At 37.1% G+C, this 144,179-nt stretch overlaps 1 protein-coding gene across 5 annotated transcripts; it reads left to right on the top strand.

The window, feature by feature from the left end:
- The first annotated feature begins 26,014 nt into the window (after positions 1–26,014).
- Positions 26,015–90,291, top strand: LOC126830218 (uncharacterized). 5 transcript variants are annotated; one of them, XM_050560572.2, is made up of 9 exons: positions 26,674–26,790; positions 43,957–44,022; positions 44,845–45,087; positions 46,571–46,797; positions 46,942–47,108; positions 49,745–49,995; positions 86,526–86,944; positions 88,367–88,837; positions 89,611–90,291. In XM_050560572.2, exons 3-9 carry the CDS (start codon positions 44,973–44,975, stop codon positions 90,205–90,207), a joined length of 2,247 nt encoding a protein of 748 aa, XP_050416529.1. In that variant the 5' UTR covers positions 26,674–26,790; positions 43,957–44,022; positions 44,845–44,972; the 3' UTR covers positions 90,208–90,291. The 5 variants fall into 5 exon arrangements, with proteins under 5 accessions (XP_050416536.1, XP_050416540.1, XP_050416521.1 ...); XM_050560579.2 differs by lacking the exons at positions 26,674–26,790; positions 43,957–44,022 and adding an exon at positions 26,015–26,161; XM_050560583.2 differs by lacking the exons at positions 26,674–26,790; positions 43,957–44,022 and adding an exon at positions 26,260–26,361.
- Positions 90,292–144,179: the final 53,888 nt, after the last annotated feature.

Below are 144,179 nucleotides of genomic sequence, written 5' to 3' on the forward strand. Positions count from 1 at the left end.
TAAAAAATAAATTATGGTACGCCTAAAATCTAGTATTTTCCGTTTTGGAGCATTTTGAGACGCCATTTTCTCGAAAACGAAAACTACGGTGGACTATAGCGTGAGTCCAAAAATAAAAGCATTGAAATAATATAAGTGGTCGAAAAAGAGCCTCAATCTTGGAAAAAAGTTGAAAAATCCTTAAATTACTGAAAATGCTCTTCTATTTTTCTTTGTTGGGAAAACAGCTGAATGGATTTTTCTGAATCTTCTTATACAGAAAGTTAGGTAACCAAACAACTTGTTAAAACTATCCCGACAATGATCCAAAAACCGGAAATAGTCGAACAAATATCCGATATTTTGAGAAAAAAACCCCATAAAAAGTAAAACAAAATGGTGATTTTGCGAAAAAAGTGATTACTACGTAAGATTTCATCGAATCAAAACAACTAAAGTGTCATTGGATAGCCCGAACAATGGGCGATCGTATGACATCTAAATGGTAAAAATTCGCTGGTTAGGCAATGTATAATGGGACGCTGAAAATCTAGTATTTTAATTTTTGGGGGCAATTCAGATGCTTTCATCCCGTAAACTTCTCTTATTTCCTTTCTTAAACTTCTGTTACTTAGATTCCTAACGGTGGTATAGGGTGTAAATCCAAATTTAAAAACCCCAAAACAGTATAAATGGTCCAAAAAGGACCACAATCTTTAAAAAAAAAGTCGAAAAATAGTTATATCTCCTATCGTTTCAAAAAAGTTCTATAAAATGGGTCTAGTTGTAAAGTCACACAGTTTTTATAAACTCGTCGCAAGTTTGAATTACTTTCTGTTCGGGCCATGAAGTTTATCAACCACTATTTACACGTGATGCATGTCATTAAAACAAACAACCAATCAAAAACACTCTAGATAATATTACGCGCCAAGTTCACAGGTCAAAAGGCGAGTCTGAGTTAGCGTTTTTACTTTGAGACGATGAAGTGCCTTATTCACCTGGAAGACAAAGATTGTGGAAAGCTGATTAAATTTACAGATACCAGTTGGAATAAGGTTGTTTTAAGTTTTAAAGAAAGGACTAATCTTGATGGAAACGAGCTAAAAGTGTGACAACAATATAAAGATGTATTTGAGGGTAAGTTTATCAACTAAATCAAACTAAAATTGAAAGTAGAGTCGCCATTTTATTTTTCCTCGAAACACAACATTTTTTGTTGTTTACATTTTAAATTAAATTCTTAATGATAGGCGGATTAAATTTTAAAGACACCTGTACTCATCACAAATGCTCGGGACTGTACAACGTAACGGGAGCTTACGTCCGTATATAATATTTCTTGTTTGTTGTCATTGCTGTGTGCAAGTTACGATAAATAATAATAATGTTTGTTGACATTCACATTGTATAGTCTCGTTATATAGTTCATAGATAGGTTTGTTTTAAAATCGATAGCATTCACGCTAGCCTTCTGTTTTATTTTATTAACCCCAGATTGTCTAAGTGTCTTTTCACAAATCAAGTGCAAACAGGTGGCAGTGTCTTATTGTTTTTCATAAAAGAAAAGTAATTTTTATTATGGATATTTGATTGCAACCTACATTCTTCTCTCAGGTTCTAATTTGCTTATTTTGTTTATGTGTGCAATAATATTAGGAGTATGTTTGTATTTATAGGGAATAAAGATGATGCACTACCGGTTTATGGCTATCATTCCAAGTGTTATTCCAGATTCACAGACACAACAAAGATTGAACGAGCTACTAAAAGAGTTGCATTACAGTCTGGTGAGAAGCAAACGAGTGATGAGAGTCAATCCACGTCTAGACAAGGTTTGCGATCAGCCGCCACTAAATCATCAACCACCCAAGCTGTCCACCTGCGAGGACATGTCTTGCCTCCTGTGTGCATTATCTGCAAAAAAATACCTTTGTTCTACAGGTGCCAGAATAAGACTGTCTCTGATAAGCTGGTTTTAGCAGAAACTAAAGATGGGGGTAAGTTTTTATTATTTGTTCAACCGTTGTGATTTAATATTGTCCCCCCCCCCCAAACCCTACTTTCCTAGTGTAGCACCATAGGTCCTTCTGTCTGACGTGGAGAGCGGACACAGTACTAAAACCGGTCGCCACATCCTACGTACGACCCATGCATCTTTTCTTACTACATATTTCTGTAGCCTTGTGATCGTCTAGAATTTGTCTCTAGCTGTCTTTACTTCTGCTTCACGTTGTGTATTTACTTCTTACAGTTTCTTAAGACGTCTGTCTTACCAAGAATAACAATGCGACAGTTTGCTTCTACATATTTTATATATATATATAGCTGAATACAGGTATACAAGCATAATAGATAACAATACTAGCTAAAACCATTTCTCTACCCTAGCCAGCCTCGCGGCTGTCTAGGAACTCAGATGTAAGGTCTCTGGAACCTAATAGAAGTCTGGCTTGAAAGGTTCAAATAGATATCTTATATAGCACCCATGTTTATCACGCAGAAATAAGCGTGTTCATGGCCTTGAACCTGTGCAATTAACGGTATGATTGGTTACTTTAAACCAAATGATGCAATTAGAATAATTCCACTCACGTGTAATTCTGGTGGTAAATAATTGACATATGTTTTCGATAAATAGCTCTTTTTATGTGTCAACTGTCAATTACAGACTAAGTTGATTTAGTACACACTATATATGTGAATATGTTTGAAATTACTAACTTGCCAAAGATATTAATTAATGAAATATAAAGCCATCTTATTTCTCTATTCCTTGTCTACAGTGCTACAATTCTTCCCCCTTTAAGAATATATATAAAATATAGATATTCTAACTAATTATTCATGCATCAGGCAAATATAAATGATTACTATACTATAAAACAAAGCTATGAAAAAAACTCACAAATAATCAAAAATCAAAAGTCAAAAGTTGCATGCAAAATTTCTCCAAAAAGTTTATCACTGTAAAATCCTATGAAAATTCACTAAACCTAAACACAGAAAACACAAACTGTCTTTTTTAAATCTTCAAGTGTCCTAATTTCAAAACACTATAACACATCACGTAATATTTATAAAGTTCAGGTTTCACTTTAAATTCTGTCTCAGGAAATCTCAATTTGGTAAACTGGTAAACCATTTCTTCTTCTTGGATTTGTATTGGTCTGTTTCAGCTACCATGGTATCAAGTTGAAACTTTCTTTTTTTCTTCTAAGTATGATTGGTTTGTACAATTTTATCCGTCAATCAAACATGTCATTGCCATCAGACCAAGAACTAACTATACCTATTTTTTTTTTAAAACTTTATTTTGATATTAGTCTAATATTATTAGTAGTAACTCACTCTTAATTAAAATTAAACTTTATTTTAGTATTAATAAACTGTGATGTGTCCCTTTAATTATAAATCTTCAAACTAATTGACCTAACTCGATCAGTAATGGACAATTTTATAATTACGTTTATGTTTTATCATTTCCGTTTCTGTTTTAGAATTCCTACATTGTTATTTTATATTTCACCGTCAGTAATGTGACCTTTTGACCTAACAACTATACAATTCTAATTTCTGTTATGACTACTATTAGGATGACCCACCATAAATAAATATCTCCATATATCTCGACAATTTCGCCACAATATTTATATATATGCCAAGCCTCAAATCAGTTTCATACAATTATAGTCACTAAATAAACGATCATGTTGTACTTAATAAGCTATGACCATTAATCATCTATAAATAATAGACTGAAAACTGGTTCCATGTGTCGTCCATAACATCCAGACACATTTGAGTAAAAGATAGGTTACGTGCCCCTGTTTTGAAATTAGTCTCGCTTAACCAGTCTATCGACCATTCTAAGGCTGATTGACAGGTCGGGATAATCAAGACTACTTTTTTACGAAACATAACAGAAAGCTAGAACAAGAAATTGAATTTAGAAATGAGCACGTTAGCTAGCTCAACAATTGTTTTAAGAACCTTGTAAAAGTAAAATGAAACTACTGCTAGTATCATGTTCCTGTCTAACCCGAGTGTTTCAGAGATAGTATTTGTATTAAACCAAAAGATGCCGCTCTTAACGGTACAGTTAATGATAAAGCGATTTAAAAAATGAAACGAACGTAATTTCTAAATCTGCTGTAATAACCAAGAAGCTTAATTTTACTGCTATTCAAAATAAATTTTTTACGGCTGTAATAGTTGATAGATTTGTAGAGAATTGCACGTGCCATGGCTATTTATAGTATCATACTGTCAGAAAGTTGGCCTCGACACGGCGAATGTGCACGCTTCAGTGGTAGTCTCGAACTATCAGCGGTTGACTGTATTTCTGTAGGTGCATGGGTCACCCTACTACTATATACTATTCAAAAAAAGTAGGGGATATTTGATTTTTAAGTGTTATTAAAGTCACCTAATGAAACTGACGAAGAAACAAATGACAAAATGAAATGAAGTTCACATTCATCGATTTATTCCAAATGATCGTTAGACTAAGTAAGGCACAGACTGACCATTATAAGGGTAAAATGATACCCGGGGTCAAACAGCAAAGTTACCACAGCATCACAACCAAGTCAGTAACGGGTAAATCCTCCTCTGTTTGCCAAACAAGCATTGATCCGACGTGGCATACTCCTAATGAGACGTCTAAGGTCATTTTGGTCCAGATTGTCCCATTCCTGTTGCAACGCAGCAGCAAGTTCTTGGACATTGGCAGGACGTTGTTGACGTAACCTCTGTCCAAGCATGTCCCAGACATGCTCGATGGGGGAGAGGTCGGGACTCAGTGCTGGCCAAGGTAATGTGGTGATGTTCTGTTGTTGGAGGTAACCTGTAACGATCCTGGCCCTGTGACATCTTGCGTTGTCATCCTGGAAGATGAAACGACGGCCATGACGTCGTGCGAACGGCACAACATGGACTGCCAAGATGTTGTCCCGGTAGTACTGGCCTGTAACACGCCCTGCAACAACATGTAAAGCCGTTCTTCCAGCAACAGTGATGCCTCCCCACACCATAACAGAACCACCCCCAAATCGATCATGTCTGATGACGTTAACGTCTTGGAAGCGCTCGTTTCGACGACGCCACACCCTCCTACGTCTGTCCAAAAAATCAACAGTGAACCTTGACTCATCTGAAAACATCACATTGCTCCAGCGTCGATTATCCCAGTGTTGACGATCCCTACACCAACGACGTCTTGCCTGAATGTGATGATCTCTCAAACAAGGGATCACGCGAGGACGTCGGGCGCGAAGGTGACCCCTATGCAGTCGATTCCGAATCGTCTGGCCACTCACTCTCACACCAGTGTCTGTTTGAAGACGAGCGCTGATCTGATTTAATGTGATGACACGATTTCTCAAGGCCAAGGTACGGATAAATCGATCCTGGGCTTGAGTTGTCGCCCTTGGTCGACCTGAGCGTGGTCTGTCCTGTACAGATTGTGTATCACGGTATCTGGACCATAGCCTGCTTATGACAGATCTGTAGCATGCCAAGGGCACGTAACCTTTCATTTTCGGTAAGCCGACGCATATCAAAATTTGTTTTCTGGTCACTAAAACAATTAAACTGATGTTTCCACCCTGGAATTCAATGCCACAATGACTGTGACATTCAAAGTCAGAGTCGTGCAAATCTTGGGTTGGACCCCCATGATGATCCCAAGCATCACCTGCATTCCATGCGGTAGCTATTGGTGCGTTTGGGCGTCACGTGTAACTGGAAATGTTTCTTCTGTTAGGTTCTATAGTGACTTTTTTCGTAGTCATTTGCATATTTTAGTATTATGCCCCCAAAATCAAATATCCCCTACTTTTTTTGAATAGTATATTTCCTATTTTTTTTTAAATCAACCAAACAAATATAAAGTTATCGTACACCACTGAATGTCTAAAACAAACCGGATCCTTAGCTTATTCGAACATTAGTAGGGCATAACACTATCGAGAATGTCAATCAAATATGGCCAGTACATGAATGACATTCCATTTTATCCTGCAGTATGACGCGAAACCCCATTTCATTTAATTTATAACCATGTCCCAAGTGAATGAGTGCACTTTCATCCACAGGAACATTAGTCTATACACATACAGTTTACTATATCCTATATATTAATGCGTCACGTCAAATTTAACACAGTGTTAGAACCTATTGTTTATTATAATTCGACCTCATGTCAAATTACACATTCCTAATCATTGCGTGCATGTCGACAGCTTAAAGCAATTAGCAGTATATATTAAACGTTAATATTACGTTTCTACGCAAAAATTTAATTACATAAAATTATATACGGACAAAATCTACCGTATTCCGCCACTTTTCTAAAAAAAGTGTCGCATTCTTAACTTTAACCTCCTATTAAACTCGTATTAATGACTTTGCGATAATCTCACCATTTAGCGAGCCATTAATTTTAGTTTTTTCCCAGGAAAACTATAACCAACATCCCTAGATGAACCATATGGGATTTTTAACATTACCTAACTTTTTATTCAAAAGCTAAATTACGACAACTCTAAGGCCTGGACTAAGGGCCCTAAAATTATATAGTATACGAAACAACAAAAAACACAAATTAACGAATCACAGTAGAAACCACGGCCAACTAGGAAACTAGAGTTAATCACTCACAAATTTCATCCTTAGCTCTGCCGTCGTTCTCACTGCGATCCGGAGACAACATTAGTTCCTTACTTTATTCCCTATTCCGTTTCCTTATTATTCCTTAGTTATATCAAAACATTTTTTTAAAACCTACTCCCTAAACTTTCTCTTTAACTTTACTCAAATTTACTACAGGTCATGTTAACCCGATAATATACATACCTAACTCATGATATTATATTGTTTAATAAACCTATCAATCTCAACTTATGAATGATTATATTTTATTTCAAATATTTAGATTCTAATCAGATTTTAACTTTAAATTAATATTATTTGGTCTTTAAACAAATTTAACACATTTAATCTACTAAACAAAATGTATTTACCCATTTTTTCGAATATCTTCACCAGATTTTTTCCACCAGAATTTTTCCTCTGTTGCTGGATTGTACAGATCTTTTTTTCTTCTTAACGTCTTCAAATATGTATTCTTCTTCCAAAGTGACTTCTTACCCCAAAGGTCGAAACTTCGTTACGGCACCAAATCGAATATGTAGCACCATAGGTCCTTCTGTCTAACGTGGAGAGCGGACACAGTACTAAAACCGGTCGCCACATCCTACGTACGACCCATGCATCTTTTCTTACTACATATTTTTGTAGCCTTGTGATCGTCTAGAATTTGTCTCTAGCTGTCTTTACTTCTGCTTCAAGTTGTGTTTTTACTTCTTACAGTTTCTTAAGACGTCTGTCTTACCAAGAATAACAATGCGACAGTTTGCTTCTACATATTTTATATATATATATATATATATATAGCTGAATACAGGTATACAAGCATAATAGATAACAATACTAGCAAAAACCATTTCTCTACCCTAGCCAGCCTCGCGGCTGTCTAGGAACTCAGATGTAAGCTCTCTGGAACCTAATAGAAGTCTGGCTTGAAAGGTTCAAATAGATATCTTATATAGCACCCAGGTTTATCACACAGAAATAAGCGTGTTCATGGCCCTGAACCTGTGCAATTAACGATATGATTGGTTACTTTAAACCAAATGATGCAATTAGAATAATTCCACTCACGTGTTATTCTGGTGGTCAATAATTGACATATGTTTTCGATAAATAGCTCTTTTTATGTGTCAACTGTCAATTACAGATTAAGTTGATTTAGTACACACTATATATGTGAATATGTTTGAAATTACTAACTTGCCAAAGATATTAATTAATGAAATATAAAGCCATCTTATTTCTCTATTCCTTGTCTATAAATTTAAAAACAATGTCGCAACGACGATAGTGCTACACTGGCTATGCCCAGTGTTGGGTAGTGGAATAGGTCCATCGCCCCTCCTCAGCGTGTCGTAAAAGGCGTTTATTGGGGAGAGTGGTCGGGTGGCCGATAGGTGTTATCTATCAGTATGTCATCAATAGAGTCGAGGGTTCGAATCTCGTTCTCTGCGGTCTCAGTGACAAGATGTGGGAGTAGCCTATCCGAACACGCAGGGTTATGTATTTACCCCTGCAGCGCAAGTACTCCCAGCGCATAAACAGATAACATGTGGATTGGTGCAAAATTGACCAGATTTACGGTGTCGACGTGCCATAAAACAATATTCATTCATTCATTCATTAGCTTTCCTGGCTATGTCACTGCAATAGATCAACCTCCCTGTATTGGTCTGTTATCAATGGGGTTGAGAGATCCAATCACATTCTCGATGACCTCAATGACAAAGTACAGTATTAGTAGTCTGTCTGTTCACGTATGGGTTTTCAGGGTTTCCCTGCTGCGCAGGTTCTCCCAGCACGTGAGCAAATCATATGATCGGTGCAAAATAACCAGAATATGGTGTTGATATGACATAAAACAACATTCATTCATTTATTCCTCCCACATGTACCAGGTCTGCCAAAAGTTGTCTAGTTCATTGTTAAAAGTAGGCTGCTCCATACAAAGCCTATTATACACATAAAAACTGTTGCATAAAGAATTTTGTGGGGTTTTTTATTTATGCATATGTAACCAGAAAACGAATATGCATTCTACTTCTACTTGGTTTATGATATCCATGATATTTACAATTTTCCATATCTTTTTAGGGCGACTTAGAGAAGCAGCAATTAAGAAAGAAGATGAAACCATTCTCAGGCACATCAGAGATAAAGACTGTGTTGCTGTTGAAGTTAGGTACCATCTACGATGCTACAAGGATTATGTTCGATTCCTAACAAGAAAACCCACAGTTCAGTCGTCCGGGTAAGTTTATTTCATACTTGTAGTAGTTGTTGTGTCCTTGTGGCTTGTTGTTATATCTATTTTATAGCATAGGCCTACATAGGCAACTAGTGGGTGGGAAGGGATTTATATAGCCAAGTGGTTACAAAAAGGTCTGTCATCAATGGACTTTAGTTCGAATCCCATTATCAGCGACCTCAATGACAAGGTGTGGGAGTAGCCGATTTACTCTATAGTATAAGTAGTGCTGGTATCTTTGATGGCAAGTGAATTGGCACAAAATGACCAGATTGTGGTTTCCAAATTCACTGAAACAAAGTACATCCGTTCTAAGAATGTGTGAACATTTTTTACTAGCACTTTTGTACTGTCAAGACTTGTTTGTGATATGATAAGTTTAAAGTGTATTAATATGTTTGTTTTTCTTAATCGACCATCGATCAATACATGCGATTGATCGTTAAATCTTAAATGAAAATATCACCAAACATGAATTCATGCATCTAGGATGAGATTTTCTTGTACGTGTAGTAACTATGAACTTACATTTTTCAGGTTTTCAGAGGTGTCTGCATATGAGACAACCTTTGATATATTTTGTGAAGGGTTTTCTGTATTTTAAAATAGTTTTGAAATTTTGTTTTTAATTACAATACACAGGCATGATTTATATCTTTAAAAAATAACCAAACAATATATCTAAAGATAAATAAATGTGTAAATACTTTTCCATTTGTTGATTTTAGTACTTTGTTTAACTGTTTGTTTTATATGTTTTTATATTTTACATTCTAACTATTTAAGCATAAATTATTGCACAACTGTTACAGCAAGATTTAAATAAATTATAGATAAAATATTTTCTGTATTTTAAAAAAATATTGATATTGAAATGTTGTTGTAAATTGCAATACACAGGCCTAATCTATATCTATTTAAACCTTTAATACTAGTCATTAAATAAAAGATTAATGTTTTAAATTTGTTTTCATTCTTTGTTTGGTGATAGGGTGGGTTGCTAAGGGGGAAATTTGGTCTTTGTTCAATATTTATATGACATTTATGATACGAGTTATCTCCCCTTATACCTTTTTACGTTTATGCATTGTTTTTTTGGTTGAAATCAAATATGGCTATGCAATTATAAAATTTATGTATGATTTCTGATAATAAATTAAATTCAATATCAATACAATGACGCTGTATTTTCATAAATAGACAAAAACATGGTACGATGTGCAACATTACTGCTTTGTGGGCGCTTATCATTGGTCCTGTGCAAATACAAATTGAGATATTTCCATAATTTTCTTTTCAAATGTTGCTATGCATTTTGGCAGTACACACGAAAAAAAAATCATTCACCTGCAGTAATTTTATCATCCAAAATCACGACGTCAAAGTCATGTTAGACAAGCATGATAAGTTGACCGAGACCCTGGGTAAATGGGTAATATTTTAAAAACTGGCAATGTCTGAAGGTGGGAATGTGGATTTTCCATCACTAGAAACATTGTATTATAGACCCGGGGGGGGGGGGGGTGCAACAAAAATCGATTTCTAAGCACATTTTCCCTGTACAGACGACACTCTATCATGGTATAAGGGAGATAACACATTGGTATCAGACTACCATTTATTTGCTAAATATCGTTAAATATCTTCTAATTTTCCTTTCTTTTAAAAACTGTACAATGGATCGTTCTGAAACTTCTGGTACATGAAGTTACTTCAAATCTGCAGATTCAGATTTTCGAATTTCGAAAATTCGTCGCTGTGATTTCGAACCGGTATTTATGACCAATTTGACAACTTCTTTAATAGTTGTACGATTTTCATGAAATTTAGCATGTAAGTAGATCTTACCGATGCGACTTCAAAAATATGATTAGAAATTTTCAAAAAAATCTCCCCTTAATGAAATTAATGATCAAAGTTTTCAAAAAAATCATCAAAATATAGGTCAGAATGACCTAATTTTTTTTTCGATACTAGGCAAGTAATTACTGATTCATATACAAAATATGGAGTTTGTCGATCGAACCGGAAATGCCACCATCTTGAAACGTGAAAAGTCCTAATAACTTTTGCGATATTGCACTTACAGACCTGGGAGTTATATTTTCTGAATCCCCGAAGGAATGCCTAAAAAACGGTCCTAGCAGAATTTTGATTTAGGTCAACTGATGGCCGCCATTTTGAAGTGAATATGAAAAATAGCGAAAAACCGACATTTACGGTCTTCTTAACAAACACAATAGGGCATAGTATGTTCAATACGCCCCTATTTCTGAAATTAACACATTTCAGGATAGCCGGGATACGGGTCGAATGTTTGGTATTTGAATATTTCAAAAATTCGAATTTCGCCTTTGATGTTTTCCGTACCGACAACGTTGTTTTCGAGTGTAGGCCCGCGCATGCGCGTCACAACCCTACTATCGTGCACACCAACTTGAAACTCACCGGGTATCTGGCTTATGGTCCCAAGCACAATTCCAAACAAGAAATTTTAGGGCCCGACCCATGGGGGGGACGAGCGGTGGCCATTTTCCCGGGGTACATAAAGTAAAACAAGAAAATAGAGATGGAACTAGGGGTTCGATTTTAATTTGGAGACAATTTTTGGATGCGCCGAGGTCGGAAATGGGGGGTTAGCCGAAGTTTCTAAGAGATAGGTCCATTTTGTAAAAAAAATCCCTCCATAACAAACATATTTAGCTGCTTTTGACTTCGCGCATGCGCAACGCTGGAACCAAAGGTACCATGACTACCAAATTCAGGCTAGGAACTTTTCACGTTGGTACCTAGGTGCCCTGAAAAATTCAAGGCGATACCTGCATTCGTTCAGGTCGTTTGTTCTTCACACGGTTCCTGCCGTTTGGCTTTTTCCGCCATTGACGGCTTCAGTAAGGGCGAAAAAAGTGGAATTTCGCCACGACACCGGCACCGAATGTTCGAAAACCATGAAATTTGGACACAATACGCCCATTACCACCCCGGACTCTGTGCCTTACCCCCATTTTGATCAGATTAAAAAATAGAGTTTCAGCAAAAAAAAAAAATAGATTTTCGGAATTTAAATTTGGTTTTAATTAATTTTGAAATTACAAATGCAAAGGGATCTTATCGCCTCTTCCATATCTGATTGCTATTAGTACTATACAAATTATCCTTAAAGGACATTTTTTTTTAAAATGAGCGCAACGCTAAAAACCGAAATCGCCTATTTTGACTTTATCCTACATTAAATATTATATGCATGCGTTTAATTGTTATACACCCACATTGAAATGTGGTCTTATATTGTCGTCGCCCCCGTCCGGCCGGCTAAAGTTAGTATGCGATTACTTTAAATTTATACACAGTGTTTAAGGTCATGAGACGAAGAAGCCTATTGATTTTCAGCGATTTCCGATAATTACAGTAAGAGTTATGGCCCTTGATCACTTCAAAAAATCTTGTGGACGCTCTAGAGGCTCAATTTAGTATCCGATCGACTTTGAATTTAAAGACAGTGTTTAAGGTCATGAGACGAAGAAGCCTATTGATTTTCAGCGATTTCCGATAATTACTGTCAGAGTAATGGCCCTTGATCACTTCAAAAAATCTTGTGGACGCTCTAGAGGTTAAATTTTACTAGTTCTGTTTTCTTTGAGTACCTTGAAACATTTACTTCAAATCGCTGTGATTTCGAACCGGAAGTTGAGGCCAACTTCACAACTTCTTTAATAGTTGCACGATTTTTATGAAATTTAGTATGTAAGTAGATCTTATCGATGCGAATTGAAAAATTTCATTATAAATGTTCTAAATTATCTCCCCTTGATGAAATTAAGGATCAAATTTTTAAAATAAATCGACGAAATATAGGTCAGATTGCCTTGAATTTTTTTTCTGTACTAGCTAAGAAAGTACTGATGTGTACACAAAATATGAAGTCTGCCGATTGAACCGGAATTGCCACCATCTTACGAATGCATTTGACCTACATTGCTATAACTTTGTGACTATTTGATCTATTTTACTATATATTTTTTCTTTGAGTACATTGAAACATTTACATCAAATCTGCAATTTCGAATTTCGAAAATTCGTCGCTGTGATTTCGAACCGGAAGTTGAAACCAACTTGACAACAGTTCAAAAGTAGATGATGAAAGAAGAATATATTGAAAATTTCAGTCAAATTACTTTATTCTGAACATAGTTATCATCGTTGTAATATTTGACTAGAAATGGTAGTGAAATGTGCCTTCACCTTGGCCGATCGTTTGATTGACAGGCATTAACTCCACCTATATATCTCGATTATCAAGTAATGTTTTCAATGGCATGCGGAAACGCTCTACAGCGGCCTCGCTAAGTACACTCTATCATTTAGCCCCGATCTAACTGACGTATTCTCATCAGGGTGCGCCATATTTGAATTAATCAATAAGTGAAATCCTATTTAAATCCGAGCTGTAGCCGAGCCATCCGGAGGGGTTGGATGGCCGAATGGTTAGCACGTGCGTGCTGTATCATAAAGCCTGTCATTGAGTCAACTGGCGTGGTTTCGAATCCCCGGTTGTACGTGACAGGGATTAGGGTGTGGAATCTCGTGGGTTTCCTCCGGGTCCTCCGGTTTTCTCCCACTGCTAAAGACCCCTACGCGCAAGCGAATTATTGAAATAAAATTAAAACCATATGTTAGTCCCAGAATGACCTAGTTTGTGTCGAGTGGACGTTAAACCCCATTTCTCTCCCTCTCTCTCCGAGCCACCCGTGGGTCTACAGAGTTGATTTTGGGCTTGTTGTTTAAATAAAGATCTAATTTATAAGTTCTATAACATCTGAAGCCTAAATTAAGACTTGCAATAATCAGATTTGGCTCTTGCATAATGTATGTTTAATAGTTGCACGATTTTCATAAACTTTAGTATGTGAGTAGATCTTACCGATGCGACTTGAAAGATTTCATTAGAAATTTTCTAAATTATCTCCTCTTGATGAACTAAGTATCAAAGTTTTCAAAAAAATCGACGAAATATAGGTCAGATTGCCTTGATTTTTTTTTCTGTACTAGCTAAAACAGTATTGATGTGTACACAAAATATGAAGTCTGCCGATTGAACCGGAAGTGCCACCATCTTAAAACGTGAAAAATCCATAGGCCTAAGGCTTTTGCAATATTTTAATACAGACATGGGAGTTAGATTTTCTGAATCCTTGAAGGAATGCCTAAATATCTATCGGATTTGAATTTTGATCTAGGTCAATTGATGGAACCCATTTTGAACTGAATATGAGAAAAATGAATACATTTCTGGATAGCCGGGATCAGGGTCCAATTTATGGTATTTGAAAATGGCACAATTTTGAATTTTGCCTTTGTCGTTTTTCGTGCCGACAGCGTTGTTTACGAGTGAAAAATCGCATTAACTTCGCGAGTTTTTGACCGATTTTAATTGTTATTTTTTATCTTGTTGAGATTTTTTATATGACGTTTGACATGTAACAGGCAGTGATTGTGAATATGAAAGCTTAAATATCTGCTTAGCAGATCTAGTTCTTATTAATATTATTCCTTTTTTTTTTATCCACAAATCGGATTTCTCAGAATCTAACCATAGGATCTTTCTGAAACTTTAACCTTTCCCCCAAAAAATGGGTGGTGGCTGTTGATTGAATATATTTTCAAAATGTTTTACGAATCCGAAATCACCGAATTTTACGAACGAATGCATTTGACCTACAATGCTGTAACTTTGTGACTATTTGACCTATTTTATTAAATCTTTTTTCTTTGAGTACATTGAGACAATTACTTTGTCGTTTTTCGTGCCGACAGCGTTGTTTACGAGTGAAAAATCGCATTAACTTCGCGAGTTTTTGACCGATTTTAATTGTTATTTTTTATCTTGTTGAGATTCTTTATATGACGCTTGACATGTAACAGGCAGTGATTGTGAATATGAAAGCTTAAATATCTGCTTAGCAGATCTAGTTCTTATTAATATTATTCCTTTTTTTATCCACAAATCGGATTTCTCAGAATCTAACCATAGGATCTTTCTGAAACTTTTACCTTTCCCCCAAAAAATGGGTGGTGGCTGTTGATTGAATATATTTTCAAAATGTTTTACGAATCCGAAATCACCGAATTTTACGAACGAATGCATTTGACCTACAATGCTGTAACTTTGTGACTATTTGACCTATTTTACTAAATCTTTTTTCTTTGAGTACATTGAGACAATTACTTCAAAGCGCTATTTCGGATTTTCGAATTTCGAAAATTCGTAGCTGGGATTTCGAACTGGAAGTTGAAACCAACTTGACAACTTCTTTAATAGTTGTACGATTTTCATGAAATTTAGTATGTAAGTAGATCTTACCAATGCGACTTGAAAGATGTCATTAGATATTTTCTAAATTATCTCCCCTTGGTGAAATTAAGGATCAAATTTTTCAAAAAAATCGACGAAATATAGGTCAGATTGCCTTGAAATGTTTTTTCTGTACTAGTTATGACACTTCTGATTCGTTCACAGAAAATGGAGTTTGTAGCCCATGTCACCATCTTGAAACGTGAAAAATTACTTTTGCGATATTTTACTTACAGACATGGGAGTTACATTTTCTGAATCCTTAAAGGAATGCCTAAAAAACGTTCAGAGCAGAATTTTGATTTAGGCCAAATGATGGTCACCATTTTGAATTGAATATGAAAAATAGTGAAATATCCACATTAATGGGCATGAAAACATACACAATTGGTCGTGACTTAAAGAATCTGTCTCCTATTACCGAAATTAATACATTTCAGGATAGCCTGGCTCATGGTCGAATGAATTCGAAATTCGCCTTTGATGTGTTCCGTGCCGACAAGGTTGTTTTCGAGTTTAGATGGTTTTAACTTCGCGCATACGCAACGCTGGAACCAAAGGTACCATGAGTACCAAATTCCGGCGAGGAACTTTTCACGTTGATACCTCGGTACCCTGAAAATTTCAAGGTATTACCTGCATTCGTTCAAGTCGTTTGTTCTTGGTACCCAGGTCACCTGCCGTTTGTCGTTTTTTTTTCTAAGTCAATTTACGGCTTCCATAAGGAGAAAAAAGTGGAATTTCGCCGCGACACCGGCACCGATTGTCCGAAAACCATGAAATTTGGACACAATACGCCCATTACCACCCCGGACTCTGTGCTATACCCCCATTTTGATCCCATAAAAAAAAGAGTTTTAGCAAAAAAACGATTTTCGGAATTTAATATTGGTTTTAATTAATTTTGAAATTGCAAATGCAAAGAGATTTTATCGCCTTTTCCGTATGTGATAGCTATTAGTACTATACACATTATCCTTAAAAGACAATTTTTTAAAATGACCGCAACGATGTATCGATACTAGAAACCGAAATCGCCTATTTTGACTTTTTTGGCTGCTGAGGCATCCTTCCGGTGGTCCAAATCTCTGGAATGTCTAGTGGTTGGCTGCACCGCGATGATATTTATCACATATTTAAAGGAGAAAACGCTCAGATATCAAGAACAATAAAAATTCGATAAAATTCTGCAATTTTTTAAGCAAAAAAACTTAGATGGGTGGGGGTGGGTTTCGAATTTATATTCAACGTTTTCGGAATTCCACACTCTTTTATTTTTAATATGTGATAGCTAGAATCCCAAAGTATATTCTGTGCAAATTTGAAGGCAATCGGACCACCGGAACGTTGCCTGGGCAGAGCAAATCAACCCCGGTCGCGAAAATTTGCTCATTCCTCAACGTTATTATAATATTGTATTATTAGATCCATCCGGGTCCTCGATCCACCGTCATCTACCAAACCGCTCCGAAATATACCCCAAATCCCAAAATCGACCTTAATTTCTTTTGACTTCGCGCATGCGCCACGCTGGAACCAAAGGTACCATGACTACCAAATTCCGGCGAGGAGCTTTTCAAGTTGGTACCTAGGTGCCCTGAAAAATTCAAGGCGATACCAGCATTCGTTCAGGTCGTTTATTTTTCACACGGTTCCTGTCGTTCGGCTTTTTCCGCCATTAACGGCTTTAGTAAGCGCGAAAAAAAGTGGAATTTCGCCACGACAACGGCACCGATTGCCCGAAAACCATGAAATTTAGACACAATACGCCCATTACCACCCCGGACATTGTGCCTTACTCCCATTTTGATACGATTAAAAAAAAGAGTTTTAGCAAAAAAAAAGATTTTCTGTCAACTGATGGTCTCCATTTGGAATTGAATATGAAGAACATTGAAAAATCCACTTGAACAGACGTGAAAATAAACACAATAGGCCGTTATATGTTCAATGCGTCTCTTATTTCTGAAATTAATGCATTTCAGGATAGCTCGGGATCAAGATCGATTTTTTGGTGTTTGAAAATTTTCAAAATTTCGTACTTCGCCTTTGACCTTTTACGTGCCGACAAAGTTGTTTGCAGGACAATTTATGCCTTTAATTTTCAAAATTTACAAATTTAACCTAAATATTCGAACAGCAAAGGTCAATCTGATTCAAAAAATATTAGTCCCGTTCAAAGTTATTTCATTTATTTTTTTGATATTTTTCCTGCCACTTTTTAGTTCTTTCCCGCCATTTTCGTTTCATGTTCTCATCCGTTCCGTTTTTAAACGGCTTGATCCATTTTTCTGAAACTTCTGGAACGGAAAGTCATTCCGATTACAGCAATCCAAGTCTCAGTTATTTCCCTTTAGTTTTCAGATTACTTTGTTGCCCGGGTGCAATGTTTCTCACTATATTTAGACTTGTAACTTCGCGACTTTTTCACCGATTTTGATAATTATTTTTTGTTGTTCTTTTTTCTTTTAAGATACTTGAAATAATCCATGTCACGTGACGATGAATATGAAAGCTTTCATATCTGCATGGGACAGTAGCAGATCTAGTTATTATTATTATTATTATTTACCGGGGAATCCGATTTCTCCATGATCGAAAACAGATATCGATCTGGGGTTCACTTATCTGTCGGAAAATCATGTGGTTGTTACTTGATAGAGTATTTTTGAAACTTCTGCGCAGACCGGAAGTGGCCGAAATTTGAACGGTAGCAATAAATCAAAAAGCGGCCATGGTTTCGCCAATTCTTTACCTATTTTAAAACAATTCACATTTTTGGAAACCATGAATCTTTTCCGAGACAATGGCTATCTCAAATTTTTCAATTTCAAACATTCATCTATGGCGTTTGTCGTTCGAAATTTGAAAATTTAAATTTTTACAAAAAACTTTTTTTTATGAATATTTTTTAGTCGTGTTTTACACAAAATTAACGAGTCATCTGACTTGGGCAAAAATATGAAATTGTTTTGTCTCAGTAATTTTCCTTGGCCGCCATTGGCTAATTCAGTTTTCAGTCCTAGATTAATTATTTATTGCTCGATTTGTATAAAACAAAGTTCATTTACTCCGTTGTCTCAATTGTCATTTTTTCTGTTACCGATAGAGTTATCTGTCGGCACTGGAAGTGGCTTACTTTTACCAAAAACTACAATTTTGACAGTTAGGTAACTACGAAATAATCAGTGTGACAGGTAAATTTCTTTATTTCTGAAGCTTTGTTAAATGCAGAATAGGCTATTCTATTATAGAAGATGGCTTGAGATGTACGCGTTTAAAATATAGAATCTATTGAATTGGTCGCATACGTTTAAAGGGCTAATCCCGATACTTTTTTGGAGAATAAACTGTTTAATTTTGTTTTAAAATCACTTAAAATCCTCTACCTGAGGGCCGAGCAACTAACTCGATATTTGTGATAAGTTTTCAAATAACTGAAACCCGTCAGTCTTCATCTGGTAATGGAGACCAGTGTCCAAAGCTGTATTATGCGGTGTCTAGATAAAACCAGACATTTTTTGTATAAAAATAATGTGTAGGTGAAATTTGCCTTTCGTTATCAAGTACAGCCTTTGGGTCATTCACTGTATAGACCTTTCAATGAACGGGAATCGATTATCAGGTCTCCCAACGAAAAAATTGACCCAAAATCTTAAAAAGGTTACGTGTCCGGATAAGCAGTTTTGACGGTCACGTCCAAATGACTCAAAATTTTGAGCTGAAATTTTGAGATAAGGTCAATACACCATTCCTCTATATTTTGGCGCTTAAATTTCATACATTATCAGACTTTTATTTTTGAGACTCTGTTCAAATAAGGGATAATCCCTTTAATTGAATATATTTTTATCTATTTTCCAGGCAATATTGCTGATGAGTGTGGAGAATCCCGATTTACGGAATGTTTAGCATTTGAATTTGGAAATGAAAATCTAGGGAACAGTAATTTATCGATTTCTGAGCTGACACGCCTCGTAGCTGATGATACATCGTCGCCAAATCGTGTACAGTATGAAGATGACACAGTCAATAACAAGGGACCCGTTATTCCCGAATTTTACAATGACCTGAGATGTTTGATCGTCGACGAAGTCAAAATCACTGACAGCTTTGCAGATTCATTGATGTTTTCAACCCACGAGGTGGTGAATATCAGAGAAAGAGAAGAATCACTCCTTCAGATGTTTTCCAAACTTCAACCTGAATATCCTGACATAGTTCAACAACTATCTTGCTTTTACCGCTTCCATTCCGCCAACATTGACATGGAGAGAATGAACCGTGTTCAGTCCTGTCCATCCAAAGTTCAGCAACAGTCGCTCCATGTGGAACTTGACAACCAGCTACGCATGATGATCGACCGGGTAGAATCTAGTTTACAGTTATTGGAACCACGCTCTGAACCGAGGAACAGCGAGGAGTCGTCCAGTCTTGTGTCGTCGGTCCCTGAAAGTACTAGAACAATGGTACCAGTCACACTTAGATCACCCGTATCCCACGGCCCAGCAAGTTGAACAACTGGCCGAGATTTCGGGTCTAACAGCGGAACAGGTCAAAAAGTGGTTTGGTAATAAAAGAAGTCGTGCGAGAAACACAAGATCCCTGACAGAGATCACCCGTATCCCACGGCCCAGCAAGTTGAACAACTGGCCGATATAACTGATATAACTAAAAGAGTGTGCCCTTTAAAGGCGCACAAAATGTTGGGCTCGGTTTTTTTAATTTCGATTTCATTTTCGAGCAAATTCGATTAAGAGGTGAAAAAAGGTGTAAAATTCATCTATTTACAACCCAATCAGGCTTTTCAGATTTTAAAATATTTCTACGTAACTTTTATAAACTTGTAGCTATAATCCATACGAAGAAAATGTATGTTAAAATTAGTTTGTAATATAAGCAGTTACCTAGAAATGGGCAATTTTGCATAAGTCACTGTTTTCGTTATTTTGCCTGTAAAATAGTCAATTATTATTGGATTTTGACAACAGTGGCACCATATGATTGAAAAAGCAAGTATGCGTCGTATCAAATTGATTACAATTTAAAATTGACACCGGAAGGGACGACATTTTGTCAAAAAATGCATTTTTAACTTTTAAAATCAATATTTTTTTCAACCAAGAATTATTTAATATGTACTAATCATTTTAACTTTTGGTTTACATTCACATATTAATAAAATTCATACGGTCATATACATTTCACAAAATCGTTTCTAACTTGTTCAGTTGCGGAGAAATAGGCGATTTTCAACAGGTCACTTTTCAAGGTTTTTGGTCCATAAAAGTGTCAATTATTATTCGATTTTCACAACATTTTCACTGTGTGATACCTTATGCCATTTACAATTTCATACAAGTAATTTAAGATTTTCATTATCACCGGAAGTAGCGTCATTTTGGCAAAAACTGTATTTTTAGCCTTCAAAACAGATATTTTATTCAAATGAGTCTGGTTTGTAATGTTTTTAAAATTATGATATTGCAGAGAAATAGACGGTTTCCTACAAGTCACTTTTCAAGGTTTTTGGTCTATAAAAGTGGCAATTATTATTCGATTTACATAAAATTTTCACCATGTGATGCCTTATGCCATTTTTGATTTCATAAAACTAATTGAACATTTTCATTATCACCGGAAGTACTGTACACTTACATGTAAGAAATGTATAAAATGAATTGATATTGCTGGATTTGGTTGATTCGGCGTCCATTTTATTTGATGTGTGCAATGCTTATGTGGAAACCTGTTTAATGATTTCATTGGTACCGGAAGTGACATATGTTTAGGGTAACGTGGCACCGGTGAAACCCGTCATTACCCCATCGCAGTTCTATTTGCTAAATATCGTTAAAAATCTGATTTTCCTTTCTTTTAAAAACTTTCTGAAACTTCTGGTACAGGAAGTTAAGTTCCAATACAACGTGTTAAATCTATCCCGACAATGATCCGAAAACCGGAAGTAGTCGAAAAAATATTCGATATTAAAAAAAACAATAAAAATAGGTGCTCTTGCAAAAATCGTGATTTCACCGTCGGGTGTGATCGGATCAAAACACCTAAAGTATGGTTTGGTAGCTCGATGAATGGGCTATTGTGTGACACACTTCCTGTCTGATTCCTGAAAGCCGGTTCAGTGCTGCTTGCAGGTCTAGTTCTTATTATTATTATTTACCGCGGGAGCCTATTTCTCCATGATCGAAAACAGATATCGATCTAGGGTTCAATTTTCCATCGGGAAACCATGTGATGGCTACTTGATAAAGTCTTCTGCGCAGACCGGAAGTGGCCGAATTTCGTGCGGTGCATAAAAATTAAAAAACGGCCGTAGCTTCGTCAATTCTGTACCTATTTTCATACAAATGACGATAGCAGTTGAAAATTTCGAAATTTCGAAACTTCGTTGCTGACTTCTAGCGTTCGAAAAATGAAAAATGTTGTTTAAGAGACAATTTTTGTTATTTTTCAAAATTTTCATATTTGACCTACATTTTTGGGTACTTGAAGGCAATCCGATTCCAGTTATATAACTTTCATTCAGAGTTATCACCCTTTTTTTCGAATTTTTTCGAATTTTCTGCCCATTTTGTGAGCCCGAGTTTCGTTTTACGGCAGAATCGACGTTTCTGAAACTCCTGGACCATGAAGTTATAGTCCAAATCCAACTGATAAAGCTATATCGACAAGGATCCTTAAACCGGAAGTGGTCGAACAATTGTCCGATATTTTGAAAAAAAAACGCAAAAAATGGGTGCTTTTGGGAAAAACGTGATTTCTCCACCCGATATCAACGGATTAGAGAAATTAAGGTATCGGTGGGTAGCCCGGGGATTTGACTATCATATGATTACAATTTCACAGCAAAATATGACATGCTCAAAATCAAGTATTTTCTGATTTGGAGTGTTTTTTGGACGCCTATATCTCGAAAACTACTCGAAGGATTTTTCTTAAACTTTCCCTATCGAGAGTCCCCCGGTAGTCGTGTGCATGAATCCATCCAATAAGACTTTGAAGTGTCTGGAATAGGTAAAATAATGGACTAAAAATCGAAAAAAGTTGAAAAATCGTCAAATTTTAGAAAATGCTCTATTATTTCTTTATTTTAACAAATTTTCAAAAAAAAGTTATACATTCAGATAGCTGTCCTAATTATGATTCTAACCATGTATAATATGTATTGAGTTATTGAAATTTAATTTTTGATATTTTGACATTTTTGCATTTTTAACACTTTTGAACATAGGATTTCCCAGGGGCATTTTATCTGATCAGACAATGTAATATTTCATTACATAGCCCTGTGGCTATTTGATTAGCCAATCCGGTTATTAAAACTATCCCGACAATAATCTCCATACCGGAAGTATTCAAAAAATGAAGAAAAAGGGTTAAAAAATATAGCGCTCTTGCGAAAAAATTGATTTCTCCATCAGATAGTAGCGGATCAAAAGAACTAAAGTATCGCTGGATAGCCCCATTAATGGACTATCATATGACGTCTGAATGATACGATTTAGATGGCTAAAAAATAAATTATCGTACGCCTAAAATCTAGTATTTTCCGTTTTGGAGCATTTTGAGACGCCATTTTCTCGAAAACGAAAACTACGATTTTTCTTTTACTCAGAGTCCTATCGGTGGACTACAGCGTGAGGAGTCCAAAAATAAAAGCATTGAAATAATATAAGTGGTCGAAAAAGAGCCTCAATCTTGGAAAAAAGTTGAAAAATCCTTAAATTACTGAAAATGATATTCTATTTTTCTTTGTTGGGAAAACAGCTGAATGGATTTTTCTGAAACTTCTTGTACAGAAGGTTAGGTAACCAAACAACTTGTTAAAACTATCCCGACAATGATCCAAAAACCGGAAATAGTCGAATAAATATCCGATATTTTGAAAAAAGTGATTACTACGTAAGATTTCATCGAATCAAAACAACTAAAGTGTCCTTGGATAGACCGAACAATGGACGATCGTATGACATCTAAATGGTAAAAATTCGCTGGTTAGGCAATATATATAATGGGACGCTGAAAATCTAGCATTTTCATTTTTGGGGGCTATTCAGATGCTTTCATCCCGTAAACCTCTCTTATTTCCTTTCTTAAACTTCTGTTACTTAGAGTCCTAACGTTGGTCTAGGGTGTGAATCCAAATTTAAAAACCTCAGAATAGTATAAATGGTCCAAAAAGGGCCACAATCTTTGAAAATCGTTATATCTTCTCATGGTATAAGGGAGATAACACATTGGTATCAGACTACCATTTATTTGCTAAATATCGTTAAATATCTTCTAATTTTCCTTTCTTTTAAAAACTGTCCAATAGATATTTCTGGAACTTCTGGTACATGCAGTTATATTCCCATACAACGCGTTTAATCTATCCCGACAATGATCCGTAACCGGAAGTAGTCGAAAAAATACTCGATATTTAAAAGAAAAACCAGTAAAAATAGGTGCTCTTGCAAAAGTCGTGATTTCACCGTCGGGTGTGACCGCATCAAAACATCTAAAGTATCGTTTGGTAGCACGATGAATGGGCTATTGTATGATACACTTCCTGTCTGATTCTTGAAAGCCGGTTCAGTGCTGCTTGCAGGTCTAGTTATTATTATTTTTTGTTCTTTTCCTGCAAATCTTATATCTCAGAATCTAACCATAGGATCTTTCTGAAACTTTGACTTATCCCCTAAAGACTCGGTGGTGGCTTTGGAATGAATATATTTTCAAAACGTTTTACTCATTCGAAATCACCGAATTTTACGAACGAATGCATTTGACCTACATTGCTGTAATTTTGTGTTGTGACTATTTGACCTATTTTACTAATTCTTTCTTTAAGTACATTGAAACATTTACTTTAAATCTGCAATTTCTGATTTTCGAATTTCGAAAATTCGTCGCTGTGATTTCGAACCGGAAGATGAAACCAACTTGACAGCTTCTTTAATAGTTGCACGATTTTCATGAAATTTAGTATGTGAGTAGATCTTACAGATGCGACCTGAAAGATGCCATTAAAAATTTTCTATATTATCTCCCCTTGATTAAATTAAGGATCAAAGTTTTAAAAAAAATCGACGAAATATAGGTCAGAGTGTTTTGAAATTTATTTTCTGTACTAGCTAAGAAAGTGGTGATGTGTACACAAAATATGTTTACAAAGTTGTTTACGAGTTAAAAATCGTATAAACTTCGCAAGCTTTTGACCGATTTTAAGGATTTTTTTTACCTTGTTCAGATTCTTAATATGATCCATGACATGTGACAGGAAGTGATTGTGAATATGAAAGCTTTAATATCTGCTTAGCAGATCTAGTTATTTTTTTGTTTTTAATGTTAAATATCCTTCCCAAACACAATTAGATTTTAATTCTCTCCAGAAATTTATGTATAGTATAGAAAGTAAAGTGACATATAAATCACTTAGAATTCGGTCGGAAATCATTAAGTATTTAATAGGCATTATATCTAGAACCAAATGTAGATCAAATATACTCTTCAAAAAATGTAGGGGATATTGAAATGCAAATACCTATGCAGGTTGTGATATGATAAATAGTCATGGACACTTGACATGCTTTGAGAGTATGTTCACAAATAAAGAACTTATCGCCCCAACAGAACCACTGAGCTGCACATGCGACGCGCAAGAGCGCCATACACGTGGGATGGGTTCATTGTCAGATTTGACACTTCAAGGAAGGGTTGATGAAAACTGCCGCGTGCTGGTTTATCTATCCATGTTTGCTTTCCTATCGGCTCTTGCATAAGATTTGTTGTTTAGCGTATCTTTGCTTTAGCGTGTTACGTTTAATTTGATCGGGAGACGTGTTCGTCGACGGCAAAATCAACAGACAACACTGCAAGAATTGGCCGTGGCACTGCAAGAGGAATTGGTCAGATTGCCCCAAATCGTGATTGGACGGTTGATTAGGAACATGCCACGACAAATTGCTGAATGACTGAGGATTGGTGGAGCAATTATTCATTATTAAGACAAAAATCAAAAACGTCCATTTTCACTTTTGACGGTGTATCTCTTTGGGAGTGAAATGGGGCTGTCAGATAAGCAATTGGCAATTGGCCTGTTATTAACATACACTGGTTAACTCTAATAAAAACAGCAGTGCATTTCCGCAGTTTTGTATTGTTTCTGAATATCCCCTACTTTTTTTTTAAGAGTATATTTAGAAACTGTTTCAGTCAGTAAAGTTGCCGTGCATAATTCCCATAGTTTTCTGGAAAAGGAAAATTGTTTACAAAAATGTCAATAGGAACTAAATACATTTTAAGCCTCTTATTTATATAGCTTTATGATTCAGAATAATTACATTTTAATAACACGTAGATGATAGTCTCGCTTTTTATTTCCATAAATAAATGTTTAATACCTGTTTACTATTCTAAGATGAATGCCATGAATAGGCGAAAATTTGGCCCGCTGGAGCACCGCAAGACGAACATCTGAATAATGACGGAAAATGTCTTGTATGTTGTATAATTTATCTAGACTGAGTTCGACCCCCGCTGGTTTAACATCCAATATAAGTGATAAGAAGTATTATGCAAAACATGCCTCGCACTTACCTACCACTCTAGACTTAAACAACATTTCATTTATAATATATAGAGAAGATAGCCGCACGTGTTTGTATAATGATCTTAAAATAATACACTGTGTTACAAATTTAAAAATATAATCGACAAATAAAGTGGTTATAAATAAAGTGGGCCTCCCAATAAATCACGCCACTACCTCATTCGTCTATTTTGCACCATATAGCTTAGATGAAGGAGAGTAAACGGTTTGGTGTGAATTTTTGGCCATTCCCAGATCATCGCTTTGGAAACCCTGAAATAAATAAACATTAGTGGATTGTTTTAATGCACATCGTGGGTTTGATGTGAATAAATGGGTAAGTAGCTTTAATACCCATAATCTGGTCTATATCGACATATTTTATAGATAAATATACATAGGATTACTTACAGTCAGTTCAGGTATACATTATACTGTATTGGAACATCTCAATTATTTCTACAGTGTTCCAACTCGTTACTTTTACCTAAACGTCGCTGTTCTGTACGTTACACTGAAGAGGACCGAAACCTTTTTGTAAGTAAAAGAATCGAAAACATTTATTACTGCGATTACAAGGGTTGTAATTTTAAGAAGCGACTGAGAGCTGTTTATAGTTTTAATTTACTGTTGTGGATATTAAGTGAATTTTACCGCAACAACACTAACCGTTTGTATAAGGAACATGTTTATTTATAACAGTGTCTTATTAAATTATGTTTTTATATGCAGCTTAACTCTGCGGCTATGCCATGAATTGTACTGAAACAATAGCCGCGTGTATCAGGAAAATGTTTATTTATATTTGAGTGTTTTTATTTAATTATACACGTACTAGGAAGGAACTGTCCACATTAATAAAACACTATAAACATCATCTATTCTACTCTCATAAAGTTGAATGTGTGGTAGTGCACGAAATATGGAATAAATTAAATTAGACATAGCTGTATATACATCTACATGGTAAGCATTAATCCATAATAAATAAATCTTTAGATATCTTTTCTGGTACCTCACATCCGATGTGATTTCATAGAGTTAGTGGGTGCCGCACGCGAGGCAGAATATGCTAGCTCTTTCTAAATCGCATCTCACTACCTCCATATGTTTTTAAGCTAATTTGGTTGTGTTACTTTTATTGAGATTTGCCATTTGGTGTTTACGTTTCTTCTTGTGGTCCCCTTCCCCTTCTGTTTGAGTCAGGTGGCATAGTTTCGATTCCCATCATATACGTGACCAGGATCGCCTATCCAATCTCGTGGGTTTTTCTCCGCCCCCCCCCCCCGCTACGTGCACGCGAATTCTTGAAATAAAATTAATCAGAAATGAAAATGATCATCAGTAAAAACACGCCTACTTCTATGGGTGTGACTAACTTAACGTTTTAAGGGTAAAAAAATATGTTAATTAAGATCATAAATAATCTGAGAGGTTTGGCTGAATGGTCTAACGCGTGCGCTTTAGATCGTAAGGTCTGTCTTTGAGTCAGGTGGTATAGTTTCGATTCCCATCATATACGTGACCAGGATCGCCTATCCAACCTCGTGGGTTTTTCTCCGCGTCCTCCCCACCCCCGCTACGCGCACGCGAATTCTTGAAATAAAATTAATCAGAAATGAAATTGATCATCAGTAAAAACACTCCTACTTTTATGGGTGTGACTAATTTACCGTTTTAATGGTAAAAAAATATGTATCATATGTTATTTGGCTAAATTAGTAATTATATTAACGTGGTCAATTATACGCAATGCTTTTGCTGTAAAGAATACACGTCAGATTTGAATTTAGTGTATGGTTTATGCTAGGTTCCCACTATCACGATTCGCACTACGATTTAAATCATGAATAAATTAAATTAGATATAGCTGTATATACATCTACATGGTAAGCATTAGTCCATAATAAATAAATCTTTAGATATCTTTTCTGGTACCTCACATCCGATGTGATTTCATAAATCGCATCTCACTACCTCCATATGTTTTTAAGCTAATTTGGTTGTGTTACTTTTATTGAGATTTGCCATTTGGTGTTTACGTTTCTTCTTGTGGTCACCTTCCCCTTCTGTTTGAGTCAGGTGGCATAGTTTCGATTCCCATCATATACGTGACCAGGATCGCCTATCCAATCTCGTGGGGTTTTCTCCGCCCCCCCCCCCCGCTACGCGCACGCGAATTCTTGAAATAAAATTAATCAGAAATGAAAATGATCATCAGTAAAAACACGCCTACTTCTATGGGTGTGACTAACTTAACGTTTTAAGGGTAAAAAAATAAGTTAATTAAGATCATAAATAATCTGAGAGGTTTGGCTGAATGGTCTAACGCGTGCGCTTTAGATCGTAAGGTCTGTCTTTGAGTCAGGTTGTATAGTTTCGATCCCCATCATATACGTGACCAGGATCGCCTATCCAATCTCGTGGGGTTTTTTCCGCACCCCCCCCCTCCACCCCCGCTACGCGCACGCGAATTCTTGAAATAAAATTAATCAGAAATGAAATTGATCATCAGTAAAAACACACCTACTTTTATGGGTGTGACTAATTTACCGTTTTAAGGGTAAAAAAATATGATTGAGAAAAAAAAATATGTATCATATGTTATTTGGCTAAATTAGTAATTATATTAATGTGGTCAATTATACGCAATGCTTTTGTTGTAAAGAATACACGTCAGATTTGAATTTAGTGTATGGTTTATGCTAGATTCCCACTACCACGATTCGCACTACGATTTAAATCATGGTTTTAATCGTGGAGTTAATCGTGGTTATCCTATCAGGTCCTATTATATATATATATATATATATATATATATATATATATATATATATATATATATATATATATTGTGGTGGTATCGAAACGTATCCAAATGTATCTGCATGTACCAGATTGTGGACTCACCAGGGAGAGAGAGCGAGAAATGAGGTTTAACGTCCACTTGACACAAACTGTGTCATTTCGGGACTAACAGTACCAGGATCTATGTGTTTATTTGAGATGTTTGACGACCATAATGACATTCCCCAGACGTTCTTGAACCAGCATTTATAAACCATGTGTTTTGATTTTCCCAGCTGTACTTGGGTTACGCTTTAAATATTTGATTTTTTTTTAAAGGAGCACGGTCACCTCACTAAAAAATAAATGTGATTATAATGAATGGAATAGGGTTTAAGGTCCTACATTTCTACACCAACTTTGGACTAATGGACACTGGCAAAAGCCATACAGTGTGCTACGAGGGAAAATTTTGCCCCTACAGAAATCGCATTCTAACTGTCAAGTGATCTTTTACATGCACGCTAACGTGTGCGCGGGGTCTGCGTTCCTTGCCAGGCCCCCAGTCTTGCACCTCTGACTAGTGAGCCAACGCCTTACCATCTGAGCCGCCGTGGCTCCTGATTAATTGATATAACATCATTTCAAAATAAACTTAAAGGAGCTAAATCGCTATTCTTTGACACCTAGATATGGACACAAATGGGTCGCAAGGCATATAATAATGTATTATGAATCTATATAAACTGATTTACATTCAATCGTTTCTGTTTTACTGTAATTTCTAATCAATTATGTTCGGCGAAATACGCCAAGGGTTCAAATTGAATGGCAGTCTATGATGACGTCTGGTTATTCCAGTCTACACCGGTAGTATTCTCCTGCCAATTTGTGTGTCAATTTTAAAATGTTCATTTTGTCTTAAAAATTGGATATCAGCAGCCTATCGTTTCACGATCAGATAATAACAATACTGTTGATTTAAATTGACAAATAAATCATGTTTGCAATGTCGAAGACTGTGGATGATATTGAGTTAGCGACTTGCCTCTGCCGTCTTCATTAACCCAGTATAGGAGCAGAACAGAAGGACGTTAAACCCCATTTCATTTTCATTTCATTTCCTTTAATTGCATTTGACTATCCAAAATCTAATCAATAAATTATTGACATAAATTTTTTTTTTTTACGAGCGTTCGTTAAGTACCGCGAAAACCACCAACTCTATGATGGCTGGGCCCATTTATCTCAATTTTGCATGTTCTCTAACTTTATCATACCCGATTGTAACTGAAGTCGAAAATTGTTTTTTATCACCATCAAACCACTAATGCCACTTTAAGATGGTTATATATTTGAACAAAATCCTGTTTATTATCTGGCAAAAGTCTATTAATGTTAACAGATGGTTCAGATATGCTTACTGAAATTCCAGTCTTGACCAATTGTCAAAACTACTTGGCTGTAAACAGTGTTGCACAAAGAAAACACACAATAATGAACAAAAAAACGCATACCAACAAGAAATTCTCTTGATGGTAATTACATTAATTAGAATATATAGTAAATAAGATGTTGTATCATTTGTTAGTGACAATACTCTACCTATAGTGTGTGTGAAATAGCTTTATTTAACGTCCGCTTCCACCGAAGTGATATAGTACAAATATCATTACTTGTAGCTGAATGGGACATATGACAGAGGCGTTGCTTACCAAAATATGGAAAAGAAAATTTCAGCAGATGGTCTAGAAAAAGAGAGAATATCGTGAACCTTAGTATTGCTTGCTTTTTTCCTTCTTTTTTTTTTGGGGGGGGGGGGGCAGCGAGTGCCGGTCATTCAACCTTGTGTACTCTATTTACCTAAATCCTTCTTTCGTCGTTGAATCATACAACGTCTTACATACTATTCAACCACTGGTGGAATGTGGCCAAGTTCAGTAATGATGGTCTGTAGCCCAGTCCGTCACTTATGGCCTGTTGTGTCATAGTCCACCACTGATGGTCTGTGTGGACCAGTCCATTGTGTCATAGTCCACCACTGACGGTCTATTGTGTCAGTCAACCACTGAAGGTCTGTTTGTCTCAGTCCAACACTGAAGGTCGGTGTGTCCCAGTCCACAACTAAAGGCCTGTGTGTCCACTGATGGTCTGTGGCCCACTCCACCACTGATGGTCTAGTGTGTCATAGCAGACCAACACTGAATGGCTGTGTATCTCAATCCACCACTGAAGGTATGTGGCCCAGTCTACCATTGATGGTCTGTGTCCTAGTCCAGCAATGATTAGCTGTGGCCTAGTCCACCATTGATGGAAGGTGTATCCCAATGATGGTCTGTGGCCCATTCCACGACTGATGGAATGTGGCCCAGTTCACCACTGATGGTATGTGTGGCCCAGTCCACCACTGATGATCTGTGGCCCAGCCCACTACTGATGGTTTGTGTGGCCCAGTCCACCACTGATGGTCTGTGGCCCATTTAGCCACTAATGGGGTGTGTGTGTGTTGTGTGTTCCAGTTCACCCCTGATGATCTGTGTGAACCAGTCCACCACTGATGGTCTATTGTGTCATATTTCACTACTGATGGTCTATTGTGTCATAGTCTACCACTGATAATCTGTGGCCCAGTCCATCACTGTTGATCTGTGGCCTAGTCCAGCACTGGTGGTCTGTGGCCAAGTCCATCACCGATAGTCTGTGTGTCCAAATCCACCATTGTCTATTGTGTCATCGCTTCCAGGCAAAATTAGAAAATAAATAATTTGACGTATAAACTGATTGCATATAATCTAGTGCACTAAGGCCAAAGATGATTTTGAAAGTTGATCAGTTAGCCTGAATATTGCGTCCATAATTCAAATCAGGATGGGTAGGGTAACTTTAAATGTTCATATTTCCACAACTGGTCCCCCTTATCATCACGGAAACGGCCATATTTGTCTTTTTTGACTGCTCTATAAGATTTTGACACTTTCATGACTCTAAATGGTCTCTAAATAGCAGGCGGTGAGATAATCGCTTAACTTCATCTACAGACCCTTTTGCGAGCGTGCTTCGCCAGCGTCATACGGACTTAATCCGGCTAAATGTTATAGAGAATATCTGAAACTTACACTCGTGGATTAGAAGAGTTAATGTTTCAAACGAAACTAGTAGTAATCTACTCACCTAGGTAATGATCCATCATAGTTGAAAGTAAAGTCATCACTAAAGGCATAATGTCCACACGAAAAATAATCTGCCTTTCCCCAAGGCCAGAAGTAGGTCTTATATATGTGCACGTGTGGGATAAAACCAACGTTTGCATGTATTACAGTGAATGCAGTCCTGATCTCCTGAATAGTTTTTTTTCTGCATGTAAGGCATGGGTTTTTACCAGGAGCAGATTGGTGAACCTTTAGGCTGCTCCGAATTTCCTCTCCTTTTCTTTATTACTTTCAAATGTTGCATATCGACGGTTGGTTGAATGCTGAACACCAAAAACTAAAGGATCAAGGGCCGCAGAAGAATGCGCACAACCAGCATTGGGATGTTTTATAGTTAGTCCATAAAGAGAATGCCGTGCTGAATGGTGTAAACGGGAGAAAATGCCGTCTGAAAATAAAATCCTAACCCATGACCCACCTTGAGTGCCCAACAATTTTTATAAGTGGCCTAGTTTGACCCATGACCCACCTACAGTGCGTCTTATGCACCTATTGTTATTCATGGCCAGCCTAGAGTGTCCCATTATATTTATTCGTGGCCTAGCGTGACCCATTACCCTTCTAGAGTGTCTACCATTTCCATGCGTGACCTAGAGATCCATACAATTTTTCTGCGTTGCCTGGTCTAACCCATGACTCACCTAACAATTTCCATTTGTTGCCAAGGGTTTATTCAGTTCCATTTATTATTTGTTACCATTTGTTACATATGTCATAAAAAGTACTACAGCAAACGAAGACTCGATACGATGATATCACTTCCGTTATCAACAACATATTTAAATTGGATTACAGAAATAACCACTTCGATTGTCCTTTGCATGACATAAAATTGATCAAAAATTAAACAGAATTAACCCTTTATAAAGCCTTATTGAAATGAGAAAATTATTTAAAAGTGATCCAGACAAGATTGGTCATTTCTCGACAAGATACTTTTTGATATCTATATGATCGTATTTATTAATTCTATTTGTCAATTTCAATCAAATATCATAATTTCAAACGAATAATAAATATCACTCAATTCAAACGATATTTGTTGGGGGGGGGGGGGGGCTAAAATACAGTTTTTGCCACAATAAAATGACATTAGTTTCGGTGATATTGAAAATGTTAACTTAGTTTTATGAAAATCGAATAATTGATACTTTATGGACCAATAACCTTGAGATGTAGCTAGTAGAAATTCGTCTATTTCTGCGCTACTGAACAAGTTAGAAACCATTTTGTGATATCTACATTATATGATCGTATGGGTTCATTCTATTATATTTGTTGATTGGAATCAAATATCATAATTTTAAACAAAACGACACATTTGAATAAAATATTTGTTTTGAAGGCTAGAAATACAGTTTTGCCAAAATGACGCCATTTCAGTGAAAATATTGAATTGGTTTGACCTAGTCAAAAGTGGCATTAGGCAGTAAATGGTGAAAAACAATTGAAAATCAAATAATAATTGACACTTTTTTGGGAAAAAATCCATGAGAAATGGCTTGCGTAAAATCGCATATTTCTCGACAACGAACAAAGTTAGAAACAAATATTTTGAAATATGAAAAGTCTGAACGCATTGTAAATAGCTAATTTTTACACCTTTTTTCCGGTGCCTACAGAAAAAAGTCGAGAATTTGCAAAATCGAGTATATGAACTTTCTTTTATACAAATCAGGGAATAAATAATTAATCTAGAATTGTAGTTTTGTGCAAAATTACGTCACTTCCGGTGAGGACAGAAAACTTTTTCGGTAATAACAAAGTTGAGAATTTGCAGCATGGAGCATACCGTATGAACTTTGTTTTATACAAATCGGGCAATAAATAATTAACCTAGAACCCATAAATTCAATTAGCCAATGGCGGATAAGGAAAATTGTCAAATCCGATGATCCTTTAACCTTGGGCAATATGCCATAAAAAATATTCATAAACAAAAAAGTTTTTTGTCAAAATTTGGCGCCTAATATCTGAGAAGATTAATCGAAAATAAAAAAAAAATCTTAAGTATCGTAGCTACGTGCCCTTTCTCCGACTATGTCAAAATATATCAAATGTTAAAATCCGACGATTATTGTTAATATTACGGCAATATTTAAATAAAACGACAACTTCGGTGATTTCGGACATTTTGCATTGTCACATAACGTTCGAAATAGCTTTAGTTCCTAAGTCACACTCACCTTCTAAGTAAAATCGAAGACATCGGATCCATCCGACAAGTAGTTTCTGAGATATGTCAAAGTGGAAAAAAATAATAACTAGAACTGCGATGCAGTGATGACGGGTTTCACCGGTGCCACGTTACCCTTGAACTGACGTCACTTCCCGTACCAATGGAACCGTTAACCAGATCACCACATGAGCATTGCACACGTGTTATAAAAAGGATGCAGAATAAGCTAATAAATCCAACAATATCAGTACCATTTATACATTTATTCCAATGAACAAATACCATGAACCCATACGATCATATAGATAGAACAAAATGGTTTCAGTTGCAGAGAAATAGACGATTTTCTACAAGTCAGTTTTCAAGGTCTTTGGTCCATAAAAGTGTCAATTATTATTCCATTTTCATAAAATATTCACCATGTGATGCCTAATGCCATTTATCATTTCATAAATTTAATTTAACATGTTCATTATCACGGGAAGTAATGTCCTTCTGGCAAAAACTGAATTTTTGCCTCCAAAACAATTACTTTTTTAAGTACGTGATATTCATTAATAGGGGTTAATTCTGTTCAATTTAAATATTTTGTTTATAACAAAAGTGGTGTCATCGTGTCGAGTACTGCCTGACAAAATGGCCGCTCACTGTACCCAAATAGTGTAAAAGTATGTAATACCAAGGTTGTGGACCCTCTAGAGGTCACAATTTTAATCCGATTTTGACGACACTTAAAATATATGTTTATATCCCAAAGATCTTGGTTCCTTTCAATATTCGCGCATATCTTGCATGGCAACCGCTTGTTAATTTTCGGACGTAATTTGACGTAATTGCTATCTTTTAGACCCTGAGACAGTCTATTGAAAAAAGTAATGCTTTTCGAAATAGTTAAAGAACTTTCGAAGCTACGGACGACTTCCGGTTTTTGAACGTTCGGGTACATTCGTTCTAGGTAGAATTTTGGAAATAGTTTTATCCTGTAGCAGTCACATGGTTTCCCATTAGAAATCAAAACCCCTGATCGATATCTCTGACAGTTTTCGAGATATAGACGGTAAGGGTCTGAAAGCCTAATAATCTTAACAAAAACAATAAGCTTCCATATGAAATATGAAAGCTTAATAATCCGAACAAAAACAACAGTGTGAAACCTTAATAATAATTTTAACAAAAACAATAGTGTTTCACAAAAATTATGCGGTGTGAAACCTTAATAATCCAAACAAAATGACCAGTTTAACTCAACTGAAATGCAAGATAATTGATAATGCGTTATTATTATCTATTTACTTATATCGTATAAATTAAAAATCATCATGACGTAATAAAAAACAACAGGATACCAAGAATTCTCAACGTCAATACCAATCGCAGATCATAAGTAAATCTGACTTTAGTCAGTTCAGTAACGATCAACGAATGCTCAGAACCACTGTTCGTTTATAGTTTTCCATTGTTAGCTTTTTATTGACGGGTATCGCGCGCTAATCTCATTTTCATGAACACCTAGTACTCCTTCTGTTGTGAGATCTCATGTGGCTGCCGTGTGTCTAACTGACGATTTTTTATTTAATTTAACTGAAATAAAGATTTTATAGTATAGTAACTAAGAACTAAGGAAACAGATACATATCTAAGGAAATAGTTTAAGGTCGTCACACTATTGAAACAGTATTTTACAGTCAAGTTTTGTTGGATTAGTAGTTTTTGTTTTTTAGTGACTAGTTTGGTGGCCAGTTGTCCTGCAGAAATATATATGAAAAATGTGACGCCAACATAACATATATTTTATTAAACAGTAGTGTGTGAAATTCATTTTGTAATTTTAATTTTAAAAAACCGTGTTTATTTTTGGAAAAACTACAGATGATTTTTGTTTGTTTCCCTATGGCATAAAATGAACTGCGATATTGTGTTTCATCTATAAGTCGGATGCTGTTTATCATTGGAGGAGGAAAGACTATGAGGTGGGATTATTTTTAATCTGTTCATTTCTGTATAACACAATTCAAACAGAAAATGTGAGTGGTGTAAGGTGTTCATAGAAGACTAAGCTTACGTGCATCGTTCGCAATTCCAATAACTAGTTTTAACAAAAGGAGAGGTATCAGTTGTTCCAGAAACAGTAAGCACAACATCAGTCCCTACTTATATGGCGGGATTTAAGGGCCAAAACTAAATGTAACTTTAAAGTGTCATTATACATCATAGAAAATACCTAATACCTAAGATGCAAAATACATATGTCGTTATACTTATAATGATGAATACATAATACCGTTAAAGTAAAAGTCAAATGTCAAATTACAAATGATTTTTGGGAAAAAAATCCACTAATGTTGCAAAGAACACAACATTTTCACATATAAACTTCAACAAAGCAACTTTGCGAAATGACATTTGTCTTTTGTCTTGTAACGCATCTTGAGTTCTTGGGTTCAAAGGACAACGGTCAAAGGTCATCGGGTTATATGTAAAATTGTTAAAATGAATGCTCCCATGAAGGAAAGATAAGCTTGTGGTCGTCTGCTTATTTCACAAGCTTGTCGTTGTGGCAGTGTGAAGTTAGCTCGATTTTCGTTTTTCGATATTGGTGAATAACGAAAAACGAGCTACTCGTTATTCGATATTGGCGAATAACGAAAAACAAGTAGCTAGTTTTTCGATATTGGCGAATGTCGAAAAACGAGCCACTTGTTTTTCGATATTCAAACTTGAATCTCAAAAAAGTAGATTTAATGGAAGTACATCGACAGAATGTCTCCAAAACACATTTGATTAAATCAGTTTTGAAAAACGAACTAAATATATCGTAATAGAGGATGGCTGAACAGTGTATTCACATAAAAACTGCTCTTTCTCCTTGTTTTTTGATATCGGCGAATCTCGAAAAACGAGCTACTCGTTTTTCGATATTCAGGCTTGAATGTCAAAAATACAAATTTCAATCATGTATATCTACAGAATGTCTCCAAAACACATTTGATTATATAAGTATTCTAAAACGAACTAAAAATATCATAAATTAGGATGCCTGAGCAGTGGATTCACATAAAACTGCTCTTTCTCCTTGTTTTTTTTTTTGATATTGGCGAATCTCGAAAAACGAGCTACTCGTTTTTCGATATTGAAACTTGAATCTCAAAAAAGTAGATTTAATGGATGTACATCGATAGAATGTCTCCAAAGCACATTTGATTAAATCAGTTTTGTAAAACGAACTAAAGATATCATTAATGAGGATGCCTGAGCAGTGGATTCACATAAAAATTACTCTTTCTACTTGTTTTTTGATATTGGCGAATGTCGAAAAACGTGTAGCTTGTTTTTCGATATTCAGGCTTGAATCTCAAAAAAGCACATTTGATAGATGTATATCTACAGAATGTCTCCAAAACACATTTGATTAAATACTTTTTCTAAAACGAACTAAAGATATCATTAATGAGGATGGCTGAGCAGTGGATTCACATCAAACTGATATTTCTCCTTTTTTTTGAATCTCAAAAAAGCAGATTTGATTGTTGTATATCTACAGAATTGCTCCAAAACACATTTGATTAAATACGTTTTCTAAAACGAACTAAAGATATCATAAATGAGGATGCCTGAGCAGTGGATTCACATAAAACTGATACTTCTTCTTGTTTTTTTTTATATTGGCGAATCTCGAAAAACGAGCTATTCGTTTTTCGATATTCAAACAAGAATCTCAAAAAAGTAGATTTAATGGCTGTACATCGACAGAATGTCTCCAAAACACATTTGATTAAATCAGTTTTGTAAAACGAATTAAATATATCGTAATAGAGGATGCCTGAGCAGTGTATTCACATAAAAACTGCTCTTTCTCCTTGTTTTTTGATATTGGCGAATCTCAGGCTTGAATGTCAAAAATACAAATTTTAATCATGTATATCTACAGAATGTCTCCAAAACACATTTGATTATATAAGTATTCTAAAACGAACTAAAAATATCATAAATTGGGATGCCTGAGCAGTGGATTCACATAAAACTGCTCTTTCTTCTTGTTTTTTTGATATTGGCGAATCGCGAAAAACGAGCTACTTGTTTTTCGATATTCAAACTTGAATCTCAAAAAAGTAGATTTAATGGATGTACATCGATAGAATGTCTCCAAAACACATTTGATTAAACCAGTTTTGTAAAACGAACTAAATATATCGTAATAGAGGATGCCTGAGCTGTGTATTCACATAAAAACTGCTCTTTCTACTTGTTTTTTGATATTGGCGAATCTCGAAAAACGAGCTACTCGTTTTTCGATATTCAAACTTGAATCTCAAAAAAGCAGATTTGATGGTTGTATATCTACAGAATTTCTCCAAAACACATTTGATTAAATACGTTTTCTAAAACGAACTAAAGATATCATAAATGAGGATGCCTGAGCAGTGGATTCACATAAAACTGATATTTCTCCTTGTTTTTTGATATTGGCGAATCTCGAAAAACTAGCTAATCGTTTTTCGATATTCAAACTTGAATCTCAAAAAAGTAGATTTAATGGATGTACATCGACAGAATGTCCCCATAACACATTTGATTAAATCAGTTTTGTAAAAAGAACTAAATATATCGTATATCATAAAAACTGCTCTTTCACCTTGGTTTTTTATATTGGCGAATCTCGAAATACAAGCTACTCGTTTTGCGATATTTAAACTTGAATCTCAAAAAAGCAGATTTGATGGTTATAAATCTACAAAATTTCTCCAAAACACATTTGATTAAATACGTTTTCTAAAACGAACTAAAGATATCATAAATGAGGATGCCTGAGCAGTGGATTCACATAAAACTGATATATCTTCTTGTTGTTTTTTTTTATATTGTCGAATCTCGAAAAACGAGCTACTCGTTTTTCGAAATTCAAACAAGAATCTCAAAAAAGTAGATTTAATGGCTGTACATCGACAGAATGTCTCCAAAATACATTTGATTAAATTAGTTTTGTAAAACGAACTAAATATATCGTAATAGAGGATGCCTGAGCAGTGTATTCACATAAAAACTGCTCTTTCTCCTTGTTTTTTGATATTGGCGAAAACGTTTTCGATATTCAAACTTGAATCTCAAAACAGCAGATTTGATGGTTGTATATCTACAGAATTTCTCCAAAACACATTTGATTAAATACGTTTTCTAAAATGAACTAAAGATATCATAAATGAGGATGCCTGAGCAGTGGATTCACATAAAACTGATATTTCTCCTTGTTTTTTGATATTGGCGAATCTAGAAAAACGAGCTAATCGTTTTTCGATATTCAAACTTGAATCTCAAAAAAGTAGATTTAATGGATGTACATAGACAGAATGTCTCCAAAACACATTTGATTAAATCAGTTTTGTAAAACGAACTAAATATATCGTAATAGAGGATGCTTGAGCAGTGTAATCACATAAAAACTGATCTTTCTACTTTTTTTTTTGATATTGGCGAATCTCGAAAAACGTGTAGCCAGGGGATTCACATAAACCTGATATTTCTCCTTGTTTTTTTTATATTGGCGAATCGTGAAAAACGAGCTACTTGTTTTTCGATATTCAAACTTGAATCTCAAAAAAGTAGATTTAATGGATGTACATCGATAGAATGTCTCCAAAACACATTTGATTAAACCAGTTTTGTAAAACGAACTAAATATATCGTAATAGAGGATGCCTGAGCTGTGTATTCACATAAAAACTGCTCTTTCTACTTGTTTTTTGATATTGGCGAATCTCGAAAAACGAGCTACTCGTTTTTCGATATTCAAACTTGAATCTCAAAAAAGCAGATTTGATGGTTGTATATCTACAGAATTTCTCCAAAATACATTTGATTAAATACGTTTTCTAAAACGAACTAAAGATATTATAAATGAGGATGCCTGAGCAGTGGATTCACATAAAACTGATATTTCTCCTTGTTTTTTGATATTGGCGAATCTCGAAAAACTAGCTAATCGTTTTTCGATATTCAAACTTGAATCTCAAAAAAGTAGATTTAATGGATGTACATCGACAGAATGTCCCCATAACACATTTGATTAAATCAGTTTTGTAAAAAGAACTAAATATATCGTATATCGTAAAAACTGCTCTTTCTCCTTGGTTTTTTATATTGGCGAATCTCGAAATACAAGCTACTCGTTTTGCGATATTTAAACTTGAATCTCAAAAAAGCAGATTTGATGGTTATAAATCTACAAAATTTCTCCAAAACACATTTGATTAAATACGTTTTCTAAAACGAACTAAAGATATCATAAATGAGGATGCCTGAGCAGTGGATTCACATAAAACTGATATATCTTCTTGTTGTTTTTTTTTTATATTGTCGAATCTCGAAAAACGAGCTACTCGTTTTTCGATATTCAAACAAGAATCTCAAAAAAGTAGATTTAATGGCTGTACTTTCGACAGAATGTCTCCAAAATACATTTGATTAAATTAGTTTTGTAAAACGAACTAAATATATCGTAATAGAGGATGCCTGAGCAGTGTATTCACATAAAAACTGCTCTTTCTCCTTGTTTTTTGATATTGGCGAAAACGTTTTCGATATTCAAACTTGAATCTCAAAACAGCAGATTTGATGGTTGTATATCTACAGAATTTCTCCAAAACACATTTGATTAAATACGTTTTCTAAAATGAACTAAAGATATCATAAATGAGGATGCCTGAGCAGTGGATTCACATAAAACTGATATTTCTCCTTGTTTTTTGATATTGGCGAATCTAGAAAAACGAGCTAATCGTTTTTCGATATTCAAACTTGAATCTCAAAAAAGTAGATTTAATGGATGTACATAGACAGAATGTCTCCAAAACACATTTGATTAAATCAGTTTTGTAAAACGAACTAAATATATCGTAATAGAGGATGCTTGAGCAGTGTATTCACATAAAAACTGATCTTTCTAATTTTTTTTTTTGATATTGGCGAATCTCGAAAAACGAGCTACTCGTTTTTCAATATTCAAACTTGAATCTCAAAAAAGCAGATTTGATGGTTATAAATCTACAGAATTTCTCCAAAACACATTTGATTAAATACGTTTCCTAAAACGAACTAAAGATATCATAAATGAGGATGCCTGAGCAGTGGATTCACATAAAACTGATATTTTTCTTGTTTTTTGATATTGGCGAATCTCGAAAAACGAGCCACTCGTTTTTCGATATTCAAACTTGAATCTCAAAAAAGTAGATTTAATGGATGTACATCGACAGAATGTCTCCAAAACACATTTGATTAAATCAGTTTTGTAAAACGAACTAAATATATCGTAATAGAGGATGCCTGAGCAGGGTATTCACATAAAAACTGCTCTTTCTCCTTGTTTTTTGATATTGGCGAATCTCGAAAAACGAGCTACTCGTTTTTCGATATTCAGGCTTGAATGTCAAAAATACAAAAATTTTAATCATGTATATCTACCGAATGTCTCCAAAACACACTTGATTATATAAGTATTCTAAAACGAACTAAATATATCATTAATTAGGATGCCTGAGCAGTGGATTCACATAAAACTGCTCTTTCTCCTTGTTTTTTTGATATTGGCGAATCTCGAAAAACGAGCTACTTGTTTTTCGATATTCAAACTTGAATCTCAAAAAAGTAGATTTAATGGATGTACATCGATAGAATGTCTCCAAAACACATTTGATTAAACCAGTTTTGTAAAACGAACTAAATATATCGTAATAGAGGATGTCTGAGCTGTGTATTCACATAAAAACTGCTATTTCTACTTGTTTTTTGATATTGGCGAATCTCGAAAAACGAGCTACTCGTTTTTCGATATTCAGGCTTGAATGTCAAAAATACAGATTTTAATCATGTATATCTATAGAATGTCTCCAAAACACATTTGGTTATATAAGTATTCAAAAACGAACTAAAAATATCAGAAATGGGGATGCCTGAGCAGTGGATTCACATAAAACTGATATTTCTCCTTGTTTTTTGATATTGGCGAATCAACTTTTTTGAGATTCAAACTTGAATCTCAAAAAAGTAGATTTTATAGATGGACATCGACCGAATGTCTCCTAAACACATTTGATTAAATCAGTTTTGTAAAACGAACTTAATACATTGTAATAGAGGATGCCTGAGCAGTGGATTCACATAAAAACTGCTCTTTCTCCTTGTTTTTGATATTGGCGAATCTCGTAAAAATTCCATATTCAGGCTTGAATATCAGTTTTATGTGAATCCACTGCTCAGGCATCCTCATTTATGATATATTTAGTTTTTAGAAAACGTATTTAATCAAATGTGTTTTGGAGAAATTCTGTAGACTTACATCCATCAAATCTGCTTTTTTGAGATTCAAGACTGAATATCGAAAAACAGGTAGAAGAGTAGTTTTTATGTGAATCCACTGTTCAGGCATCCTCATTAATGATATCTTTAGTTCGTTTTACAAAACTGATTTAATCAAATGTGTTTTGGAGATATTCTGTAATTCCATTAAATTTGCTTTCTTGAGGTTCAAGTTTGAATTTGCCAGTATCAAAAAACAAGAAGAAAGAGGTTTTTATGTGAATCCACTGCTCAGGCATCCTCTAAAACGATATATTTAGTTCGTTTTACAAAACTGATTTAATCAAATGTGTTTTGGAGACATTCTGTCGATGTACATCCATTAAATCTACTTTTTTGAGATTCAAATTTGAATATCGAAAAACGAGTGGCTCGTTTTTCGACATTCGCCAATATCGAAAAACGAGCTAGTTGTTTTTCGTTATTCGCCAATATCGAAAAACGAGTAGCTCGTTTTTCGTTATTCACCAATATCGAAAAACGAAAAACGAAAATCGAGCTAACTTCACACTGCCTGTCGTTGTCTGCTTAGTGACCTTCTGGACACTATGTTGTATGGGTTTTGACTTTACCGCTTTACTTGTTATTATCAATTAAGTGAATCTTGCGTCAATTTAAATGTACGGAAACTGTATATTTGGAAAGATTAAATATATTAAATGATTATTATGTACGACAACCTTTTGAAATAAAATTTAAATTTTACTTTGATTTTGTTTCTGTTCTTTGTTGTAAATTGTTATTAAGGAGCTGATTTCATGAAAACAAAACGATTAGTCCATTTAATGAAATGTTCTTTAATTTAGAAAGTAGTTACAATGATTTATTTTAAAATGGTTCATTCAACAAAGTTTTAAAGTTTTTACTGCCTGCCAGCATTTCATATCCCATCCCATAAACTTACCTATGCCTACTACAGTGAATAATGAGAAAAGGTCTGATTCAGATTGAATATTTAATTTCATTTATTTATTTACTCAAGTGCAGTTTACGAAAGTTATCCGAAATATGAAACACGAATACCATAACTCCCCCAGAAAACTGTAATTTACTGACTTTACGTGGAAGTAACGTGTAGGAGTGGTTGGGTGGTATTCCAAGTAGTATTGCTCTATAAATTTCAGAGAACATGTTCATAGTTTTAACTATAGAATTTGGTTCTGGTAGGTTTTTGGTTAACCAAAACATTTTTGAATTTGATTTAACCTATGTTAATATTCTGTACGAAATCCAACTGTACAGATGCTTTACAAACGCAAATGATTTATAAATTGTCCTTTGAATTGTTTCTTGGCGAAAACATGGATTTTATCGTAACTTCTACAATGTAATGTTTCCACCACCCTGTTTAAGATCGGGTATTTATATCGTTCCAAAACATATTTGAGAATGAGCGAGAGAGAGAGGCAGAGAGACAGACAGACAGACACAGGGAGAGAGAGAGAGAGAGAGAGAGAGAGAGCGATTGTTTCGGGACTAAGCATTGTTTCAATAATTTGCTTCACGCAGGGACCTTTAGAAGTGGGAAAACCCGTGGATAACCAACTCAACCACCGGCCACCAAAACCCCACTGAACGTAACTATTTTATTGCTTTTGATTTTAGTTATGTCATGTCGTATAGAATTATGGGTTGGTAGAGAAAATGCCGTGATTTGTAAATTTGAGACAGGTATGCCAATTCGTCACTGAACAATGCTTTAAGTCTACAGTTACTTTAATTATGATATTGTATGAATTTAATTACATTTGTGTTTTTGTTTTAATTCATCTTTTATTGGGTAGGGTTGGGGGAGTAGAACGGTCAGGACACCAGACTCTCGATTAACTTGTCTCAAGTATGAATCAATCAATCTCGGCGTAGTCGGCCTTGGGCTTTTGTCACATACCCTTGAAAGAAGGAACTGAAAGGCATGCAAAAGTCTCTAGTATTGACCATAGTGTAAACAATTAACCGTATGTCAGTATCAAAGTAACCGACCAAGCGTTAGACTGTGTCTCTTTTCTTTTCCTTAAAGTAAATACTTTATTTTTTAGAGTATAACTCTATCACCATGTTTATTTTCAAAGCTTTGAGATATGAAAAGTTGGACAAATGCCCTATTTTTGATTGCCTGAACTCCTCATTGAATTAAATCCGTTCCCATTGATTGAACCTAAATATTTCCGCTTTTACTACAACGAATATTAGTCTGAGGGTGATCCGGTTTGTGAATCCGAGCATTTGAATCTCTTAGACAATGTTTTCATTTGGGATCAATGATCGCAATAATTGAAAATTCAATCGAAACTGATGAAGACGTGGTTCTTTGTGACGATTGTGCTACGATGGATGAACTATCAAACATGATGTGATAAATAACGACATTTATTATTTTGTCGAGACGAAATATTCGCTGATGTCGAAGTACCCGTTAAATTATATTATTTACCTTTGGATAAGTTTAAGATAATTTTATCGAGCTATTCAAAGAGATTCTGTTTCTTGTTACAGTTGATAATGGAATCATTCGAGCAATCAAGTCCTTTACTATGATTTGACTCTAAGGATCAGACAAGAGGTTTGAACATCGGACGAATTGAGACAACCAGAAGTGTCTTTTTAAATTCGAGACGTCTGGTATGTTTTCTGTGTGTGTAAAAGAAGTGATCGAGCGTGGCGAGATGAAGTCATTGCTAATGATAATGGCGGTGGTGTTTATGTTTTTAACGGTATATACAGACGCTGAATACGACTGTAAGTAGTACTTTATATATTAATTTATATCTAACAAAGCGGTTTTATAATTTACCAGGTAAAGAGGCCAGAGTTTTTATGTATCTTGACTATCATACAAAGCAAAATTTGGCTGCAATTAAGAAGTGGGTTGCTTAATATTGCTGAATTAGTATTAAGCAACGCCGTTATTTCACGAAAATTAAACAACCTTTTTATCAATTATACGTAGACTGAAACCGTTTATAACCTGGACGGACAACTAAATTTTTCAGAGACGTATATACCACCACAAATTCTGATGTTGACTTAACTAACTGCCTGTAAAAGTTGGGAATACACGATGCGTGAAGAGATAAATATAGGGTATATTAGACAGTTTAATTATCCTTTTTTAATTTGATAAAGTAATAGCTAAACCGACTTTAACTGGGATACGTGAATAATAAAACAGTAATAAGGCTGAACAATTAATGCTAAAAAAGAAAGGTTAAAAAGATGTAAGGTGTACGAACAGGTGTGTTTTAAAAAAAAATCATCAAAACGAATAAGATAACAGAAGTAATTTAGTCTTTGAAATAATTGTAAATGTGATTAGATCTATATCCATACTATATACTATTTGTGTGTTTAAGTAATAATATTGTTATTAATTCATCAACCAAAGCATGTTCAATTTTTGCAGGATATGGTTCACTGTATACTTAAATCTCAGTTTCGTGAATCAGTTGGTAACCAAAAATGGCATGTTGACTAACATGAAGAAGGCTTTCGAAATAATTGATATATCATATTTTTTATCGTGTTCTCATTTAAATATCTGATATGTACACAGTTTGATAAAGTCTTAACCTTTTCAACTCGCCGTAGCTACTATACAAGTTGTATTATGTTAAGGTGATAGTTAAACATATAAAATCAGAATATAATAGTTCAATAATTTATAACGAATGAATGAAATCAGGTTTAACGTCGTACTTTTCTCCCCAACCGGGATAATGAAGACGGACATACCTCATTCAGTGTGCCTGGAGATAAATGTTGCTCTTACAGCAATTGAATTCCCACTGTCAAACTTTCTTTTACGTGCACGGCCATTTATACACAGTCAAAAATACTCTTACTAAATTCGATCACAGTTTTAACTAAAGTTTACACAAGATTCTTCGTATTTCATGTCGCCATCTTGGTGTCCCGTTCAAGCCAGTCCATCTTTATATGGTCTATTTTGATACTCGGACGTACTTATCCCGATTTTGATGATAGTCTTTAAAAAAAATATTCTCTAAACTGTTTTGACATATTTGTGAATTATCTGTACTTCTCTAGATTTTAATAATATTGATGAATTATCTGTACTTATCCAGATTTTGATCATATTTATGAATTATCTGTATTTATCTAAATTTTGATAATATTTATAAATTATCTGTATTTATCTAGATATTGATCATATTTATGAATTATCTGTACTTATTTAATTTGTATCGTTTATATCTTGTAGTTCCCAACTACGAAGATCATCCCTGTAAACGTGAATGTGATGACGGTGTGGATGCTATGATATGCAATTATCATTTTACTTTAGAATATTATTATACGTTAAGTAAAGCTTGTTATGATTGTCCATTTAATATCAGTGACTGTAGTCGGCGGCATTGCATAGCTGGTGATGGAGTTTCTAGACCTGTTCTGGTAGCCAACAGAATGTTACCAGGTCCAGGTATACATGTAAGTATAGTCCGTATCTAAAATTCGAGACCGGATAAGGAAACCGTGTCAGTTTTGTTTTAAAGGAGCTAAAGTACTGTAGTAATTGGTCATCTGAAAGATTAAAACGTGTTTTAATAAGTCTATGAAACATGTATCTTACAGGTGTGTAAAAATGACACTATTGTTGTCAAAGTAACCAATAAACTAGCAGGGGCTGAAGCCACAACAATCCACTGGCATGGCGTCTTACAGAAAGAAACACCTTACATGGACGGTGTGTCTATGATAACACAATGTCCAATACCTGCTCATACTTCCTTTACCTATAGGTAAGACAGTGTATCTGTGATAGCGACATTCACCAGGACTTTTATTTAGTTACGTTAACCACACTATGGTTTGCAGGTAAAATGGTAGAATGGTAGGCCAGTATATAAATAGTGTTATTAAATAGTTACCACACAGATAGTCAAATAAATACGTAATCATTGCTCTTAGCGAGGAACAGGCATCTAGTCAAATTGTGACACCCAACCCAATAAAAATAACCCCGCTAACTCTGAAACAATAAAAAAATAACCTATATGGAATCCTGAGCTTGTTGCGTTAGCAGCTACGACGCGAAATGTGCTTCGATTCATGTCCCTGATTAAAGCACAATATTAGTGTCAGCTTGTGTTACATATGTGATAGAACTGGTTAAACATATTCCAAATATAATTTTAACAAAGTGATCATTGTTACGGTAGATGAGTAAGGCGGATTTAAAGAAACGGGAAGTAGCGCAGAAAATGGAAAACACGAGTTATCCTTATATATACTAAGCAGCAAAAGAAACGTCAGGTTGGTATGTTACTCTGAAAAGACGCATTGCATAAAATTTGCCAAATGTTTTTATTGTATATTTGTGACCACATCTTCAACTTTACCTGAGCAAGAATTGAACCCAGGAAATGTTCTCAAAAACGAAACCTGACTTCTAAGATGGTAATGTGTTCTCCATGATTTTCATGTAACTCATGCTGCACGTGCTGTTCACCGGGACCAGCCCTATAAAATGCACCCCCGTACCTGGTTGAATCATTCACACTACAACGTCAGCAGCATGTCACGATTCACGAGAGCGCAGAGGAACCAGGCGCTTGGAAGACTCAGCGCTGGCCACACTGCCAAAGCCGTTGCCAATCACTTCCAGATCAATGTTCGGACCATCTACAGGCTTCAGCAAAGCTTTCGGGCCACCAACACCACGGATGATCACCCCCGAACTGGTAGACCAAGGGTTACCATAAGGCGAATGGACCGCCATGTTGTGCGACAGCACGTGCAGAATCTTTTCACACAGGCATCTGAGACAGCACGTCAGACAGCGGGGAACACACGGAAGAACCATCAGTACCGATACAGTGCGCCGACGTCTCACCAGAGAGAACATTCATTGCCGTAGACCTTACTTTGGACCGATCCTCAACCCGCGCCATCGACGTGAAATTCAGTGGAGACATAATAACGTCGTACCGAGACCAAACACAGCCGATGGATTGCGCCAGGCTTTTCTGAGTGTGTGGTTCCAGTGTGCCAATGCCCCAGTGTCTCCACAGTTTTCATCCACTGTTCATCAATGAAGTTTTCACATACCATTTTCTACTCACCTCGTTAATCTTCCAAGAAATCAAATTCGACTGAGGTCATTATCACACCATGAAAACTTTCTAAGTGCGTTCTAAACTCTGTATCGTCACAAAAGATATCAAACAGTTGAGAATATTCAGTGTTAAATAGTTTAACATTCTTTTTATATTTTTCATTTTTCCTTGCCTGGCGCGTTTGGGTGACATTTTGGAATCTTGTGTAGAGAGTTAGTATATTCTTTTTGATATGTTTGGTAATGTTAGTATATGCTATCCGTTGCAAAATAACCAGTGTTCTGAAAGCACATATGTCAAAACTAGAGCTGCATTATTTTTAGAACGTGCACTTTGACCAGCCCTAGTTGGTATCATCAGATACATCATATTAGTTATGATATCCTTTTTGAAAGGTAAGAGTCCACTAGCAAATCCAGCTGTTTCTATATACAATTCTCCCCGTAACTGTTTTCGCACCAAAGAGCAGGTTCTTTGGGTTTTGCCGAGGTCATTACGGTATTTCTTTAGTTTGTAAGCACACAATAAGCACAAATATGTGTGAATATAGACAAACATAGATGAGAATATAGACAAATAAAGGTGAGTATGTAGATACGTACACATAAAATGTTTTATAGACAAGAAAATGTAACGGTAAGTGTTAGACAGGTCGCTAACAACTGAAAAAATATCAACTCGTTGAAATTTGTTGAAAGATTGAAGCCATCTTGGATTTACGCTATTTTGGATTTTCAAATCTTAAATTTAACATCACCAATGAACTCAGCGACCCCGAAAACGATGAGGTTTATACGGGGGAAAATAATGAAGATTTTTAATGAAATCTAAATTATCGCCCTCAGTTTAACCCCCACTATCTTCAGGGGGTGTGTACAGGAGGTTTGGGGGGCAGAAAAAAAAGAATGAGCTGAAATTCAACCGCATATCTGTTATCGGTCGATACTTCAGTTAGTTATGTATAAGGATAACTCATGTTTTCCATTTTTGCGTCACGTAAATTCCTGTTTCTTTAAATCTTCGTTACGCATCTATTGTAGCAATGATCTTTGTATTAAAATTATATCTGGAATGTGTTTAATCAGTTCTATCAAATATGTGATAATGACTGACACCAACATTGTCCTTTAAACAATTCTTTTATTCCTTACAATGTCTCTTTGATTGACCGAGTGGATTTAATTTACTTTCTTTATAAGCTGACAACCAAACCAAACCGAGTGGTGACTTCCATTGCCAAACCTCGACCTATTTAAGACAAGAAAACTACTCTCAAACCATTCTGCATCTTGACATGTGTATTTTAATTATATGTATAGGTTCAAACCACAACAACCTGGAACTATGTTCTGGCATGCGCATTCTGGGGTTCAAAGATCAGATGGTATATTCGGAGCCTTGATAATTCGTCAATCACACCAAAGTGACCCACACTCCCATCTCTATGACTACGACCTACCAGAGCATTCTATACTGGTCAACGATTGGCTGGTTGAATTGACGATTCAAAAATTCGCAGCTCATCACCATGACGACGGTGATAATAAACCAAGATCAGCTCTAATCAATGGTAAGTTAACAAAAATATCCTACGTGAAAAGAAATGAAATCGGGATTAATGTTCATAGTATGCAGTGTACTAGGATGGAAATTTTGCCAGGGCATCGGCGCTACGGCCTCATCTTATTTATGATTCCAGCTGTCAACGGTTCTTTTACGTGCACGCCAATCCAGCCTAAATACGGGATCTCGGCCTTTCGTACCACCCGAAGGACAAGACACCGTTCCTTGTCAGTTTCTACGTGTCTGTTACCGTATAAACACGTTTGCCTCTCGTTGAAAACCAACTGCGGGTTTGGAAGACCTACCGATCACAGATTTGTCATCTATGCAGCCCATGAGCTCGACTAACGATTTTAAAGTATGTGAGTTCGACCCATGACTTTACTGTCGTGACTTTACGTGACAAGAAGATGGATCTCCTTTTTAAACGGGTCTAAATGGGTTTCTCCCACTCCTCGATATATGTAAATCCCGAAAATTATTGACACCTTGGAGTTCATAGCTAAAGGAACAATTAAGTGATTTTTATACGCCCACATTGAAATGTGGTCGTATATTGTCGTCGCCCCCGTCCGTCGGTCCGTTCGTCCGTCCGTCGGTCCGGCGTCCACAATTGATAATTACTGCCAGAGTTTTGGCCCTTGATCATTTCAAAAAATCTGATGGACGCTCTAGAGGTCAAAGTTAATATCCGATTGACTTTAAATTTATACACAGTGTTTAAGGTCATGAGACGAAGAATCCTATTGATTTTCAGCGATTTCCGATAATTTTTGCCTGAGTTATGGCCCTTGATCACTTCAAAAAATCTTGTGGACGCTCTAGAGGCTAAAGTTAATATCCGATTGACTTTAAATTGATACACAGTGTATATTGATTTTCAATGAATCTTTATGACTTGAACAGCTAAATCCATGATGTTAAAAGTTTTGTATACTAAACGTTAGCATGGGGAAAAACTTTATAAAAACCAAACAAATTCTAATGGTTTTCTGATAATTACTTAATGAGTTGTTACTCTTAATCAGATTTTAATGTATTATAAATGTTCCATTACCGAAAAAAGTAAAAATATGCGACAACTCTTGTTGACTGCCCGGACGATATAGCTGCTGTGGGCGTATGTTTCGTTGCCTGGCAACCTATCTTTACTTGTTTCAACAGTAAATGAAAGTCTTTGTATCAATTGAATTTCTTTTAGTTTTTTCCAAGTAATCAAAAATTACATGTATATTTGTTTTCAGGTTTATTTTGCAATTTTCTACATTAATCAGTTGTCTAAAATACAACTACTTTTATTGTTTTCATTTCCTGGCGCAATTTGTCATTGAACCATTTCCGTCTAAAGTTTTATTTAATTAATTTGCAACACATCTCTTTATAATGATGTTTTTTCTACAACCAATTATAGATACTGACATATTTCTCTTCCCTCTACGTGTCATAATTTAGCCTCAATAATTAATAAACATAAGGATTAGTATTAATACTATTTAGACCGAGTAAAATAAGATCAAGGTTGGGATTGGTGTCATATTAAACGTGCACTCTAACAAAAACATTTTTGTCCGCGATATCACTTTGGTGGAAGCAGACGTTAAATCAAGCTATTTCACACAAAAACAGCACTTTTGTCGTTTGTTATTGAATCGATCAATCTTAACCTAAGTTACGGCCATCTAAAGTTCATAAATGCTATCTATTGATTTTAAGCCACCGTATAGATTGTTATTTCTCGGTTACCGTTTTTTTTTTTCAAGAACATCGAGAACAAGTAAATAACTGATTTTTTTTTTTGCTATAATCGACAAAATTAGTATTTATGAAAACCTATCTGACCTTATTTTTAAAATGTCTAATCGAAGAAAATGTTTGGCCTTCTGTCGCATTGCACCCTTCATCAAAACTACAACAGAACTACAACAACCAATAATGCAACTGTATATAGTCGATCGCCGAAGTAATCGTATAAAATCCATCAATTTCATTAGTTTTATATTTCATTCTGCAAAGATTCGTGAATTATAATACCAATTTAATGTACTTTAAGCAAGTGGGTATGTAAAAACTTCTATAATTAAAATTCTTTCGGAAAGATTAATTATGTTTTAGGCTGGAAAATAAATATATATTTTTTATAAATAAACGCGCGTGATATTCGTAGGCAGTCTTTAATTTTCTTGTTCATCATTTTCTTGTTCTTTTTTGTTGCTAAAGTGAAGGCTATTATCTTCATAATCAATATCCTCGGTAAATAATCGCAAAAGAACAACAAAGATATTCGCTTTGTGGGCCACTCAAACACAAAAATACAACTAAAATTGTGTTAGTTACATAAGTTTTTCAAGAAATAAGCGATGTTATGTTATTTTAGGATACAGTATTATCACATTGGATGCAAAAACTTCCACACCGGAATTCAGACACTAAAGTTTCGCACCCACTATCCATTTTTGGCATATAAGCAATCAGATGCTTCCCTCTGAGAAATCAAGATCCAAACTTCTGTCCCATCTGTTGCAGGTTATACATACCCATTCTAGAACTTTTGCATGACCCTTTTCTTGGAAGTTCACATAGTTACATCGAATATTTGTATTCCGATATTTATTGTTTTTTGTTCACTGGTAATTTAATTTTTTATTAGCCTCACTAATGTTTTTTTAGACTTTATTTTTAAAATACTTGGCTAAAACTGTCGTCACCTTCACCCCCCCCCCCCCCCCGGCAACAATATTTTGTGGGTAGTTTTTTGTTCAGAGTTCTTCCCATCTTTTTTTCCAATTCGCGTGGATTGTTCATTGGGTGATAAGGAAGTAGAACGTAATCTAAATTCAATACTTTTTCAGCACAGAGGTACCCCTCTTTACGTCCAAATATATGAAATCTTGTGAACGCGAAACAAGTTCTCAATGGAATTTGGGTGAGATTGTTCATTAAATAAAGCACAATGAATAATCTTTTCGAATGTCAAACTTTTCAGATCGTTTCGAGGAGTTAGCTTTCCGTTCAATTGTACGTTTGGTTTTTTCTTAAATTGCTCTGTGTGCTTTGTTGACAACGATTTTAGAGCTGGCACAAACGGGCATGGCATCCCCCGGTCTAGGTTATTGTTGGAATTCAATGGCTGCAAACGAATTAAAATTAGAACTCTAAAGGGTACTGAGGTGTGTCGGTATGTCAGGTCACGCCTTGTCACGTCAACAAACAAGTTACAACATGCATTACTGTGTATAGTAAAATCCAATAACTATTAAAGTGGAAAAACCTGCAATTTAGAACTCTTAGTGAAATCGAACATTTTGATATTAATTGTTAGTAGACATGAGGGTCATCATATATGAAAAGGTCAAGGGTCATGGAAAGATTAGGTCACCATTTAGATGGTGAAAAGTCGAACAAACTTCAAAGTGAAATCGGAGGTAAACAAAATCGAAATTCAAAAATCGGCTTCCTAAGAATTGTTGCCATTTAGAGTAGGTTCAATACAAAAAAAGTTTTCGAAAATCGGAATTAAAATGGCGGCTAAATATCGATTTGAAGGTTTTTTTAAGTAAAATCCAATATGGCAGCCAAACTGTTGAAAATGTTATGAAACAAGGTCACTGAAAATGAAAGATATTTTCTGGGGTTAACACTAGCCTATCATATGTCATTTTTGGTCTATTTTTAAAATGGAGAGAACTATTCATGTTCGGGAAAAATCGGAAGGACTCGGAAAAATCCGAAAGTTTCTGGATGCCGTCACAAAAAATGAATATGCTATTGTGAAAGCCTCGCTGTGTTCCATATTCCTGCCACGTTTCAACTTGATACCTCAAATAGTGACGGAGATACGCGATCTTGAATGTCGAAAACATGATGAAGAAAACTTTTCGCAAATCTTTGATGCTAAATATAATCGAGCGAACTTCCGAATTTCGAAAAACTGTCAGTCAGAGCCCATATGGGAGGATTCGTCCAAAGAATCGAAAAAATCAAAACCCAAAGACGATCCGTTGAGAAATAACCGAGATATGGGCAATCTTGAGATTATTTTTTGTGCCATCCGTAAAACACTTCCTGTTTGTCAAACAAGACCCAATTTATGTTTAATATTTAGTGGCACGGAGGCCAACAGTATCGACGTTGGCTGAATGTTTGCACCATGCACAGTTTTTGTTGCGACTTCTGACTAAACTCTCCCCCCCCCCCCAAAAAAAAAAATATAATAATAACTAGACTTGCTTGCAAGACTGGAGACTTTCACCGTAACCAAGGCGTCACACCGTCACCAGATGCATGACAAAGGACTATTCCCACCACACGTTCTTTGTATGCACATTACGATAGAGAAGGGAATTGAAAAATATAGTTGAACAATTCGCATCATGATAATCCTAGATCGGTAGAATCGAACAGACGCCGGCAATCCAAATATGTAATCGAAAACTCAAAATTCCAAGAAATAACAATTTTAGTAAATTTTGAAATTTTGAAGAAAAAATTAAAACGACATGGTATCTCAATTCGGCCGTTATCGCATCCGCAATATCCCCAGCTGTACAAAAATATAACTTTTTCGAAAATCGGTTGGGAATTGACATAATTGGGCCCGGTTTTCAATTTTCGTGTACGTTAAAGATTTACACCACTTCCGGTCTGTTCACAACTTTCGCAATAGTAATAAGTAATAACTGTTAAAAACAGTTTTCCGAATGGGACAAAAACAGTCTTTTACGTATCAGATATCAACCAAAAACCTAAATCATAATTATCAACATTAACTTTTCCTTTTTCATACATAGGGCCGACTCCTTATAAATAGCTGCAACAGGGAGCTTTATTTTAAATGGTATAAAGGGATGACGTCTTGTACACAAAAAAACTGGGATATTAATTTCAGGAGTAACTGTTATTTACTAATATGAATTATTTTCAATCTAGAAGCACCAGTGCAAGATATTGGTTAACAGTAAAACACCCTTAGTTCAAATATTGCGACTTTGAAAAATAGCTCTCTATATAGGCTTTATACGTATGCAGAACGTTCCGATTATGACCATTTCGGACTGTTGTCGATATACAGTGCCATTTGTTTGGCCACTCTTGATACTTTTGACCGTTGTACGGTGGTTTCATACACAGATATATCAATTAGGCTCTTTATAGAAGGAGTTCCCCAAAAGATATTAGATTGCCTTTTTGAGAAAAGGACCTATAAACATGCTCGTACAGCGGCGCTAGTCTACTCTTATATAGAATTGAAACTGCCAAGGGATCTTTTACGGTCACACCAATGTGTACACGGCACTTCGGAATCACGTTCATGTCAGCTACTCAAATATGTAACTGGTTCAAAAATTGATTCAATATTTAATGAAATATCGCCAATTTTCTAGTTTCGTGCACGTTCAAGATTTGCAGTCACTAACATATAAAAATTCAATATTAATTACAGATAGAGTCCCCATGTTCAAACAACGTCATGCCTTTTACCACAGGTGCAATATTCGAGACTACTGTACGATCCTACTGCAATCACTTGACAAATTCGACTTGCTTATAAACAGTGCGAGCCGTCAATTTCTGTCTAGATGATTACGATTATGAGATAATTTTGACAAAGAAGCAACCATATTAGTTCAAAGACTAATTATTACACACAGCAATCAACTATTTCTGTTACAGGGTCACTAACTCCATATTTTGGATAGAAGAAAACACTCATAGTTGAAATAATTTTAGTTCAAATAGCGTCACTGTGAAAGAAAAAAAAAGCACTCTTGAATAGGCTCTGTACCTTGACAAAACGTACAGATATTATCCCCCCCCCCCCCTTATATTTCGCTTAACAATGAAAGCTGCCGTGTTCAATTTTCGATCCCTTTGTTCCCCTACTCCTGAACTTTGGAACTGTTGTACAATGGTTTTATATATAACACTGGCGATAGGCCTCTCTGTAGAAGAAGTTCCAAAAAAATATTACGTTGACTTTTCGAGAAATAAACCTCTCAAAATGCTCCAAATCGTAAAAATACGAAGTTTTCGATTTTCGATCTCATTTTTCGGCTACCCCTGACATTTCAAAAAATGATACAGTAGTTCCACATAACAGAGTATCCATAAGTCTCTCGATTGAGAAAGTTTTAAAAAAATCGTTTGGGGCGTTTCAGAGAACCATGCGTCCCAAGTTGCTCCAAATCGTAAAAAACGTTATTTTTCAAAGTCACATAACTTTTTAAATTTTTGATAGAATCTTGCCGCTTTAGTACCATCCGATAGACAATTCAATCTGTTTTTAAACGATATAAAACTTTAACTAATCGACACGAACACAATTGATACATCGCATTTTCCGCACAGGCACCCAGTTTTCACAATTTTGTCAAAGTTTGGATACCTTTCTTGACTACTTCCGGTGATTAGAGGATTTTCATTTATAGTTCATGGACTGGTTTGGTCCTTTGACTTCATATTCCTGAAGTTTCAGAAAAATCGTTAGAGCCGTTTTAAAAAAATAAGAACTCTACGATTTGACCAAAATGTGAAAAAAAGTGAAAAATCAAAGTCAACATTTTCCATTATTCACCCAAAAAATGATAGCGACAAAGTTTCTAAATTCCACAGTTTTGAACTGCTATCTGCTCAGAAATGTCTCCAGCTATCCAAAAATGTAAATATCTGAAGAATCGATTGAGAATTAAGAGAATAATGGCCGATATTCAATTTTCGTGCACGTTAAAGATTTCACGCATTTCCGCTATGCGCACAAATTTCGAAATAGTTTTAAGCAGTAGCTGCACACTACTTTTCCGACAGAAAATCGAATTTCAAACCTCTATCTCTTATAGTTGCTGAGATCTAGCTTCTCCCAATAAAAAAAAGAATAACTAGACTTGCTTGCAAGACTGAAGGCTTTCACCGTAGCCAAGGCGTCACACGGTCGCCAGATGCATGACAAAGGACTATTCCCGCCACTCCCGCGCCCCCAAATAAAAACACAATTATGCATAACTCAGATATTGACACGTTCTTTGCATGCGCATTACGATAGAGAAGGGAATTGAAAAATAGAGTTGAACAATTCATATCATGATAATCCTAGATCGTTAGAATCGAACAGACGTCGGCAATCCAAATATGTAATCGAAAACTCAAAATTCCAAGAAATAACAATTTTAGTAAATTTTCAAGTTTTGAAGAAAAAATTAGAACGACATGGTATCTCAATTCGGCCGTTATCGCATCCGCAATATCCCCAGCTGTACAAAAATATAACTTTTTCGAAAATCGGTTGGGAATTGACATAATTAGGGCCGGTTTTCAATTTTTGTGCACGTTAAAGATTTACACCACTTACGGTCTGTTCACAACTTTCGCGATAGTTATAAGTAATAATTGCTAAAAACAAGGGAAAAATCAATATTCAGAACTCTATCTGTTAGTTTCAGAGATCTACACGAATTGTAAATGGAATAATAAAAAAAAAAAAAGTTTTCCGAATGGGACAAAAACAGTCTTTTAAGACCCAGATAACAACTAAAACCCTAAATCATTTTTTTTCTTGTAAATATATTTATTCAGGTATTATATATGTACAAACATGTCATACATGAATAAACAAAGCCATAATACTAATATACTAAACATAATTAAATCTATATACATGAAAGAGTGAATTACGTGAAAATTTTAAAAACATATTTTTGTACTTTGATAGATATAAATAGGATACGGTATGTACATGTATATACAGTGTTTATATTAAGAAAATTAAAAATATTTATTTACAATTAAAAGGGTAGGCTTATTTACACACTCTTTCAAAAATCTAGAATAATATTTCCATCATAATCATAAACAATAAGTAATGGTGGATTGATAAATTTGTCAATAAACTTATTCTTATTCTTATAACATTTACTAATATAATATAGATTATCCTTCAGTAGGTTTCTAAATAACGAAATAATATTCAATCTATAGTTTATTTTATCTAATACAATAATTCGGCGTTTATATATCGTCTGTGGTACTGCAGATAAAACAACATCGCACAGATCAACATGACTTATCTCGCTAGTAGACTGAATTCCTAACAGTAAAACGGATTTAAAATCATCATCATTAATTTTATGCTTTAAAATATCATTAATGATTTCCAGGCAATTAAATTTGAAAGAAATTACATTCTATAAACATATGGAAAATATCTTCTACTTCTGATTTACAAACAGGGCACATATTAGTATCAATAACATTTACTTTATATAGTTTTTCCATAGTCCAAACAATATTATGAGCAATTTTAAAATCTAAATCAATACTCTTAGGATTTTTATAATTCTTAAAAACACTTTTCCATACAACTGGCCAATTAGCATTAATATTGTTCTTCTTCCAATAATTATAGGATGTGGGTTCAGAAACATAATTTTTAAGTAATACTTTATAACAGAATTTGGACGTAAGTTCATTAGATTTGACAAGTACATCATTAATTTTAAAAACAACGCAATCTCCAGTACTACAAGTATTGTCACAACACTGGTTTTCAATAATATCCCGCCATGATTCGGGTATTGAAGATATAATTATTTGAAAATACTTTAAAATCTTATCAATATCATAAGTGTAACTGTCATCATTAATAATATCATTTATGGAATGAAATGGAATAAAACCGGGTTTAACATAATAAATAATATCATAGACATAATTAATACCGGATGACTGAAATAATTTAAAATCTAACTTACGACCATTATGTCTAATAAGGTTATTATTAAATATGGGTTGAATAGAAACTTCTTTAATAGATGTAGGTTCGGGTCTTACATTTTTATTCAAGTCATCCCAAGAATTTAAAATATATTTATAAAATTCGGGTAGTTTAGATAGAGTATTCTTTTCTATATTAAGTTTTAAAATGTCATAATCATTCTCAAAACATGTAGCTTTTGAAAGATAATATTGCATGATACTTTTCCATACATGGTTGTAATAGACATCACAGTATTTAATAATCCATTTTAAACTTAAAGCTTGACATTTAAATTTAATATTTGGTAGATTTAATCCACCGTCTGCTTTTGTTTTTACGAGCGTTGTGTATTTAACACGGGGCGGCTTGCCACGCCAAAGAAACTTACTAACGAGCGACTGTAATCACAATAACTTTACCTGTGAGGGTCATATGTCTTCTGCTCCATAAGCCTAAAAGTTGTTTAATTTTATTAACCATATTGTCCCAGTTTAAACTATTACAAACATTTTGATTCGTTCCTAAATATACACCCAAAATTTCAATAGAATCAGATACAACTTTAACATCAATATTATAATCATAATCTAAATATTCGCTTTTGCCCATAGGCAGTAATTTTGACTTAGACGTGTTAATTGTGGCTTCTTATGCCGTGCAATATAAATCTAAAACCTTAAAAACAGAATTTACAGAGTCTATACTGGATAAAGTTAAATTAGTATCATCAGCATGTTGGTAAATTAAAGACACAATATCAGAATTATATACTGAGCTCCATGGAAAACGCATCACTTATTTTTTCGTATAACAAAATGATCCTGTAAACATATCTTATTTATTGTGCTTCTTATTGTGAACAATATTCAAATGGGAACACATCAATAACAACACATTTGTAAACTTATGGATGTTTAATCTGTAATCAACGGTACAAAGTCAGAGGGGTCCAAACCAAAAGTACGACACAGATGTCAGTAGCGCATGTGTCCTCCACGGGCTCTTACGCACGCTGTGCAGCGACGTCGCATGGAATTTACAAATGTTTGAAAGAAGGCCTGGGGCAAATTGTTCCATTCTTGGACAAGAGCAGCTTCTAAAGCAGCAATGGTGTGCATCTGTGGTCTCCAATCTCATCCCAGACATGTTCTATCGGTGCAATGTCCGGAGACATGGCTGGCCAGTCCAAGACATTGATGTTGTTAGCAGCCAGGTAGTCCATACTAAAACGGGCGGTATGCGGACGTGCATTATCCTGTTGGAAGTGCTGAAGTTGTGGGTGCGCTCGAAACATCGGAACAACAATTGGTTGCAAGACATCACGGTAGGCTACAGCATTAACGCGACCCCTGCAAATGTGTAGGGCGGTCCGGTCATGAAATGTGAAGTCTTCCCACACAATTACACTTCCCCCACCCCATCGATTCGTTTCGAAGACGCAGCAGTCTGCAAGACGTTCCCCAAGACGTCTCCACACACGTTGACGGCCATCAGCGTGATAAAGATGAAAGCGACTCGCATCACCGAAGAGCACACTTTGCCAGTCTACTCTTCTCCATGTCTGGTGTCCTTGAGCCCATATCAAACGCCGCTGACGGTGATAGCTGAGGATAGCTCCAACATAAGGTCGTCGTGCACGGAGTCCTTCTTCTCTTAGACGACGTCTTACGGTGTTGGCACTTACTGGTCCTTGTCTTCCGACGACTGCTGCACCTGTTCGAGTCGCTGGGCGGAATCTGTCACGCAGATGAGTGACCCGGATGTAGCGGTCTTGAGCCTGGGTTGTAACGCGTTGTGGACCAGGACGTTGACCGTCACGTGTTGATCCAGTAACTCGAACACGTTCCACCAACCTTCCAATAGTGGACTGATGACAATTGAAGTGTCTGGCAATAGCACGTGTAGACATGCCAGCCCTGGACATTCCCATGGCTTCATTCCGTTGATTTTCAGTAAGTCTCGGCATCTCTAGCTCGATTCCTTCACACGTCCAACAACAAATTACGACAGATTGACGTTTCACAGTTCATGTACTGCACATTAAGTTGAAAACATGCTTTTAAAGGGCTCACACACAATGCTCAACGTGAATATTGTGTTTTCCATGTGCATCTCGTACAATTTTTTTTTGTGCACACGGGCCGATATTTTTTGCGTTTGGGAGCATTGTGTGAAACAATAGTTCATAGTATTGCATAATATTATACATACAAAACCACCTAGTAATAAAATATTTGGGGAAAAAAGTGATGCGTTTTCCATGGCGCTCAGTATATATGGGTATTCCTTTTAAAGGAGATTGCTTAATTAATAAGTTTAAAGGTTCTGCTGTAATGACATATAAAATTGCTGATAATGGGCATCCTTGTCTGACAGACCTATCTACTTTAAAAAATGGAGATAAATGACCATTGCATTTGACTGTACTATAAATATCTGAATATAAAATCTTGATACAATTAATAAAATTGACTCCCAGCCCAAAGCACTTTAACTCGTGGAATAAATATGCGTGAGAAACTCTATCAAAGGCCTTTTCTGCATCTAATTTCAAAATAAATCCTTCTATATCTTCATCATCAGTATAATTAATTAAATCTCTAATAGAAGCTACTGTATCTAAAATATTTCTGCCTGGAATTGAGCAAGTCTATTCAGGGGATATAAAAGTATGTATAATATTTCTTAATCTAAGAGACAAACATTTGGATAAAATCTTATAATCTGTATTTAAAAGAGTAATAGGTTTATAGCTCTTAAGATTTCTTCTATCCCCTTTATCTTTATAAATAAGTGTGGGCATTCCCTTTCGCATAGAGCGAGACATAATTTGATTATCATATATAAAATTAAGAACATGTAAATATAAAGGGCCTAATACATTCCAAAACTTTAAATATAATTCTGGCGTAAGAGTGTCTAGACCAGGACTTTTATTTTTAGTCAAGCTTTTAAGTGTTATAGATAATTCATCTAAAGTAATACTTTTATCGCAAGATTCTCTGTCTATAGGTAAAATATTATTATGTATTACTTTAGATAAATCATTAGCACTTAAATTATCATCATCTTTAGTATATAGATACTATAAAAGGAAGAACACTCATATAAAATAGAACTAGTATCATTTAAAATATCATCAGTGTCATTAATTAATTCTTTAATACATTTATTATTTTGTCTCTGTTTTTCTAAACTTAAAAAATATGATGTATTCCTATCACTTTCTACAGCATTTTGTACTTTTGATCTTAAGATGGCCCCTTTACATAAATCATTTTTTATTTGTTCAAGTGTAGTTTCTAATTCAATTATTGTATCTAAATTTGTGTTGTTTGTTCTTTCAGTTCTTGCATATTCCTTAGTTAATTTATTTTGTACATCCCAATATAATTCCCTCTCTTTCTTTTTAATATGTTTTGAATAAATACGTGCTGTAGATTTTATCTTGTATTTAAGATTGTCCCACCATACTAATGGTTCGGAATTAAAAAGGTCTAATTTACTTTCATTTCTAATAATATTATTTATCTTTTCACAAAATACTAAATCATTTAATAAAGTATTGTTAAAGATATAAACACCCGGACCACGTTCACACTAAGTGAAATCTACCGTTAGAATTACTTGGCTATGGTCGGACAACTTTGTGTGTGTTATATAAACATTGACGACATTTGTCTTGACCTGCCGGCTCACTAGAATATAGTCTGTACGACTCATACGAAGTCTGTTGTTATTGACTGCTTGTCTTGTGAATTGAACTTGGTCCGGATGTTTATGCCTATATATATCACATAAATTATTGTTATTAATAAATGATTTAAAAGCTTCACATGAATGTTTGTTAGTATACATGCCTTTGGCTCTATCTAAATACGGGTTTACAACATCATTAAAATCGCCACATATAATATTGAGTCTGTTAGGATCTATATAGGTTGAAATATCGTTAAAAAATGCAATTCTATCTTTATCATTATTTGGTGCATATATAGATACGTTTTTATCGTTAATGAAAATGTCTGCTTTTAAAATCCTACCAAACGAATCTATAACAGTATTTTGGATACACGATTTAATATTATTTTTAAATAAAATGCCCCCCCCCCCCCGCCTTCTATGCACATCTGGATAATTATTATATAGTATTTTCCCGTTCCACAGGGGTTTTATGCTATTTACAAAAGTGTCATCCCAGAAAGTTTCTTGAAGGCATGCAATATCGAAGTTCATATCATTTATTAAAAATATTGTTTACCTTAGATCGGTCGCGTAGACCGTTTACATTCCAAGAAGTTATTTTTAACATTTTGGATATATACTATTCAAAAAAAGTAGGGGATATTTGATTTTTAAGTGTTATTAAAGTCACCTAATGAAACTGACGAAGAAACAAATGACAAAATGAAATGAAGTTCACATTCATCGATTTATTCCAAATGATCGTTAGACTAAGTAAGGCACAGACTGACCATTATAAGGGTAAAATGATACCCGGGGTCAAACAGCAAAGTTACCACAGCATCACAACCAAGTCAGTAACGGGTAAATCCTCCTCTGTTTGCCAAACAAGCATTGATCCGACGTGGCATACCCCTAATGAGACGTCTAAGGTCATTTTGGTCCAGATTGTCCCATTCCTGTTGCAACGCAGCAGCAAGTTCTTGGACATTGGCAGGACGTTGTTGACGTTGACGTAACCTCTGTCCAAGCATGTCCCAGACATGCTCGATGGGGGAGAGGTCGGGACTCAGTGCTGGCCAAGGTAATGTGGTGATGTTCTGTTGTTGGAGGTAACCTGTAACGATCCTGGCCCTGTGACATCTTGCGTTGTCATCCTGGAAGATGAAACGGCGGCCATGACGTCGTGCGAACGGCACAACATGGACTGCCAAGATGTTGTCCCGGTAGTACTGGCCTGTAAAACGCCCTGCAACAACATGTAAAGCCGTTCTTCCAGCAACAGTGATGCCTCCCCACACCATAACAGAACCACCCCCAAATCGATCATGTCTGATGACGTTAACGTCTTGGAAGCGCTCGTTTCGACGACGCCACACCCTCCTACGTCTGTCCAAAAAATCAACAGTGAACCTTGACTCATCTGAAAACATCACATTGCTCCAGCGTCGATTATCCCAGTGTTGACGATCCCTACACCAACGACGTCTTGCCTGAATGTGATGATCTCTCAAACAAGGGATCACGCGAGGACGTCGGGCGCGAAGGTGACCCCTATGCAGTCGATTCCGAATCGTCTGGCCACTCACTCTCACACCAGTGTCTGTTTGAAGACGAGCGCTGATCTGATTTGCTGTGATGACACGATTTCTCAAGGCCAAGGTACGGATAAATCGATCCTGGGCTTGAGTTGTCGCCCTTGGTCGACCTGAGCGTGGTCTGCCCTGTACAGATTGTGTATCACGGTATCTGGACCATAGCCTGCTTATGACAGACTGAGAAACATTCATCGTCCGCGCCACAACCGCCTGTGTTGTGCCGATCTGTAGCATGCCAAGGGCACGTAACCTTTCATTTTGGGTAAGCCGACGCATATCAAAATTTGTTTTCTGGTCACTAAAACAATTAAACTGATGTTTCCACCCTGGAATTCAATGCCACAATGACTGTAACATTCAAAGTCAGAGTCGTGCAAATCTTGGGTTGGACCCCCATGATGATCCCAAGCATCACCTGCATTCCATGCGGTAGCTATTGGTGCGTTTGGGCATCACATGTAACTGGAAATGTTTCTTCTGTTAGGTTCTATAGTGACTTTTTTCGTAGTCATTTGCATATTTTAGTATTATGCCCCCAAAATCAAATATCCCCTACTTTTTTTGAATAGTATATTTATAAATAGGTATAGGTGTATGTATAAATAAATTACCTTGAAGTACTATAAATCCAGATTTAATCTCTAAGACATATGAATTAGTAAAAGATACACAATGTAAATCCAAACATATAATCCATCATGTTATTCTTTCGATACAAATTTTGACACGATCCTAGGCTGTATGATAACACATTAAAATCTGCTACAGTCCACAATCCAATACACTGTAAAAAAAATTAAAAACTCATTTCCTATAATCCACAAAAGTAAAACTCCATACATCAGTACTGTTATATTCACTAACACACGTCTTCGCTTACTGCACACTAAACACAAAACTGTAAAAAGTTTGCTTGGTGTATAAATGAACTTAAATTCTTCGTTCGCGTATTACATTCGACTGGCCTTGTTGTAAATGGATGCCGGTTTATCTGCTAAAGCATGTCTGTTGAACTGGTTTCTTATTCGTTTATTATAATCGTAAACATATTTATTCTGCCTCCATTCACTTTCCTCGGTTCCGTCATGTTGGTCCATATCTGTTGGTTCACCTTCGCATGTAAACACTTCTTCGTCTTTGGTCTTTTCGATCAATGTATTAGCCGCACCTTCTTCTTTCTGATCTTCCCTCACCCCTGAAATAACTTCTATCTCTGACTCGCCCGTATTTTCACTATCGTCTATACTTGGGTTTGTGTTTTCGCTCACCACAGATTCTATTGTTGACTTAGGACATGTATTGTCGATCTCTTGTTGCTCACAAACACAAATAAAATGGCCACAATCTTGACACGCGACTTCTTCACATGTACGTTTTGTATGTCCGGCTTTATTACACCTGTAACATATATAATCTGGGCAATTTTTAACCCCGTGTCCTGTTTTCAAGCAATTAAAACATACACGGGATTGATCATCATGTTTAACATAGAACGATCTGACATCAAACCTTGTCGCATAAGGTAGACTCGCTACTTCAGGAGGGAATTTGACTTTCACAAAACGAGTTCCATCGGCTATATTTCTTTCACCATGTTTATAAAAACGTTCTCTTATTTCACTTACAGGTGTTACTTTCCATGACTTTAACTTATCATAAATTTCCGCGTCTGAGATGTAATGTTCATGAAAGAAATAACAATAATTCTAAAGCCTACGTAGCTCACCTCTAATTGTTTTTCATCTATACATAATCCTTCTATCAATTTTGAAAGCTGGTCTACTGTACTTAGAGTCACTTCGTAGTATCCATTCATTGGTACACAGGCTGATACTGTATCGTAACCACAAACATTTTCGATCTCATCAATTAATAGTCCAACCTTATGGCGAGCATCCGACACTATTTTCACAGTACATTATTTTAATCGTTTATAACTACATGGACTTTTATCCATAAACATAATGTCAGAATCACATAACTATTATTAATCCAATTGATTCGCTTGAAAAAATCACTGGAGACAAGAGCTCTCTCTAAACACGTCCGCACTGTACGACAATCAGACGCAATTATCATAATTATCAACATCAACTTTTCTTAATACATACAGAGGGGCGACTTCGTTATAAATAGCTGCAGCAGGGAGCTTTATTTTAAATGGTATACAGAGATGACGTCATGTACACAAAAAACTGGGATATTAATTTCAGGAGCAACTGTTATTTACTAATATGAAATATTTTCACTCTAGAGACGAACTCCAGAAACGAACGAACGAACGAACGAACGAACTCTAGAGGCATCGATGCCAGATATTGGTTAACAGTAGAACACCCTTAGTTCAAATATTGCCACTTTGAAAAATAGCTCTCTATATTATACGTATGCACAACGTTCCGATTATGACCATTTCGGACTTTTGTCGACATACAGTGCCATTTGTTTGGCCACTCTTGATACTTTCGACCGTTGTACGGTGGTTTCATACGGGGGAGGGGGGGGGGGGTAACACGCGCCCGCACGTGCGCTGTATCATACGTTCTATCATTGAGTCAACTGGTGGGGTTTCTATTCCCTGGTTGTGCGTGACAAGAAGTAGGGTCACCTGTCCAACCTCGTGGGTTTTCTCCGGGTCCTCCGGTTTCCTCCCACTGCTAAAGACCCCTACGCGCAAGCGAATTATTGAAATAAAAAAATAAACCATATGTTAGTCCTGAAATGACCTGGTTTGTGTCGAGTGGACGTTAAACCCCATTTCTCTCTCGCTCTTTTCATACACAGATATATCAATTAGGCTCTCTATAGAAAAAGACCTCTAAACATGCTCGTACAGCGGCGATAGTCTACTTTTATATAGAATTCCAACTGCCAAGGGATCTTTTACGGTCACACCAATGTGTACACGGGACTTCGGAATCGCGATCATGTCAGCTACTCAAATATGTAACTAGTTCAAAAATTAATTGAATAGTCAATGAAATATCGCCAATTTTCTGGTTTCGTGCACGTTAAAGATTTGACGTCACTAGCATATAAAAAATTAATATTACAGATAGAGTCCATGCTCAAATAACGTCATGACTTTTTTCACAGGTGCAATATTCGATACTACTGTACGATACTACTGCAACTTCTTAACAAAATTGGACTTGCTTATAAACAGCGCGAGCCGTCGATTTCTGTCCAGATTATTACCGTTATAAGATAATTTTGACAAAGAAGCAACAATATTAATTCAAAGACTAATTATTACACACAGCAATCAACTATTTATGTTACAGGGTCACTAAACCCATAATTTGGACAGAAGAAAACACTCATATACTCAGCCAAATTAAAAACTTGACACTCGGGATTTTTGGGACTAGATTTTTAATAGCATATAAAAAATTAATATTACAGTTTGGGTTCATGCTCTAACAACGTCATGCCTTTTATCACAGGTGCAATATTCGATACTACTGTACGATACTACTGCAACCGCTAAACAAATTGGATTTGCTTATAAACAGCGCGAGCCATCCATTTCTGTCCAGATGATTACCGTTATAAGATAATTTTGACAAAGAAGCAACAATATTAATTCAAAGACTAATTATTACACAGAGCAATCAACTATTTCTGTTACAGGGTCACTAAACCCATATTTTGGATAGAAGAAAACACTCATAGCTGAAATAATTTTAGTTCAAATATCATCACTGATAAAAGCACTCTTGAATAGGCTCTATACTGACAAAACGTACAGATTGTATCCCCCCTTATGTTTCGCTTAACAATGAAAGGTGCAATGTTCAATTTTCGATCCCTTTGTTCTCCTACTCCTGAAATTTGGAACTGTTGTACAATGGTTTTATATATAACACTGGCGATAGGCCTCTCTGTAAAAGAAGTTCCAAAAAAATATTATGTTTACTTTTCGAGAAATAGACCTCTAAAAATGCTCCAAATCGTAAAAAAACGACGTTTTCGATTTTCGATCTTTTTCGGCTACCCCTGACATTTCAAAAAATTATACAGTAGTTTCACACAACAGACAACGCATTAGTCTCTCGATTGAGAAAGTCTTAAAAAAATCGTTTGCGGCGTTTCAGAGAAACATGCGTCCAAAGTTGCTCGAAATCGTAAAAAACGTTACTTAACTTTTTAAATCTTTGATAGAAACTTGCCGCTTTAGTACCATCTGATAGACAATTCAATTGGCTATTAAACGTTATAAAACTTTAACTAATCGACAAGAACACAATTGATACATCGCATTTTCCGCACAGACACCCACTTTTCACAATTTTGTCAAAGTTTGGATACCTTTCTTGACTACTTCCGGTGATTATAGGATTTTCATTTATAGTTCATGGACTGGTTTGGTTCTTCGACTTCATATTCCTGAAGTTTCAGAAAAATCGTTGGAGCGGTTTTAAAAAAAATAAGAACTCTACGATATGACAAAAATGCAAAAAAAAGTGAAAAATCAAAATCAACATTTCAGAACAAAACTTATATTGCTGGAATCAGATTGATGTCAGCTAACCAAAAATATAACTGAAATTTCAAAATTCCCAAAAATAAAAATTTTAGAAAATTTTGAAAATTTTCCATTTTTCACCAAAAAAGTGATAGCGATAAAGTTTCTAAATTCCACAGTTTTGAACTTCTATCTGCTCAGAAATGTCTCCAGCTATCCAAAAATGTAAATGTCTGTAAAATCGGTTAAGAATTAACAGAAATATGGCCGATTTTTAATTTGCGTGCACGTTAAAGATTTGACGCATTTCCGCTATGAGCACAAATTTTGTTTTACATTTAAGCACTAACTATCACCAAGTTTCCTGAGAAAAAATCAAACTTCAGACATCTATCTCTTATATTTGCTGAGAAATAGGCAAAATGGAAAAAAAAAAAATAATAACTAGACTTGCTTGCAAGACTGAAGGCTTTCACCCTAGCCAAGGCGTCACACGGTCGCCAGATCCATGACAAAGACTATCCCCGCCACTCCCCCCCCCCCCCAAATAAAAACACAAATATGCATAACTCAGATATTGACAAATTCTTTGCATGTGCATTACGATAGAGAAGGGAATTGAAAAATATAGCTGAACAATTCACATCATGATAATCCTAGATCGGTAGAATCGAACAGATGCCGATAATCCAAATATGTAATCGAAAAATCAAAATTCCAAGAAATAACAATATTAGTAAATTTTCAAATTTTGAAGAAAAAATGAGAACGACACGATATCTCACTTCGGTCGTTATCGCATCCGCAATATCCCCAGCTGTACAAAAATATAACTTTTTCGAAAATCAGTTGGGAATTGACATAGTTATGGCCGATTTTCAATTTTCGTGCACGTTAAAGATTTACTTCACTTCGGGTCTGTTCGTAACTTTCGCGTTAATTATAAGTACTAAGAGTTTAAAACATGTGAAAATCAATATTCAGAACTCTACCTGTCACAGTTTCAAAGATCTACACGAATTAGAAAAGGAATAAACAAAACAGTTTCCGAATGGGACAAAAAAGGAATCTTAGGTCTAAGATAACTACCAAAACCTAAAACATACTTACAAGCATTAGATTTTAATTTTTGATGAGAAAAAGGCGACTTCCTTATAAATAGCCGTATCGGAATCCTTTATTTTCAATGGTATCAAGTGATGACGTCATGTAGACAAATGACCTCGCACATAAATTCTACGACTAAATGTTATTTACTAAAATAACTTATTTTCAGCCTAGAAGCACCAATTCCGTATTTTGGTTGACAGTAAAATACCCTTAGTTCAATGCTTTATACGTAAGCAAAACGTTCCGATTATGACCATTTCGGACTTTTGTCGATATACAGTGCCATTTGTTTGGCCACTCTTGATACTTTTGACCGTTGTACGGTGGTTTCATACACAGATATATCAATTAGGCTCTCTATAGAAGGAGTTCCCCAAAAAAATATTAGATAGCCTTTTTGAGAAAAAGACCTCTAAACATGCTCGTACAGCGGCGCTAGTCTACTCTTATATAGAATTCCAACCGCCAAGGGATCTTTTACGGTCACACCAATTTGTACACGGGACTTCGGAATCGCGTTCATGTCAGCTACTCAAATATGTAACTGGTTCAAAAATTGATTGAATATTCAATGAAATATCGCCAATTTTCTGGTTTCGTGCACGTAAAAGATTAAATTGACGTCACTAACATATACAAATTTAATAATAATTTCAGATAGATTCCATGCTCAAACAACGTCATGCCTTTATTAGAGGTGCAATATTCGATACTTCTGTACGATACTACTGCATACAATTAACATTCGTTCGTTCGTTTCTGGTGTTTTACGTCCACTTCCACCTAAGGTGATATCGTAGACAAGGATGTTTCCTAAGAAACTTACTGGAGGAAGCCGTATGGATTAGGCTTGGTCCAGTTTAATTTGAGACATAGTGTCTTAGCAGGGAATGCCCAAGTTAAAAATCTCATCGAAAGGAGCGGAGAAAGTTTTGGGGTAGAAAAGGGGTGGCAAGCGGGCGCAGTCTGGTCCGCTTGGCCATAAATGTTACGATCAATACAATTAACAAATTGGATTTGCTTATAAACAGCGCGAGCCGACTATTTCTGCCTAGATGATTACGGTTATAAGATAATCTTGACAAAGAAGCAACAATATTAATTCAAAGACTAATTATTACACACTGCATTCAACTATTTCTGCTACAGGGTCCCTAAACCCATATTTTGGATAGACGAAAACACTCATAGTTGAAATAATTTTAATTCAAAATATCGTCAATGTGAAAGAAAAAAAACACTCTTGAACGTTGACAAAACGTACAGATTGTATCCACCCTATGTTTCACTTAACAATGAAAGCTGCCGTTTTCAATATTTGATCCCTCTGTTCTCCTACTCCTGATATTTGGGACTGTTGTACAATCGTTTTATGTATAACACTACCGATAGGCCTCTCTGTACAAGAAGCTCCAAAAAAGAATTATGTTGACTTTTCGAGAAATAGGCCTCTAAAAATGCTCCAAATCGTAAAAATACGACGTTTTCGATTTTCGATCTCTTTTCTTGGCTACCCCTGACATTTCAAAAAATGATACAGTGGTTTCACAAAACAGAGTACCCATTAGCCTCTCGATTGAGAAAGTTTTTAAAAAATCGTTGGGGGCGTTTCCGAGAAACATGTGTCCAAAGTAGCTCGAAATCGTAAAAAACGTTACTTTTCAAAGTCACATAACTTTTTACATTTGTGATAGAAACATACCGCTTTAGTACCATCCGATAGACAATTCAATTGGCTATTAAAAGATATAAAACTTTAACTAATCGACAAGAACACAATTGATACATCGCATTTTCCGCACAGGCACCCAGTTTTCACAAATTTGTCAAAGTTTAGATACCTTCCTTGACTACTTCCGGTGATTAGAGGATTTTCATTTATAGTTCATGGACTTGTTTGGTCCTTCGACTTCATATTCCTGAAGTTTCAGAAAAATCGTTGGAGCCGTTTAAAAAAAGAACACTACGATTTGACCAAAATGCGAAAAAAAAGTGAAAAATCAAATCAACATTTCAGAACAAAACTTATATTGTTGGAATCGGATTGATTTCAGCTATCCAAAAATATAACTGAAATTTCAAAATTCCCAAAAATAAAATTTTTAGAAAATTTTGAAAAGTTTCCATTTTTCACCAAAAAAATGATAGCGACAAAGTTTCTAAATTCCACAGTTTTGAACTGCTATCTGCTCAGAAATGTCTCCAGCTATCCAAAAATGTAAATATCTGAAGAATCCATTGAGAATTAAGAGAATAGTGGCCGATTTTTAATTTCGGTGCACGTTAAAGATTTGAAGCATTTCCGCTATGCTCACAAATTTCGAAATAGCTTTAAGCGGTAGCGGCCATCCACTTTTCCGACAGAAAATCAAATTTCAAACCTCTATCTCTTATAGTTGCTGAGATCTAGCTTCCCCCTATAAAAAAAAAATAATAATATTAATCTTAGTAATAACAATAGCCTTACACCAAAGGTGAAAGCCTAATAATATTAATCTTAGTAATAACAATAGCCTAACTAGACTTGCTCGCAAGACTGAAGGCTTTCACCGTAACCAAGGCGTCACACCGTCGCCAGATGCATGACAAAAGACTATTCTTCCCCCCACCCCCACCCCCCCATTAAAACCCCCACACCCTAGCATAACTCAGATATTGACACGTTCTTTGCATGCGCATTACGATAGAGAAGGGAATTGAAAAATATAGCTGAACAATTCACATCATGATAATCCTAGATCGGTAGAATCGAACAGATGCCGATAATCCAAATATGTAATCGAAAACTCCAAATACCAAGAAATAACAATATTAGTAAATTTTCAAATTTTGAAGAAAAAATGAGAACGACACGATATCTCACTTCGGTCGTTATCACATCCGCAATATCCCCAGCTGTACAAAAATATAACTGTGAAAATATTGTGAAAATCAATATTCAGAACTCTACCTGTCACAGTTTCAAAGATCTACACGAATTAGAAAAGGAATAAACAAAACAGTTTCCGAATGGGACAAAAAAGGAATCTTAGGTCTAAGATAACTACCAAAACCTAAAACATACTTACAAGCATTAGATTTTCATTTTTGATGACAAAAAGGCGACTTCCTTATAAATAGCCGTATCGGAATCCTTTATTTTCAATGGTATCAAGTGATGACGTCATGTAGACAAATGACCTCGCACATAAATTCTACGACTAAATGTTATTTACTAAAATAACTTATTTTCAGCCTAGAAGCACCAATTCCGTATTTTGGTTGACAGTAAAATACCCTTAGTTCAATGCTTTATACGTAAGCAAAACGTTCCGATTATGACCATTTCGGACTTTTGTCGATATACAGTGCCATTTGTTTGGCCACTCTTGATACTTTTGACCGTTGTACGGTGGTTTCATACACAGATATATCAATTAGGCTCTCTATAGAAGGAGTTCCCCAAAAAAATATTAGATAGCCTTTTTGAGAAAAAGACCTCTAAACATGCTCGTACAGCGGCGCTAGTCTACTCTTATATAGAATTCCAACCGCCAAGGGATCTTTTACGGTCACACCAATTTGTACACGGGACTTCGGAATCGCGTTCATGTCAGCTACTCAAATATGTAACTGGTTCAAAAATTGATTGAATATTCAATGAAATATCGCCAATTTTCTGGTTTCGTGCACGTAAAAGATTAAATTGACGTCACTAACATATACAAATTTAATAATAATTTCAGATAGATTCCATGCTCAAACAACGTCATGCCTTTATTAGAGGTGCAATATTCGATACTTCTGTACGATACTACTGCATACAATTAACATTCGTTCGTTCGTTTCTGGTGTTTTACGTCCACTTCCACCTAAGGTGATATCGTAGACAAGGATGTTTCCTAAGAAACTTACTGGAGGAAGCCGTATGGATTAGGCTTGGTCCAGTTTAATTTGAGACGTAGTGTCTTAGCAGGGAATGCCCAAGTTAAAAATCTCATCGAAAGGAGCGGAGAAAGTTTTGGGGTAGAAAAGGGGTGGCAAGCGGGCGCAGTCTGGTCCGCTTGGCCATAAATGTTACGATCAATACAATTAACAAATTGGATTTGCTTATAAACAGCGCGAGCCGACTATTTCTGCCTAGATGATTACGGTTATAAGATAATCTTGACAAAGAAGCAACAATATTAATTCAAAGACTAATTATTACACACTGCATTCAACTATTTCTGCTACAGGGTCCCTAAACCCATATTTTGGATAGACGAAAACACTCATAGTTGAAATAATTTTAATTCAAAATATCGTCAATGTGAAAGAAAAAAAACACTCTTGAACGTTGACAAAACGTACAGATTGTATCCACCCTATGTTTCACTTAACAATGAAAGCTGCCGTTTTCAATATTTGATCCCTCTGTTCTCCTACTCCTGATATTTGGGACTGTTGTACAATCGTTTTATGTATAACACTACCGATAGGCCTCTCTGTACAAGAAGCTCCAAAAAAGAATTATGTTGACTTTTCGAGAAATAGGCCTCTAAAAATGCTCCAAATCGTAAAAATACGACGTTTTCGATTTTCGATCTCTTTTCTTGGCTACCCCTGACATTTCAAAAAATGATACAGTGGTTTCACAAAACAGAGTACCCATTAGCCTCTCGATTGAGAAAGTTTTTAAAAAATCGTTGGGGGCGTTTCCGAGAAACATGTGTCCAAAGTAGCTCGAAATCGTAAAAAACGTTACTTTTCAAAGTCACATAACTTTTTACATTTGTGATAGAAACATACCGCTTTAGTACCATCCGATAGACAATTCAATTGGCTATTAAAAGATATAAAACTTTAACTAATCGACAAGAACACAATTGATACATCGCATTTTCCGCACAGGCACCCAGTTTTCACAAATTTGTCAAAGTTTAGATACCTTCCTTGACTACTTCCGGTGATTAGAGGATTTTCATTTATAGTTCATGGACTTGTTTGGTCCTTCGACTTCATATTCCTGAAGTTTCAGAAAAATCGTTGAGCCGTTTAAAAAAAGAACACTACGATTTGACCAAAATGCGAAAAAAAAGTGAAAAATCAAATCAACATTTCAGAACAAAACTTATATTGTTGGAATCGGATTGATTTCAGCTATCCAAAAATATAACTGAAATTTCAAAATTCCCAAAAATAAAATTTTTAGAAAATTTTGAAAAGTTTCCATTTTTCACCAAAAAAATGATAGCGACAAAGTTTCTAAATTCCACAGTTTTGAACTGCTATCTGCTCAGAAATGTCTCCAGCTATCCAAAAATGTAAATATCTGAAGAATCCATTGAGAATTAAGAGAATAGTGGCCGATTTTTAATTTCGGTGCACGTTAAAGATTTGAAGCATTTCCGCTATGCTCACAAATTTCGAAATAGCTTTAAGCGGTAGCGGCCATCCACTTTTCCGACAGAAAATCAAATTTCAAACCTCTATCTCTTATAGTTGCTGAGATCTAGCTTCCCCCTATAAAAAAAAAATAATAATATTAATCTTAGTAATAACAATAGCCTTACACCAAAGGTGAAAGCCTAATAATATTAATCTTAGTAATAACAATAGCCTAACTAGACTTGCTCGCAAGACTGAAGGCTTTCACCGTAACCAAGGCGTCACACCGTCGCCAGATGCATGACAAAAGACTATTCTTCCCCCCACCCCCACCCCCCCATTAAAACCCCCACACCCTAGCATAACTCAGATATTGACACGTTCTTTGCATGCGCATTACGATAGAGAAGGGAATTGAAAAATATAGCTGAACAATTCACATCATGATAATCCTAGATCGGTAGAATCGAACAGATGCCGATAATCCAAATATGTAATCGAAAACTCCAAATACCAAGAAATAACAATATTAGTAAATTTTCAAATTTTGAAGAAAAAATGAGAACGACACGATATCTCACTTCGGTCGTTATCACATCCGCAATATCCCCAGCTGTACAAAAATATAACTGTGAAAATATTGTGAAAATCAATATTCAGAACTCTACCTGTCACAGTTTCAAAGATCTACACGAATTAGAAAAGGAATAAACAAAACAGTTTCCGAATGGGACAAAAAAGGAATCTTAGGTCTAAGATAACTACCAAAACCTAAAACATACTTACAAGCATTAGATTTTCATTTTTGATGACAAAAAGGCGACTTCCTTATAAATAGCCGTATCGGAATCCTTTATTTTCAATGGTATCAAGTGATGACGTCATGTAGACAAATGACCTCGCACATAAATTCTACGACTAAATGTTATTTACTAAAATAACTTATTTTCAGCCTAGAAGCACCAATTCCGTATTTTGGTTGACAGTAAAATACCCTTAGTTCAATGCTTTATACGTAAGCAAAACGTTCCGATTATGACCATTTCGGACTTTTGTCGATATACAGTGCCATTTGTTTGGCCACTCTTGATACTTTTGACCGTTGTACGGTGGTTTCATACACAGATATATCAATTAGGCTCTCTATAGAAGGAGTTCCCCCAAAAAATATTAGATAGCCTTTTTGAGAAAAAGACCTCTAAACATGCTCGTACAGCGGCGCTAGTCTACTCTTATATAGAATTCCAACCGCCAAGGGATCTTTTACGGTCACACCAAATTGTACACGGGACTTCGGAATCGCGTTCATGTCAGCTACTCAAATATGTAACTGGTTCAAAAATTGATTGAATATTCAATGAAATATCGCCAACTTTCTGGTTTCGTGCACGTAAAAGATTAAATTGACGTCACTAACATATACAAATTTAATAATAATTTCAGATAGATTCCATGCTCAAACAACGTCATGCCTTTATTAGAGGTGCAATATTCGATACTTCTGTACGATACTACTGCATACAATTAACATTCGTTCGTTCGTTTCTGGTGTTTTACGTCCACTTCCACCTAAGGTGATATCGTAGACAAGGATGTTTCCTAAGAAACTTACTGGAGGAAGCCGTATGGATTAGGCTTGGTCCAGTTTAATTTGAGACATAATGTCTTAGCAGGGAATGCCCAAGTTAAAAATCTCATCGAAAGGAGCGGAGAAAGTTTTGGGGTAGAAAAGGGGTGGCGAGCGGGCGCAGTCTGGTCCGCTTGGCCATAAATGTTACGATCAATACAATTAACAAATTGGATTTGCTTATAAACAGCGCGAGCCGACTATTTCTGTCTAGATGATTACGGTTATAAGATAATCTTGACAAAGAAGCAACAATATTAATTCAAAGACTAATTATTACACACTGCAATCAACTATTTCTGCTACAGGGTCCCTAAACCCATATTTTGGATAGACGAAAACACTCATAGTTGAAATAATTTTAATTCAAAATATCGTCAATGTGAAAGAAAAAAAACACTCTTGAACAGGCTCTATACGTTGACAAAACGTACAGATTGTATCCACCCCATGTTTCACTTAACAATGAAAGCTGCCGTTTTCAATATTCGATCCCTCTGTTCTCCTACTCCTGATATTTGGGACTGTTGTACAATCGTTTTATGTATAACACTACCGATAGGCCTCTCTGTACAAGAAGCTCCAAAAAAGAATTATGTTGACTTTTCGAGAAATAGGCCTCTAAAAATGCTCCAAATCGTAAAAATACGACGTTTTCGATTTTCGATCTCTTTTCTTGGCTACCCCTGACATTTCAAAAAATGATACAGTGGTTTCACAAAACAGAGTACCCATTAGCCTCTCGATTGAGAAAGTTTTTAAAAAAATCGTTGGGGGCGTTTCCGAGAAACATGCGTCCAAAGTAGCTCGAAATCGTAAAAAACGTTACTTTTCAAAGTCACATAACTTTTTACATTTTTGATAGAAACATACCGCTTTAGTACCATCCGATAGACAATTCAATTGGCTATTAAACGATATAAAACGTTAACTAATCGACAAGAACACAATTGATACATCGCATTTTCCGCACAGGCACCCAGTTTTCACAAATTTGTCAAAGTTTAGATACCTTCCTTGACTACTTCCGGTGATTAGAGGATTTTCATTTATAGTTCATGGACTTGTTTGGTCCTTCGACTTCATATTCCTGAAGTTTCAGAAAAATCGTTGGAGCCGTTTAAAAAAAGAACACTACGATTTGACCAAAATGCGAAAAAAAAGTGAAAAATCAAATCAACATTTCAGAACAAAACTTATATTGTTGGAATCGGATTGATTTCAGCTATCCAAAAATATAACTGAAATTTCAAAATTCCCAAAAATAAAATTTTTAGAAAATTTTGAAAAGTTTCCATTTTTCACCAAAAAAATGATAGCGACAAAGTTTCTAAATTCCACAGTTTTGAACTGCTATCTGCTCAGAAATGTCTCCAGCTATCCAAAAATGTAAATATCTGAATGGGACAAAAAAGGAATCTTAGGTCTAAGATAACTACCAAAACCTAAAACATACTTATAAGCATTAGATTTTCATTTTTGATGAGAAAAAGGCGACTTCCTTATAAATAGCCGTATCGGAATCCTTTATTTTCAATGGTATCAAGTGATGACGTCATGTAGACAAATGACCTCGCACATAAATTCTACGACTAAATGTTATTTACTAAAATAACTTATTTTCAGCCTAGAAGCACCAATTCCGTATTTTGGTTGACAGTAAAATACCCTTAGTTCAAATATTGCCACTTAAAAAAAGATCTCTATATATGCTTTATACGTAAGCAAAACGTTCCGATTATGACCATTTCGGACTTTTGTCGATATACAGTGCCATTTGTTTAGTCACTATTGATACTTTTGACCGTTGTACGGTGGTTTCATACACAGATATATCAATTAGGCTCTCTATAGAAGGAGTTCCCCCCAAAAAAATTAGATTGCCTTTTTGAGAAAAAGACCTCTAAACATGGTCGTACAGCGGCGCTAGTCTACTCTTATATAGAATTCCAACTGCCAAGGGATCTTTTACGGCCACACCAATTTGTACAGGGGACTTCGGAATTGCGTTCATGTCAGCAACTCAAATATGTAACTGGTTCAAAAATTGATTGAATATTCAATGAAATATCGCCAATTTTCTGGTTTCGTGCACGTAAAAGATTTCACGTCACTAACATATAAAAATTTGATAATAATTTCAGATAAGAGTCCATGGTCAAACAACGTCATGCCTTTACCAGAGGTGCAATGTACGATATTTCTGTACGATACTACTGCATACATTTAACAAATTGGATTTGCTTATAAACAGCGCGAGCCGTCCATTTCTGTCTAGATGATTACGGTTATAAGATAATCTTGACAAAAAAGCAACAATATTAATTCAAAGACTAATTATTACACACTGCAATCAACTATTTCTGCTACAGGGTCACTAAACCCATATTTTGGATAGAATTAAACACTCATAGTTGATAATTTCAGATAAGAGTCCATGCTCAAACAACGTCATGCCATTACCAGAGGTGCAATGTACGATATTTCTGTACGATACTACTGCATACAATTAACAAATTGGATTTGCTTATAAACAGCGCGAGCCGTCCATTTCTGTCTAGATGATTACGGTTATAAGATAATCTTGACAAAAAAGCAACAATATTAATTCAAAGACTAATTATTACACACTGCAATCAACTATTTCTGCTACAGGGTCACTAAACCCATATTTTGGATAGAATTAAATACTCATAGTTGAAATAATTTTAATTCAAAATATCGTCAATGTGAAAGAAAAAAAACACTCTTGAACAGGCTCTATACGTTGACAAAACGTAAAGATTGTATCCACCCTATGTTTCGCTTAACAATGAAAGCTGCCGTTTTCAATATTCGATCCCTCTGTTCTCCTACTCCTGATATTTAGGACTGTTGTACAATCGTTTTATGTATAACACTACCGATAGGCCTCTCTGTAGAAGTTCCAAAAAATAAGTATGTTGACTTTTCGAGAATTAGGCCTCTAAAAATGCTCCAAATCGTAAAAATACGACGTTTTCGATCTCTTTTTTTCGGCTACCCCTGACATTTCAAAAAATGATACAGTGGTTTCACAAAACAGAGTACCCATTAGCTTCTCGATTGAGAAAGTTTCCGAGAAGCATGCGTCCAAAGTTGCTCGAAATCGTAAAAAAACGTTACTTTTCAAAGTCACATAACTTTTTAAATTTTTGATAGAAACATGCTGCTTTAGTACCATCCGATAGACAATTCAATTGGCTATTAAACGATATAAAACTTTAACTAATCGACAAGAACGCAATTGATACATCGCATTTTCCGCACAGGCACCCATTTTTCACAATTTTGTCAAAGTGTGGATACCTTTCTTGACTACTTCCGGTGATTAGATGATTTTCATTTATAGTTCATGGACTTGTTTGGTCCTTCGACTTCATATTCCTGAAGTTTCAGAAAAATCATTAGAGCCGTTTTAAAAAAATAAAAACTCTACGATTTGACCAATATGCGAAAAAAAAGTGAAAATTCTAAGTCAACATTTCAGAACAAAACTTATATTGTTGGAATCGGATTGATGTCAGCTATCCCAGAATATAAATGAAATTTCAAAATTCCCCCAAAAAATATTTTAGAAAATTTTGAAAAATTTCCATTTTTCACCCAAAAAATGATAGCGACAAAGTTTCTGCTCAGAAATGTCTCCAGCTATCCAAAAATGTAAATATCTGAAGAATCAATTGAGAATTAAGAGAATAATGGCCGATATTCAATTTTCGTGCACGTTAAAGATTTCACGCATTTCCGCTATGCGCACAAATTTCGAAATAGTTTTAAGCAGTAGCTGCACACTACTTTTCCGACAGAAAATCAAATTTCAAACCTCTATCTCTTATAGTTGCTGAGATCTAGCTTCCTCCAATAAAAAAAAGAATAATAATATTAATCTTAGTAATAACAATAGCCTAATAATATTAATCTTAGTAAAACAATAGTCTTTCACCGAAGGTGAAAGCCTAATAATAATATTAATCTTAGTAAAAACAATAGTCTTTCACCGAAGGTGAAAGCCTAACTAGACTTGCTTGCAAGACTGAAGGCTTTCACAGTAACCAAGGCGTCCCACCGTCGCCAGATGCATGACAAAAGACTATTCCCACCACACGTTCTTTGTATGCGCATTAAAAAAGGGAAGGGAATTAGAGAAGGGAATTGAAAAATAGAGTTGAACAATTAGCATCATGATAATCCTAGATCGGTAGAATGGAACAAACGCCGGCAATCAAAATATGTAATCGAAAACTCAAAATTCCAAGAAATAACAATTTTAGTAAATTTTCAAATTTTGAAGAAAAAATGAGAACGACATGGTATCTCAATTCGGTCGTTATCGCATCCGCAATATCCCCAGCTGTACAAAAATATAACTTTTTCGAAAATCGGTTTGGAATTGACATAATTAGGGCCGGTTTTCAATTTTCGTGCACGTTAAAGATTTACACCACTTCGGGCCTGTTCACAACTTTCGCGATAGTTATAAGTAATAATTGCTAAAAACAAGGGAAAAATCAATATTCAGAACTCTGTTAGTTTCAGAGATCTACACGAATGGTAAATGGAATATAAAAAAAACAACAGTTTTCCGAATGGGACAAAAACAGTCTTTGAAGTCTCAGATAACAACTAAAACCCTAAATCATAATTATCAACTTTTCTTTATAAATACAGAGGGGCGACTTCCTTATAAATAGCTGCAGCAGAGAGCTTTATTTTAAATGGTATAAAGAGATGACGTCATGTACACACAAAAAAAACTCGGATATTAATTTCAGGAGCGACTGTTATTTACTAATATGAAATATTTCACTCTAGAAGCACCAGTGCCAGATACTAATATGAAATATCTTAACTCTAGAAGCACCAGTGCCAGATATTGGTTAACAGTAGAACACCCTTAGTTCAAATATTGCCACTTTGAAAAATAGTTGTCTATATTATACGTATGCAGAACGTTCCGATTATGACCATTTCGGACTTTTGTCGATATACAGTGCCATTTGTTTGGCCACTCATGATACTTTTGACCGTTGTACGGTGGTTTCATACGGGGAGGGGGATGTGGAGGGGGGTAACACGCACGCGTACGCTGTATCATACGGTCTGTCATTGAGTCAACTGGCGGGGTTTCGATTCCCCGATTGTACGTGACAAGGAGTAGGGTCGCCTGTCCAACCTCGTGGGTTTTCTCCGGGTCCTCCGGTTTCCTCCCACTGCTAAAGACCCCTACGCGCAAGCGAATTATTGAAATAAAAAAATAAACCATATGTTAGTCCCGAAATGACTTAGTTTGTTTCGAGTGGACTGGTTCAAAAATTGATTGAATATTCAATGAAATATCGCCAATTTTCTTGTTTCGTGCACGTTAAAGATTCAACGTCAGTAACATATAAAAAATTAATATTAACTACAGATAGTATCCATGCTCTAACAACGTCATGCCTTTTATTACAGGTGCAATATTCGATACTGCTGTACGATACTACTGCAACCGCTAAACAAATTGGACTTGCTTATAAACAGCGCGAGCCGTCGATTTCTGTCCAGATTATTACCGTTATAAGATAATTTTGACAAAGAAGCAACAGTATTAATTCAAAGACTAATTATTACACACAGCAATCAACTATTTATGTTACAGGGTCACTAAAGCCATATTTTGGACAGAAGAAAACACTCATATACTCAGCAAAATTAAAAACTTGACACTCGGTATTTTTGGGACTAGATTTTTGATATTTGGTTTAAGGCAACTATTTTAGTGTTATGTTGTGCACAGACGACCTTGACATCAACAGAAAGCAAGAATACGTCTCGCCGAAAGTCCTTGACATTGATAACGTTCGTGATGTCACAGTACCCCCCAAAATGAAATTCACAGACGTGGAGAACAATCGGAATAAAGTGTTTAGTAACGGTTGTGGCCTCCTCTAGCGTCTCGTACTGCCACACAATAGAGAGGTTAAGATTTGACCCGAGAACGACAACGAGAACGAGGTGACGTCGTTCTCGTTCTCGTGGGCCTCGACGCTAAAATGCAGTTAAGAAAAAATGCGTCCGAGTTCCTTTGTTTGTAGGTGGCGCGCCGATTTGTAAACATAGCATTAGCAGACGACGCAACATTAGCCTACTTCCGTGCTTGGACATAATTCTGGACAATGTGCACCAAAAATGTATAAAAAGGGCATGATAAATAGGCTAAGTTGTTTAAAATGGTGTGTGAAATTTATAGTAATTTAAAATTTGTAAGAAACACAGACAAACAAAAATGTCAAGAAGAACCACAATCGGCAATTTTGTAACATTTTGGTCATTTTTACTATGCCAACAAAAACATACGATATTTTCGTTTAACAACGCCTCATGTCCCTTAAACTTTGTACGTGTGTTCGGTACATGTTTGGTAAACACGTAACAGTAACAAAATTTATGTTTATTGATGTAAAATACTAGTAATATAAACTCGGAAGTACTTACGACTTCGGCGTCCTCAAGTCGTTTTCACGTCCGAGATTGAAAGCAGACGTGGCGAAACCCCACTAAAAATGATGACGTAATGCACAGAACGACGTCACCTCGTTCTCGTTCTCGTTCTCTATTCCAACTGCCAGGGGATCTGTATCGAATTCCAACTGCCAGTGGATCTTTTACACGCACGCTAATGTGTACACGGGATATCATTTTTACGTATCATCCGAACGATTAGAAAGTTGTCGTTGTCCTGCATCACTGACAAGGGGAAAGAAAAACGATCAAAGTCGGGTGGAGAGAGAGAGAGTGAGAGAGCGAGAGAGAGAGATAGAGAGAGAGATGGTGTTTAACGTCCACTCGACACAAACTAGGTCATTTCGGTACATGTGGTTCAATTTCAATAATTCACTTGCACGTAGGGGTCTTCAGTAGTAGGAGGACCCGGAGAAAACCCACGAGGTTGGACAGGCGACCCTACTCCTTGTCACGTACAACCGGGAATTGAAACCACGCCCGTTGACTCAATGATAGACCTTATGATACAACATGCACAGGCTAACCATTCGGTCATCCGCCCACTCTCAAAGTCGGGTGGTACGAAACTCTATTAAATGACGGGGATGGGGGTATTTAAAGTAGCTAAGTCTCTAACTCAATATCATTGAAAGAAAACACGAATTTAAATCCACACTGATGTTGTGATCTTACCGGGAATAGATGGGCTTCTGATATCCAATATTTAAGACAAAATAAACACTTTACCATTGGTATACCATAATGCGTTTCAGCGCCAGAACTGGGCTAGACCTATCTCAAACGGTGATGCCATATCCATATCTGGAAAGCATGCCCAATAAATATTATCGGTGTAGGCTGGAATAGCCAGACGCTAGAGACAGCCATTCGATTGAGACTTCCGGCGTATTTCGCCAAACATAACTGATTTGAAATTATAACAAAATCAGAAACGATTGAATGTAAATCAGTTTATATACATTCATATTACATTATTATATGCGTTACGACCCATTTGTTTCAATTTGTAGGTCCCATATATTAGCGATTTAGTTCCTTTTTAGTAAACATACGTGTACCTGTCTTAATACGAATTCCAGATATCATGTTACGTATACTAAAACGCACGTTCATTTCTCTTTTCGAATAATTAAATAATTTTCTGGTACTTATTTTGAAAATTTGAAATGGGGTTTAAGGTCCTACTGTTATGCTCCAACCGGGCTAATGGGAATGGGTATACGCCATACAGTGTGCTACGACGGAAATTTTGCCCGGGCAGTGACATTATGGCCTATTCTTATATCGAATTCTAACTGACAAGGGATATTTTACGTGCACGCAAATGTATACAGGTTTCGATCAACTTTCCCGGCCAATACAGGGATCGAAAACGCGACCTCCAGGCTAGCGAGCCAGCGTCTCACCTCTTAGCTACCCTACTTTGAAGAAAAGGATAAAAAGATTAAAGTTGAAGTGAAAAGGGTGCGGGACTATGAAGTAACAATGTGGGGCTTGCATGATAGCTTGATTCGCCCTTATTGAATGGTAAGCCGACTTATTGTATGGTGACTTATTGTATGCCAGCATGATCTCAGCCCCTTTTACTGACCTTGACCTTGTAGATTGATCGCGTAAATTATTAATTTCCGTATGAGCTTCGTCGTAGACCCGATATAAGGTATATGTTCTAATATGCCAGGTTCTATTACGCAGTTGTCTAGTATGCAAAATGCAGAATAGATTAGTGTTATGTGCAAAATAACTATTATACTGTATTTTGTATTATTGAAAGGTGCATTCTGTATTCTAACACCGTGACATTGGTATTGTGGAGCAATAGGAATTGCAAATTGTAAAACTAAAATACGTATTTTGAACTGCTGGCATATGCAGTTTGCACTATGAACATTGAAATAATATTGGCAACGTTATCCTTCTTAACTATAGGATCGTCATTGCACTGCCACCTCATGACTCATGCTGACATTACACTGCCACCTCATGACTCATGCTGACATTACACAATGATTTCTTTGGGTTGTATTCCTGATTGTTTTCAAATTTGAGTGAAATCTGTGTCACTACAGGCCCGGGACTGTACAGCGCAGTGGACGCTTACGGCTAGCTCCCGGATCCATTCACTCTTTTTGAATTGCTAGTTTATTTGTGGTTTCTGAGTATGATGTCTTGTCCATGTATTTGTTTTTATGTAAATTATGTGTGGTGCAGTCCCCCTGCACTTTCTATTATAGACAACCCCCTTACAAAATAAGCAGAAATATAAAAGACAACAGGCGATCCATTAATAGCATTATAATCTTATAAATAGAACAGGCGATAAAAATGGACATATCCAGCAACTTGAATCGTACTCCTCTTTCGCGCATTGTACTTTACAACTCGGCCATGTTTAATACATTATAGTCGCGCTTATCAAGTCCTGATAAGCGGTTTTAAATATCCCTTTAAACGATTTAGATCACTTATTTTATCTGTAGAACCTTTATTTACAAACCGATTTTGCAGAGACTTGCAGAATAAGCACCAAATGACTCAATTTATCGTTTGTCATTGACATTTTACCTGATTTCAAAGTCTTACACTTTTTTTTATAAAAAAAACCGTCAATTTTATGACGTCACTTTTAAAAAAAATGTAGGTCAAATATCAAAATTTCAAAATGATCGATCGACTGCGAATTGTGAATGCTTTGACGATATTGAAAATTGGATAGGAATTGTAGGAGGAGTAGGATTGGGAAGATTTACTTACATTTTCAAAATAGTGGCACTTCATGAAAGTACTCTAAAAAGTTGATAGACGACTCCTACTGACAAATATTTTTAAATAAGGCAAAATTAAAGAAGTTGAAAATCTGACTTTATCTTCAAAGGGGAGATAATCGGAAAATTTTTGTTGACAATTTTGGCCTTATCCACCCATTTGTAATGTATTCTGAAAGTTTCAAGTAGAAATCTTCCAAAATAAAAAAGTTACGCTCAGAATTTTCCCACTTTTCACATTTGAGCTTAAAATTACGTCATACGCATGCGTCGTAGGGGTCACAATGTCAGGAAGTAACAGTTGAGAAATACAAACAGCTACAAATTGGTGAAAACCGCATTCAAATTGGTTGAGAAAAAAAAAGTTTCCTTTGATGTCTCATATTTGTCTAATTTCGTTGATGACGTCACTTCCTGATAACATTTCTAAAATTTTATTTATTCATTTACCCTTTCAACTAAATACCTTTCGGATAGTATAGAGTTTAATTCTGTAGAATATGTACTTTTTCCAAAAACGCGAGGAAAAATAATATAATCCGAACAAAAACAATAGTTTTTATACAAAACTAATAATTCGAACAAAAACAATAGTTTTTATACTACGTAGTATAAAAACTAATAATAAAAACTAATCAATAATTTATGGACAAATGACTTTTTAGGTAAAGGTGCTCTGGAGCCGTATCCTGACCCCGTAACTCAAGTCAACCATTTTACACCATCAGAAGTATTTAAAGTGGAGAAAGGAAAAAGATATCGGTTTCGTGTGGCCAGCAATGGCGTTTTAAACTGCCCTCTACAGTTCTCCGTACAAGACCATCAGCTTTATATGATCTCTTCTGATGGCTACCCATTCCACTCCATAATTGTAGACTCTTTTAATATCTTTGCTGGAGAAAGATATGATTTCGTTCTTCACGCTGACCGAGACATTGATAATTACTTAATCCACGTCAGAGGATTGGCGGACTGTGGTGCTTCATTCAAACAAGCCAAACAACATGCTATCTTGAAATATAGCGGAGCACACCGTGATCTGGTAACGAGGCCAGATTATAATGATGGGAGGAGAACAGGTTTGGTAAGATGCCTTCCTTTTTGTGTATTTTCATCTGTTTGATATTTAAATTGATCACTGAACAAACACTTATTGGGTATCGTTTTTGCTATAATTGGCCCCTTTTCATCAATGATACCCGTTTTGAAGACATAAGTTAATGACAAAGGACTGGTATTAGAAAAGAGGGGTGCACAGAAAACTCGCTGGCCGTGGTGGCTCGGTGAGTAAGACGTTGGCTTGCTAAACCTGGAGATCCGTTTTTGATCCCCGTGTTGGTCTTGACCGTTCATAGAGATAATCCGGCGTGGTTCCCCCGTGTCAGTGTTTCAGGACTGAGTGCCAGTCAGTGCTCAAACGTATAGTCATTTGGATGGGACGAAAAACCGATTTCCCGTGTATACCTTGGCGTGCAAGTAAACAAACCTTGACAGTTGGAATTCGAAATAACAGTAGGCGGCAGTGCCGCTGTCCAGGCAAAATTTTCCCCATAGCACACTGTATGGCGTATGCCCGTCTTCATTAGATCAGTCGGTGAAGAAAAGTTGGAGGATAAACCCCATTTCATTTCAAGTTGTTGGGTAAAAGAGATTAAAGAAATGCATATTGTTGAAAGATACAGTTTGTTAACAGAACAGTTAAAGGAGCTAAATTTCTATTCTTTGGCACCTACAAATGGACACAAATGTGTAGCAACGCATATAATAATGTAATATGAATGTATAAAAACTGATTTACATTTAATCGTTTGCTGTAATTTCTAATCAGTTATGTTCGGCAATCTTTGGTGTCTGGTTATTCCCGTCTACATATGTAGAATTCTTCTTTGGGATATGTTTAACCTCGTTCATCAAGTTACTGCATTACAAATGGCGCCCGAAGGCATTCTGTAACGCGATTCGTGTGCCAATTTTAAAATTTTCATTTTGTATTAAATTTGGATATCAGAGATCCATCTTTTCATGGCAAGATAACAACACCAATGTTGATTTAAATTGACCAATAAGTTGTGTTTGCTTTGTCGAAGACTGTGGATGATATTGAGTTAGAGACGTGCCTGCTTTAAGTACAGGGAGTCAGCGTAGCTAAGTGAGTAAGACGCTGGCTCGCTAGCCTGGAGGTCGCGGGTTCGCTCCCGGTGTTGACCGAGAAAGTTGCTCGGGATTTTCCTGCGTGGTCGTTCGGATGGTACGAAAAACCGAGGTCCTGTGTACATATTGGCGTGCATGTAAAAGATCTCGTGGCAGTTGGAATCTGATATAAGAGTTTCTCGTAGCGCCGCTGTCCGGGCAAAAAAGTCCCTCATAGCACACTGTATGGCGTATGCCCGTCTTCATTATCCCAGTCGGAGCAGAACAGTAGGACGTTGCAGGTGTGTTCTTTTGTAATTTCGTCACACTGTCAATACTATCGAAATGTAAGAACTTTAAACGTTTCTCTTTTCAGAAACTGAACCCATGGAATCGTCGCGGTACACCGACTCTACTGCCAGTATCAACACTATGTTCAATAGCCGAAGATGATATAGCTTTAAAACCAATACCCGACAGACAATTCTATATCGCAATGGACTTCAACGTCATCGATAACCAGAATTTTCATCATCCTCAATTCTATTCTATATTTGATGTGGTGAAGAGGAAGAAACTCTTGTCACCCCAGATGAATCACATCTCGACAATTTTTCCACCCTCACCACCGCTGGGTCAGTGGTCGGATTTGTCAGAAGATATGTTCTGTAACAGTGAAACAGTCAGTATCAACTGTACTGTAAAATACTGCCAGTGTGTACATCGACTACAGGTGGCACTAGGAGATGTCGTGGAGATTATTCTTGTGGATGAGGGCGTGGCTTTTAATGCTAATCACCCCATGCATTTACATGGCCACGCATTCCGTGTGGTCGCCATGGACAGGGTAAGGCTTTATTTATTAAGATTTAAAATACAGATGTGACGTCATCCTTTGATGTGCCAAGTGTAACTAGTTAGAATATAGGACCCGAGTGACGTATTTCATTGCAAGTCACGTGCAAGTGTCTGTATTTTAAGTTGTTTAATAGTCTCGAGCTTAAGACATTGAGTAATATATTGAAACAACACGAGGTACGTAGTCTCGAGCTGTTGTTTCAATATATCACTTAATGTCTCGCTCTCGGCCATTAAGCCACACATAATGACTGTTGTTTTTCTCAGGGACGTGAGCGCTGAAACCAATGGGTCACCCGGAACACTTTCTTTTCGTAGATCATTTGACTGTCATACCGAGTTTGATCAGAATGGTAATAATGGACAATAATTTATCGAAACTGCACAAGTTTGTGATTTCAGGGTAATGCCCCGGGGCTGTATGTATGGCAGATTGTATTCATTCGTCAGTTTTGATAAGTGCAGACTAAGCTGATTATAACATCATCAACGCAATCCTTGAGCGTGGTATGGTTTGTGGTGAAAAATTACATAACTGCATCAAGGCTCGCGATAACAAACATTTGTCAGGTTTTGTTTTTGTAAACAATATTTTATTTCATTCATGGGGAACAGGCTAGGCCCATGTTAACTCCTCTCCGGGCTTATGAAAAGAGTTATGAAATTCGGTTGGTGGGAATATAGATTTATCTGTACATTGCTCAAACCCTTTAGACCGTAAACACGTATTCAGTTAATGACCTTTATATTCTCTGTTTTCAGTTAGGCAATTCGACGTCGGTAGAGCACGTGATGGAGTTGGATAAACAAGGGGGGATAATTAGGAAATTGCATGGTGCTGTTACTAAAGATAGTGTTACAGTACCTGATGGTGGCTATACTGTTCTCAGATTTCACGCTAATAATGTCGGTTTCTGGCTGTTCCATTGCCATGTAGAGTTCCATATAGAAATAGGCATGGGATTAGTAATACAAGTCGGTTCTTACCAACAGATGCCACGCCCTCCTCCAAATTTTCCACGTTGTGGCAACTGGGACGGTGGTGATCCTGCTACTGGAAGTGATCCTTTAATCGGAAGTGTAGACACGAATATTCAAGTAAATAAAAGTTCCACAGCGAACGTAGACTCGAACATACCACATAAACCGACACCCAGTACTTTTGAAAGTTCCAGAATAGCAAACACTGACAGTGAGGGTGATGATGACGGAAATAATATGGACGATATTGAAAATAAATCGGGCGAAATTATGGAAGACATTCTATCAGACGATAAATCAAATGGAATAAGTGTTGTATATTTATTTAACGGTCGATTTATCAGGATAATGGTCACAGTTTTAATTATGAATGTTTGACCACAAAATATTTTATCACGTTTTTTTTATATGTATTTATGTTTTATGTTGAAAAAAAAAGGATCGAATATACCTCTAAATTTACACGTTTGAACGTTGTTGTCATGGAAGTGAAAGGGCTATAAAGGAATATAATGATAATTGTGTTTTAGTAATGGGTTGGTTTTCATTATAAGCAATTCGTCAGTATAATCCTATACAATTAAGATGAATGCAAAAAGGGTGGAACGTGATTTTACCTCTCGCAAAAACAGCAGTGCAGTCATTTGGAGACCAGTCTACAGTTATCAGTAGAGAATAGAATGTTTCCTCGGTAGTGGTGTTACTCGAACGCCAACTGTTCTGAGTTATTGTACGCATGTACATACTAACGTGTACACGGGTGGGCCTTGGTTTTTCGATCCGTCTTAACATAGAACTAGAATACTAACGGGAACGCCCATCGTTTGACGTCACTACCTTATGTGACGGCCGGCCTCTGACGCTGATATCGCGCACAGCGTACTTCCGGTTTCTGCTCGCACTAACAAAATGCCTGGCGCGAATTATGTTTTGTTCGGATGTTCCGCCTGCAATAAAAGAAATCGGGGATTATCTTTCTATGGCTTACCCAAAAACAACATAGAATGGAGAGAGAATCGTTTACGTATCATACAGTCTATTAGATCAGACCCGATAAACGAAAAGACCTTGACAATATGTTCAAGACACTTTGAGTAGTTTGAGCCGGATTGTTTCGTTGAAAGAAAGAAAGTAAGTGAAAACCCAAAGGAAATTAAATTATGTAGATTCTAGTAAGCAGTTCACCCTGACAATCTACACTGAAATTAAATTTAACCCATACTAGCTGAGTGTCTGTATTCTCATGTTTGTCCGTTTTCTCTCATCAAAGTTGCATGCTACCCAGCTAACAAAATTTAGTTTTCCGAACGTTTTAAAACATTATTTTTTCGTTATTTAACGTTCGTTGTGAATGTTTGGGGCAGGTGACCCAGGTAAATATAGGAGCAGAACAGTAGGACGTTAAACCCCATTTCATTTCATTTCATTTTTGTAAGCCAGGAAAGTTTTGTTGTCGCAAGGCCAACGTTTTTTTACAAACGTAACAGGATAAGTTAACTGAGCATTAATGTTAACGTTTTGAAAACATTAGTTATTCTGTTATTTCATGTTCGTTGTGAATGTTTGGCCAGGAAAGTTTTGTTGTCGTAACGTAAACGTTTTTACAAACGTTACAGGATACCTTTACTGAACATTAATGTTAACGTATTGAAAACGTTAACGTTAACGTTTTGAAAACATTAGTTATTATGGTTATTTCACGTTAGTTTTGAATGTTCATCTGACGTAAGCCAGGAAAGTTTTGTTTTCAAAAGGCCAACGTTTTTTACAAACGTTACTTGAAAAGTTAACTGAAACATTAATGTTAACGTTTTGAAAACGTTCGTTGTGAATGTTTGTGGCACATGACCCAGGAAAGTTTTGTTGTCGTAACGTTAACGTTATGCCGACGGAATGGGCCATATCCCAATACCTTTCCTTTATATATACTATTTCTATGAAGCGTGCCAGTGCGTGCCACAAAATGACTCACAAAATGGTCACGCATGCTTAAAACTGAGTACACTAGCGTAACCAATACCTGACAATGCAGGAACTGGCGTACCATAGCGCAAGTGCGCGGACACCTGCGCACACTGTGCGCAATCTATCCGCAAATATTGCGTACTGTAACGGGACAATGATGGACAATGCGGGACACATGAGAGACAACTAACATGGTACGAATGCGCACCAGTGCGGACAGATTTTGCATACTATGAGCAAAGGTTGGTCAGCAACGGCACGAACTATTTGATTGACAGGTGAAATATACATGATATCCATCCGCATTGGTACGCATTAATGATTACCATTGCGGATTCAAAATGCGTGAAAGTGTCAATGGGGCATTAGAGTGAACACTTACAGGTTCAGCACCCCACCTCCACGACCACCCCACCTCCACGACCACCTATGCCAGCCCACAACAGCAAATACGCCCAGAAAATTTTTAATCAATTTTATTTTTTTTTTCTCACCTTACACCATGGATAATAAGGGATTTTAAAAGTAATAATACAATATTTACTATTATACACACAGAACTTTTTGACACGATTTACAATTTACAAATGCGCAGAGATGCGAAAGCCTTATCTCTACACACAATTGATAATAACGTAATCCCACAAGAAACAATGGGCCATAACCGATGCATTCATGAAGAAAGGCTTGAATAGTTCAAATAAAAAAGAGGTAATTAATATCATGATTAATATACGAAGATATTGAACCACCATGCATGTCAGCGAGAGCACCATAGTACTTTGATTCATGTACATTCACCAATATCGCTGTAATGAATTAAAAAATATGATTTATTATTGGTGTATGTCTTATGAATATAAATATGAGAGCAAGATTTGGAATGTTAATCAGGACATTAACACGTTACCTGTATTATTACCTACTAGCAGGATACACGGCTTCGCCCGGTGGCCCAAATTCGCTTGGGGCAGAAATTCGACAGGGGCTTAATAAGCCTAGGGCCCAAATTCGTCAGGGGTCCAATTGACTGAGGGCCAAATTCGCCCTGGACCCAAATTCGCCCTATAAAAAAATTCTCTCTTTAACCAAAGTTGCCCGAGGCCCAAATTCGATAGCCTAAAACATTCACGGGATATTGCTGGTTAAGTTGATAGCACATATGTGAGGTTGGAGCCCGGCGTCGAATCGTTACTCGCCCGGGGCCCAGGACCAATTTCGATAGCCTAAAACATTCACGTGGTCATTTTGTTACCACACATGTGGTTGTAGATCGCGGCGGCGAACCATGATAAGCGAACATACACATTTCTTTGATTTTATTTATCTGGAAATATAGTCACATGCATATTGCACGCAGCGATCCATCTACGTCATACTTCGAGAATACATCACTGCCCTAATCTGCAGAATAGTGTTCTAAGCTCTAGTGTGCCAGTCCCTTAGGTGAATGTATGGGTATTGTGGCGCATTCTCCGGCCTGTGGGAGCGTCGCAATGCGCAAAATAGGGATGGGGATGTTATGTCTTCAAACAAGATATGCCGCGGGGGCTCAGTGGATATGGTGTTTGCGCAGTAACCAGGAGGTTCGGTGTTCGGCAAGAAAATTCCTCGTGGATTTTCCTGCCTGATTTTCCCTTGTTGGTGATACAGAACGGATGGCCTGTCGATGAAAAACTCCTAGTCGTTCAGTTGGAATGGAAAACTGAGGCCCATGTATACCATTGGCTGTCCGGGCAAAAGTTCCCTCATAGCCAACGGAATGGCGCATGCCCGTCTTCATTAGCAAAGGTACCGTACAGAAAAGCAGGACGTTAAACCCCATTTGATTTGATTTTAATGTCGACTAAGGTCAACAAAAAGTTAAGACTCGGCGTTCTTGGATTAAAAACTTAGACGTTCAGTGCTCGTAGCCGCTATCGGACTTTGCTTGCCCCACCCCCTCCGCCACACAGCAAATACGCCCAGAAACATTCAAATCATTGCTTTAAAAGTAAGGTCTGTATAAAGAATGATATATGCCGCTTTTTAATTGCCCTATATTGTATTTACTTTTTACCTACCTTACAAAATGGATAATAAGGGATTAAGATTACTATTATTCACACAGATTTTGACAAGATTTCAATAGCCGTTATACCAATTTACAAATGTTCAGAAACAGGTGATAATAAGGTAATCTCAGAAAAAAAAACAACATTGGCTATATCTGTGTTCCTTATATCTACCAAGTTTCAACTTGATACCTCAAATAGTGTCGGAGATCTTTGATGCTAAAACTAATCGAGCGAACTTCCGAATTTCGAAAAACTGTCAGTCAGAGCCCATACAGGATTCCTCCAAAGAATCGAAAAATGAAAACCCGAAGAAGATCCGTTGAGAAATAATCGAGATATGGACAATCTTAGATTATTTTGTGTCCCATCCGAAAAACACTTCCTGTTTGTCAAAAATGACTCATTTATATTTAATAAATAGATCCACGGAGGTCACATCACCATCTACAGTTTTGGCTTGCAAACTCTGACTAAATCCCCCCCCCCCCCAAAAAAAAAACTAAAAAAAAAATAGAACTCAGAAAGCGTACTGACGTGTTTTGGCACGTCAGGTCACGTCAGGTCACGCCTTGTCACGTCAACAATCAAGTTATACCATGAACTATTGAGTATAGTAACATTCAATACATGTTGAAGTTGAAAAAAACCTGTTATTTTGAACTCTTAATTGTCGACTTTCATCATGTGAATTGAAATTTCTCATTTTTCATAGAAACAAAAATTTTAAATAATCAGGATCAACATTTTAGATCGGGAATTAGCGAAAATCCATATTCACTGGGAGACGCCATCTTGGATTTGTAGACTGGATTCCAAACCACACCGAGACTGAATATTTTGGCAAAGCGGGTTGAAGGGAGCTGGAGTTGATATATTGACCCTTTGAATAATAATATAGGCGATTGGGTACCAATTAAAAGTGAAGTTTTTGTTCACTTTCGACACGAATTTTCATACTGTTGCAAGCTGGCTGACAACGATTTTATTTCTTATGTTGTTAGAACTGGACAAGCTGCAAATAAATTGATTTTAATTTTTATCGCAAACCCTGCTCCATTGAAGTTATCGCGATCTGAAGATAGGGTACATTTCAGGTATCTCCAGAGTCCAGACACCTATGGAAAATGAACTTGAACCGGGTTACCATGATAATGTGATAGGGTTAGACCCCCACTATCACGAACAACCAAAACCTAGTTCGGCAGGGTCATGTAACACCGGTAGTAGTGCGACAAACATAGCCAACATTTGGCCTAAAAATGGCAAAAATCAGCTGAAAAACGTAATCGGCCTGTATCTTGGAAACGGTTGATTTCTGAAATCGTCTATTTTTTGCTGGGGAGTAGGCTCGATGGGTCGACCAAACCCTGTGAATATGAACTAAAACGGCCGACCCCCACCTTAGAACATCTGCATGATCTTGCATGGTTTTCTCGTAGAATGACTCTTATAAAGTATTTATTCAGAATTCTTATATACAATCATAGAGGGGATAATATGAATAGATTGGAAACAGTAACTGTGATATGGAAAAAGGGTGTATGAATAGACAATTAAAAAGAGAAACAGTCAAAGGAAAAGAAAGAAAATTGGAAAAGAACAGTGGGCGCTAGAACCGATCTGGATAAGAAAGTTTTGGGACGCGACGCCAAGAAAAAACCAAAATAAAACAAACAAAAAAAATCCAAAAAACAAAAAACGCACAATAGTATAGTTTATTGGTATTTGAATACACATATTTCACGTTTGACTGGGTTACTGTGGATGGGTCAAGGAGGTTTTGTACGTGATCAGACAACTAGTAGACGTTGTTCGCATATAACATTTGAAGGATACTTTAAATAGTGGCTCGTAAAGAATGATTAAACACCTTTATTTCGGAGAATTGAAGCGTTTAGTCAAAGTAATATACTGAGCGCCATGGAAAACGCATCATTTTATTACTAGGTGGTTTTGTATGTATAATATTATGCAATACTATGAACTATTGTTTCACACAATGCTCCCAAACGCAAAAAATATCGGCCCGTGTGCCACAAAAAAAAATTGCACGAGATGCACATGAAAAACCCAATATTCACGTGCAGCAATGTGTGTGAGCCCTTTAAAAGCATGTTTTCAACTTAATGTGCAGTACATGAACTGTGAAACGCCAATCTGTCGTAATTTGTTGTTGGACGTGTGAAGGAATCGAGCTAGAGATGCCGAGACTTATTGAAAATCATCGGAATGAAGCCATGGGAATGTACCGGGCTGGCATGTCTACACGTGCTATTGCCAGACACTTCAATTGTCATCAGTCCACTATTGTAGGTTGGTGGAACGTGTTCGAGTTACTGGATCAACACGTGACCGCCAACGTCCTGGTCCACAACGCGTTACAACCCAGGCTCAAGACCGCTACATCCGAGTCACTCATCTGCGTGACAGATTCCGCCCAGCGACTCGAACAGGTGCAGCAGTCGTCGGAAGACAAAGTCCAGTAAGTGCCAACACCGTAAGACGTCATCTAAGAGAAGTAGGACTCCGTGCACGACGACCTTATGTTGGAGCTATCCTCAGGGATCATCACCGTCAGCGGCGTTTGATATGGGCTCAAGGACACCAGACATGGGAAAGAGTAGACTGGCAAAGTGTGCTCTTCAGTGATGAGAGTCGCTTTCATCTTTATAACGCTGATGGCCGTCAACGTGTGTGGAGACGTCTTGGGGAACGTCTTGCAGACTGCTGCGTCTTCGAAACGAATCGATGGGGTGGGGGAAGTGTAATGGTGTGGGGAGGCTTCACATTTCATCACCGGACCGCCCTACACATTTGCAGGGGTCGCGTTAATGCTGTAGCCTACCGTGATGATGTCTTGCAACCAATTGTTGTTCCGATGTTTCGAGCGCACTCACAACTTCAGCACTTCCAACAGGATAATGCACGTCCGCATACCGCCCGTTTTAGTATGGACTACCTGGCTGCTAACAATATCAATGTCTTGGACTGGCCAGCCATGTCTCCGGACATGGCACCGATAGAACATGTCTGGGATGAGATTGGACGCCGTCTGTACCGGAGACCACAGATGCACACCATTGCTGCTTTAGAAGCTGCTCTTGTCCAAGAATGGAACAATTTGCCCCAGGCCTTCTTTCAAACATTGGTAAATTCCATGCGACGTCGCTGCACAGCGTACGTAAGAGCCCGTGGAATACACACGCGCTACTGACCCCTCTGACTTTGTACCGTTGATTACAGATTAAACATCCATAAGTGTACAAATGTGTTGTTATTGACGTGTTCCCATTTGAATATTGTTCACAATAAGAAGCAAAATAAATAAGATATGTTTACAGGATCATTTTGTTATACGAAAAACTAAGTGATGCGTTTTCCATGGCGCTCAGTATATTACTACAATTTAGCACTGTAAGCCTACAGTTATTGTCAATAGAAAATTTGAATAAACAATAACAAATTAACAAATAACATAACGTAAGTTTAACAAAATAACAAAAACTCCACCAACTTACCTGTGTATCGAGATGTCCATTTAAGACAGTCATTGTAAGAACTCTATGCCATGCCGATAAATGATTAGATCTGTTATTCATTGGCATAAGCTGCTGAAATTGGACCAGTCAGTGATTCTGCTTTTGACATTATAATACTATCACCAGCAATGTTGAGAAAAACTTCCCAAACAAAGGGTAATCTGGAAGTAAAAAAAAAATCAGTGAAAAGGTAAAGGATTTGGTTCATGACTCCAAAACATTACAGATACATGTAATGTGGAGGTGTAAAAATTATGTATTTTGGACACCAAAGGGAGTTACAGCAGTCAGCAGCATTGATTGATAATTCCCATATTTTCTAACTCATTTAAGGACGTTGATAGACCAGAAAATGTTGCAGGTCATATGTTTACTTAGGTTCAAATGTGCAGGCTATGAATAATGATAAAGGTGATGTTAAAGGCAAGCTTAAGAGAAGTACTGTATTTACTTCTATAAATATTTAGATTATGTGCTTACCTTTCAGATTTCTCTTTAACAATTTCTTTTAACAAAGATCCTGCGTTTTTTGTTAAACTGTTTACACTTCTATATCGATAAAACTGAACACATAATCACATTTCTGGATGTCAGAACTTTGCACTGCTCTTTGATTTGTAGAATGATTTGTTTTTGAATTGACATCCTAAGTTTTGTGTGGGAAAGAATTATTTTAGAACATTGCGTAACATCACAATTAACAAGAGTTTCCAACAATTTTTCAATGAATATATCATCAAGCTTATCTGGTAAAGAATCATGTGTAGTAATGGTGTGCGGGTATGAAAGAGTGGGTTTAATTAAACTATCTCTGGTAGATACAGTACATTTGGTTCGATCAATAAAATAAGAATGTTCTTTGATCACATTTGTAGAGGTGGCTACACTTTCTTGTGGACTATGGTTTATTTTATCTAAAAAAAGACATAAAATTTTAAAAATTAAAACTGCCTTCAATAATACATATGTATAGTAAAAAAATTAGAGTGAGAGAGAGAGAGAGAAATGGGGTTTAACGTCCACTCGACACAAACTAGGTCATTTCGGGATTAATACATGGTTCTATTTTATTTCAATAATTCGCATGCGCGTAGGAGTCTTTAGCAGTGGGAGGAAACCGGAGGATCCGGAGAAAACCCACGAGGTTGGACAGGCGACCCTACTCCTTTCCTTATCACGCACAACCGGGGAATTGAAACCCCGCCAGTTGGTTCAATGACAAACCGTATGATACAGCGCGCGCGTGCTAATCATTCAGCCATCCAACCCCCCAAAAATTATAGTAAACTAGAATGAAAAGCATGGAGATTTAGAATGGAGTGTGAAATTATTATAAGTTGCATGTTAAATAGGCCTATTTGTACTGCCATTGCTTTTTTCACTACATATACCTGCATTTCTAATATTGGTTCTGTTATCTTTTGTATTTGTAACAGTAATTCCATTTATTACAGGCATAAAATTTAGACTGTTTAATAAATATGTAGACTTTTAAATCAAAAAGGAAATAAACTAAACCTATGACGGTATCAAATTTCACAGTCACATTAAAAACATACCATCAGTAATCAACGCTTCTGTTTTCTCTTTCTGGTTCTCTTCATCGTCATCTCCACTCTCTAGATTTCTAGCTAAAACCCCTAAAAAATAACAACATGTGGAATTCGTACAGTACACTTTCCTATAGCCTACGACAAAAAATGGAAAATTTTACTAAATAAATTAATTCCATTTTCAATTTTAATAAGTTTTAATTTGATTTCAATACGGAGACTTATTTATATTATGAATGATGTTTACATTATAAAATGACCCATTTAAATTTTTATTCCAAACCAAGAAAATCAAGGGCCATACTATATACCGGAAAACCGGAAAACACCCGAAAACAACCGGAAAACACCATTTTATACTAAATACCGGAAAACACCGGAAAAACACTAAATACCGGAAACATCCTAAAAACCGGAAAACACCCTAAATAGGTAACCCGGAGCCTGGTTCTCTGTGTGCGGTTTTGGATCAAGTGAGCGCCTATGAAGGAAGGTCAAGGTCATTACGATGTTCGTTTTACAAATAGCCCCCACCCCCACCCACCCCAAAAAATAAAAAATTCCGATTTTTTTTCTCCAAAATTTTGTTGATGCCTATTATGTTTTGAATGTCTTAAAAGACGCAATCAGTCTACCTCCATCATTGACCATATTTTATTTTGTATTTTAATTTTAGTTTTTAGTAAATTTCAGTAGATTTCAGTGTTTCAGTATTTTAGTAGATTAAACACTGACCTCGGAGGGCCCCATTATATGCCGGTTGCGCCGGTCTCCTGATTCTTACCAGTAACGCTGGCATCAGGGTGGTACTAATTAGTGGAAGGCACGACTAGGCCAACTCCTCCCTAGGTAACAAAAAATCGCATCATAAAACAGCAAGTATCATCAAAAGCGAGTTAATAAATCTCTGAATAGTTCGAGTTGAAGTTCCAGGTTTAACCGCTATGTGTCCTAATCACCAAACGAAATGGATGCCACGCAATTCTCGGACAGGCTGTAATCTGAAAAGTGTGTATCCTTTCCACGAGCTATCCATCTCGTTGGAAGGGCTAAAAATCTACTTGTTTCTGAGCTTACTTTCATTCCAGGGTCAAATATAATCACTTGAACCATAATAATATTCAACATATTCCATCATATTCCGAGGGCCGCACACAGGATTTATTTCTGAATTACTTTTCGAGCTTTTTTCCCCAACTTGTTGACCAGTTTTCCTTGAGAAAACCCCAACTTTCGCCCAATTGTCCATGAGAAAACTACATATTCTATCTTACTGCATTGACGGGAAGTGGTAAGCTGGACGTCTGTGAAAAGAGTTGATCGATAAATTTTCAAGGAAGCAATTGTTGTTTTTGCTTGTGAAATAGAGGACTCTAACTGATGAGGCTACTTTTCCCCCGAGAACCTCCGGCAACCAATTTGTTTTATGTACTACTATCGTAGTAAAACATTACTATGTTAACCACTTTCTGGTGGCTGAAGACTTACAACGAATGCGTATTCGGAAAAAAATGTCCCCGAGAAAATGTTTTTTCCGACAATCGATATTCGAGATGTCTTCTGTTGCACAAATTATGCTGCACTGTGTAAGAACTTGCATCCTTTGATCTGAAGATTGTAGATGGAAAAGTATCATTTGCACTATTTCAAAGTAAACCTGCATTTTCGTATATCATCCCGTAATTTGTGATTAATGACAATGACTGTGGAAATAATATGGGTTGAGGAACGGAAGATCTATGTTCGTCACGTGACTGGACAATTCCACCCCCGTCCCACTCTGACGATGATCCCTCCCGGAGCGGCGCGGCGCGCTCTCGAAAAAAATCTCGGGCACAGTTTACTCTTCTATGTTTTCCGGTAGCTATTTAGTAACCAGGAGTTTGGTCCTCGTGTGTGGTTTTGGACCAGGTTAGCGCCGATGAAATAAGTTCATTAACATACAAGCGAGCGATCGCCTACGGTCAAAGAAAAATTTCTTCTCCCAAATTTCTCTCAAAAATTGTGACAGAATTTTTTTTTCGTCAAAAACATTTTGGAGAAAAAAAATCGGATTTTTTTTGGGGGGTGTGGGGGGGGGGGGCTATTTGTAAAACGAACATCGTAATGACCTTGACCTTCCTTCATCGGCGCTCACTTTGTCCAAAACCGCACAGAGAGGACCAGGCTCCAGGTTACCTATTTAGGGTGTTTTCCGGTATTTAGGGTGTTTTCCGGTATTTAGTGTTTTTCCGGTGTTTTCTGGTATTCAGTATAAAATGGTGTTTTCCGGTGTTTTCCGGTTGTTTTCCGGTGTTTTCCGGTATATAGCATTGCCGAAAATCAATGCATAAAATGGGAAAGGATAAGACAATAAAATCTGAAATCTGAACTTACCAGCAGTAGTATCTTTAGATGAATCTTTTAAGGTGCTCTCACTGGTGGTATCAAAGAGGTTTTTTTTTTTCGTTGATTCCTTTCTAGTAGTACTGCATTCTTAGCTGTCAACGCGCTTCGGTGCAACAGGGCTACTACTTAGGCGTTTTGTTCTGGTATCAGCGTCAATATAGGCATTAACACTGGATAATAAATCTGTAATAAATTCTTCTGTTTTTACGATAGAATTGTAGCATGTTGTGCATAGAGGACCGCTTTTGTCATACAACTTCTGTGCCAAATCAGCAGAGTCAGGGCTTTTCAACCTTAACAAACGTTCTATTTTACTCTGAATTCTTTCAGAAGTACATGTTAGTAATCTTTTTTAGCGTTATCGACGCCATCTTGCTTTGTTGGTAAACATTATGATGTGACTTCACCCGTAGAACTATAGCGGTCTGACCTTTTAAAGGTCAGTCATCTTGGACAGAGATAGAAGACGGATGTCGCATTAGGTCTGTAAAACAGATTGTACCTTATTGTGTACTGATTTTTGTTGTTTTTCTTAATGTCTACAAATATATATATATATATATATATATGGGTATTGCAGGTCTTTTTTTAGGCCTGAAATTTTATCTAAATTATTAATAAAGACATTAATTAAAACTGATCCACACCATAATCAACTCTTGATGTCATCGCTAGCCTGCGATATTTACTGGATTAGGATCCGATTTGCTGCTCAGCTTTCATTCATGATTTAATCATGAAATGGATAATCGAATTCCATTTACATTATCTAGTTTTTAACTATTAGAGTGAAAGCTGCCAACTCTTTATCTAATCGCCCATAATGTATCTTTAAGTTGATGACCAACTGGATAGTACCTCAAATCGTTTCATGCATTCGCCATTGCCCCAATTATCCTTCATTTAATAATAAATTTGCTTAGATTTTTAAAACAATAACAAAATCTCCCTATAAAGTAATGTCATGTACATGTATTTTACTTGTTGGTTCACTTTGTCTAACTTTTACAGAGTAATATTAGCTTTGACCACTGTTTAGTTTTTAATACATAGTTCCATTTAGTTATATATTTATATTATTATATAACTAATTATGATATCAAAAGAATCGAATGTATAAAACTATGCCAATATTATTTATGCATTTAAAATGGGCGTATCTTTTAAAAGTTCTTAATTATCTACTTAAAAGTTCCATTCAAATATTAACTAATTGGGTTATCATCTCAGTTTAAACTTTTGATTTCGTTATTTATTCCATTTAACTTACTGAAATGTAAACAGCCAATTATCTAAATAATTGTCAACTATGGGAACTCACTCCTTGCATAAAAATTGTATATCGGATTGTTAAACTGACCAGCCTCTAAGTATTATCACTTTAACTTTCATCTTCACTTTTTGTCCAAATTGTTTACTTTAGATATCATCGTACGATATTGTTATACTTACTTAACTATGACCGAAACATTCAATGTTTATTTATTATACCATTGCTTTAAACTGTAAATAATTCACTGTTTTTGTGTATTTTGTATTTTTCATTTTTTCCTCTTTTTCTTTGTCAAATGAACACACGGACATGCTTGCTACAACAATTAATGATTATATGACCACACTTACACAATCTTTTGAATAGAAGTTATATATACTCCTGCTTGCTATTTTAATAGGGCTGATTGTGTGAGAAAGTGGTTGGATGGGTTTCATACAACGAACATATTATTGCTTTATATATGTATCTCCAAAGACATGTTCTTTTATTCTTCGTTTATTTATCTATTTGATAATTTTTACATTCTCAAATCACTTCTATTAAAATCTGGAGATATAGAACTGAACCTCGGCCCCAACATTGGAAATATAGAACCACTATCAGTATTTCATCTTAACACACGAAGTATAAGAAACAAACTTGACCAAATATTCGAAATAGCAGACGATTTTTATGTATGTGGTTTTACTGAAACTCACTTAGACGACAAAATAAGTCATGAGAGTTTATTAAGAACTGGTTTCCACAGTCCCTTTCCAAGGGACAGAAATTCAAACGGTGGTGGTATTTTGGTTTGTAGTAACGAAACTTTATTGTGCAAAAGAAGGCACGATTTAGAACATAAGGACACAGAAATTATATGGGTAGAAATCAAATTCAAACATAGGATCATCTTAATAGCAACTGCATACAAACCACCGAATGCTAACTATGAAATCACGCAAATCTCAGGGTATAACGTCCACTCGAAACAAACTAGGTCATTTCGGGACTAACATATGGTTAAATTTTATTTCAATAATTCGCTTGCGCATAGGGATCTTTGGCAGTGGGGGGAAACCGGAGGAGGCGGAGAAAATCCACGGAGTTGGATAGGCGACCCTACTCCTTGTAACGTACAAGTGCGCAAAAATAGACTTGCCCGAATAACGATTTTGCCAATTATCGCAAACACTCTTAATCGTCCCAAACGCCAGTGACGTCACAGTGACCAAATGTTTATCAGTAATATTTATTCCTGAACTGTATAAATTCCAACGCCTGACTGATTCCTTAATCCCTTAGCATAGTAAAATAAAACAATTAACTACGGAATAATTTGGTTTATATGAAATCAGCGAAACAAAGTGCCGTAGCTTTTTAAAAGGGTGCTTTAATTTTAAATCCTTTTTAGTATTTGTCTTATAAATGTCATAACTGAGGTATTTCCGTGTCCTATTGGTCAAAATAAATTCGAATAAGCCAACAATACACCTACCGTAATAGGCTTTCGATTAAAAGAACAAGATGGGTGTGGAATATGAACATCAATGAAGCCAATATAAATAATTATGACGGCTTTTACGAAACGAAAGGGTTTCAAGTAATAATCATAAATTTAGTTCGACATTTGCGTTATTGATTATTTGGACATACATGGACAACTCTCTATCATACGCATGTGGCATATTCACATTTCCTCTAGAATATTATTTACAATCACGGGGCTATAATTTATAAAATAACAAATCAAAACGAGATTGGTCCATTAAGTTTCATACATTAGTAACCTATGTTTTGTTTATTATTTACAACTTTACACATGCATATTACACTTTCTCCATACAGTTTATTATAACTGTTAATCTCAGCACTTAAGAATAATTTAATTAGCACCTGACAGTTGATTGGGTAATCAAGTTTAGTTTGTAAATCATCAACGAAACCGCCAGTTAAAGTTAACTTCGTCACACGGCGGAATTAAAATAAGTATTAACCATGCGAAAAGGACATAAATTTTTGAAAACGAACTTAGTGGATTGAATTCCCGTGCCATATTGGATTTCATTCTATATTAACTTTTAATTTACGTATTTTATACGATAAGCTGGGAATAAGCATTGATTAGTCTATAGAGTTAATTGTTAATTGAACCGTGGTGTGAATAAAAATTACTGTGTATCAGATAATTTCAATTAGGATATATAAGATAATATTCTTAGGCAACGTGAAGTTGGCACGTTATTCGGGATTTGGGATTCGCCAATAACGAATAAGAATAACGAGCCAGCACGTTATTCGGGATTCGCCACTAAAAAAGAACGATCTATCTTGCAACCGACCATTTCCTCGTTGGGAGACCGATTAGCACGGAGACGACCGTTTCTCAATCAATCTGATTAAAACACGGATCCTATTTCGTTTCGTTTTTATAGTTCAAAATTTCGTTTTACTTGTCTTTACTACACAAGGATCCGGAAGAGTTGTTATCATTGACGTGTTCTGAATAGTGTGAGGTATAAGCCAATGAAACGGTCTGTTACGGCGAGATTTAGGCGTGTTTTGCACGGAACTGTGGGTAATCCACTAGTATCACTAATGCTGATTGGTTAATCAAATGTCTGACGTCGTAGGCTTACTTGCCGCTCGTATGACCTCTGACGTGACCTATCGCAACAACCAGTCAGATCTTCATGTAGTGTAGGCCATCGAAAGTATAAAAAACGAAACAAAATATATATCTGTATTTTAATCAGATTGTTTCTCAACCGAGTAGGGCGCTTCTTACACAGTGCAGCATAATTTGTGCAACAGAAGACATCTCGAATATCGATTGTCTGAAAAAACATTTTCTCGGGGACATTTTTTTCCGAATTCGCATTTGGTGTAAGTCTTCAGCCACCAGGAAGTGGTTAACATAGTAATGTTTTATTACGATAGTAGTACATAAAACAAATTGGTTGCCTGAGGTTCTCGGGGGGAAAGTAGTCTCATCGGCTAGAGTCCTCTATTTCACAAACAAAAACAACAATTGCTTCCTTGAAAATTTATCGATCAACCCTTTTCACAGACGTCCAGCTTTCCACTTCCCGCCAATGCAGTAAGATAGAATATGTAGTTTTCTCATGGACAATTGGGCGAAAGTTGGGGTTTTCTCAAGGAAAACTGGTCAACAAGTTGGGGAAAAAAGCTCGAAAAGTAATCCAGAAAAAAATCCTGTGTGCGGCCCTCGGAATATGATGGAATATGTTGAATATTATTATGGTTCAAGTGATTATATTTGACCCTGGAATGAAAGTAAGCTCAGAAACAAGTAGATTTTTAGCACTTCCAACGAGATGGATAGTTCTTGGAAAGGATAGACACTTTTCAGATTACAGCCTGTCCGAGAATTGCGTGGCATCCATTCGTTTGGTGATTAGGACACATAGCGGTTAAACCTGGAACTTCAACTCGAACTATTCAGAGATTTATTAACTCGCTTTTGATGATACTTGCTGTTTTAAGATGCGATTTTTGTTACCTAGGGAGGAGTTGGCCTAGTCGTGCCTTCCACTAATTCGTACCACCCTGATGCCAGCGTTACTGGTAAGAATCAGGAGACCGGCGCAACCGGCATATAATGGGGCCCTCCGAGGGCAGTGTTTAATCTACTGAAATACTAAAACACTTAAATCTACTGAAATTTACTGAAAACTAAAATTAAAATACAAAATAAAATATGGTCAATGAAGGAGGTAGACTAATTGTGTCTTTTAAAACATTCAAAACATAATAGGCATCAACAAAATTTTGGAGAAAAAAAAATGAAAATTGTTTTATTTATTTTTTTTGGGTGGGGGGGCTATTTGTAAAACGAACATCGTAATGACCTTGACCTTCCTTCATCGGCGCTCACTTGGTCAAAACCGCACACAAAGGACCAGGCTCCGGGTTACCTATTTAGGGTGTTTTCCGGTATTTCCGGTGTTTTCCGGTATATAGTATGGCCCGTCGGTCTGTTTTAGTGGCGAATCCCGGATCCCGAATAATGTGCTGGTTATTCGGGATTTGGCAATAAAATAGGTGATTGTTGGAGATCACTGCCCGGTGCACTTTAAGAAACCAGTCAACACCCTACTCGCTTGAGCGTGCTAATCGGTCACCCAACGAGGAAATGGTCGGATGTAAGATAGATCGTTCTCTTTTAGTGGCGAATCCCGAATAACGTGCTGGCTCGTTATTCTTATTCGCGAGTCACGAATAACGAGCCAGCACGTTATTCGGGATTCGGGTTTCAGCAATAAAACAGATGATTGCTGGAGAGGACTGCTCCGTACAATCTAACAAACCTGTTAGCACCCTACTCACATAACAAACGGTCGTCTCCGTGCTAGTTGGCCGCGCAACGTTCACTTATCCCTACGGTCGGAGGTAGCGAGGAAATAGTCAGGTGGAAGGTAGGCCAGTCTGTTTTACTATCGAATGCCGAATTACGTGCTGGCCCTTTATTCGGGATTCGACAATAAAACACGTGAGTGCAGGAGAGGACTGTCCAGTGCACATCAACAAACCAGTCAACACCTTATTCGCTCAACAAACGGTCGTCTCCTTGTTAAGAGGGGGGGGGGGGCGAATGGTTAGCACGTGCGCGCCCTGTATCATACGGTCTGTCATTGAGTCAACTGGCGCGGTTTCGATTCCCCGGTTGTACTTGACAAGGAGTAGGGTCGCTTGTCCAATCTCGTGGATTTTCCCCGGGTCCTCCGGTTGCCTCCCACTGCTAAAGACCCCTACGCGCAAGCAAATTATTGAAATAAAATTGAACCATGTGTTGGTCCCGAAATGACCTAGTTTGTGTCGAGTGGACGTTAAACCCCATTTCTCTCTCCCTCTCTCTCTCCTTGTTAGTCGGTCACCCAATCCCGAATCCCGAATAACCTGCCAACTTTACGTTGCCATATTCTTAATTTATATAAGAATATCACTCCAATAACTTTTTTATGGAAAGTAATTGAAAACAAAAAGCCAAAATCTTTCATACATAAGAAAAAGACCCACTATAAAGCGAGTCCAATTGGGTTTTATGTGTGGTATAGGGCGAAAAATTTCCCTATTTCTAGGATATACATGTACATGTATATGAAAATATTCTTAATTTATATAATAAACTGACTTTTATTGTTATTTTTTTTTAAAAAATACTTCAAAATCTCTCAAACATTAGCAAGCGAAGCCGATTGGGTGACATATGTATTATAGGGAGATGATTTCCCTGTTCCGGGTATATAAGATAATATTCTTAATTTATAAAAGAAAATCGCCCATATATCATTTTTTTAATGGAAATTAATTGAAAAAAATACGCCAAGATCTTTAATACATAAGAAAAAGACTCACTCTAGAGCGAGACCGACTGGGTTTTATATGTGGTATAAGGCGATGATCTTCTCTATTTTTAGGATAAGATAATGTATATGGCCATGAATCTGCCCATTTCTAGGATATATAATAATAATAATATATAAGGTAATATTCTTAATTTATGTAATAAAATCACTTAAATATCTTTTTTATGGAAATTGATTGAAAAAAAATACGGCAAGATCTTTTATACATAAGAAAAAGAATCACTATAAAGCGTGGCCGATTGGGATCCTTAAAATAAGATATGTCAGGGTGAGAATGGAAAACTGGATACAGATAACCTAATCGCAGTTTATCATAATTCCTACAGTGTAACAGAAAATGTTCTTCAGTTTCAATGTCGTTACTAGAACATTGTTGACATAACCTTTGATTGAGTGGGATTTGTCTGTAACGACCTCTATCTATTTCCAGATTATGAGTACTAAGACGTAAAGATGTCATAACAGACTTAAATTTAGGGTTTTCAACACTTGTCAGATATTGTGCTGGTGCTGAAATAAATGGCTGAACAATACCATATGTTCTAAGTTTACTGTCAATATGATAAATGGAATTAAAGTACAAATGAAGCTTTCTTACTTAGATCACATATAGCTGTTTTAAAAGAAGAATTATTGGTAATAGTAACACCTAAATATGCGCAATTCAAAACTATATTAATGGGTTGTTTATTATAATAGAAAGACTTGTGCACTTTTTTCTCACTAGTATTAAAAAGCAAAATTTATATTTATTAATATTGAGGTTGAGCTCCCAATCACTACAAAATCGATGAAGCTGATCTATACTGTTTTGAAGATCTTTTGGAGATAATGAAAATATAGTTAAGTCATCAGCAAATAATACGTGAGATATAGTTTTACTATCAATAATAGGTGCATTTGCATTTGAAACATAATGTTGTAGGTCGTTCATAATTATTTAAAGCACATCAATGTTATATAGCATAGGAGTCAAGACGCAACCTTGCTTAACTCCTGTCATGGAATAAATAGTATCACTTACTCCGGAATTTGTTTTAAATTTATAGGTTGCTGTCCTCCCGCTAGGGTCCCGTGTGGAGAAGCGACGCTGGCTGTCGTTGGCCGACTTGGCCGAGAAGACGGGGTACTTGAGAGGGGAACGTTGGCTCAAGCGAAGGTCGGCTGCTCTGGCCGCCCTGCGCTTGATTACCGGTGAACGCCGACGCGGAGGCCTTCCCCTCTTGGTTCACCTTATTTATTTTTTTTGAGTTTTATCGCAGCCGGAGAGGCGCCCGGCCGTTTCGCTGTGACTGTCAGCTCGGGAGTGGAGAACGGCGGGCTAGCGCCTCTGCGGCCAACATTTTATGGTATTTTTTTGGAGTTTTTTTCTGGTTTACTTTTTCTATAGTGTCGGTACCCGGGGCGCCGGGCCTGTTCTCAGGCACGGTGGGCGGGATGCTGCCGGTGCTGGAGAGCGACGGGGCCGGGCTGCTCGTCTCGCAGAACTCGCCTCAGTGCAGTGCTGATCTCGGCAGACCGCTGCACTTGAAGAGGGAGATGGTAGTACCGCTTCTGAGTTCCCTCTGAATGTGACATCTGTGCCGCCAGATCGGCAGCGAGGGTCGGGTGCCTCTCGAGCATAGAGCACACGATGCACTTGCGTACGACCCGACTGTTAAACTTTTTCCCTAGGAAATTGCCATATTGGCTATTCAGCAGTGCACCCATCTCGGAAGGCGTGTAAGGCAAGGCGGACCTGAACTTGATGAATAGCATGTCCTCACGGCTGTGCCTGGCCTGGGCATGAACTGAAAATACCGCATGATCTCATCGTAGAATTTCTCCTCGAGCGGGAATTTTGTCGGCCCGGCATAACCGGTCTTGTGCTTGTACTGAAACCACCCTGATTAATTCGCCGTCGGCGCCCGTCGATGGCACTCCATCCAAAAATTCGCCTATGGCCATGTTACAGACGGCAAGGCTGCGCTGACCCGTGTTGAGCAAGATCTGGCAGAAGAGGTAGGCTAGTACGGTACGGAAACGGACGGCGGTGATCTGAAGCGTGGCATCGGTGTCGATTCGCCTGAGCAGGTCTCGGGCGGTCGTTGTCACGTCGCAGCTGTCAATGTGAGCGACGTCGGTGGCGGTAAGCAGGTTATCGCGCTGTTCCACGGCGTGCCTGCGCTCACTAAACCTCTTACGCATAGATCGACCCCAGCGAGAGATTTTGGTCAGTCACAAGTCGTAACTGGCATCGACGACGTTCGACCGTTCGCGGAGAAATTCGATGAACAGTCTGAGCGAGGACAGATACGATTTTACGGTACCAACGGCCGCCTCCGAGGCGAGCATGGGTATCAGCGTAGCATAGCCACGTTGAGTGATGCCTTCGGAGAAAGCCACCTCCTTCCGGAAATAGGCTAAGAGACGCCTTGCGGTCGCACTCGGGGGCGGCGATGTGGAAACGGGCTGGGGTGGCGTAGCATGATGTAGAGCCTCGGTCAATGTCGACTTTTGCTCCCTGTGTAGCCGCAAGGCGCTTTGATAGCACGGGTATTTTCGTCCCGGATATTTGTGAAAATTTAACAAGTGAAGGTCCACTCGGTTCGCCGAGTGCGATAAACGAAGACGGCGCTAGCCAGAAGTTCCCTGTCTTAGAGAAACGAAGGAAAGGCAGAGAATACAGCAGATCTATTTGCACAAGACAGGCAGAGCTGTTCACGTAATTTTCCGAGGGCCGGCAGGTAAGAATCACCAAGACTGGGAGTCGCAGCCGCGAGGCCCCGTCTCCTCAAAGGCAGACAATTGACGGAGCGGAGTGCGGGAGGAGCACGGAAGGGAGGCTCTCGAGCGCCCTGTCCGCTGTCACTCCGGCGTTCCGTTCTCGCCTGGGACTTCTCTCGGGTAGCTCACAGAACGAGTTCGGGGTGCGTGGCAAGGCGTCTTTCCGGGCGCACGTACTCCCTGCACTTCTCCGTCGTCTCCTTTTCTCACCGGCCTCGGATCGAGCGAGATTACCCGCTGAACTTAAGCATATCACTAAGCGGAGGAAAAGAAACCAACCGGGATTCCCTCAGTAGGGGCGAGGCCTTTAGTTCGGTCTGGGTCTTCTGCCCGGCGCAGTCGGTACCTGCGAGTCGAGTTGCTTGGGATCGCAGCTAAAAGCGGGTGGTAAGCTCCATCTAAGGCTAAATACTTGCACGAGTCCGATAGCGAACAAGTACCGTGAGGGAAAGTTGAAAAGAACTTTGAAGAGAGAGTTCAAGAGACCGTGAAAGCGTCTACGGGCAAACGGGTGGAACCGCCGGTGCGATCAGCGGAATCCAGCTCGCCGGGTAGGCGGCTCCTCGTGCGGCCGGGACTTGTTCTTTTCGGAGGACGGGCTCGGTCGTGCGAGAGGGTTCGTCCCCGTCGGTGTATCTTCCGCTGTGTCGCGAGTCGCGACCGGCTCGGAGTGCAAGTGCGGTCGCTCGGTCGGCGTCGATGGGGCGGCGGGCATTGGGGGACGGTCTAGAGGGCCCGCGGCTGGCCGTGGCGGCACTCTTCCCGACCCGTCTTGAAACACGGACCAAGGAGTCTAACGTGAGCGCGAGTCACAGGGAAAAACACTCCCTTGGGGCGCAGCGAAAGCGACGTGGTCCGATCCTCTCTCGGGCGAGGGGGCGCAGGACCGGCCCGTCGGGGGTTGTTACGGCCTCGGCGGAGCAAGAGCGCTCGCGTGGGGACCCGAAAGATGGTGAACTAGGCCCGAGTGGGACGAAGCCGGGAGAAATGCTGGTGGAGGTCCTAAGTGGTTCTGACGCGCAAATCGATCACGGAACTTGGGCGTAGGGGCGAAAGACTAGTAGCTGGTTCCCTCCGAAGTTTCCCCCAGGATAGCTGGGGGAAGATGCGTTGGTTCTCACTCGATCGGTTTGGCCCCTAGGGGGCAAAAACAGATTTTCATCTGGTAAAATCGGGAAAATGGCCACCGTTCAACTTGGGGAAATCGGAACCGGAAATGAATGCCGTGGCGGGCTGCGCAAGGTCCTAGGCTAGGGGCCCAGTGAATTTCAAGTCAAAATCCACGACGGTACGGATGTTGTGAGCGAAGGGGCGCGCGTATTTGGTTTTTTAGACGAATTCGGCGCCGAAAAGGGGCCCGTTCTCGGCCCCCGGGGGTCCCAGGGATCCCAAATTTGGGGGACAGATGGGCGGTGGCGTGACGTACCTGCCCTCAAAATTGGGCGTTGATCGGCCTTCTGGAGGGCTCGGGCGTAGCGATAATCCTGCTGAAAAATCGACGAAATCGACTTTGACATTTCGGGCCCCCTAGAAAACGCCCATAACTCCGCCCCTATGGGCCCGAAACTTGGTGGGCGACCAGTGGGGGCTCGTGGACACATGTCCACCAAAAATGGGCCACATCGGCCAGGGGGTCCAGATTTCATACAAGTTCTCTGTTAAAAGTCATATTATCGTTATCAAGATGTACAGCCTGGTAAGTCATTTTTTTCAGATATAGGGATCTCTAATGTGATTTTTGACCCATGTTTTCGCCAGGGGCATGATATGTCAGCCAAGGTCATGAACTTGACCTACATGACAGCCCCGTCACCGGGCTTGTGGGTCGTGACCTTGACCTTGACCTTGACGGCGAATTTCTGGACGGTACATAAAGTTTTCGGAGTTTTTCGACCCAAGGTCAAACGTCAGATCAAAGGTCAAGGTCACAGATAAAAGGTGAAACATGGGGCCATCTAAAGTCGTGACTTTTGACATGCCACGTGGTCCCGGGACCCCAACAGGGGCCCCGGAGCACGCGAGACGGTGAATATTTTGGTGACCTTGACCCTTTCAGATGACCTTGACCCACCAAGGTCATGTGGGCCCCGATGTTAGGTCCAAAGGTCAAGGTCAGATGGTTCTCACTTGATCCGTTTGGCCAATAGGGGGCAAAAACGGAAATAATTATGGGGCCCCTAGCGGGTCAAGGTCACGACTTTTGGTTGGCGATTTTCAAAAATGAAGAACAAATGTGGGGTCAATCTATCGGGTCACGAAATCTCGAGCGAATCGGATGACCTTGACCCGATCAGCCCTAGTAAAACAGTTTTCTGGGGCCACAGCGGGTCAAGGTCACGACTTTTTGTTGCCGATATTAAACAATGAAGAACAAATGTGGGGTCGATCTACCAGGTCACCGAGTGCCGAACCGATCGGATGACCTTGACCCGTGGGCGTTAGGGGTCAGCCAAGGTCATGACCTTGGGACCACGTGTGGGTCCGTGACCGACCTTCCGTAACCTGACCTTGAATTGGACGTTGACCTTTCTGGCTACGGTCCAGAAGGGACACGAACATTTGGGTCTGCGGGGTGACCTTGACCCTTTGAGATGACCTTGACCCACCAAGGTCATGCGGAGCCGAAGGCCATGCTCAAAGGTCAAGGTCCGGTGGGCGCGGCCCTTTGGACTGAATCGATCCCTGGGAGTCGCATGGTGACCTTGATTTGACCCTCAAAGGTCAAGGTCACGGTCAAATGACAAAAATTAGTGTTTTTGACCCACTTCCGCTTGCCGGAAGTCCGGTTTGATGTGACCGGGCGATTTTTCGGGGTCGATATACTTCACGAATACCCAGCCTGGGACCTCGCGCACGAGCCCTTCGGGGCGTTTAAAGACGAGGGGCCGTGTCCGGGGATGGGATTTTTTGTCAAAGTCCGGGCTTTTGAGGTGACTTTTTGCCTATGGGGCCGCCGGGGGCGCGATATGTGGGCCGTCACCGGGCTTCTGAGTCGTGACCTTGACCTTGACCTTTCTGGCGAAATTCTGGACGGTACCCGAAGTTTTTGGAGTTTTTCCCCCAAGGTCAAAGGTCAGATCAAAGGTCAAGGTCTAAAAAAAAAGGTCATTGATGGGGCCATCCAGGGTCGTAACCTTTGGCATGCCACGTGGCCCTGGGATCCCAACAGAGGCCCCGGAGCACGCAAGATGGTAAATATTTTGGTGACCTTGACCCTTCCAGATGACCTTGACCACCAAGGTCATGTGCGTCCCCATATTAGGTCGAAAGGTCAAGGTCTGGGGGGTCTCACTTAATTAGTTTGGCCCCTAGGGGGCAAAAACCGAAATATTTGTGGGGACCCTAGCGGGTCAAGGTCACGACTTTTGGTTGGCGATTTTAAAAAATGAAGAACAAATGTGGGGTCGATCTATGGGGTCACGAAATTTGGAGCCGATCGGAAGACCTTTTTTGGGCAAAATTGTCTAAAAAACTCAAAAATCTGTCTTTTCGTGACTGTGGTCAAAGGGGAGATAATTGGATTTCCGAAATCGCATCCGACGACCTTGAGGTAGCGGCCTTCTGAACTAAATCGACCCCTGGAAGTCGCGTGGTCACCTTGGTTTGACCCTCAAAGGTCAAATGACCAACAAGTACGTTTTTGACCCACTTCCGTTTGCCGGAAGTCGATTTTGATGTGACCGGGGGACTTTTCGGGGTCGACTTCCTTCACGAATACCCAACCTGGGACCTCGCCCACGAGCCCTTCGGGGCGTTTACAGACGAGGGGCCGTGTCCGGGGATGGGATTTCCCCCCCCCCCAAGTCCGGGCTTTTGAAGGTGACTTTTGACCCACGGGGCCGCCGGGGGCGCGATATGTGGGCCAAGGTCATGACCTTGACCCACATGACAGCCCCGTCATCGGGTATGTGGGTCGTGACCTTGACCTTTCTTGCGAATTTCTGGACGGTACCTAAAGTTTTGGGAATTTTTCGATCCCAAGGTCAAAGGTCAGATCAAAGGTCAAGGTACAAATGAAAGGGCATATATGGGGCCATCCAAGGTCGTGACCTTTCGGCAGATATTTCTGTGACCTTGACCCTTTCGGATGACCTAGACCCACCAAGGTCATGTGGGCCCTGATGTTAGGTCCAAAGGTCAAGGTCACATGGTCCTCCCTCGATAAGTTTGGCCCCTATGTGGCAAAAACTGAAATTTTAATCCCCATATTGTTAATTGATCTACACTATATAACGGAAATTGTTCATTTTTTTCTGTTTTATAATACTTAATACAACATAATTAAAGTATTTCTGATCGCTAGCGATAGTAAATTCTGTAAACTACATGTTCAATAATAATCGACATAGTGTTAAGTTGTGGGTTGACCTACTTAAAGCTTAATCTCTTAGTTAATCCCCTTAGTTGGCGAAGCTGGTTAATCGACAACTTGACCTGTATGTAGGACAAAATATTTACAGATATGATTCGTGGCTTCTCTCATTTTTTCGCCATCATTTTTTGACGTTATCTCAGGTATATTTTTTTTATTGAACATATATAGTATACGGGTGAGATATACGTATATAGCGGCATTATTTTTATACAGTCATGGATTAACGACTTCAGATATATTCGCCATTTTGTTACCTTATTAATAGATACCTTGACGTATATGTACGTAAAAATATGCACACTTTGTCTTCTTTTTAATAAGATCGAAACAATATACAAATGAAAATGTTTATTATTCGGTACTAAAAATACCTATTTCTAGAAAATAAAAGTATTAATGATCGCTGGCGTGAGAATTATTCTCTAAACTACATGTTCACTAAGACTTCAGTTATAATCGCCATATTGTTAGTAGTTAATTATCTACAGGTAATTACCGCTTTAATCTCCCTAATCGGTGCAAGTGGAAGCCATAATGTCTATGATTATAACATAGGCGGCTATCTACTAGAGAGAACGTGAGGTGTGGTTTCTTATTTGAATAAATTGTGTAAATCAATCTTGTCAATATATAAAAAAAAAACACAAGCTCTGATGAAAACTCGCATGTTTTTAAAGCCGACGTTACATGTGGCTATTTAAGAGTACGCGTTTATAGTTTTATCATTACATAGACAAGATGAAGATCGGTATTGTAGGCTCGTCGCATGTGAATAAAATAGAAGAATTTTGACGGGCAACGGGAACGGATTTGAGCGCCCACCAATTATTTTTTTATGGAAAGTCGGGTCATACAGTCGAAAGGTACAGGTCGTCCGATTTCAATATTTCCCGGAACGTGGAGATATTATTCGTTGTTTTGGGGGGAAACGACATACGTCCATCGCTCGACGTCCAGTTGATTGCCGATCAACTTATGAGCATCCTGCTAGATCTCCATGGTCGATACAGAATACCGGTCGTCTGGATCAACTGTTACCCGCGACAAACCCCAAGATACAGAGACTGGAAAACGTATCGACGAAGTACGAAAAAATTGAACAAGAAGATGAAAAGGATGTTGACTGGACATAGATACTTATTTTATGGGTTAACCTGCTTCTACAGAGAACGGGACCCGGAAGAATATTTTACCGAAAGTCTGAAAAAGGATGGGGTACATCTGAATGGAGCTGAGATGGCGAAACTCTGTGTCTACATGGGGTGGATCATCGAGCTCATTGGCGAGAAACTCTACGGCTGTTTGCCAAAAGGTTTTACGAGTAACAAGTTTGACAGATGTAAAGCTGCCCTCTTCGGATGAAGAACACCCCAAATTGGGTATTTCAAACAGTCCTTTTCAGGACTACAATATTTGGAATGAAAAACATTCTCATATTCTATTAGAAAGTATTTAATAACCATGGTTATTAATCAATATTGATTCCCATATGAAGAACCAAATTTGGAATGAAAAACATTCCCATTTTCTATAATTCTATTTAATAGATAGAATTACAAAAAATCACTTCAACTGGTTCAAGAGAGGTAACTCCATACAACGGGAATCAGACCGCTGACACTTGCGTTTTCGCTGTTTTGCGTGTAAACTTGGAATATTTTCCACTTTATTAATATATTTTGGCGAGGCGACAGGCGTATCTTTAAAAACTCATCTCCATTAATTATATTTGTGTGAAAAAAGTCAACTCCAAGGTTAAATTAGGCAATTTATCTTGTCCGCGCACATCAGGTTGAGTAAAAAATCAAATTTGCGCGCATCAACGACCGACTTGGGGCACGCAACCACCCTCCACCTACGGGGGGTGGACCAAAGCCCCACCCCACCCATACCCAATCCAAATTTTCCGACCTTCAGTAAAAAAAAAAAAAATCAAATTTTAGGACATGTCCAGAAAGGGGCGTGGCAATTTTTTTTTTCTGGGGCTGACCCCCTGAATGGATACCAGACCACCCGAGGGCAGGGCCTTACCCACTCATACTCATACGGCACACCAACGCGCGAAAAACGGAAATTGGGCAAAATCTGTAAGGCACAATTGTGAGCAAAGACCTATTGACGGCCATTGAAAGGCCTAGGGCGCCGGATAAAGGCCTCTCCACAATTCTGAGCCTCTTCCAGTCAAGTCAAAAGAGGAAGCACAGAATTGTGCCGGCCATTAAGGGCGGGTCACCCCTCAGAAGACCCAGGGGGGGTCAAAACATCGTTTTTAGAGGTGCACGGGTACGGGAAGGTCTTAGGAGCAACAGATTTCGACCAAGGGGCACTTGGGGCATCCTGGGGGCAGGCCTGGGGGCAGGCCTGGGGGCGAGGGGGCGCGAGCACAAAATTGGGCCTTTTTGATCACTTCTTTTGAAAACTGAAATACCCTGTTGAGCTTGATTCGCGATTGGCTTGGTTGGGCGAGAGCGCAGGTGTAGCCTAGGTGGGACTGCTTTACGGCGCAAGTGAAAGACCACTACTACGTTCCTCGTTCAACTCACTCTATGAGGACCACGAGAGCGGCCGAATTCGGGGCGGTGTCGGCGAGCGCAAGGTGCTAAGCGAGGGGTCCCCCGCGCTAAAGGCGGGCGGTCGGGCAACCGGTCGTTCGTCTAGCGGAACCAGGTCCCTTGCGAGGGCGATCGAGGACAGAGTCAGTTCTGAATTTAACTGGGGCGGTGTGCCCGCGAAAGTCTAGCGCGGGCGCCCCAAGGCCAGCTTCAGAAGGGGGAGAAACCCTTGGTAGAGCGAAAGGGCAAATGCTGGCTTGAGGATGCTTTTCAGTAGGAGGGATCCGTGTGAAAGCAAGGCCTATCGATCCTTTTGTGTCGCCCTTAGGGCGACGATGGGAGAGCTCTATTCTTTACTGCTTCCCGCAAGAGGTGTCAGAAAAGTTACCACAGGGATAACTGGCTTGTGGCAGCCAAGCGTTCTTAGCGACGTTGCTTTTTGATCCTTCGATGTCGGCTCTTCCTATCATTGCGAAGCAGAAATCGCCAAGCGTTAGATTGTTCACCCACCGACAAGGAACGTGAGCTGGGTTTAGACCGTCGTGAGACAGGTTAGTTTTACCCTACTGGTAGGGAATCATACGAGCGGGTAGGGCTGACTAGTACGAGAGGAACGTTGGCCCGGGATTGAAAGCGTTGGCGCTTGGTGGTTTATTGCCATTGGCGCTTTGCCTTTGTCCCCGGGCTTACGGCTGAACGCCTCTAAGCCGGAATCCCATCCCACGACGTCCGCGTCTGCCTCTCGTTGACCGGCAACGGAACGATTAGGCCCCGCTTCGCCCTCCCTGGGCGAACGGGGTGGTGTGTGTCCGACCTGTGTGTTTCGGCAGGTGTCTTTCGAAGGCAGGTAAATCTGCTTGCAGACGACTTGGGTTTGTGCGAGTCGGGGTGTCGTACTCGGTCGAGCGGCCTGTTGTGGCTGCGAGGCGTTGAGACTTGACCCTCGACTAGGAGATTTGTCCGCGGTAGACGGACTGAGCTCTCGGTTTCGCCCGCCCCCTTGCAACGCCGCAGGAGATTTACCCGCAAAAGACGGGTAGAGCTCTACGCGGCGCAAGGGGCGGGAGAAGTTGAGAGAGAGAGAAGTTGAGAATATACAGCAAATACATCACTAAACCCAGGGCTTAGACCATACAAATGTGTACTTATAATTATGACATCCAAGCACTAAACTATGTCTTTACCGCCATAACATTCTGTCTTTACCGTCTACAGGTTGGCATTTCGGTAAAGACTTGTCTTTGAAGAATGACAGATTTAAGTGAAATTTAGACTTATTGTTGATGTTATTTGTGGTTATATGACACATATAATAACTAAAAGGTCTTACTGCTTGAATTAGTTACCAATATTAATCATGTAATCGCAACATGTAAGGCTAATAGTCGATGTCTGGTAGCATTAATACAGCCCATGCTATTGTCTTAAATAAAAGAAGTTGGTGACAATGTGTATCGGGACTGTCAGTAGTGAGACCAGGCATGGTACTTCTGCTATGGTCTCGTTTAGATCCAGTATTAAAAATTATGAAATGTCAAAATGTTTACGAAACTGATCTGAATATAAAATATAATCTGCTTTAATATAAAAGTAATAGTAGAAAAAGAACAAAATCAAACTACAGTATTTAACGAATAAATCTTATAAGTTAGCATTTTTACATGTGTAAATACATGTAGTCAGTTTTCCATATGTAAGAATATGCATTGCTAGGTTAAAGATTAAAAACATTGAAAGAGAAACTATGTGAAATATTCACAATTTATTTTTTAAGTGGAATCTTTGCTTTTTAAATGTTTAATCGGTCAGTTATTTGAATTTTCAGTCGACTACTTTAAATTTTAATTGTTTTATATTTATTGTCAAATGAATTTTAATATTTAGACTGACATTATATGGACATTTCAATTATTGATGAATTTTAGTTGTTTGATTGTTTTTCTTGACATCAACAATATTTTTATTTCATGGTATGATGATTACTTGCAGATGATTTCAGATCGTTTGTTTAATGATTGTTCAAAACCATAGCACCTTACGTAGCCTTGGCAAAGAATGCGCAAACAATTCTTGGGAGTAACTTTTTAAGTGGAGAGCATACAAGCTTACATGTAGATATATATACATGTATTATGAAAAATGTGCAATGAATAATGTTCTGGCTCACTCCAGGGTCGGAGTAGGCTTACATAGGGCCCATCGCTTAAGATGTCACTAGGGCCCTTGGCCCTTACATTAACAACTCTCCGTCACACTTACACAAAATGCAATTTGTATGTCAGTCTGTCCCCCTGGTTGCCTTACCATAGCTGTGAAACGTTTATGTCGCACTTGTTAAACTCTGCTGTAACATACATGTATGACACTGATTTATGTTTCAAAATTTAATTTAAAACTAATTGGGGGCACTTACCAGGAAATTAAATGAAACGAGGATTAACGTCTTACTTTTCTGCACCAACCGGGCTAATGAAGATGGACATACACATGTACTCCAAGCAGTGGGCCATGGGGACTATTTTGCCTGGACTGCGGTGCAACAACATACTCTTATTACGAATTCTGTCAGGTTTCTTTTACATGCGCGCCAACATGTACACAGAGCCTCAGTATTTCGTCCTATCCAAAAGACTAAACTCTATTCCTTACCAGGGAACCGCAGTGACCGCCGTAGACTCTTAAAACCTTTAGACAAATTTTTAGCCAAATTAAAATTTTATTAGCCAATTCAGAAAGTTTTAGCCAAATATTTTATATCATTCTTATTCATATGTTTGTTAATTAAAAATGAAAATAAATGTTTAATATGTACTTATTTAGTACACAAAAATAATATTTTATCGCCTTGACTGTCCAAAAGTTCACATTATGGAGAGAATGAATGCAAATAACAAAACAATGTTTATAGGATAAATTACTTCACAGCCACATGATTTAATTCATCTTCAAAACAGAAAAGACACCACGATTCTTTTTAAGACACCACTGATCAAATGCTCTGACAAATTCAAAATTTATCCTTTCCGGTCCATCCATTTTTATAAGCATGAGGTCATTGAGGGTTAGATCGGTCTCAGTTAAGGTATAATATTTGTCCACATGTTGGTGAAGCCAACGAAGGACTTGCATCAGAGATGACTCTCTCACTCTCGGAAGTAGATTCTGGACTAACAGCAGTCGTAGCAAGGAAAAGGAAATCTATATCCTTCTTATTTTGGGTTTACTAGTATTAGTTGTCATTATTGTGCGTTTTATTTATTTGCTGCGTGAGAAAAGAAAACTTGTAGTGAAGCGAATGTAAGCAACACAGTGCCACAAAAAAGGGACGTTACTGTGTTTGATAGTTTTAATGTGCGATTTGTTAGATTGAGTTATTAATGTATTAAAAATAGACAGTTTTAATTTGCGATTTGTAAGATTGAGTTATTAATGTACTAAAAATAGACACTCCATCGAGTCGATCGAAAGAAGCGTTGAACGAGACGATTTCAAGTTTAATATTAGCAGGTTCACGAAATAACACTCTCTAAAATTCATTTGCCAAAATTTTCACCAGTATCATCACTTTATTCGCCAATAAAAGGAATTGTTGCCATTGCTGAATGTTTAGGGCGGTCACTGGACACTGTCCTGCACCAATAACAAGAAACAACAATGCTAAAAGATCTGAAGGCACTTTCTCAGCCAACACTGGAAATGAATCACTGAGTCACAGTGGCTTCGCACAGATCATGAGGTCCGACGTTCGATCCAGGTGTTAACCCCCCCCCCCCCCATATGTGCACGTAAAACAAGAACCTCTGGCAGTTGGAATTTGATGAAGAGTAGGTGCGCGATGCATGCCCGTCTTCATTAGCCGGGTTGGTTCAGAAAAGTAAAACATTAAACCCTATTTTATTTCATTATGAGAAATCTTGGTGAATCGGCCATTTGTAATTTATTCCATGTAGTCACTGTGTTCTCGATTGTCTTTACCGTAAGGTCTTTACCGTAATGTGGATTACGGTAAAGACTAATTAGGATTTATGTAAAATGGATTTATTCATTAACATTTTGGCTTCTTGCATTCAAAATTGAGATACAAAATCTACATTGGACAGAGCTTCATTTAAGACCAAGGAAACTAAAATCATTTCAATTTTTTTTTAGCATTTCGTCTTTAACGTAATTTCATCTTTCTGTGAAAAATGCCCACATGCACAACTCTCTATCATACGCATGTGGCATATTCACATTTCCTCTAGAATATTATTTACAATCACGGGGCTATAATTTATAAAATAACAAATCAAAACGAGAATGGTCCATTAAGTTTCATACATTAGTAACCTATGTTTTGTTTATTATTTACAACTTTACACATGCATATTACACTTTCTCCATACAGTTTATTATAACTGTTAATCTCAACACTTAAGAATAATTTAATTAGCACCTGACAGTTGATTGGGTAATCAAGTTTAGTTTGTAAATCATCAACGAAACCGCCAGTTAAAGTTATCTTTGTCACACGGCGAAATTAAAATAAGCTTTAACCATGCGAAAAGGACATAAATGTTTGAAAACGAACTTAGTGGATTGAATTCCCGTGCCATATTTGATTTCATTCTATATTAACTTTTAATTTACGTATTTTATACGATAAGCTGGGAATAAGCATTGATTAGTCTATAGAGTTAATTGTTAATTGAACCGTGGTGTGAATAAAAATTAGGCGTGTTTTGCACGGAACTGTGGGTAATCCACTCGTATCACGAATGCTGATTGGTTAATCAAATGTCTGACGTCATAGGCTCACTTGCCGCTCGTGTGACCTCTGACGTGACCTATCGCAACAACCGGCCAGATCTTCATGTAGTGTAGGCCATCGAAAGTATAAAAAACGAAACAAAATATAGATCTGTATTTTAATCAGATTGTTTCTCAACCGAGTAGGGTGCTGACTGGTTTGTTAGAGTGCACGGGGCAGTCATCTCCAGCAATCACCTGTTTTATTGCCGAATACCGAATAACGTGCTGGCTCGTTATTCGTGATTCGCGAATAACGAATAACGTGCTGGCTCGTTATTCGTGATTCGCGAATAACGAATAACGAGCCAGCACGTTATTCGGGATTCGGGATTCGCCACTAAAAGAGAACGATCTATCTTGCATCCGACCATTTCCTCGTTGGGTGACCGACTAGCACGGAGACGACTGTTTGTCAAGCGAATAGGGCGATGATTGGTTTGTTACAGTGCACGGGTCAGTCATCTCCAGCAATCACCTGTTTTATTGCCGAATCCCGAATACCGTGCTGGGTCGTTATTCGTGATTCGCGAATAACGAATAACGAGCCAGCACGTTATTCGGTATTCGGGATTCGCCACTAAAACAGAACGATCTATCTTGCAACCGACCATTTCCTCGTTGGGTGACCGATTAGCACGGAGACGACCGTTTCTCAATCGAGTAGGGTGCTGACTGGTTTGTTAGAGTGCACGGGGCAGTCATCTCCAGCAATCACCCGTTTTATTGCCGAATCCCGAAACCCGAATAACGTGCTGGCTCGTTATTCGTGATTCGCGAATAACGAATAACGAGCCAGCACGTTGTTCGGGATTCGGGATTCGCCACTAAAAGAGAACGATCCATCTTGCATCCGACCATTTCCTCGTTGGGTGACCGACTAGCACGGAGACGACTGTTTTATTGCCGAATCCCGAATAACGTACCAGCAGGTTATTCCGAATTTGGGAATCGGGATTCGCCACAAAAAACAGACCGACCTACGTTGCATCCGTCCATTTCCTCGCTACCCCCGACCGTAGGGGTAAGTGAACGTTGGGTGATCGACTCACAAGGATACGACCGTTTTTTGAGCGAATAAGGTGTTGACTGGTTTATTCGGCAATATCCGGGATTCGCCACTAAAACAGACCGATCTACATTGCATCCGACCATTTCCTCCCTACCTCAGACCGTAGGGGTAAGTGAACGTTGGGTAACCGACTAACAAGGAGACGACCGTGCTGGCTCGATATTCGGGATTCGACAATAAAACAGGCGAGGGCAGGAGAGGACTGCCCAGTGCATACCAACAAACCAGTCAACCCCTTATTCGCTCAACAAACGGTCGTCTCCTTGCTAGTCGGTCACCCAACGTTCACTTACCCCTACGGTTGGGAGTAGCGAGGAAATGGTCGGATGCAACGTAGATCGGGCTGTTTTAGTGGCGAATCCTGAATAACGTGATGACTCTTTATTCGTTATTCGCGAATCACGAGCCAGCACGTTATTCGGGATTCGGTAATAAAACAGGTGATTGCTGCAGATGACTGCCCCGTGCACTCTAAGAAACCAGTCAGCACCCTATTCGCTTGACAAACAGTCGTCTCCGGGCTAATCGGTCACCCAACGAGGAAATGGTCGGATGCAAGATAGATCGTTCTCTTTTAGTGGTGAATCCCGAATTCCGAATAATGTGCTGGCTCGTTATTCGAGTAGGGTGCTGACTGGTTTGTTAGAGTGCACGGGCCAGTCATCTCCAGCAATCACCTGTTTTATTGCCGAATCCCGAATAACATGCTGGGTCGTTATTCATTATTGGCGAATCACGAATAACGAGCCAGTACGTTATTCGGGATTCAGGATTCGGCAATAAAACAGGCGATTGCTAGAGATGACTGGCCCGTGAACTCTAACAAACCAGTCAGCACCCTACGCGCTTTAGAAACGGTCGCCTCCGTGCTAATCGGTCACCCAACGAGGAAATGGTCAGATGCAAGATAGATCGTTCTCTTTTATTGGCGAATTCCGAATAACGTGCTGGCTTGTTATTCGTCATTCGCGAATCACGAATAACGAGCCAGCACGTTTTTCGGGATTCGGGATTCGGCAATAAAACAGGTGATTGCTGGAGAGGACTGCTCCGTACACTCTAACAAACCAGTTAGCACCCTACTCACATAACAAACGGTCGTCTCCGTGCTAGTTGGCCGCGCAACGTTCACTTATCCCTACGGTCGGAGGTAGCGAGGAAATGGTCGGGTGGAAGGTAGACCAATCTGTTTTACTATCGAATGCCCAATAACGTGCTGGTCCGTTATTCGGGATTCGACAATAAAACAGGTGAGTGCAGGAGAGGACTGCCCAGTGCACATTAACAAACCAGTCAACACCTTATTCGCTCAACAAACGATCGTCTCCTTGTTAAGGGGGGGGGGGGTGGATTTCCGAATGGTTAGTACGTGCGCGCGCTGTAGCATACGGTCTGTCATTGAGTCAACTGGCGGGGTTTCGATTCCCCGGTTGTACGTGACAAGGAGTAGGGTCGCTTGTCCAATCTCGTGGGGTTTCTCCGGGTCCTCCGGTTTCCTCCCACTGCTAAAGACCCCTACGCGCAAGCGAATTATTGAAATAAAATTTGTTTGTGTCGATTTGACGTTAAACCCCATCGCTCTCTCTCTCTCTCTCTCTCTCCCTCTCTCTTTCTCTCTCTCTCTCCTTGTTAGTCGGTCACCCAATCCCGAATCCCGAATAACCTGCCAACTTTACATTGCCATATTCTTAATTTATATAAGAATATCACTCAAATAACTTTTTTATGGAAAGTAATTGAAAACAAAAGCCAAAATCTTTCATAAATAAGAAAAAGACCCACTATAAAGCGAGTCCAATTGGGTTTTATGCGTGGTATAGGGCGAAAAATTTCTAGGATATACATGTATATGAAAATATTCTTAATTTATATAATAAACTGACTTTTATTGTAATTTTTTTCATGGAAGTTAATTGAAAAAATACTTCAAAATCTCTCAAACATTAGCAAGCGAAGCCGATTGGGTGCCATATGTATTATAGGGAGATGATTTCCCTGTTCCGGGTATATGAGATAATATTCTTAATTTATATAAGAAAATCGCCCATATATCATTTTTTTAATGGAAATTAATTGAAACAAATACGCCAAGATCTTTAATACATAAGAAAAAGACTCACTATAGAGCGAGACCGACTGGGTTTTATATGTGGTATAATGTATATATAGGATAAGATTAATGTACATGGCCATGAATCTGCCCATTTCTAGGATATATAATAATAATAATATATAAGGTAATATTCTTAATTTATGTAATAAAATCACTTAAATATCTTTTTTTATGGAAATTGATTGAAAAAAAAATACGACAAGATCTTTTATATATAACAAAAAAGAATCACTATACAGCGTGGCCGATTGGGATCCATAAGATAAGATATGTCAGGGTGAGAATGGAAAACTGGATACAGACAACCTAATCGCAGTTTATCATAATTCCTACAGTGTAACAGAAAATGTTCTTCAGTTTCAATGTCGTTACTAGAACATTGTTGACATAACCTTTGATTGAGTGGGATTTGTCTGTAACGACCTCTATCTATTTCCAGATTATGAGTACTAAGACGTAAAGATGTCATAACAGACTTAAATTTAGGGTTTTCAACACTTGTCAGATATTGTGCTGGTGCTGAAATAAATGGCTGAACAATACCATCAGATGTTCTAAGTTTACTGCCAATATGATAAATGGAATTAAAGTACAAATGAAGCTTTCTTACTTAGATCACATATAGCTGTTTTAAAACTATATTAATGGGTTGTTTATTATAATAGAAAGACTTGTGCAGTTTTTTCTCACTAATATTAAAAAGCAAAATTTATATTTATTAATATTGAGGTTGAGCTCCCAATCACTACAAAATCGATGAAGCTGATCTATACTGTTTTGAAGATCTTTTGGAGATAATGAAAATTTTATTAAGTCATCAGCAAACAATACGTAAGATATAGTTTCACTATCAATAATAGGTGCATTTGCATTTGAAATATAATGTTGTAGGTCGTCCATAATTATTTAAAGCACATCAATGTTATATAGCATAGGAGTCAAGACGCAACCTTGCTTAACTCCTGTCATGGAATAAATAGTGTCACTTACTCCGGAATTTGTTTTAAATTTATAGGTTGCTGTCTTATAATAGAAGAAATTAAATTAAGAATACTTCCATTAAAATTATGTTTTAGTAGTTTGAAAATCACCCCCCTTCTCCAGACAGTATCAAATGCTTTTGTAAAATCTGTGAAAGAAATGTACAAAGGCTGTTTTTTATATTTAATATTCATTAATGATTGTTTTTAAAATAAAAATGTTATCCGTGGTAATTCTATGCTTTGATCTATATCCACATTAGGCATGATCAATAATGCCATTGTCTTCTAAATAAGTTTAACTTCTCTTATTAAGAATGGACAAATTACATTTGGACAAACAGTTGGCCAGAACAATACCCCTGTAGTTATTTGGATCTTGATTTCAGCTTTTCTCGTGAATTCGGACAAGGAAAGACTCTGACCATGACTCTGGAATAAATCCAGATTCGAGAATCAAATTAAAAAGTTTTAAATATTGGTCAATCATTGTATTCATAGAGGCAATGAGCATTTCCTTTAAAATTAAATCTGGACCAGGGGACTTATTTGTCTTCAATGATTTAAAGCAGAGATACTTTCATTTAGCATTTTGTTGTCTTCAGATGTTCGGAATAATTACCGATTTTTTTTATTAATTTTAGTGTCATCTTGTTTAGTTTCAGAATTGGAAAATAATGTAGAAAAATGAACACGCCAATGGTTTAACGGAATGTTGTCATTTCCGTTCTTGTCAGTTTGAATAAAAGAATTAACCCGGTTCCGGTACTCACGTGGATACTTGAATCTAAATTGTCAAGCTTAGTTAAAATTTCACTTTTGGCACTTCTATTTTTGTACTTTGTCACCCTTTTGTACTCCCCTTTTCGTTTAAAATAGATCGACTTAAGAATTTTATTATGAGAATTTTTATTAAATTGGAAAAGAGCATTTTACATATGTGGTATAAATGAAATGAAATGGTATTTAATGGCACGTCAGCAGCGACCGGGCTATACTGCGCGAAACATATGGTGACGTCAACTAGACAAACTAAATATAATCACAATACTACTACTACATTACATACATAAATAAAAACAAATATCACAGATAGTAAAACATGAAATTAAAAATAAATAACTCCTGTATGTATATAAATAGTTGAAATGAAAAATACAGGTTACATTATATACAATTAAAATTTATAATAAAAATGTGTCTCTTTTAAAAAGTCTAGCAACTTTCCATATAACCCCGGCACTCATTTAGCGGTATTCCTTCTCGTAACCAGTCCATGTATTATAAGGTCCATGGTATAGGATGATAATTTTCCATATTTCTAGGATAATATTCTTAGTTTATATAATGAAATCATTCAAATATATTTTTTTATGGAAATTAATTGAAAAAAATACTCAAAAATCATTTAAACATAAGAAAAAGACTCGCTATAAAGCGATTCGGTACTATATGTGGTGTATAAGGCGACGATTTCCTCTATTTGTAGGATATATAGATAATATTCTCAATTTATATAATAAAATCATTGAAATATCCTTCTTTTTATAAAAATTAATTAAACAAAAATCATCCAATATAATTTAAACATAAGAAAAAGACTCACTTAGTGATAATGCAAGGCCGATTGGGTTCTATATGTGGTATAAGGCAACCATTTTTCTCTATATCTAGGATATATAGGATGATATCCTTAATTTATAAAAATAAAATGACCCCAATATCGTTTTTTTTATGAAAATTAATTGAAAAAAATACTCCAAAATCTTTTAAACATAAGAAAAAGACTCACTATAAAGCGAGACCGATTGGGTTCAATGTGCGGTATAAGGCAATGATTTTCTCTATTCCTAGGATATATAGGGTAATATTCTTAATTTATATAATAAAATCACCATAATATCTTTTTTTATAGGAAATTAATTGAAAACAATACTCCAACATCTTTTAAAAATAAAAAAAGGACTCACTATAAAGCGAGACCGATTGGGTTCTATATGTGGTATAAGGCAACCATTTTCTCTATGTCTAGGATATATAGGATAATATTCTTAATTTATATAATCTAATCACCCTAATATCGATTTTTTTCAATAGAAATTAATTGAAAAAATACTCCAAAATCTTTTAAACATAAGAAAAAGACTCACTATAAAACGAGGCCGATTCGGCTCTATGTGTGGTATAAGGCAATGATTCCCTCTATTTCTAGGACATATAGGATAATATTCTTAATTTATATAATAAAATCACCGTAATATCGGAGTTTTTTATGGAAATTAATTGAAAAAAATACTCCAACATCTTTTAAACATAAGAAAAAGACTCACTATAAAGCGAAGACGAATGGGTTCAATGTGTGATATGAGGCAACGATTTTCTCTATATCTACGATATATAGGATAATATTCTTAATTTATATAATCAAATCACCCTAATATATTTTTTTTTAATGGAAATCAATTGACAAAATACTCTAAAATCTTTTAAACATAAGAAAAAGACTCACTATAAAGCGAGGCCGATTCGGCTTTATGTGTTACTAGCAGGATACCCGGCTTCGCTCGGGGATCATTACTCCGAAACCGGAAGTGGTAGACTAACGCCACCTGGCCTATGTTACTCCCCGGTCCGAGCTACCCCTATACCCCAAATTTCAGACTCGGGGCAGATGTAGCCGCCAACCCCGAACAGACAGACTTCGCTCGGGGGTCATAAACTCCGAAACCGGAAGTGGTAGACTAACGCCCACTGGCCTATGTTACTCCCCGGTCCGAGCTACCCCTATACCCCAAATTTCAGACTCGGGGCAGACCTAGTGTAGCCGCCAACCCCGAACAGATCGGCTTCGCTCGGGGGTCATAACTCCGAAACCGGAAGTGGTAGACTAACGCCACCTGGCCTATGTTACTCCCCGGTCCGAGCTACCCCTATACCCCAAATTTCAGACTCTGGGCACACCTAGTGTAGCCGCCAACCCCGAACAGACAGATAGACAGACTGACAGACGACAGTCTCAAATATATATATAGATAGATATCAGGCAATGATTCCGTCTATTTCTAGGATATATAGGATAATATTCTTAATTTATATAATAAAATCACCGTAATATCGGGTTTTTTTTTTTGTTTTACCGAAATTAATTGAAAAAATACCCCAAAATCTTAAACATAAGAAAAAAAACTCAGTATAAAGCGAGGCCGATTGGGTTCAATGTATCGTATAAGGCAACGATTTTCTCTATTTCCAGGATTTATAGGGTAATATTCTTAATTTATATAATAAAATCACCCTAATATCGTTTTTTGAATGGAAATTAGTTGAAAATAATACTCCAACATGTTTTAAACATAAGAAAAAGACTAACTATAAAGCGAGGCCGATTGTGTTCTATATGTGGTAAAAGGCAACCATTTTCTCTATATCTAGGATATATAGGATAATATTCTTAATTTATATAATAAAATCACCCTAATATTGTTTTTTTTTATGGAAATTAATTGAACAAAATGCTCCAACATCTTTTAAACATCAGAAAAAGACTCACTATAAAGCGAGGACGATTGGGTTCAATGTGTGGTATAAGGCAACGATTTTCTCTATATCTAGGATATATAGGATAATATTCTTAATTTATGTAATAAAATCACCGTAATATCGTTTTTTATAATGGAAATTAATTGAAAAAAAAATACTCTAACATCTTTTAAACATTAGAAAAAGACTCACTATAAAGCGAGGCCGATTGGGTTCTATATGTGGTATAAGGCAACCATTTTCTCTATATCTAGGATATATAGGATAATATTCTTAATTTATATATTCAAATCACCCTAATATCGTTTTTTTATGGAAATTAATTGAAAAAATACTTCACAATCCTTTAAACACAAGAAAAAGACTCACTATAAAGCGAGGCCGATTCGGCTCTATGTGTGGTATAAAGACAGTGATTTTCTCTATTTCTAGGATATATAGGATAATATTCTTAATTTATATAATAAAATTACCGTAATACCTGAAGAAAATACTCCAAAATCCTTTAAACAGACACAGTATACAGCGAGGCCGAAGAAATAATTTACAGGAAGATCCAATATCTGATTTTAGCCTCTACTATACATAATGTCAAGGTCGTAGGGCTACACTGAACTGTGAATGAATGATTTTCTCTGTTTCTAGGATATGTAGGATAATATTTTTAATTTATATAATAAAATCACGCTAATGCCATTATTTTATGAAAATTAATTGAAAAAAATACCCCAAAATCTTTCAAACATCAGTAAAAAGAACTCACTATAAATCGAGGCCGATTGGATAGTAATAGTGTGATGATTTTGTCTATTTCTAGGATAATATTCTCAATTTATAATAAAAAGAATTACTCAAATATAACTATTTTATGGAGATTAATTGAAAGAAATATCAAAATCTTTTAAACATAAGAAAAAGACTCACTATAAAGCGAGGCCGATTGGGTTGTATATGTGGTCATAGGATACCCTATATAGGATAATATTCTTAATTTATATAATAAAATCACTCTAATATCTTTATTTTATGGAAATTAATTGAAAGAAATACTCCAAATTTCTTTCAAATGTAAGAAAAAGACTCACGATATAAAGAGAAACCGATGGGTTCTAATTGTATGTGTCGTATAATGCGATGATTTTCTCTATTTCTAGGACATATACGATAATATTCTTAATTTAAAATAATAAAATCACTCAAATTTCGTGGGGTTTTTATTGGAATTAATTGAAAAATATTCCAAAATCTTTTAATTTAAACAGTCGCACTATACAGCGAGGCCAAACAAATATTTACAAGTAGATCCAAGATCTGATTTTAGCCTCTACTATACATGATGTCAAGGCCGTACATCGAACTGTCAATCAAATTGACTGACATGTTCCTCGCTCTGTATCGTACTCGCTTTATAAGATCTATTGAGACTCGAATACCAAGACACTAATATGACCTGCTGAACACCAAGCAAGCTTCTTGGTAAGCGTTAGATCCTTCCTTGCTGGGTCGATTTTGACGATATAAAGCGAAACCGATGGGTTCTAATTGTATGTGTCGTATAATGAGATGATTTTCTCTATTTCTAGGACATATACGATAATATTCTTAATTTAAAATAATAAAATCACTCAAATTTCGTGGGGGTTTTATTGGAATTAATTGATAAAAATTCCAAAATCTTTTAATTTAAACAGTCGCACTATACAGCGAGGCCAAACAAATATTTACAAGTAGATCCAAGATCTGATTTTAGCCTCTACTATACATGAAATCAAGGCCGTACATCGAACTGTCAATCAAATTGACTGACATGTTCCTCGCTCTATATCGTACTCGCTTTATAAGATCTATCGTTTACCCAATACCATGATGTTTACTATTGAGACTCGAATACCAAGACACTAATATGACCTGCTGAACACCAAGCAAGCTTCTTGGTAAGCGTTAGATCCTTCCTTGCTGGGCCGATTTTGACGATTCTGCTGAGCGAGGCAAGTGTAAGCCCCGCCTCTTTCTTGTTGAAGTCCCTCCCATTTTATTTGAAGGTCGAGTTTAGAAAGGACTATTTATTGTTAATGATAAAAGAAATCTCATGTACTACTACACTTACGTGCTCCTAGTGGTTTCCGTGGTCCTAGTGTGTGATCATGAATAGTCGCTCTGAACACTCCCTGAAAATTTCAAGTCTCTACGACGAAGGGAGCTACTAGCGGTAAGAAAATTTAATAGCGACAAAATGTACTCTCCCTGACCTGTTCTACTGTACTCGGAGTATAAGCAGTCGATGAATTTCCCTATTTCTGGAATATATTGTCTAATATTCTAAAAAAATATGTGAATCACTTACTCAAATATCATTTAATTTACAAAAATTAATATAACAAACAAACAATCAACAGCTTTCAAACATGACCCGCGGCACAGCCAAGCCGTTTGGATTACCGTATATATGTTACAGTTAATATGTATAATCAGGGAATATATATAATCCCTGAAAATTTCAGTGATTATGTATATTCCCTGATTCACTCAGTGAGTATGTATATTCCCTGAAATTTTCAGGGATTATACATATTCCCTGATAAAAGTCAGCAAATATTATACATATTCCCTGAATGCTTATAAATGAGATACCAACACAGTTTACAGTTGTTTTCTTCATCTATTATATCTTAACAACATGTTACCACATACACAAATGCATGCATCAGACATATGCATGTATGAAACATAGTTTATAATAAATGTTCTTATTTTGATATAATTTTTAACATTATGTGATCAAAGAACTACCTTTAATCATGGCTATTTTAATACGTAGGTTTAGAGAAGGATGAGTTTTCTTACCAATTGGTGCATACCTGAAGTGATCTCTGTTTGTTGTGATGACAATGTTTGCTACTAGTGTTTGTTTAGTGCTTTAAACAATCACTATTGTTAGTGTTTGTTTACATAACAATTAGTGTTGTTGTTAAACTGTTTCATTCTAGATTGTTTGTTTAAAGAAGGGGATTAATGCGTAAACAGGTGTTTTCTGCTTTCATAACATACCATTTACTGCTGCTTAATGAAGTTAATGATATAAAAGACATATCTGTGTGTGGATCCTCACTATTTCCAAAATGGATTCAGATAGAGAGGTACAGTTTAGAGATCAGCTGTATCAGATGCACACTGTCAACAAGCGCGTCCTCATTCCCAAAGATGATTACCAGAAGATCGTTAGTGAGTTGCTTGATGCTAATTCTTCAAGCAAGAAGTCTCCACACCAGTACTACTTACTAAAGAAGTATGAAGTTCTTGAATGTGGTGACGTGAAGAAGCTGATTCGCAAGAGAGATGGTAGTGAAGAACCAGTATATTTTGCCTCTATTGAACATAGCTTTGACATCATCCAGAAAGCCCACATTGCAACAGGTCATGGTGGAAGGGATAAAATGATGAAAGAACTCAGCAAGAAGTATGCCAACATCACCCAAGAAGCTGTGACTATCTTCAAATCTTCCTGCGTTCCCTGTCAACAGAAGAAAAAGAGAACCACAACCAAAGGTGTTGTTGTTAAGCCCATCACCTCCACAGATTTTGGAGCCAGAGCCCAAGTTGACCTGATAGATATGCAATCGATGTGTCACGGACAGTACAAATGGATTATGCATTATCAAGATCATCTCACCAAGTTTTCTGTTCTCAGAGCGCTGACATCTAAACGTGCAGTCGAAGTTGCATTTCAGTTGTTAGACATATTTTTGATGCTAGGCGCTCCATCTATCCTCAAAAGTGACAATGGGTCAGAATTCACTGCTCAGATTATTGTTGAACTGAAACAGCTATGGCCACGTCTTGTCATTGTTCATGGCAAGCCCAGACATCCACAGTCTCATGGTTCTGTAAACTGTGTTGGTATCTCATTTATAAGCATTCAGGGAATATGTATAATATTTGCTGACTTTTATCAGGGAATATGTATAATCCCTGAAAATTTCAGGGAATATACATACTCACTGAGTGAATCAGGGAATATACATAATCACTGAAATTTTCAGGGATTATACATATTCCCTGATTATACATATTAACTTAACATATATACCGAATATCCAATTTACAATGGAAACTAGTACAGATAGAATACCATTTTTAGACATAATGGTAATCAAAAACGGGGATATTATTGAATCTGATATAATATATTATAAAGATACTGATACTAAACAGTATCTCGAATTCAATTCGTGTCACCCTTAACACATAAAAACGGCTGTACCATATAATTTGGCCAGGCGTATCCGTAACATAGTGTCTAACACAGTAACTAAATTTCAAAGACTACGGGAATTGAGAGAATTTCTGCTAGCCCGCAAATATCCCTCCACATTAATTAATGACGGAATTCAAAGGGCTAGTAAAATACCGATAACGGAATTAAGGCAGGTAAAGATAAAATATACAAATCACAACATAATTGCATTTGTCACCACCTTTAATCCTCACAATCCTAATTTTTCCAGCGTAATTAAAACACATTTTCCACTACTTCAACAAGATAAAATTTTTAAAAAAATTATTGATACACAAACGTTTATCCCGTCAAAAAGACAACCTAAAAACCTTAAATCACTGTTAACTAGGGCTAAATTTGAATCATTCAGTCCAATTAAGGAAGTTGTAAAATGTGGAAGAGATAATTGTGGCACGTGTAGATATTTAATTGAAGGTAAACCATTTATATTTGACAGTGGAAAATAATTTTTGTTAATGAAAGTATGAACTGTAAAGTAACTCATGTATTATATGTCATAAAATGTAGTGGCTGTGCCGAACTGTACATCGGCTGCACGAACAAGTAACGGTTCATGGACAACATATCAGGGTACCAAATTTAAGGAAGATCCCTTTAAGTGAGCACCTTGATATCTGCGGTAAGGGCGAGTTCAAAATATACCCTTTCTTTAAGATGCCGTATTCAGATCCCATGAAAATGAGATTGAAGGAACAATATTTTATTGACAAATTTAAACCCAAATTAAACATTGCAAAATAATTACAATATTATGCTATATATGATCTACTTCATTATTATTATATTATTGTATGTTTATTCTTCCATGACGTCACGTCATTGTTATTGTATGTCTTGACATGGACCGTATATAGATGGACAGGCAACGAAGTCCCTTTGGTCCGATTCTCTGCCGCTCGCGCGAGACACGACGAGATCTCAAATGTCAACGGTAAACAAATGGACGTCATTTTTGACATTACGGGATTTTACACAGATTAATTTCTCTAACTCCCTCATAGAATTTACGGTATGCTTTTGGTTTCACGGTAATTTTTTGCTACGATAAGTATTTCTGTCCGGTAGTGATGAATTTTTCCAATTTAGAACTTTGATATTTTCAAATGCAGCAGTTGAAGATTGTGAAATGGTAGTTTTCAATATTCTCGGAGATTTTCGTAAGTATTTTGATTTTGCTTAATAATCAAAATTCCCGTATGTATGAAACATTTTGAAAATATGAAAATGAAGTTCAGATATATTATTGTCCGGTATGGTGATTAATTGTGCAGAAGTAAAAATTAAAAGAGTGTTATTTTAGCTTTGTTTTTAGCGAAAACTTGGCGTATTTCTCTCGGATCCATCTGGGCGTGTCCGAAGTCGGAAGTAAACAAAGACGTTGTTTTGATACAGTTTTGTGCTGCAGACAATTTTCAGTGGTCAACCCATGCATGGGTTGCAAAAAAAAGTAGCATGATCAATAAAATATTATGAATTAATTTCTGTTTCTACGCCCTTGTGCTTGGTAGTCTACCGGTATTTGCACGGGGCTTTGTGTCTTAGGCTTAGGCCTAGTGACATACAAATCTAAACAAACAAAATTTAAAATACAGTATACAGAGAGTAACCTTAACTAATAAAATGAGAGTTCAAATCTAGATTTAAATTAATTTTTTGAAAGGTTCTCAAGTTCAAGAACAGATGATGTTTAGCCTATTTATTATTGACCTGTGACTGTGTAGGCCTACACATCTATGTAAACTATGTTGATTTTAAGCAGAAACTAGTAGAACTAGAACTAAGAGTATGGTAAAAGTACATTACATTAAATTATTTGTAAATATATTGAATCACAGTGGAAGCATGATCAAGCATCAGTACATATAAGCTATTTCAAATGATTATTTTTCAACAATATTTTCTCTAAATATTTTGATTTTGATCACAAATAATTATTATTACACATTCTATAGTGCGCAACTGCAACAGGCATTGTCTCACCTTTAATGACTGAATAGGTGGGGGTGGGGTAGTTGGATGGCCAAATGGTAAGCGCATGCGCATTGTATGATAAAGTCTGTCATTGAGTAAACTGGGGTGGTTTCGATAGTCCGATTGTACGTGACAAGGAGTAGGGTCGCCTGTCCAGCCTCATGGATTTTCTCAGGGTCCTTCGGTTTCCTCCCACTGCTAAAGACCCCTACACACAAGCAAATTATTGAAAGGAAATTGAACCATATGTTTTTACTGTTAGTCCCGAAATGACTAAATCCACCTTTGAAGTGGATGTTAAATCCCATTTCTCTCTCTCACTCTTAATTACTGAATAAAAACTTTTCAAACTATAGGCCTTGTGGCCTAGTCTTGCCAAATAGCACACATGTCCAAATATTATTAAAATAATCATGTTGATCAATGTTATTTGAGGTTATAGCTACATGTATCTACAGATCCTATTGTTTTATCTTCAATTAGGCATTCATTTCATATCCTGTCAACTTATCTGAATGCAACCATGGATTTATTGTTTTTAAAATTATTTCATTTCAGATGCCTCGGATCAAAAGAAAAAGTATTGGAAAGCGTGAAAAGTTTCATTATCTGAAGAAAGAACAAGTTCAATATCAAGATCATACCTACCATAAATCGTGCTCAGAACCATCAGATTTACTTGAGTAAGTTTTGGGACAAATTAAAATTAAACTGAGCAAAATCTAATGAAATTTAGTTTCTTTTATCAAAGCATTTGGCCAAAATTTAATTTCATGATTAAAAGTACTCTGATCAACATGGTTCTGTATATTTTTGCAAGGATAATTAGTAATTTTACATATTTAATATTCTAAAATAGTATTATATGTACATATATGTGGTTATTTTCAGATAGGAGCCACGGTGGCTCAGTGGGTAGGGTGCTGGCTCGATAACATGGGGGTCCAAGGTTTGATCCTCAGGATTTTCCAACATGGTTTCCCTTTCTCAGACTTTCATAGCATGACAGCATGAACATCATCATAACCAGTCACAAAAGACTTTACATGTCATGTACATATAATATATAATATGCACATATACTCCTTGGCCAGAGGCCTCCCATGATCTTGAGGTCATAGGCTTCAGTCAGTCTAATCTGGCATTGAAGTTAGTCTAACTGTGTATCCAAGAGACAGTTGTGATGGTTTTAAGTCTGATTAAGAAAATAATTGTTTGTTTACTTTTGTAGGAATTGGGGCAGTGCTATGAAATTATTTTGTAAAGAAGAAACTACATGTACAGTGAATATACAAGAAGAATTAACAGATTCACATGGTTTCAGTGCAGATGAGTTTTATGTTATTTTGGACAAGCCATACAAGTACAGTCCAGATGTAGATTTGGATGCCTTTGTTGAAGATTTGCGATTACAGTCATTTTATAATTTATCATCATTGTTTAATGATACTCAGGGTCTTGGTCAGTTTTCGAGTATTAATACTATAAGTAATCAGTCAGTATTGAAATTTTTGTCTTTTTATGAGTGTGATACCACTTCCGTGAAAACATGTGTTGTTATTGACAGAACCTTGAAAGCATCCATACAGGTTCATCGTAAGAACATTTCGTCACATCATGAATTTTGGTCAGGGTTGCCAGATGTTTATGATTCAAAATATAAAATACTTCAACTTTTATATAAACTGGAACAATGGGATTTATGAATGGGAAATTTTGAAGAGGAGTTGATTAATTCTTCCCCAACTACTTTGACCTCATCTTTCAAAGAATGTGATATGGGTGCCATTGTTGGTGATATTCGATATACTGCTTCTATTCGTTCTGTAAAATGTTGTTATTTAATTAATCAAGGCTTTCGGTGTCAACATTGTTCAACCTATGGATCGACATTACGTAAAAATTTACATCGACAAAAACTAGCCTCAAGTAAAGATTCTACAATAAAACTTAACTCCACGAAGCCACATTCGACAATGAACAAAGAAGAATTAATTAATAAAGTTGGGGTGTACAATTAAATAATGAAAATAATAAATTAAGAAAAGCTTTGTCTGAGTCCATAAAAACCAAAGACCTTTTTGCTAACTGTCAATCGGATGTTGAAAAGTCTTTTCCAGATGTTAACTCCTTACAACGTCTTTTTTGGGAACAGCAACGCTGCCATACAAGTCTTTCTAGTAAAAGCAATATGCGCTGGCATCCAATGATCATCAAATGGTGTCTCTATATGAGGAATAAATGTAGGAAAGCTTACGATGCTTTACGTAACACGGGATTTATTGCTTTACCAAGTACCCGTACTTTATTTGATTATAGTCATATATTACCAAGCAAGACTGGCTTTCAAGATTCAATACTTAAACACCTCATTAAAGAAGCCCAGGAACTTGGTATGTACACTGAACCACATAAGTCATTTGTTGGCATTTTACAAGATGAGGTAAAGGTTTCACAAGGATTAGTATATGATAAAAAGACTGGCGAGCTGGTAGGCTTTGTTGATCTAGATAATACCAGTAATGAACTGATGAAGCTAGAAAATATGTTGAATAATTCTAAGCCAATTTTGGCCACCAATATGTTAGTAATAATGGTGAGAGGTATAAGTTCATCTTTAAAATACCCTATTGCTTGTTTTCCCACTAAAGGCATAACAGCTGAATTTTTATACCCTATTTTATGGGAGGCTGTGGAAAGTCTTGAATATGATTGTAATTTGAAACCTGTATTTATTACATGTGATGGGGCTGCGGTCAATCGAAAATTTTTTGCTTTACATAAAAGTCCTACATCCACTTCAGGAGATGATTGTTTTTGGACCTGGAATCCTTTTTCAATGCCAAAAAGAAAGATGTTTTTTATTTCTGACGTTCCACATGGGCCATACTATATACCGGAAAACACAGGAAAACACCGGAAAACACCATTTTATACTGAATACCGGAAAACACTGGAAAAACACTAAATACCGGAAAACATCCTAAATACCGGAAAACACCCTAAATAGGTAACCCGGAGCCTGGTCCTCTGTGTGCGGTTTTGGACCAAGTGAGCGCCGATGAAGGAAGGTCAAGGTCATGTTCGTTTTACAAATAGCCCCCCCCCCCCCAAAAAAAAAAAATTAAAAAAAATCCGATTTTCTCCCAAATTCTTTTGACGAAAACTGGTCGGAATTGTTTCTCTAATTCGTATTCACACAACCAAAAGCGAAAGCTGTGGAAGGATGGCAGAGATATTAGTTGGGCACACATTTTAAGATTATATGAAGAAAATAAAATCACACGTTCTCATATTGACTTAACCCCTTTTTCAAAAATGAAGGTTAATTATGCGGCTCAAATTTTCAGTGAATCAGTGGCTAGTTCTCTTGAACTTATGTATGGTGATTCTGTATTAGAAACAGTAAACTTTTTAAGACACATGAACAAATTTTTTGATTGTTTGAATACAAGAAACCTAAAAGAGTCTGCACGTAAACGGAACGACAACCTTAAACCCTATTATGGTATTGACGATACTAGATTTAAATATTTGACAAAGGACTTTCTAGGTTATTTTAGTGAATGGAAAACATCGGTTAATAATAGAAACGGGGATTATTCTAAATCCGAAAAAGACAACATGCAACTTAGTCACCAGACATTAAGTGGGCTACATATAAGTGTTAATTCCATTGTTGAATGTTCAAAGTTTTTATTATCTGAAGGGGTAGAGTTTATTCTGACAAGTCATTTCAATCAAGATCCTTTAGAAGAGGAATTTTCTCATCTGAGACATAAAGGAGGGTCGAATGATAACCCAACAGTATATAACATTAAAAACAGTCTTTCACAGATGCGTGTTATTGGATCAACAGCCCTTGCACCAATCCACAGCAACATAACCAAACACAGGAAAGCTGGTGGTCTCCAAATTGATTGTCGCCCAATAGCCAAAAAACCCCGATTTTCTAAGCTGAGAGTATAACTTAAGTTCTGTATTTCTATTCACCCTGATTGTTGACAGAAGATAACCAAAACATGCGAGACAGTCCAGTATTTTATTAACAATAACTTGGCCCTGTTGTGTAATTATAATTAACATTAACTAGAAAAATCTAAATGTCATGGAATGTTTTGGCAATATGCTATGCATTAACATTAAGTTAAACATTATTATTATTATTATTGCAGCATATTTATAATGCGCCCTTTCATATAACATGTTCAGGGGTACTTTACAAAGTGACAATGTTATCATAAATTATGGACATGTTAACGATTGTATACAGAGTCAGTTAAAAGCCTGATTAAATAAATGCGTTTTAAGTTGTTTTTTTAAAAAGAATATAGAGATATACAACATCTTAAACTAAATGGTAGATTATTCCATAAAACAGGTGCTTGATAACTAAAAGCGCGCTGACCATAAGAGACTAGTTGAACAGTTTTGGGCTTTAAAATTAGTTTATCTGATGTACGTAATGTTCGGACAGGTGTATAAAGTTCTAAAAGATCTGAGAGGTAAATAGGAGCCAAATTATTTAAATATTTAAAAGTAAGTAATAAAATCTTAAAATCAATTCAATGTTTAACGGGTAACCAGTGTAAATTATATAAAACAGGGAGTTATGTCGTCACATTTCTTAGTTAAAAGTAACAAGTCTAGCTGCTGTATTCTAAGCTTTAAAGGTAAACCAACTAAAAGTGAATTAAAGTTATCTAATCGAGAAGTTACCAGAGAATTAACAAATGACTTAGTGGCCTCTAAAGTTACAAATTTACGTATTTTACCTATATTTCTGATATTAAAAGAGCACAATTTACAAATGTTATTTACTTGAGCTCCCATAAGCATAAAACTATCAAATATTGCCCCAATATTACGAGCAAATAAGATGAAAATATATCAAAATTACCAATTACAACAGGCGGGGTTATCATGTGCAAATTTACTTAATTGATGCCTTAAATAACAAATATTCGGTTTTATCATCATTCAATTTTAGAAAGTTCTTTGACATCCATTTTCTTATTTCACTAATACAGTTCTCAAGTTGCAATTTTGATAAATTGAAAGAAGATGGACAATTAACTGTAAATGAAATATATAATTGAGCATCATCGGCATACAAATGAAAGCTGAGATCATATTTCCTGACAATATCACCTAAGGGTAACGTATAGAGGGTAAATAAAATCGGACCAATTATATCTAGTATTTTTCAACATACAGTAGAATAAATATAAATTGAAGAATCTGATAGATAAATTTGATATAACAAGTAACATAATTGTTAACTCAGTTAAAACTCTCAAGGTTTTCCTCAATGAATTACTGGTCTTTTTTACTGATCTTTCTTTTTGTAAATGTTTTTTAACAAGTTTAGACACAGCATTTCCTCTAACAGTAAGGAAAATATCTATAATGTCATGTAATAAACATGTGTAATCCTGATCTGTTTCAACAATTTTATCCCAATAAAATTTTACCATAAAATTTGAAATTATACAATCTTTAAGATTAGGTAAGAAAAGAGTAAAGGCATTTAAATTATTTAAGTCTACATGTTTTCGAAATCCAGTTTCAATATTTCTTATGAGTAAATAAAAATCATCTGATTGTGTCTTAAGTTCCCCCCCCCCCCCCCCCGGGTCAATCTTTTCACTCCAAGATTTAAATTTTTGTAGATAAGTTTCTTTATGACCATTTGATATTAATGTTTCTCCTTTTATAGAAAGGGCATGTATAATAAAACCAGAAATATAAAAAAGAACATTTTGATCATTGAAAGACATTGAAGATTCAGTAATGCAATTCTCTTTTTCAATATAACTGGTGGTAACATTTAATATAAATGGTAAAAGTTTATGTATAAAAGATTGTATAAAAGCATTACTGATGATATCTGATGGTGCTATACATTGAATTGTTCTTGATACTGCTACTAAAAAGGCATTATCTGAACATAAAGTGTGAAGCTGTTTCCACATCTTTTCGCGATCCACAGAAAAAGAAAAACCACAACCTAAATATATAATGGTTTCTCAATACACTTGATTAGTTCAGCCTTACTATTATTCAAATTAGAGTTTACTTTCTCTGCAATACTTTTAATTTCTTCTCGTATTTTTGATAAGCTTTTGTACTTTATTAATTGATTCAATGTTAAATCTGTTGCTTCTGATAATATAAGTTTGAAATATACGAAAAAAGTCACTATAGAACCTAACAGAAGAAACATTTCCAGTTACATGTGACGCCCAAACGCACCAATAGCTACCGCATGGAATGCAGGTGATGCTTGGGATCATCATGGGGGTCCAACCCAAGATTTGCACGACTCTGACTTTGAATGTTACAGTCATTGTGGCATTGAATTCCAGGGTGGAAACATCAGTTTAATTGTTTTAGTGACCAGAAAACAAATTTTGATATGCGTCGGCTTACCCAAAATGAAAGGTTACGTGCCCTTGGCATGCTACAGATCGGCACAACACAGGCGGTTGTGGCGCGGACGATGAATGTTTCTCAGTCTGTCATAAGCAGGCTATGGTCCAGATACCGTGATACACAATCTGTACAGGACAGACCACGCTCAGGTCGACCAAGGGCGACAACTCAAGCCCAGGATCGATTTATCCGTACCTTGGCCTTGAGAAATCGTGTCATCACAGCAAATCAGATCAGCGCTCGTCTTCAAACAGACACTGGTGTGAGAGTGAGTGGCCAGACGATTCGGAATCGACTGCATAGGGGTCACCTTCGCGCCGACGTCCTCGCGTGATCCCTTGTTTGAGAGATCATCACATTCAGGCAAGACGTCGTTGGTGTAGGGATCGTCAACACTGGGATAATCGACGCTGGAGCAATGTGATGTTTTCAGATGAGTCAAGGTTCACTGTTGATTTTTTGGACAGACGTAGGAGGGTGTGGCGTCGTCGAAACGAGCGCTTCCAAGACGTTAACGTCATCAGACATGATCGATTTGGGGATGGTTCTGTTATGGTGTGGGGAGGCATCACTGTTGCTGGAAGAACGGCTTTACATGTTGTTGCAGGGCGTGTTACAGGCCAGTACTACCGGGACAACATCTTGGCAGTCCATGTTGTGCCGTTCGCACGACGTCATGGCCGCCGTTTCATCTTCCAGGATGACAACGCAAGATGTCACAGGGCCAGGATCGTTTACAGGTTACCTCCAACAACAGAACATCACCACATTACCTTGGCCAGCACTGAGTCCCGACCTCTCCCCCATCGAGCATGTCTGGGACATGCTTGGACAGAGGTTACGTCAACGTCAACAACGTCCTGTCAATGTCCAAGAACTTGCTGCTGCGTTGCAACAGGAATGGGACAATCTGGACCAAAATGACCTTAGACGTCTCATTAGGAGTATGCCACGTCGGATCAATGCTTGTTTGGTTGTGATGCTGTGGTAACTTTGCTGTTTGACCCCGGGTATCATTTTACCCTTATAATGGTCAGTCTGTGCCTTACTTAGTCTAACGATCATTTGGAATAAATCGATGAATGTGAACTTCATTTCATTTTGTCATTTGTTTCTTCGTCAGTTTCATTAGGTGACTTTAATAACACTTAAAAATCAAATATCCCCTACTTTTTTTGAATAGTATATATAAAATCAGCTAAAACTGATGATTTGGTATCTTTACAAGCTGAAGTTGATGGTGCCTTGTTTTTGTTATGAGCTGAAATATATTTGTGCAAGTAATATTAATTGTATTAACAACACAATAAAACT

Source organism: Patella vulgata, chromosome 1 (assembly GCF_932274485.2).
Source record: "Patella vulgata chromosome 1, xgPatVulg1.2, whole genome shotgun sequence".
NCBI lineage: Eukaryota > Metazoa > Mollusca > Gastropoda > Patellidae > Patella > Patella vulgata.

Bases quoted from the DNA above. Each gene is read 5' to 3' on its own strand.
- LOC126830218 (XM_050560579.2), top strand. From the start codon at position 44,973: ATGTTTTCTGTGTGTGTAAAAGAAGTGATCGAGCGTGGCGAGATGAAG. The intron at 45,088-46,570 runs GTAAGTAGTACT...TATATCTTGTAG, and splicing joins TACAGACGCTGAATACGACT to TTCCCAACTACGAAGATCAT. The intron at 46,798-46,941 runs GTAAGTATAGTC...TGTATCTTACAG, and splicing joins TACCAGGTCCAGGTATACAT to GTGTGTAAAAATGACACTAT.